Source organism: Dendrobates tinctorius, unplaced genomic scaffold, assembly GCF_039654945.1.
Source record: "Dendrobates tinctorius isolate UK_male_01 unplaced genomic scaffold, ASM3965494v1 ptg000003l, whole genome shotgun sequence".
Taxonomy (NCBI): Eukaryota; Metazoa; Chordata; class Amphibia; order Anura; family Dendrobatidae; genus Dendrobates; species Dendrobates tinctorius.
Genome location: NW_027361671.1, coordinates 102,009,184 through 102,153,362, shown reverse-complemented (window position 1 = coordinate 102,153,362; position 144,179 = coordinate 102,009,184). Strand labels below are relative to the sequence as shown.

Sequence of the window (144,179 nt, the reverse complement as noted above, 5' to 3'; positions counted from 1 at the left end):
TTTCTCATCACATATAGTATGATGACCCCAGTTCTCCTCACATATATATAGTATGATGGTCCCAGTTCTCCCCATATATATATTATGACGGCCCCAGTTCTCCCCATATATATAGTATGACGACCCCAGTTATCCCCATATATATAGTATAAGAGATCCAGCTCTCCCATATATATAGTAGGATGGCTCCAATTCTCCATATTAAAAATAATGAAGTTATTACTCACCTCATCCTGATTCCCGGCACTGCAGCCTCCATTTTTCCTTCTGGTTCGCAGAGCGATGTGAATCATAGAATCATAGAATCATAGAATCGTAGAGTTGGAAGGGACCTCCTGGGCCATCTGGTCCAACCCCCTGCTCAAAGCAGGATTCGCTTAATCATCCCAGTTAGATGTCTGTCCAGCCTCTGTTTGAAGACTTCCATTGAAGGAGAACTCACCACTTCTCGTGGCAGCCTGTTCCACTCATTGATCACTCTAACTGTCAAAAAGTTTTTTCTAATATCTAATCTGTGTCTCCTCCCATTCAGCTTCATCCCATTGCTTCTAGTCTTTCCTTGTGCAAATGAGAATAAAGTTGATCCTTCTACAATGTGACAGCCCTTTAGATATTTGTAGACAGCTATTAAGTCTCCTCTCAGTCTTCTCTTTTGCAAACTAAACATTCCCAAATCCTGCAACCTTTCCTCATAAGACAGGGTTTGCAGACCGGTCACCATTCTGGTCGCTCTTTTCTGAACTTGCTCCAGTTTGTTGATGTCTTTTTTAAAATGTGGTGCCCAAAATTGGACACAATATTCCAGATGAGGTCTGACCAAAGAGGAGTAGAGGGAAATAATTACTTCACGTGATCTAGACTGTATGCTTCTGTTAATACATCCTAGAATTGCATTTGCCTTTTTTGCTGCTGCATCACACTGTTGACTCATATTCAGTCTGTGATCTATTAGTATACCCAAGTCTTTTTCACATGTGAGGTCACTTAGCCCTATTCCTCCCATTCTATATATGCTTTTTTCATTTTTATTGCCCAGATGTAGTACTTTGCATTTCTCCCTGTTAAAAACCATTCTGTTAGTTGCTGCCCACTTCTCCAGTTTATTTAAATCTTTTTGAATCCTCTCTCTCTCTTCTCTAGTATTAGCTATCCCTCCTAGCTTTGTGTCATCAGCAAATTTAATCAGTTTACCCTCAATTCCTTCATCTAAATCGTTGATAAAGATGTTGAACAATACAGGGCCCAGGACAGAGCCCTGTGGTACCCCACTTGAGACATTCTTCCAATAATGACAATAATAATAATAATGACAATAATGTCATCACGCCGCCTGCGTGAGCACACTGAAGTCTCAGGAAGCTGCGGTCTGTAGCTTATGAGCGAGACCAGGGCTTCCACTAGGTATTTCGGGACCCCATACTGGCAAAATTTTCAGGTTCCCTTGAGACTCCACCCAGGTTCCAAACCAGCTCCACCTCCACCGTCCCACCGCCCACTCTTGGAAAAACTCACCACCACATCCTCACCGATCAGATATTAACAGTTCCCATCAAACCCCAGATCACATTCATAACCAGCAGCTTTTGTTCTGGCCAAAATAATTTTTAAGCTGATACCACCACACGGGAGACTCTTTCGGCCGAGCCCTACTCTACTCTAAACTATTAAAAATAAATATATATTTATGTATTTTTCTTTAAGGGAATGAGTCACATACATTTACATTTTTTTACCAACCATTAATATCGCATACAAGGGACAAATATCGTCACACCATGACCAGACCACATATTACAACCACATAATGACCGAATAATGCCACATACAAGGAACAAATACCGCCACACCTTGGCCAGACCACATACTACCACCACATAGTGACTAAGTACTACAATACTGATCATTAATTAAAAAAACACAATACTAAGTGCCATTGTATACAGGAGCTCTGTATATAGTGTCAGTGTACAGGAAATACAGTAATCACTGGTGACATTACCCACAGGAGCTCTGTATATAGTATACAGTGTATAGTGTCAGTGCACAGGTAACACACTGACTCACCAGTGACGTCTCTAGCTGAAGTCCTTCATCTTTGCTTTTCTTTTTCATCCCGCACAGAACGCCTTCACTTCTTCCAGCCAGGACTTGTCTCTGCATAAAATAACACAGTTACCTAGAGCACGTCTTCCAGAGCACTTTCCCCACTTTTTCCCTTTCTTCTATACTACACATCTGAATACAGAATATATTATAATAATATAAATTAATTAGCGCCTGTACTTTTTTCCCCAATTCATTACCAGGCACTTCATCCTCAACACCCCCCACTATGTACCTCCCGCTCTAACCCTAATCCCGATTCATTATATTTACATGCCCCTCCCGGCATCAATTCATTGTCATGTCTTTCTATCCCACCTTCTATTCATTATCAACTGCTCTGACCCACAATCAATACATTATTTACTCCCCCACTGTCAAAATTCATTATTTGTTCTCCCCATAGATCATTTGCTCTCCCCAGTCCCACCTTCAGTTCATCATTTGCTCTCCTCACCCCCCCACCTTCAATTAAATTGCTGTGCCCCATCACTCACACTGAATTCATCATTTGCAGCTCCCGTCCTCTCCTCCACTTCATCATTTGCAGTCCCCCCACTTTAATTTGAAGTCCCCTTACTTCATCCATTGCAGTCCCCTATTACCCCCCTCACTTCATCTGCAGTGCCCCTTCATCATTTGCAGTCCCTTATTCACCTTCCATTTCATCATGTGCAGTCCCCCTTACCCCCCAACTTCATCATGTGCAGTCCCCTTTACCCCCCACTTCATGTGCAGTCCCCCTTACCCACTAATTCATGTGCAGCCCCACCCCCCACTTCATCATGTGCAATCAACCTTATCCCCCTCTTCATCATGTACAGCCCCACTCACCCCACTCCATCATGCATAACTCCCACTCACCCCCCCTTCATCATGTACATCTCCCACTCACCCTGCCTTCATCATGTGTAGCCCCCACTCACCCCTCTTCATCATGTGTAGCCCCCACTCACCCCTCTTCATCATGTACAGCCCCCACTCACCCCCTTCATCATGTACATCCCCCACTCACCCTGCCTTCATCATGCACAGCCCCCACAACCCCCCTTCATCATGTGTAGCCCCCACTCGCCCTGCCTTCATCATGTGTAGCCCCCACTCACCCCCCTTCATCCTGTACAGCCCCCGCACCCCCTCACCCATTGAATTCATTGTATAAAGAAAAAAAATAAGTTTCCCATACTTACCTCACAGCCGCTCCCCAGCAAGCCTCTGCTTTCAGCGTCGGCCGGGACATGTCAGTGCGTGCGCTATGACGTCATCACGCACGCCTGACACTGACCTGGAAGTACAGCCGGAGGGAGCGGGACTCAGGAGGTGTGCAGCCGTCAAGGTGACGGCCGTGCACAGCACCCGGCCCCGCCGTGATAGACTGTGACGCGGGCGGCGAGGTGCTGACGGCCACATCACAGTACAGAGGGCACAGCCGCGCACAATTTGTTGTGCGGCCGGCCCTGTACAGGGGCTGGGGGAGCTGCCCGGGGGGCATTTGCCTCTCTGCCACCCGGCCCAGCCCTCCCCTGTTCAGATGGCTAGAAAAGCTAAATTTGCTTGATATATCTTTATATGCTTGAAGATGTTGGTCAAGAGAAGTGATAAACTGATCAATGATAGGCAAGAAAGTTTCTGTTCTGTATTTTTTAGAAGTTCTGAGTTGTACTTCTTCCATATGACCATAATCCAATGGATTGAGATACACGTTTCGGCGCCTGTGTCGAGTTATCGTCTGAACATACTCAGATGAACCAGACAGCTCTTCGCCTTGTTTCTCATAAATTTTGAAGGAGTCACGCTTTGATGCGACATAGTTTTTTAAGCTGGTCAGTGACGCCACAGCAGTGTTTAGATTGAGTTTTACTAGTAGCATCTGTTCTTTGCAGGATATCATTCCAGAAGGTGGTGTTAATACCAATTTCAAGCAGATTCATTTGTCTTAACAGTCCTTCTGCTTCACACCGCACACAGCTTTTTTCCTCAAAGTCATCAGAAATCTGTTTAAGTACATCTTTAATCTGCTGATAGTCATGCTTAAGGGCTTTAGTAGCATCAGCTCTGCAGGACCAACGCGTTGTTGTGACACGTTTGAGAGTCAATGCTGTTGCTGAGTCAATATTTTTCAAAGCCTCAGTCAGGAGCTGATGCCGATGCGTTGAAATTGTGAAAAAGGGGAACAGCTTTTCAAGGAAGTCAAAACAATGTACAGCACTCGACCAGCTTTCTACGGTATTTTTAGCAACCAGATTTAAAGGAGTGTGCCGTACAAGGAATCCAGGATGCAGGATTGTTCGTCTCTCTCACTTTGGCTTGCAGGCCATTGTATTTGCCACTCATTGCAGATGCATTGTCATAATTTTGACCGCAGCAATTTCCCAGGTCTAGGTCATGTCTCTTCAAAAATTCCAACAAGGCATTGAACTTGTCTTGAGCTTCATGGCCTTTGTTTGCCATGAATGTTACAAAGCGTTCCACATGGCCATCTTTCTCCATATACCTCAAAACAAGGGTTAGTTGTTCAACGTGAGCTGCATCGGGTGTGGAGTCCAAAGAGATGGAGTAGTATTTTGATCTGTTAACTTGAGAAATAATTTCTCTGAGGACTTGTTCGCCCATTACATTGATAATTTCTTCCATAATTGTAGATGACAGGTAGTTTGTATGACCCTTGCCACGATTGGCTTGAGTTTTGATATGCTGTGCAAGAAAGTCGTTGTACTGGGCGATGAGTTCAAGAATACCCAGAACATTTCCATTTCTAGGTGATCCCACCAATTCGTTATCTCCTCTGAATACTAAGCCACGCTCGGCAATAAACTGAATAACATTTACTACTCGTTTCAATACTGACCTCCAATAATGCTCCTGAGCCTCGACATGTTGTGTTAGCGCCATATCAATTCGCCCAATCGCTTTTAACCTCATATTGAAAGCAATTGTAGAGTTCAGATGTTCCGCTGACTGCTCATGACTTTTTATACGTTCTTGTGAATGTTTCACATTACAGAATCCATTAGACGAAAGCTGAGAAGACTCAGATGCTGTAATAAAGCACATCAATCTGCACGTGAAGCAGTAAATGCATCCTTTAGAAGGAGAGAAGCATAACTAATTCCTCGTTATGACTTCTCCATTATGATTTTGACGACTACCGAGCTAAAGATCTGGTTCTCCGCAGAGCGCGGGAAGCGCAGGAGATCTCCTATGAGGGCGCGCAAATTAAGCTCTTCCAGGATCTCTCAGCTAACACTCTCAGGAAGCAGAGGGTTCTGAAGCCGTTTACTGAAGCATTGGTGAAAAAAGGTCTCCGTTTCAGATGGCTGTTTCCATTTGGAATACATATAATGAATGGAGATAAAAGTATTCAAGCAAGAACATCACAAGACATAAAAGAAGCTTGCGGATCTCTGGGGATTGAGCTAGAGGCCTACCCGGACCTGGAATCCTTTCACTCGGCAACCCTGCTGCACCCGCTACCAGATGACCCGACGTGGCAAGTAGCCCTGACACCAAAATCACAAAGGCTGAAAAGGAAGCTGGCGAAGACCTCGCCTCCTAAGGACTCCAGAGACACTACTTGATCTTTAAGTTAGATCCAGGTTTTACAGTTAATATTTCTTGGTGTCTACCCCAGTTGGGGTATCGAATATGGGTTGAAGCAGATTTGATGGGGTTGGTGTGTTTTTCCAAATATGGGTAAACAATACTGCCACATCCATTCGAGAACCCGTTATAAGGCTTTAACCTAGAGTTATTTACAGCCCAAACTGGGCACTCCCCTAGAGTAGAGCATTACATACTCAGATTATAAGGTTTGTTAGAATTTCCCTTAAGCTGGCGCACTGTGAAACAATGTTAATAGATAACTATGGTTCGTTGAAACAGTGGTCAATGGTATCCTGTAATACAATAACATGGATGTTGTTAATGTTTTGTTTCCCCCCTCTTCACTTCTTTGTTTCCTCTCTCTTTTTCTTCCCTCCCCTCGATATACCTCTCCTAGTCCCCCTCCCCACTCCTATAGGCACAAGGATTGATCTTCACTGTGAAACGCAAGGATACTATTATGTACAGCAACATGATGGATTCGGATAAGGTACATACATTCATTTCTTTTAACGCATATGGGCTGAACTCTTCAAACACAAGACGCCACACTTTACAACTATTCAAAAAACAGCAGGCAGCGGTATTGCTTACTCAGGAAACGCACTTTAAACCTGATAAATTGCCCTCCTTTGAACGCTCGGTATATAATAAATCGTTCCACGCGACAACTACCCAGTCCGGTTCCAGGGGGGTCTCGATAGCAGTGGCGAGGGGAGTGTCCTTCCAGCTAAGAGAAACATTGGCGGATCCTCAGGGTCGCTATATCTTTGTTAAGGGACTATTAAATGGCGCCCTTGTAACATTATGCAGTCTCTACGCACCGAATAAAAAACTATTGAGATGGGTACTTTCAACATTGAGAAAATTAGATGGCTTTAGAGAGGGTACATTGATAGTGGGTGGGGACTTTAATGTTGCGTTAGAGCCTTTGATGGACAAGACCAAACAGAAAAGTTCGTTCTCACCTAAAGATCTATGTAGAATAAAGTCACAACTGGGATCTCTACAGTTAATTGACACATGGAGATATTTAAACCCCTCCGACCAAGACTATACTTTCTACTCTCACCCCCATAAATCTTACCACCGTTTAGACTATATTTTTGTACCCAGTAAAATGCTCGCCAATATACAACAGGTGAAAATAATCCTGAATATTTACTCCGATCACTCAGCGGTTTTGTTAAAACTCTCACTCTCCAAAACCTTTCCCCGTCACAGGGTATGGCGACTCAATGAGTCAGTACTCGGAAGTACCGAGGTACAGGCGCGTATGAACAAAGTGCTTTCCCAATATTTTGAACCAAATGCTACGCCAGAAATATCCCCACAAATACTATGGGAAGCACATAAGTCAGTTGCCAGAGGGGAGATGATTTCTATCACCTCCTTTCTAAATAAACTTCAACAAAAAGAAATCCAGAATCTTTATCATAGTATATCGCAGCTAGAGCTTACACATAAACATAAAATGGATCAACATAGCCTAGAGAAGCTACAACAAAAAAGACAACAACTTACATACATATTAAGCTCGAGAACTGCTAAGCTTTATGCAACATGGAAAAACAGAATGTACGTCCATGGAGACAAAGCTTCCAAACTGATGCTATCGCAACTGAGGAAACGGCAAACACGTACGCTGACTAACTCAATCAAAAATGATCAGGGGTCAAGCTCGCAAAATCCTGAGCACATGGAGCGGGCATTTCTTGATTATTATAAGAAATTGTATAATCTCCGTCTGGAAGATGATGCCGATTCCTCGTTTAAAAGAAGCTTGGACACTAAGTCCTTCCTAAGCACTTTAGACCTGCCTGTCCTGTCCGATCTCCAAAAACAGCAACTCGCTAGACCTTTCTCCCTGGGGGAATTTCAGTCCGCCCTGTCAAAGTGCCCGAAAGGGAAGACGCCTGGTCCAGATGGATTTTCAGCACTTTATTATAAATCCTTCTCCGGCCTCCTACTTCCACACTTGTTAAACGTATGTAATGCAGTTCTACAAGGTCACCCATTACCGAACCAAATGCTTACAGCCAGAATATCCCTAATACACAAGGAGGGGAAAGACCCTGAGCTATGTAGTAGTTATAGGCCAATCTCTCTTCTTAATGTGGACCTAAAACTCTTAGCTGGGCTGATGGCAAAAAGGTTGGCCAAGTCATTGCCAAACTTGATTTCCTTAAACCAGACCGGGTTTGTGGGCGGAAGGGTGGGGAGGGATAATGTGCACAAAGTATTACACCTTCTTCAATACACAAAAAATCGTAAACTCCCATTGGTACTTCTCGGAACAGATGCGGAGAAGGCCTTTGACAGGGTGGACTGGGTATATCTACGGGAAGTTCTGGCCAAGTTCGAAATACCAGATGCATTCATAGCAGCCGTAATGGCAATGTATGACAAACCCACGGCACATATTAGGATTAACGACTTCACAACAGATGCATTCACCATAAATAACGGAACAAGACAGGGCTGTCCCCTGTCCCCGCTACTATTTGTGCTGGCAATGGAGCCTCTCTTAAGGGCCATACAAATACATGAGGGAATAGAGGGTATTCGTATCAATAGGACTCACTATAAAACAGCGGCATTTGCAGACGATCTTTTAATCTTAATGACTAACCCTTTATTGGGACTCTCAGCATTGATGGATCTCATAGACCAATATGGCAAAATTTCCAATTTTAAAGTAAATATGTCTAAGTCTGAAGCGCTGGATATACGCATACCCCTGAGTACCTTAGCTAAACTGAAAAATACATACCCATTCTCCTGTGTCGTGGATGGGGAGGAAAAATTTAATGAAGAGCTTAATTTTACCCAAGTTCTTATATACCTTCCAAATGCTTCCTATAACCATCCCCAAATCGTATCTTCTTAAAATTAATACACTATTCCGCAGCTATGTTTGGAAAAAACAGAAGCCCCGCTTGGCATATAGGACATTAACATTAAACAGGTCGAGAGGCGGAATGGGTGCCCCAGACATAGTAGTGTACTACCAAGCGGCAATGCTAACCAGAGTGGTGGACCTGTTGTGCGCCTCTAACAATAAGCAGTGGATTGAGGTGGAGGAAGCGCTGGCACCTTACCCACTGAGATCCACCTTTTTGACGTATCCTTGTAAAAACATAAGCAAAATACTACATAATACACACACTAAAGCCACTCTGAAATTGTGGGAAGGATTTGTAAACACCCTTACCCCCCCCTTACTCAAGCTAGCTGATATAATGCCACACGCATCTTACTCCCGAGACAATGACATAATCAAAACCGGCTTCTTGGCAAATGTAGCCGTTGATGGACTCTTGGTGGATGGGACACTTCCCTCGTTCCATGAATTGAGGAAGCTGCCGGGGCTGTCAAACTTGACCTTCATACAATTTGGTTCTATAAGAGATTCCTTGGCACAGTATCTTTTAAGAGCTGACGTCATTCGCCCACTAACTGCATTTGAGACTCTATGTGCAACAAGGGATAAGCCCAAAAAAATAATATCGTCTATCTACCAGATTTTGAATACATCTGCCTGCTGTATCAAAAGAGCCTACATAGCAAACTGGGAAAAGGACTTGGGATACAAGTTTTCCCCAAACCAAATATCACACATTTATAAATTCTCTCATGGCCCATCACAGTGCGTTAGAGCGCAAGAGAACTTTTTTAAAATAGTCGCCAGATGGTATATTACACCTAAACAAAATACTCAATGGCAGACGGGATCCTTTAGTAGATGCTGGAGATGCGGGGATGCAGAGGGAACTTATTTACATATGTGGTGGTCTTGTCCAACCCTGATGCGGTTCTGGCACCTAGTGGAGGATTTTCTTGGGAAAGTAGTGGGCAAAAAGCTTAAATTGACACCGGAGATAGTGCTCTTAAATTTCCTGACACTGACTGGACATAAGAATACTGCTCTGTTAATCCAACATATTCTCTCAGCAGCGAAACTTTTGATTCCTATGAACTGGAAGACAACGGCTACTCCATCTATATCCCAGCTACAGGAAAAGATAGACCTGTTATATCAGGTAGCCAAACTAGCTGCCCTAGTAAATGGCTCACATTCAGCTTTTGAAAGAATTTGGCGCCCTTGGATTAGATTCAGTTCCATTATTAAAAGTTAATAAGGCTATAGTGCCCTCCCTCCTTGATTCTGTCAACGTAGATAGAATTCTTGTTGCCTAGTGCTCTCCACCCTCCTCTCCCCCCCTCCCCCCTATGACCCATTTGTCTCTCCCCTATCTTTCAACTACCCCCTCTCTCTGGTGACTACCTGTCCCCTTATTCCCTACACTGACTCATTATCTTTGATTGACATCATGGCATGGGTGTTGTGGCCAGGGATGCGTGGATGGCGGGAACCTGGATTTGAACCTAGATAGCTTTTATTACTAGATGTACCTTTAGGGTTGTTGCTGTCTTTGATCCTCTGTGTCTCAATAGTCATTGCCATGTACAGATGTCCCAAATTATTTGTTTATCTCACGAAAAGTGGAATTTGTAGTCCATATGATAATTTTTAAGCCACTGCGTTGGCGTATTTGTTTGTTGTCACTATGCAAATTTCAATAAATAAAACATTGAAAAGAAAAGAATCTGCTGCTGGGCTGTACAGTGGGGCAAAAAAGTATTTAGTCAGTCAGCAATAGTGCAAGTTCCACCACTTAAAAAGATGAGAGGCGTCTGTAATTTACATCATAGTTAGACCTCAACTATGGGAGACAAACTGAGAAAAAAAAATCGAGAAAATCACATTGTCTGGTTTTTTTTTCATTTTATTTGCATATTATGGTGGAAAATAAGTATTTGGTCAGAAACAAAATTTCATCTCAATACTTTGTGATATATCCTTTGTTGGCAATGACAGAGGTCAAACGTTTTCTGTAAGTCTTCACAAGGTTGCCACACACTGTTGTTGGTATGTTGGCCCATTCCTCCATGCAGATCTCCTCTAGAGCAGTGATGTTTTTGGCTTTTCGCTTGGCAACACAGACTTTCAACTCCCTCCAAAGGTTTTCTATAGGGTTGAGATCTGGAGACTGGCTAGGCCACTCCAGGACCTTGAAATGCTTCTTACGAAGCCACTCCTTCGTTGCCCTGGCGGTGTGCTTTGGATCATTGTCATGTTGAAAGACCCAGCCACGTTTCATCTTCAATGCCCTTGCTGATGGAAGGAGGTTTGCACTCAAAATCTCACGATACATGGCCCCATTCATTCTTTCATGTACCAGGATCAGTCGTCCTGGCCCCTTTGCAGAGAAACAGCTCCAAAGCATGATGTTTCCACCACCATGCTTTACAGTAGGTATGGTGTTTGATGGATGCAACTCAGTATTCTTTTTCCTCCAAACACGACAAGTTGTGTTTCTACCAAAAAGTTCCAGTTTGGTTTCATCAGACCATAGGACATTCTCCCAAAACTCCTCTGGATCATCCAAATGCTCTCTAGCAAACTTCAGACGGGCCCGGACATGTACAGGCTTAAGCAGTGGGACACGTCTGGCACTGCAGGATCTGAGTCCATGGTGGCGTAGTGTGTTACTTATGGTAGGCCTTGTTACATTGGTCCCAGCTCTCTGCAGTTCATTCACTAGGTCCCCCCGCGTGGTTCTGGGATTTTTGCTCACCGTTCTTGTGATCATTCTGACCCCACGGGGTGGGATTTTGCGTGGAGCACCAGATCGAGGGAGATTATCAGTGGTCTTGTATGTCTTCCATTTTTTAATTATTGCTCCCACAGTTGATTTCTTCACTCCAAGCTGGTTGGCTATTTCAGATTCAGTCTTCCCAGCCTGGTGCAGGGCTACAATTTTGTTTCTGGTGTCCTTTGACAGCTCTTTGGTCTTCACCATAGTGGAGTTTGGAGTCAGACTGTTTGAGGGTGTGCACAGGTGTCTTTTTATACTGATAACAAGTTTAAACAGGTGCCATTACTACAGGTAATGAGTGGAGGAAAGAGGAGACTCTTAAAGAAGAAGTTACAGGTCTGTGAGAGCCAGAAATCTTGATTGCTTGTTTCTGACCAAATACTTATTTTCCACCATAATATGCAAATACAATGAAAAAAAAACAGACAATGTGATTTTCTGGATTTTTTTTTCTCAGTTTGTCTCCCATAGTTGAGGTCTACCTATGATGTAAATTACAGACGCCTCTCATCTTTTTAAGTGGTGGAGCTTGCACTATTGCTGACTGACTAAATACTTTTTTGCCCCACTGTATATATATGAGGGGCTGTATATGTCAGAGGCTGTTTACCTATATGTATCAGAGGCTGTTGCTGTGCTGACTGTATATAGAAGAGAGGCTATATAAAGTGTATACACAGCACTATACTGTAAACAGGTCCACTCTATATATATATACAGTATACACAGACACACTGTAATGCAGGATATAGCGTGGACTATATACAGTATATATAGTATATACAGTATGGTACTATGTAGGACAGGAGCTGCAAGACAGATACACAGACAGACACACACAGACACACAGACAGACACCATACTCACCCACTGCAACACTGTGAAGACTGAACCACTTCACCTCTGGATCTTCAGTGACTGAAAAGATCCATTCCAGAGTGAAGTCCTGCCACGCTCCGGGGTGGAGAATCCTCTTCTCGCACTGACACCGTGGCTCCGCCTCCTTCCTCGAAGGTAGCTGAGCAAACTCTCATCTGATCTAATCCGAGGGAGTGATCATATAGCTGATTAGGTAGCGCCTAGAAGCTTCTGTTGGGATTGGAGAAGGCTGCCACATGCCATAAGCTAAGCATGAGGTATAGGGTACTAAAGAAGTCTGGCTAGCCAGGTCAGTGGATGCTGATGCAGGTCAGGTGCCATGACTCTGCCGCTCTTCGACAGCCACTGAGATGTCGGAGCATAGAAAGGGCCCTACACTTTCAATAGTTTCTCTTTTGTTAAATGTTTCTTATCTTTAGAAGCGGTTCACAGCAAAGAGACGTGTATTTTACATGTTTTGAGATATTTATCCCTATATTGGTGGGAAGCCCCCGCTTGGTGGGTGGCCCAGGGCCCGGGCCCCTTGTGCCTCCCCTAAATCCGGGCCTGCATGGGTTAGGGGTGTGTTACGTTTGGAGTTAGAATTGGGGGGGGGTTTCCACTGTTTCGGCACATCAGGGAGTCTTCAAATGCGACATGGTTCCCCGCCATCGATTACAGACAATTTTGCGTTCAAAAAGTCAAACGGTGCTCCCTCCCTTCTGAGCCCTGCCATGCGCCCAACCAGTGGCTTTCCCCCACATGCAGGGTAATGGTGTACTCAGGAGAAATTGCACAACATATTTTGCATTCCATTTTCTCCTGATACCCTTTTTTTGTGAAAAATAAAATGTTATTTTTTTTCCTTCCACATTGCTTTAGTTCTTGTGAAACACCTGAACTGTTAATAAACTTCTTGAATGTGGTTTTGAGCACCTTGAGGGGTGCAGTTTTTAGAATGGTGTCACTTTTGGGTAACCCCTCAAAGTCACTTCAAATGCTAAGTGATCCCTAAAAAAATGGTTTTGTAAATATTGTTGGAAAAATGTGAAATCAACTTTTAACCTTTATAACGCCCTAACAAAAAGAAAAAAAAATTAGGTTTCCAAAATAGCGCTGATGTAAACTAGACCAGTACGAAATGTCATTTATGAATTATTTTGTGTGACATAACTCTCCGAGTTAAGGTCACAAAAATTAAAAGTTTGTAAATTGCAAAATTGTCAAAATTTTTGCCAGATTTCCTTTTTTTTCATAAACTCAAGTCTTATAGAAGAAATTTTACCACTAACATGAAGTACAGTATGTCACAAAAAAATAAAATCTCAGAATCAGTGGGATACGTTGAAGCGTTTCAGAGGTAAAATTTCATAATCTGACAGTGTTCAGAATTGTAAAAATTGGCTTGGTCATTAACCCCTTTCTGACATGAGACGTATATTAACCCCTGGCACACTGCGATCAAACATGATCGCAGTGTACCGGGGAATTAGGGAAGCATCGACAGGGAGGGCGCTCCCTGCGTGGTTCCCTGAGACCCACGGAGCAGTGCGATGTGCTGCGCTGCTCTGGTGGCCTCCTTCCCTGCAGGCCCCCGGATCCAAGATGGCCACGGGGGCCTTCGAGGGCCTGCAGGGAGGCGGCTTCCTTCGTGCCTGCAGAGGAAGCCTTTGCAGCGCCTGTCAGATCGCTGATCTGACAGAGTGCTGTTCAAACTGTCAGATCAGCGACCTGATACATTACAGTGATGTCCCCCCGAGACAATAAAATAAAGTGAAAAAAAAAAAAAAAGAAGAAAAATAATTTATAAAAAAAATCCCTCAATAAATTAAAAAAAAATATTCCTTAATAAATTAATTTTTTGGAAATAAAAATAAAAAAGTTAAAGTACACATATTTAATTTCGCCTTGTCCGTAATGACCCGCCCTATAAAACTTTCCCACAGTTAATCCCTTTAGTGAACCCCTTAAAAAATAAAAAAAGCAAAAAACAATGCTTTATCATCATACTGCCTAACAAAAAGTGCAATAACGCGCGATCAAAAAACGGATATAAATAACCATGGTACCACTGAAAACGTCATCTTATCTCGTAAAAAATGAGCTGTGACACAGCGTCTTCAGCGAAAAAATAAAAAAGTTATAGCTCGCAGAATAAAGCGATGCAAAAATAATTATTTTTTATATAAAGTTGTTTTCATTGCAAAAAAGCGCCAAAACATAAAAAAATACATAAATGAGGTATCGCTGTAATCGCACTGACCTGAAGAATAAAACCAATTTATCAATTTTACCACATGCGGAACAGTGTAAGCGCCCCCCCTCAAAAGAAATTCATGAAATGCTGGTTTTTGTTCATTCTGCGTCACAAAAATCAGAATAAAAAGCGATCAAAAAATGTTACGTGCCCGAAAATGGTACCACTAAGTCATCAACTCGTCCCACAAAAAATAAGACCTCACAAGACTCGGTGGGTCAAAACATGGAAAAATTATAGCTCTCAATATGTGGTGATTCAAAAACTATTTTTACAATAAAGAGCGTCTTTTAGCGTATGATAGCTGCCAAACATAAAAACCTGCCATAAATAGTAAATCAAACCCCCCTTTATCACCCCCTTAGTTAGGGAAAAATAATAAAATTAAAAAAAAATGCATTTATTTCCATTTTCCCATTAGGGTTAGGGCTAGGCTTAGAGTTAGGGCTAGGGTTACGGCTGAGATTAGGGTTAGGGGTGTGTTGGTTTTAGGGTTAGAGTTAGAATTGGGGGGTTTCCACTCTTTAGGCACATCAGGAGCCCATCAGGTAAATAAGTTACACAATGAAATTGTGTAACTTATTCACAGAATATTTTTTTCATTTTTTTCAGCATATATTTTTTTTATATAGCCCTCACTCTTTCATTAGTGCATATATTTCACTTTATTAGCCATTGTGATTTCGCCTCTTGTCCTCTGCACACCGCTATGTCTTTTAAATAAAAATTTTAATCTATATATAATTTATTATTAAATTCTTTTTGTAAAATATTTGTCTCATCATTATTATATTTTTTGTTGCAATTTATGTCCTTTTTTGTGATACAATAAATTTGATATTTTTAGCATGATTTTTTGCGAATGTCTTTTGTAAGGGATATACTTATTGTATGTGGGCTGGTGAATTTTGTGTGCCAGGGCTGCATTTTAGTCCCAGTCCGGCCCTGAATCCCCTCTTGTATCTGAAGGCAAGGAAGAGTGTGAACTTGTGCTAATTGTGCAGTAACACTTTGTCATCTCTGCTCCGTCCTGTCTTCCAGCGCAGGGTTAAATTGCTCCGACTCCATATCTGGCTTCATAGCTTGATCATAGATGCTTGATCCTGATCCCCAACAAAATCCCACCAACCCAAGATTGTGAAAGAAACACACAAAACACTTTTATTGGATGTTTAATCGACCGAATTTTAATCCAAATCTCATAATTATTATTTCATTCAGTGTCTGAAATTTAGAATCAGCCAATTACTATGAAAAAGACACTGAAAATGGCAGAACCCCCGACTCACGAAGAATCATCCTTCAGCACTCAGGAGAGGAAAAACCACCTGTGGTGGAAACCTCTAGGGAACCATGGCTGTAGGACTGCCCTTCCCTTGGGCTTAGAAGGTCAATGCCAACATGTAACAGCAAATTGTTCCAGAATTTGTACATTGCATCATATTTGTTATGGAGAAGCCTAATGCGACCTCTCCAGGCCGTACACATAAAGGTGAAGGCGGCGAATACTGGACATGTGGGAAATCTGGCTGCAACATCTGTCACCCCATTGATCTGGCTGGCTAGGCACTATGGCTGATCTGGCTGGCTAGGTGGTATGGCTGATCTGGCTGGCTAGGCGGTATGGCTGATCTGGCTGGCTAGGCAGTGACGCCTTCCTCCCATTGTGGAGTGATGAAGCTCCAGGTTTCCAGACACATGAAGTGCGGCTCCTCCTACGGCTGAATGACTTATGGTTCTGGAATCTTCTCCTGTAACATAGATGCATGTGTTTATGACATCAGAGCAGTTGCCATAGTTACCACAGGTGTTTTATACTGTGGTTTCATTGGCTAGAAAGTCCCTCTCAGTGTTCCAAAGAATTAACCCTTGAATGCCTGGCATCGTGCCTTTCTCCTGAAGCCTGTAAAATAAATTTGTCACATATTTTAACCCCTTTACACCTTGCTTTTTTTTGCATTGTTTGCATTTTATTGCAATGCTACGATGACCAAAAAAAAATAATTCTAGAGTCTTGATTTTTTTTTCTCATTACACTGTTTACCTGTTGGACCAACTCTTTTTCCATTTTCATAGATCGAACATTTCTGAACACGTCGATATGAAATGTGTATTTTTTATTAATTTTTAATTGTTTTATTTTGAATGGGGCAAAGGGGGGTGATTTGAATGTTTATATTTTTTACATTTTTTTGAATTTTTTTTATTCTTTACATGCTTCAGTAGTCTCCTTAGATGACTTGAAACTGGGATCTTTTTGATTTCTTGTGCAATCTATCAAAACTATCACAGGATACCTCTTCCCATTATTATAAGGAGCATAGAGTGCTCAAAAATGAAGGGAACTCTTAAACAACACAATGTAACTCCAAGTCAGTCACACTTCTGTGAAATCAATCTGTCCATTTATGAAGCAACACTGATTTTAAGTCAATTTTGTCCTGCTATTGTGAAATGGAATGGACAATAAGTAAAAATGATAGGCAAATAGTAAGACAACCCCTATGATTCTGCAGATGGTGACCACAGACCATTTCTCTGTTCTGATTCTTTCTGGCTTTTGTTTTGGTCACTTTTGCAGTTTGTCATTGCTCTCACCCCTAAAGGTACGTACAGTAGCATAAGGCAGTGTCTATAACCTACAGAAGTTGCTCATGTAGTGCAGCTTATCCAGGATGGCACATCAACGAAAGACGTGGCAAGTAGGGTTGCTGTGTCTGTCAGCACAGTGTACAGCACATGGAGCAGATACCAGGAGACAGGTCAGTAGACCAGGAGACATGGAGGTGTCCGCAGAAGGGCAACAACCAAACAGCAGGACCACTACCTTTTCAATTGTGCAAGGAAGAACAGGAGGAGCAGTGCCAGAGCCCTGAAAAATGACCTCCAGCAGGCCACTAATATCCATATGTATTCTAAAACTGCCAGAAAAAGACTCCATGAGGGTGGTATGAGGGCCTGATGTCCACAATTGAGTGTTGTGCTTTCAGTCCAGCACCATGCAGAGCGAGTGACATTTGACACGTTCTCTAACATGTGACAGTCTGGAGCCGCCGTGGAGAGTGCTCTGCTGCCTGCAACATACTCCAGCAGGACCGGTTTGACAGTGGGTTAGAAATGATGTGGGGAGGCATTTGTTTGGAACGCCGCACAGCCCTCTATGTGCTAGCCAGAGGTACCCTGACTGCCATTAGGTACCGGGTTGATATCCTCGGACCCATGGTGAGACCATATGCAGGTGCACTGGACCCTGGGTTGCTTCTGATGCATGACAACGCCTCATGCTCATAATATCAGGGGTAGCCAAGACCCCGGAGAAGACGATTCAGGTCGGTTTTTACAGTCCAGAATAACAGTGATCACAAAGAAAAAAAAATGTCTGGTTTTCAATTCATGTCTTTCTCCTCTGATATGTTCTAGCACATCGGAGAAGAGATAAATGGGTCCCCCGAATACACCATGAGTTAGGGGTGTGTTAGGGTTGGAGTTAGAATTGGGGGGGTTTCCACTGTTTCGGCACATTAGGGCGTCTTCAAATGCAACATAGTTCCCCGCCATCGATTACAGACAATTTTGCATTCAAAAAGTCAAACGGTGCTCCCTCCCTTCTGAGCCCTGCCATGCGCCCAACCAGTGGCTTTCCCCCACATACAGGGTATAGGTGTATTCAGGAAAAATTGCACAACATATTTTGCACTCCAATTTCTCCGGATACCCTTTTTTTGTGAAAACAAAAATTAAATGTTATTTTTTTCCTTCCACATTGGTTTACTTCTTGTGAAGCACCTGAAGGGTTATAACTAGTGTTGAGCATTCCGATACCGCAAGTATCGGGTATCGGCCGATACTTGCTGTATCGGAATTCCGATACCGACTTCCGATATTTTTTCAATATCGGAATTCGGCATCAGAATCGGAAGTTCAGTTGATTGACGGCCTGACGTCATCATGATGCGCGGTGTGTGCGCATCATGATGCGCCGTCATTTCGGGCCTTCCGGGGGTCTCTGCCGGCCTGCCGGGGGGCTGTGCCGGCCTGCCGGGGGGCTGTGTGGACTGCCCGGGGTCTGTACCGGCCTGCCGGGGGGCTGTGCCGGCCTGCCGGTGGTCTGTGCACCCTGTGGGGGTCTGTACCGGCCTGCCGGGGGGCTGTGCCGGCCTGCCGGGGGGCTGTGCTGATGTCCGGGGGTCTGTGCAAGCATCGTCCGATGGGACTACAAGTCCCATCGGGCGATGCCTGCTACCATGACAGTGATTGACACATTAGCCAATGATGGGACAGTAGTAGTCCCATCATCCGGCTAATGTGTTAAATGTTAAAAAAAAAAAAAAAAAATACTACATACATACTACATGCATGCTACATACATACTACATGCATGCTACATACATACTACATGCATGCTACATACATACTACATATATACTACATACATACTACATACATACTGCATGCTACATACATACTACATACATACTACATGCATGCTACATACATACTACATATATACTACATACATACTACATACATGCTACATACATACTGCATGCTACATACATACTACATACATACTACATGCATGCTACATACATACTACATATATACTACATACATACTACATACATGCTACATACATACTGCATGCTACATACATACTGTGGGAAATTCCCACACAGCAATGGCATAAAGTGAGACTAGGGACTTTTTTTTTTTAAGTGGCGGAGGAATACAGTGCGGAAGGATACCTACCTTCCGTCATTGGATTCCTGCAGCCCGTAGAGAACGGCAGCATCATCTGATGCTGCAGTTCTCTACCCAAGATCGTCGTGGGACACACTCGTGGACTGCTTCGGATCGTGGGTGAGTATTTTTGTGGTTTGTTATGTTAATATTTATCCCGGAAAAGACAATGGCTTCGGGGAACAATGTGACAAGTATTGGTAAGTATGTTACTCTATGTTATATGTACTGTATGTCTATGTATGTATTGTATGAATGTATTGTATGTATGTAGTATATATGTGGTATGTATGTAGCATGTAGTATGTATGTAGCATGCATGTAGTATGTATGTAGCATGCATGTAGTATATATGTAGTATGTATGTAGCATGTAGTATGTATGTAGCATGCATGTAGTATGTATGTAGCATGCATGTAGTATGTATGTAGCATGCATGTAGCATGCATGTAGTATGTATGTAGTATGTATGTAGTATGTAGCATGTATGTAGTATGTATGTGGTATGTATGTAGCATGTAGTATGTATGTAGTATGTATGTGGTATGTATGTAGCATGTAGTATGTATGTAGCATGTATGTAGCATGCATGTAGCATGCATGTAGTATGTATGTAGCATGTATGTAGTATGTATGTAGTATATATGTAGTATGTATGTAGCATGTAGTATGTATGTAGCATGCATGTAGTATGTATGTAGTATTTTTTTTTTTTTTTTTTTTACATTTAACACATTAGCCGGATGATGGGACTACTACTGTCCCATCATTGGCTAATGTGTCAATCACTGTCATGGTAGCAGGCATCGCCCGATGGGACTTGTAGTCCCATCGGACGATGCCTGCACAGACCCCCGGAGCCTGCACAGACCACCGGCAGGCCGGCACAGCCCCCCGGCAGGCCGGCACAGCCCCCCGGAGCCTGCACAGCCCCCCGGCAGGCCGGCACAGCCCCCCGGCAGGCCGGCACAGCCCCCCGGCAGGCCGGCACAGCCCCCCGGAGCCTGCACAGACCACCGGCAGGCCGGCACAGACCACCGGAGCCTGCACAGACCCCCTGGCAGGCCGGCACAGCCCCCCGAAAGGCCCGTACAGACCCCAGAGAGGCTGTACAAGGGCAGGAAAGGGTTTTTCTTATTCCGATACCGGAAGTCCCATAGACTTGAATGGGACTTCCGGTATCGGAATCGGCGATACAGATACTTTTTTTAAAGATCGGCCGATACCATCCGATACGATACTTTGAAGTATCGGACGGTATCGCTCAACTCTAGTTATAACATAAACTTCTTGAATGTGGTTTTGAGCACCTTGAGGGGTGCAGTTTTTAGAATGGTGTCACTTTTGGATAACCCCTCAAAGTCACTTCAAATGTGAAGAGGTCCCTAAAAAAATGGTTTTGTAAACATTGTTGGAAAAATGAGAAATCAACTTTTAACTAGAGTTGAGCGACTTTTGGTTTTTTAGGGTCGCGTTTCGTTTCGTGAAACCCGACTTTTCCAAAAGTTGGGTCGAGCAAGATCGTCCGATTATAGGGAAAAGTCGGGGTTGTCCCGAAACACGAAACCCAATGTAAGTCAATGGGGAATAAAAGTCGGCAGTGAGAGGAGGACAGGAAACACACCAACAGTGCCCATTTGAATGCCAAAAGCATCAATTCTTCTTACTTAAGCTTGTCAACCTTAATTAACTTCATAATGTAAGTTACGCACTGAAAAATGGGTGTTATTTGGCTAAAGTTGTGGGGGGGGAGGGCTGGCTGCAGGTTTTCATGTGCCCTGGGCGAAAGAGCGCCCCTTTAACACATACCACAACTCATCATGCTCCGATACGGCAGATAAATAGCGGTATAGTACAATGAAAAATACCTCACTTTTTACATCTCATGACGAGGCCCATCTATTTCTCCATACAGAATCATTGGTCCCATATAATGTTTGAAACAGTATATGATGAGCTCCACATAATGCTACAGTATATGTTGGTCCCCATGGATGAAGCTCCACTGTCTTATGGGCCCAAATAATGCTCCAAACATAATGGGCCCCATTTCTAATGCTCTAGTGTATAATGGGCCCTGTAAATGCTGCTCCAGTGTCTGATGTCCACCTTTGGAATGTTCCAGTGTATGGTGGGCCCCATCTATCATTCTCCAGAGTATAGTGCTCCCCAAAAATTGCTGTCCCAACATTGAAAACAATCAAATAAGTCTCCTCGCTAGGGAATCCCTGTACTTGTCTGGACAGGTGCTGTAGCTTGCTTAACAGCTCGCCAGCCGTTCTCACGCCCAGTATGGATTGCACGTGATTGCACAAAGGTTAGAAAGGGTACCGTATCCCTGGATAACATGTATGGATAGCGTACACATTCAAAATATATGTCTATACAGCATGAGGCAGGCTCAGACGGTGTTAGGCCCAGTATGGATTGCACGTCATTGCACAAAGGTTAGAAAGGGTACCGTATCCCTGGATAACATGTATGGATAGCGTACACATTCAAAATATATGTCTATACAGCATGAGGCAGGCTCAGACGGTGTTAGGCCCAGTATGGATTGCACGTCATTGCACAAAGGTTAGAAAGGGTACCGTATCCCCGAATAACATGTATGGATAGCGTACACATTCAAAATATATGTCTATACAGCATGAGGCAGGCTCAGACGGTGTTAGGCCCAGTATGGATTGCACGTCATTGCACAAAGGTTAGAAAGGGTACCGTATCCCCGGATAACATGTATGGATAGCGTACACATTCAAAATATATGTCTATACAGCATGAGGCAGGCTCAGACGGTGTTAGGCCCAGTATGGATTGCACGTGATTGCACAAAGGTTAGAAAGGGTACCGTATCCCCGGATAACATGTATGGATAGCGTACACATTCAAAATATATGTCTATACAGCATGAGGCAGGCTCAGACAGTGTTAGGCCCAGTATGGATTGCACGTCATTGCACAAAGGTTAGAAAGGGTACCGTATCCCTGGATAACATGTATGGATAGCGTACACATTCAAAATATATGTCTATACAGCATGAGGCAGGCTCAGACGGTGTTAGGCCCAGTATGGATTGCACGTCATTGCACAAAGGTTAGAAAGGGTACCGTATCCCTGGATAACATGTATGGATAGCGTACACATTCAAAATATATGTCTATACAGCATGAGGCAGGCTCAGACGGTGTTAGGCCCAGTATGGATTGCACGTGATTGCACAAAGGTTAGAAAGGGTACCGTATCCCTGGATACATGTATGGATAGCATACACATTCAAAATATATGTCTATACAGCATGAGGCAGGCTCAGACGGTGTTAGGCCCAGTATGGATTGCACGTCATTGCACAAAGGTTAGAAAGGGTACCGTATCCCTGGATAACATGTATGGATAGCGTACACATTCAAAATATATGTCTATACAGCATGAGGCAGGCTCAGACGGTGTTAGGCCCAGTATGGATTGCACGTCATTGCACAAAGGTTAGAAAGGGTACCGTATCCCTGGATAACATGTATGGATAGCGTACACATTCAAAATATATGTCTCAGGAGGCAGGCTCAGACGGTGTCAGGCACAGTATGGATTTGACGGCCCAGATTACACAGCGGAGGAGCAGGGAGAGGTAAAGATTGCAAATGCTGGGGCCCTGCCCAAGCAAGGGGGGCCCACTCTTGGGCGTCGGTACTGGCACTGGGCCCCTCATAGTACAGCGGTGTGTCTGACGGCGGGTGTGCACCACCACCGTCAGAGACACTTGATTGCACTATGAGGGACCCTGTGCCAGTGCCCGCGCCCAAGAGTCGGCCTACCCACCTGTCCAGGGCAACGGCACTCGCACGGTGTCGTGCGCTAGGTGGTTACCCCGGCCATGGGGGGGGAGGCAGCACAGTTAGGGAGTTTTAGAAAGTGGCATATGTTGATGTTGGACATTCAGCTGATGCAAAAGGAGAAATAGGTGAAGTACCAGGAAGAGGTGGACCAAAGCAAGCCATTTTTCTGTCACCCTATGTGTCATCAGGGGAAGGTGGGACAAAATCCTTGGAAACCCATGCGTGGTTCATTTTAATGAAGGTTAGATCATCCACATTTTGGGTTGACAGACGGGTCCTTTTTTCTGTCAGGATTGATCCAGCTGCACTGAAGACTCTTTCCGATAGCACACTTGCAGCTGGGCAAGCGAGCTCCTGTAAGGCATATTGGGCCAATTCAGGCCAGGTGTCCAGTTTAGCGGCCCAAAAGTCAAAGGGGAATGACCTGTGTGGGAGAACATCGATATGGGAGGAAAAGTAGTTTGTAACCATAGTTGACAACTGCTGTCTCCTGTCACTTTCCATCGATGCAGTATTACCAGTTGTGTGAGCGGTATTTGAAAAATCAGTCCACAACATTGTCATGAAACCCGTGTCTCCAACGCCACTTCTGCTGTGTGCACCACGAACACCCCTGCCAAGCTGCCCCCGGCCCGTACGGCTCGTGTGAGAACCATCACCGCTGCTGTGTGCTGGGAATGCCTCAAGCAACCGATTTACCAGAGTTGCTTGTTTATTAGCCAATATTAGGTCAAGGTTCTCCTGTGGCATGATGTTTTGTAATTTGCCTTTATAGCGTGGATCCAGGATGCTGGCCAACCAGTAGTCGTCATCGTTCATCATTTTGGCAATGCGGGGGTCCCTTTTTAGGATCCGCAAGGCATAATCTGATATGTGGGCCAATGTTCCCGGTGTCAATGATGCACTGCGAGTGCTGGGTGGAGGAGCACTTTCTGGCAAATCCACATCCCTCCAGTCACGCACAAACCCTGTACCAGACCTTGCCACGCCAACATTTTCACTTGCCCCACGAGATGCATCCTCCTCCCCTAAGTAATCATCCCCATCATCTTCCTCCTCCTCCTCCTCTTCTTCCTCCACCTCGTCCAGGAGAGGTCCCTGAGCAGACAATGGCTGAATGTCATCAAGGATTCCCTCCTCCTCTTCCTCCTCATCAACATTGGCTGCAGACGCCTGCTCCTTAAGGTGCGTCAAAGTTTGCATGAGCAGACGCATAAGTGGGATGCTCATGCTTAGGATGGCGTCGTCTGCGCTTACCAGCCGTGTGCATTCCTCAAAACACTGAAGGACTTTACAAAGGTCTTTCAGCTTCGACCACTGCACGCCTGTCAACTCCATGTCTGCTCTCAAAGTGCCTGGCCGTGTATCCTCCCACAAATGCATTATGGCCTGCCTCTGCTCGCACAGCCGCTCCACCATGTGCAGGGTGGAGTTCCACCTTGTTGCAATGTCGATAATGAGGCGGTGGTTGGGAAGGTGGAGCAATGGCTGCAGCTTCTGCATACGAACGGAGTGTACAGGCGACCGGCGGATGTGCGCGCACAGTCTTCGCACCTTCTGGAGCAGGGCTGTTAACTCCGGATAATTTTTGAGGGAGCACTGCACCACCAGGTTCAAGGTGTGAGCCAAGCAAGGTATGTGGCTGAGTTTTGAAAGGGCTATGGCTGCCACAAAATTACGGCCGTTATCACTAACTACCTTGCCTGCCTCAAGATGTACACTGCCCAGCCATGACTCAGTTTGTCGCTTCAAGTACTCGGCCAGCACCTCGGCGGTGTGTCTGTCGCCCAAACACATCATCTGCAACACAGCCTGCTGACGCTTTCCACTAGCTGCTCGATAGGGGGACACATCGTGTGCAACAGTGGCAGCTGCAGATGGAGTGCTCGTACGACTGCGCTCTGTGGACGAGCTTTCGCTTCTGGAGGAGGAGGAGGGTCGAACGCCTACAGCCAACTGTTTCCTATACCGTGGGCTAGGAAGCACTGTCCCACCACCGCTGTCCCCTGTGGACCCTGCATCCACCACATTAACCCAGTGCGCAGTGATGGACACGTAACGGCCCTGGCCATGCCGACTGGACCATGCATCAGTTGTGAGGTGCACCTTTCCGCTCACTGACTGCTTGAGTGCATGGACAATGCGGTCTTTCACATGATGGTGGAGGGCTGGGATGGCTTTGCGAGAGAAGAAGTGGCGACTGGGTAGGTCATAGCGTGGTACTGCATAGGCCATGAGTTCGCGGAAAGCTGTGCTTTCCACCAACCGAAAGGGCATCATCTCAAACGAGATTAGTTTGGCAATGTGGGCGTTCAAACCCAGTGTACGCGGATGAGAGACTGAGTACTTTCTTGACCTACTCATAGTGTCTGGGAGGGTGAGCTGGACTTGAGAGCTGCATATGGTGGAAGTAGCGGTGGACAGGGCGGACTGAGAGAGGGTTGATGATGGTGATGGAGTTGGTGTTCTTTCTGATGGCCTAGAATCAGTCTTTCGTTGATATAACAGTGGGATTCCCTGACTGCTGTGGCCTTGCAACAACACCTCAACATTTGCTGCTGTGCTAACCGGTGGGCTTACAGTGGGGGAAACAATGTAGCATTGCTGACTACCTTCGTTGTGATCAGTTGCACATGTGGCACTTGAGGTTTGGTGTTGTGTCCACGCTTGCAAGTGCATGCTGGTTAAATGTCTAAGCATGCAACTGGTATTCAAATTTTTCAGATTTTTCCCTCGGCTAAAGGTCTTTGCGCACTTCTTACAGATAACCTTGGCCTGATCATGAGGATTTTGTTCAAAAAAGTGCCACACTGCACTCTTCCTACTTTGGCAGACATTTTGCGGCCTAGCACGCTGTGATCTTTTGACCCTCTGGACAAGCTGTCCAGCAACTCTTTTGATGTTTGGAACCTGTCTTTGGAGTGCTCCGGGCCTGCCAGATAACAGCTGTTGCGATGTCGATGTCTGCTGTGGATGCTCCTCATCTGAGCTATTGGAAGCAGCACCCTCTTCCCCCAATGGATGCCAATCTGGGTCAACAACTGGGTCATCCATCACCTCCTCTTCTATGTCATGTGCACCTTTCTCTGTGTCACCGTGTATGGTGGTATAGTGTGCGGGAAGGGGCACCTGAGTCTCATCAGGGTCAAAATCTGGCTCTGTACACTGCGAGGACAATGTAGTGCTCTGAGTGAATGTACCAGCAGAATCATCCATCAGCGGCTGTGCATCAGTGCACTCCATGTCAGATTAATCTTGGCCTGGGTAATTCACCATTTGACTTGATAATCCAGGCATGGTATGTGAAAACAGCTCCATGGAGTAATCAGTAGTATGGCCTGCGTCATCCTTCAATCTTGGTTGGGGTGAAGGACACAAGGAAAGGTGTGGTTCATGAACATGAGCCACCAATGACGACTCAGTGCTTTTACTTTTTACAACTGAAGAAGAGGAGGCGATAGAGCTGGAGGCTGAGTCAGCAATGTAAGACAAAACTTTTTCCTGATGCTCTGCCTTTAAAAGCGGTTTGCCAACTCCTAGAAAACTAAGCGTTCGAGGCCTTATGTAGCCAGACGATGACGCAGGGTCAGCACCTCCTGCATTCGGTCCTATTTTGCTCTTGCCACTACCATCAGATCCACCACCAACACCATCATTACCAGCTGCCAACCCCCGCCCAATTCCACGGCCTCTTCCACCAGCCTTCCTCATTTTTGGTAGAAATGTAGACAAAATCCAACAAACTATATAGTAATGTAAAACAAGGTACAAGGTGTCTATAGGACAGGGGAGATTTAGAATTTCTGCACATACTTGTGGACAGTGGACACTTTTGGATTGTGTGAGGCCCACTGATATCTGAGCGCTATGTGACACGCTCGATGGCACAGCTGCCTGTGACCAAAGTGACGAGAGGATAATGGAGATTTTGAATCTCTGCGTACACTTTTGGACACTGGACACTTGTGGGTTGTGTGAGGCCCACTGATATCTGAGCGCTATGTGACACGCTCGATGGCACAGCTGCCTGTGACCAAAGTGACGAGAGGATAATGGAGATTTTGAATCTCTGCGTACACTTTTGGACACTGGACACTTGTGGATTGTGTGAGGCCCACTGATATCTGAGCGCTATGTGACACGCTCGATGGCACAGCTGCCTGTGACCAAAGTGACGAGAGGATAATGGAGATTTTGAATCTCTGCGTACACTTTTGGACACTGGACACTTGTGGATTGTGTGAGGCCCACTGATATCTGAGCGCTATGTGACACGCTCGATGGCACAGCTGCCTGTGACCAAAGTGACGAGAGGATAATGGAGATTTTGAATCTCTGCGTACACTTTTGGACACTGGACACTTGTGGATTGTGTGAGGCCCACTGATATCTGAGCGCTATGTGACACGCTCGATGGCACAGCTGCCTGTGACCAAAGTGACGAGAGGATAATGGAGATTTTGAATCTCTGCGTACACTTTTGGACACTGGACACTTGTGGATTGTGTGAGGCCCACTGATATCTGAGCGCTATGTGACACGCTCGATGGCACAGCTGCCTGTGACCAAAGTGGCGAGAGGATAATGGAGATTTTGAATCTCTGCGTACACTTTTGGACACTGGACACTTGTGGATTGTGTTAGGCCCACTGATATCTGAGCGCTATGTGACACGCTCGATGGCACAGCTGCCTGTGACCAAAGTGACGAGAGGATAATGGAGATTTTGAATCTCTGCGTACACTTTTGGACACTGGACACTTGTGGGTTGTGTGAGGCCCACTGATATCTGAGCGCTATGTGACACGCTCGATGGCACAGCTGCCTGTGACCAAAGTGACGAGAGGATAATGGAGATTTTGAATCTCTGCGTACACTTTTGGACACTGGACACTTGTGGATTGTGTGAGGCCCACTGATATCTGAGTGCTATGTGACACGCTCGATGGCACAGCTGCCTGTGACCAAGGTGACGAGAGGATAATGGAGATTTTGAATCTCTGCGTACACTTTTGGACACTGGACACTTGTGGATTGTGTGAGGCCCACTGATATCTGAGCGCTATGTGACACGCTCGATGGCACAGCTGCCTGTGACCAAAGTGACGAGAGGATAATGGAGATTTTGAATCTCTGCGTACACTTTTGGACACTGGACACTTGTGGATTGTGTTAGGCCCACTGATATCTGAGCGCTATGTGACACGCTCGATGGCACAGCTGCCTGTGACCAAAGTGACGAGAGGATAATGGAGATTTTGAATCTCTGCGTACACTTTTGGACACTGGACACTTGTGGGTTGTGTGAGGCCCACTGATATCTGAGCGCTATGTGACACGCTCGATGGCACAGCTGCCTGTGACCAAAGTGACGAGAGGATAATGGAGATTTTGAATCTCTGCGTACACTTTTGGACACTGGACACTTGTGGATTGTGTGAGGCCCACTGATATCTGAGCGCTATGTGACACGCTCGATGGCACAGCTGCCTGTGACCAAAGTGACGAGAGGATAATGGAGATTTTGAATCTCTGCGTACACTTTTGGACACTGGACACTTGTGGATTGTGTGAGGCCCACTGATATCTGAGCGCTATGTGACACGCTCGATGGCACAGCTGCCTGTGACCAAAGTGACGAGAGGATAATGGAGATTTTGAATCTCTGCGTACACTTTTGGACACTGGACACTTGTGGGTTGTGTGAGGCCCACTGATATCTGAGCGCTATGTGACACGCTCGATGGCACAGCTGCCTGTGACCAAAGTGACGAGAGGATAATGGAGATTTTGAATCTCTGCGTACACTTTTGGACACTGGACACTTGTGGATTGTGTGAGGCCCACTGATATCTGAGCGCTATGTGACACGCTCGATGGCACAGCTGCCTGTGACCAAAGTGACGAGAGGATAATGGAGATTTTGAATCTCTGCGTACACTTTTGGACACTGGACACTTGTGGATTGTGTGAGGCCCACTGATATCTGAGCGCTATGTGACACGCTCGATGGCACAGCTGCCTGTGACCAAAGTGACGAGAGGATAATGGAGATTTTGAATCTCTGCGTACACTTTTGGACACTGGACACTTGTGGATTGTGTGAGGCCCACTGATATCTGAGCGCTATGTGACACGCTCGATGGCACAGCTGCCTGTGACCAAAGTGACGAGAGGATAATGGAGATTTTGAATCTCTGCGTACACTTTTGGACACTGGACACTTGTGGATTGTGTGAGGCCCACTGATATCTGAGCGCTATGTGACACGCTCGATGGCACAGCTGCCTGTGACCAAAGTGACGAGAGGATAATGGAGATTTTGAATCTCTGCGTACACTTTTGGACACTGGACACTTGTGGATTGTGTTAGGCCCACTGATATCTGAGCGCTATGTGACACGCTCGATGGCACAGCTGCATGTGACCAAAGTGACGAGAGGATAATGGAGATTTTGAATCTCTGCGTACACTTTTGGACACTGGACACTTGTGGGTTGTGTGAGGCCCACTGATATCTGAGCGCTATGTGACACGCTCGATGGCACAGCTGCCTGTGACCAAAGTGACGAGAGGATAATGGAGATTTTGAATCTCTGCGTACACTTTTGGACACTGGACACTTGTGGATTGTGTGAGGCCCACTGATATCTGAGTGCTATGTGACACGCTCGATGGCACAGCTGCCTGTGACCAAAGTGACGAGAGGATAATGGAGATTTTGAATCTCTGCGTACACTTTTGGACACTGGACACTTGTGGATTGTGTGAGGCCCACTGATATCTGAGCGCTATGTGACACGCTCGATGGCACAGCTGCCTGTGACCAAAGTGACGAGAGGATAATGGAGATTTTGAATCTCTGCGTACACTTTTGGACACTGGACACTTGTGGATTGTGTGAGGCCCACTGATATCTGAGCGCTATGTGACACGCTCGATGGCACAGCTGCCTGTGACCAAAGTGACGAGAGGATAATGGAGATTTTGAATCTCTGCGTACACTTTTGGACACTGGACACTTGTGGATTGTGTTAGGCCCACTGATATCTGAGCGCTATGTGACACGCTCGATGGCACAGCTGCCTGTGACCAAAGTGACGAGAGGATAATGGAGATTTTGAATCTCTGCGTACACTTTTGGACACTGGACACTTGTGGGTTGTGTGAGGCCCACTGATATCTGAGCGCTATGTGACACGCTCGATGGCACAGCTGCCTGTGACCAAAGTGACGAGAGGATAATGGAGATTTTGAATCTCTGCGTACACTTTTGGACACTGGACACTTGTGGATTGTGTGAGGCCCACTGATATCTGAGCGCTATGTGACACGCTCGATGGCACAGCTGCCTGTGACCAAAGTGACGAGAGGATAATGGAGATTTTGAATCTCTGCGTACACTTTTGGACACTGGACACTTGTGGATTGTGTGAGGCCCACTGATATCTGAGCGCTATGTGACACGCTCGATGGCACAGCTGCCTGTGACCAAAGTGACGAGAGGATAATGGAGATTTTGAATCTCTGCGTACACTTTTGGACACTGGACACTTGTGGATTGTGTGAGGCCCACTGATATCTGAGCGCTATGTGACACGCTCGATGGCACAGCTGCCTGTGACCAAAGTGACGAGAGGATAATGGAGATTTTGAATCTCTGCGTACACTTTTGGACACTGGACACTTGTGGATTGTGTGAGGCCCACTGATATCTGAGCGCTATGTGACACGCTCTTTGGTCACAGCTGCCTGTGACCAAAGTGACGAGAGGATAATGGAGATTTTGAATCTCTGCGTACACTTTTGGACACTGGACACTTGTGGATTGTGTTAGGCCCACTGATATCTGAGCGCTATGTGACACGCTCGATGGCACAGCTGCCTGTGACCAAAGTGACGAGAGGATAATGGAGATTTTGAATCTCTGCGTACACTTTTGGACACTGGACACTTGTGGATTGTGTGAGGCCCACTGATATCTGAGCGCTATGTGACACGCTCGATGGCACAGCTGCCTGTGACCAAAGTGACGAGAGGATAATGGAGATTTTGAATCTCTGCGTACACTTTTGGACACTGGACACTTGTGGATTGTGTGAGGCCCACTGATATCTGAGCGCTATGTGACACGCTCGATGGCACAGCTGTGACAAAAGTGACTAGAGGATAAGGGAGATTGGATTGCCTTTAAAAAAGCAGTATGCGGAGCAGTGGGTAAACAGCAATGCCAGCGTGTCAGGAAGCCTTAAAAGGCAGCCCAACAACCAACACCACTGATACACCACAATATAGCCTCCCCTTGCACTGCACACACAGTGACTTGTGTGTTGTGCAGGCCAAATCGCTAGCAGCAGAAGCAGTTTTTTTGTCTTCTTCCCTGCCTAACGCTCTCCCTACAGAATCAGCAGCAACCTCTCCCTATACTAAGATCGGCAGAAGTAAGATGGCGGTCGGCGTGCACGCCCTTTTATACCCCCTGTGACGCCCACCAAAGCAAGCCAATCACTTGCATGCCCTTCTGAAAGATGGTGGTGACCCGTGCCTAGGTCATCACGTTGCCCACAGTGTCTGTGGATCCTGATTGGCTGAAAAAGAGCGCAAAACAAACTTTTGAAACGCGACTTTGGCGCGTAAGTCGCCGACCTCGTGGCCGACCTCATCCTAGGGTCGGGTTTCGTTTCATGAAACCCGACTTTGCCAAAAGTCGGCGACTTTTGAATTTTTTCGACCCGTTTCGCTCAACTCTACTTTTAACCCTTATAACGCCCTATCAAAAAAAAATTAGGTTTCCAAAATAGTGCTGATGTAAAGTAGACAAATAAGAAATGCTATTTATGAATTATTTTGTGTGACATAACTCTCCGATTTAAGGTCGTAAAAATTAAAAGTTGGTAAATTGCAAAATTGTCAACATTTTTGCTAGATTTGCTCTTTTTTTTTTATAAACACAAATCTTATAGAAGGAATTTTACCAGTAACATGAAGTACAGTATGTCACAAAAAATAGAATCTCAGAATCAGTGGGATACGTTGAAGCGTTTCAGAGGTATTATCTCATAATCTGACAGTGTTCAGAAATGTAAAATTTGGCTTGGTCATTAACCCCTTTCTGACATGAGACATACTATCCCGTCCACGGTACCTGGGCCCCTATGACCGGGGACGGGATAGTACGCCTAAGCGATCAGCGGCGCTCCCGGGGGGCGCTGCTGATCGCAGCTGGGTGTCAGCTGATTATCACAGCTGACACCCAGCACTATGTGTCAGGGGCAGTCACGGACCGCCCCGGCACATTAACCCCTGGCACACTGTGATCAAACATGATTGCAGTGTACCGGGGAATTAGGGAAGTATCGGCAGGGAGGGGGCTCCCTGCGTGCTTCCCTGAGACGCCCGGAGCAGTGCGATGTGCTGCGCTGCTCTAGGGGCCTCCTTCCCTGCAGGCCCCCTGATCCAAGATGGCCACGGGGGCCTTTGAGGGCCTGCAGGGAGGCGGCTTCCTCCGTGCCTGCAGAGAGCAGGCATGGAGGAAGCCTGTGCAGCGCCTGTCAGATCGCTGATCTGACAGTGCTGTCCAAACTGTCAGTTCAGTAATCTGACACATTACAGTGATGTCCCCCCATGAGACAATAACATAAAAGTTTAAAAAAAAGTGTAAAAATAATTTTAAAAAATCCCACAATAAATTGAAAAAAAAAATTACCTAATAAATTCATTTTTTGGAAATAAAAAAAAATAAAACTACACATATCTAGTATTGCCGCATCCGTAACGACCCGCCCTATAAAATTATCCCACTAGTTAACCCCTTTAGTGAACCCCTTAAAAAGTAAAAATAAAAAACAAATCAAAAAAACAATGCTTTATCATCATACCGCCTAACAAAAAGTGCAATAAAGCAAGATCAAAAAGATGGATAAAAATAATCATGGTACCACTGAAAACGTCATCTTGTCTCACAAAAAATGAGCCACATCACAGCATCATCAGCGAAAAAATAAAAAAGTTATAGCTCGCAGAACAAAGCGATGCAAAAATAATTATTTTTTATATATATATAAGTTGTGTTCATTGCATAAAAGCGCCAAAACATAAAAAAATACATACATGAGTTATCGCTGTAATCACACTGACCCGAAGAATAAAACCGCTTTATCAATTTTACCACACGCGGATCGGTGTAAATGCCCCCCCTCAAAAGAAATTCATGAAATGCTGGTTTTTGTTCATTCTGCGCCCCAAAAATCGGAATAATCTTTTAGCGTATGACAGCTGCCAAAAATAAAAACCGCCATAAATAGTAAATCAAACCCCCCTTTATCACCCCCTTAGTTAGGGAAAAATAATAAAATAAAAAAAAAAATGTATTTCCATTTTCCCATTAGGGTTAGGGCTAGGATTAGGGCTGAGATTAGGGTTAGGGGTGTGCTGGGGTTAGGGTTGGAGTTAGAATTGGGGGGTTTCAACTCTTTAGGCACATCAGGTGCTCTCCAAACGCAACATGGCGTCTGATCTCAATTCCAGCCAATTCTACGTTGAAAAAGTCAAACGGTGCTCCTTCCTTTCCAAGCTCTGGCATGCGCCCAAACAGTGATTTACTCCCACAAAAGGGGTATCAGCCTACTCAGGATAAATTGCACAACAACTTTTGGGGTCCAATTTCTTCTGTTATCCTTGGGAAAATAAAAATTGGGGGGCAAAAATATCATTTTTGTGGATTTTTTTTTTATTTTTATGGCTCTACGTTATAAACTTCTGTGAAGTACTTGGGGGTTCAAAGTGCTCACCACACATCTAGATAAGTTCCTTGAGGGGTCTAGTTTCCAAAATGGGGTAACTTGTGGGGGATTTCAACAGTTTAGGCACATCAGAGGCTCTCCAAACGCAACATGACACCCGCAGACCATTTCATCAAAGTCTGCATTCCAAAACGTCACTACTTCCCTTCCAAGCCCCGACGTGTGCCCATACAGTAATTTTCTCCCACATATGGGATATCAGCGTACTCAGGACAAATTGGACAACAACTTTTGAGGTCCAGTTTCTCCAGTTACCCTTGGGAGAATAAAAATATTGGGGACTAAAAGATCATGTTTGTGGAAAAAAAAAAATAAATAATTTTTTTATTTTCACGCTCGGGTGTTATAAACTTCTGTTAAGCCCTTGGGGGTTCAAAGTTCTCACCACACATCTAGATAAGTTCCTTGGGGGGTCTAGTTTCCAAAATGGTGTCATTTTTGGGGTTTTCCACTGTTTTGGCACATCAGGGGCTTTCAAAATGCGACATGGCGTCCGATCTCAATTCCAGCCAAAAAAGTCAAATGGCGCTGCTTCCTTTACGAGCTCAGCCATGCGCCCAAATAGTCAAATACCCCCACATATGGGGTATCAGCGTACTCAGGACAAATTGCACAATAACTTTTGCAGTCCAATTTCTCCTGTTACTCTTGGTAAAATAAAAAAAATTGGACCTGAATTAATTTTTTTGTGAAAAAAAGTTAAAATGTTCATTTTTTTAAACATTCAAAAAATTCCTGTGAAGCACCTGAAGGGTTAATAAACTTCTTGAATGTGGTTTTGAGCACCTTGAGGTGTGAAGTTTTTAGAATGGTTTCACTTTTGGTTTCACTTTTGGGTATTTTCTATCATATAGACTCCTCAAAGTGACTTAAAATGTGATGTGGTCCCTAAAAATAAAATGGTGTTGTAAAAATGAGAAATCTCTGGTCAACTTTTAACCCTTATAACTTCTTAACAAAAAAAATTTGGTTCCCAAATTGTGCTGATGTAAAGTAAACATGTGAGAAATGTTATTTATTAAGTTTTTTGTGTGCCATATCTCTGTGATTTAAGAGTATAAAAATTCAAAGTTAGAAAATTGCGAAATTTTCAAAATTTTCACCAAATTTCCATTTTTTTCACAAGTAAGTGCAAGTTATATCAATGAAATTTTGCCACTAACATGAAGTACAATATGTCACGAGAAACACGGGTATTACATACCCGGTAATGTGTTTTTTCATGAGACATGACGGCACCATGAGAGAGGGGATCCGCCCAACAAGGACAGGAAACCTTCAAGATAAAAGGGGCGGCTCCTCTCTCCGCATCAATTGTTTTACAGAACACGAGAGGAACTCCGCAGGTTAGTGTACATATAAATAATACATCTTTTACACTACTAAATTTCCAACACCTAAGGGAGTGTATAATGCTAATAATGCACCCAACTAATAATGTGATCAATAGGGAGGGAATATAAGGGTTTCGTCATGTCTCATGAAAAAACACATTACCAGGTATGTAATACCCATGTTTTTCCATCATACATGACGGCACCACGAGAGAGTTACAGAGATTTGTATTCTCTTAGGGAGGGATCACTGCTTGTAACACTCTTCTCCCGAATGTGAGATCCGAGGTAGCAGATTGATCTAACCTATAATGTTTGAAAAAGGTAGACGGAGAGGACCAAGTGGCCGCCTTACAGATTTGGTCGATGGAGGCGTCTGCTCTCTCCCCCCAGGATGTCGCCATGGCCCTCGTGGAGTGGGCTTTTAAGCCCTCTGGAACAGCCCTGCCTGCACTACTATACGCTAGCATAATGGCCTCTCTCACCCATCTAGCTATAGTCTGTTTAGAGGCTTTAAGGTCCTTTCTTGCCCCCTGGTATGAGACAAATAAGGCCCTCTGTTTTCTCAAAGGTCTTGTTACCTCTAAATATTGCAGGATACATCTTCTAACGTCTAGGCAATGAAGCCTCTCCTCCTTCTGGTTGTTAGGGTTAGGACAAAAGGATGGTAAGACTATCTCCTGAGCCCTATGGAATTTCGATACCACCTTGGGAAGGTATGCTGGATCTAACTTTAACACAACTCTATCATCCATGACCTGAGTGTAGGGAGGGTCTGCTGATAGTGCGTGTAATTCCCCAAGCAGGCCGATGTAAGCGGGCCGATGTAAGTGCCACACTAATAAGGCTGTTTTTAGTGTTAGAACTTTATCTGATGTTGTGTTTAGTGGTTCAAAATGAATTTCTGTCAGAGATGATAGGACTAAATTTAAATCCCAAGGAGGAGGAGTAGGGGACGGGACAGAGTCAGCTCTAGTACAGGCCCGGATAAACTTGGCCACCCACCTATTGTTTTCCAGGTCACAGTTGAATAAGGCTGCCATGGCTGAGAGGAGTACTTTGAGGGTACTGACAGCTAACCCCAATTCTAAACCTTTCTGCAGAAATTCCAGTATTGCCACTATCGGGACTTCCCCTTCCAATATTGGGCCTGAGGTAGATAAGAATTTTTTCCATATTCTACCATAAATTTTTGTAGTCACTAGTTTTCTGCTACTGAGTAAGGTGGATATTAACCCCGCTGAGAATCCCTTTTTCTCTAGTAGTGACCTTTCAAATTACAGGCTGTCAAATGCAGCCCGGACTTCTGAGGGTGATTGAAGGGACCCTGTGTTAGGAGGTCGTGGTCCTCCGGGAGCACCCTTGGGTCCGTCACTGACATCACTCTCAGCCAGTAGAACCATGGTCTTTTTGGCCAAAAGGGAGCTATCATAATCACTCTAGCTCTGTCCTCCCTGATCTTCCTCAAAACTGCTGGAATGAGGCATATTGAAGGGAAGGCATACAGGAGACCTGATGTCCAGTCTATCCTGAAGGCGTCTACTGCCAACGGTCTGTCTGCTGGACTTAGGGAGCAGAAATTCTGAACCTTCCTGTTGGCTTTTGAGGCGAAGAGATCTATACTGGGTTTCCCCCACATGTGCAATATCCCTTGAAAAATGGACTCTTTTAGGCACCATTTTCCTTGCCTCAAGTGGTTCCTGCTCAGAAAGTCTGCCTTCAGGTTGTCCACGCCTCAGATATGTAGGGTCGAGGAACTGGTGTTCTGCCAGAGTCATGATCCTTTTTGCTATTTGGATTAAGGACTGAGAACGGGTGCACCCCTGGTGGTTTATATATGCGACCGCCGTTCGGTTGTCTGATAGGACTCTCACATGGTGTCCTCTTAGGTGTGTCAACAATCCTTTCAGTGCCCTTTTGATTGCCAGCAGTTCCCAATCGTTTGAGGATAGATTTCTTTCCTCCTGTGCCCAGGGATCCTGGAGCCATAGTGTGTCTAGGTGGGCTCCCCACCCCCAAGGACTGGCGTTCGTTGTGACTACCTTGGAGGCTGTGTACGTCCAGGGTCCTCCTCTCCGTGAGGACTCTATCTGTAACCACCACCTGAGTGACTGGAGTACAGGGTCCGGGAGGGTGAGCTTCTGCTCCAACTGCCCCTGAAGCCTCAGGTCGTTTTGTAGCACACACCACTGAAATTCTCTTGTGTGGGACTGGGCCCATTTGACTGCTGAATAGAAGAAAAAAAAAGTGTAGTCAGCTTACGGGGCTGTAGTTAAATCCCCCAGCCTGCCAACGCCCAGCACGGATTGTGGTGAGCATCCACATCAAATAGGATCATGAGTAAGACTGTTTAGTTGAAACGCGTAGATCGTTCCTACTGGTGTGCTCGGTGTTTGCTATGCACATTTTTTTTAAAGCACTTATATATTTTCAAGTTGTCCAATAGAATTTTGTAAGTTGTAGCCACTTTTGTCCTGAGCTGGATCACAGTCCAAAATTCTATTGGACAACTTGAAAATATATAAGTGCTTTAAAAAAATATGTGCATAGCAAACACCGAGCACACCAGTAGGAATGATCTGCGCATTTCAACTAAACAGTCTTACTCATGATCATGAGTAAGACTGTTTAGTTGAAACGCGTAGATCGTTCCTACTGGTGTGCTTGGTGATTGCTATGCACATATTTTTTTAAAGCACTTATATATTTTCAAGTTGTCCAATAAAATTTTGTAAGTTGTAGCCACCTTTGTCCTGAGCTGGATCACAGTTTTTTTTTTCCCTTCTCCCATTTCACTGCTGGTATGCAGGAGGTTAGGGACCCCAACACTGACATGGCCCTTCTCAGAGTCATTTCTGTTTTTTTTAATGTTGTCACGATTAGATTTTTGATCAGTTCTTCATTCTCCTCTGGGAGGCGACACTCCTGCACCGCAGAGTCCATTGTTAACCCTAAGAAATTCTGGATCATTGCTGGGTCCAGTTTGGATTTTTTGAGGCTCAGCTGCCATCTCAGCGTCTGTAGTGTCTCCATCACTATTTTGACTTGTTCTTGACAATGAGAGAAATTTCTTCCCACTATCAAGAAGTCGTCCAGATATGGTATCACCAGAGTGTCTTTTTCACTGAGGTGCGCTGTGACCTCTGCAATTAATTTTGTGAAAACTCGGGGGGCTATTGCTACCCCAAAGGGCAGCGCCCTGTACTGAAAGTGACACCACTGAGACCTCATCTGGACCACCACCCTGAGATATTTGCGATCATGTTGCCGGATCGGGACATGATAATAAGCATCCTTGAAGTCCAGGACTGCCATGTAGCACTGAGAAAAGAGGAGCTTCACCGCCGATCTTATAGTTTCCATCTTGAATGATGGGACTATCAGATATCTGTTGAGGCCTTTCAGGTATATAATCATCCTCCAGGAATTGTCTATTTTTTTAATGAGAAATAGGGGGGAGTAAAAACTTCCTTCCTTTCCTCTTCCGGAACTTCTTCCAGGACATGTTTGTCTAGGAGTGATATTACTTCCCCCTCCAGACTTTCTTTTTTTTCTTGAGAGGACTGTACTGGAGTCTGCATGTATCTTCGTGGTGGCCAGTGGTGGAATCTTAATTCCAGACCTGACCCCACAATTTGTCGGATCCAGGTGCTGGATGAGATCCTCTCCCAGGCTGGGAGGAAGTGAGAGAGCCTTCCCCCCACCTGAGAAGGACCGTCACTGGGAGGGTTTTTTGGCATCTTTGGAGGGCTTGCCGAAGTAGAAGCCTCTCCCACCTCTGGATCGCTTGTCAGAGTTGTTTCTGTCTCGATCCCTGTACTGCTGTCTTCTGAATTTTTGGCCCTTGTGAAAGGAGCGCTGAAAGGCCAGAAATGGCTGTTTTGGGAAATTTTTCTTTTTGTCAACGGCTTTCTCCAATACGTCATCCAATGCCGGTACAAACAGGAAATTTCCCTCACACGGCAGAGAGCAGAGTTTCATCTTTGCCTGTGTGTCCCCCGGCTAGCATTTGAGCCATACTGCACGGCGTCCCACATTAGTCAAAGCTGCTGATTTTGCTACTAGCCTGGCTGAATCTGCTGAAGCCTCAGCTAGAAAGACTGCCGCTGCTCTGATGGCCGGTATTGCTTCTAAGATAGACTCCCTGGGGACTCCTTGCTCTAGCTGATCCTCCAGGTTATCAACCCATATTTTTAGGGATCTAGCAACACACGTGGCCTCAATGGCCAGCCAAGGCCTCCCAGGCTGTTTTGAGACAATTATCTGTCTTTCTGTCCAGAGGTTCTTTTAGGGAACCCAAATCCTCAATGGGTAGGGAGGATTTCCTGGCGACTTTTGAGATTGCTACGTCAATCTTTGGCGCTCTATCCCAGGATGAGGATGCCTCTTCATCAAAGGGATACCTTCTTTTCAGGGAATTGATTATCTGGGACTTCTTTTCTGGTTTTTCCCATTCCCTTTTTATGAGCTCTTCCAGCTGTTCATTAATAGGGAAGGCTCTACGTTTCTTCTTTTGCAACCCGTTAAACATGAGTTCCTGAGCCGTCTTTTTTGCTCGCTCATCTACCAGCCCCATAGTAGATCGGATTGCTTTTATAAGCTTATCTGTAGCTTCCACTGGGAATGTGTCTTCCTCATCAGAACTGCTATCTGAACAGTGGGATTTAGCTGAATCCTCCTCTGATACTGTGGAGTCTTCCTGAGAGACTACTGAGGGGCTGGATCTATCTCTAGCTTTACTATCCATTTCCACCGATTGTAAAGCCCTTACTGATTTACAGACCTCTGACTGAATCAGGGATCTCAGGTTATCTGAAAAAGAGGGTGTCTCTTCTGCTACTGTTTTATTAATACAGTCCTGGCACAATCTTTTACTCCAAGATCCTCCTAAGGGACAATTGCATAAGGGACATTCCTTATTCTTGGATTTTGACCTACTCTTCTTAGGAACCTCATATACTCCACCCCGCCAATGTATGTAAAAAGAGGGGAGAGAGGAGACGAGAGAGAGAGAGAAAGAGAACAGACATTAGCGTGCTGGACTTTCTCGAAACTCACCACTCGGACGCTTCACAGAACGGGTACCAGATCTGGAGGCTGACTGGTCTTCTCACTGTCTCCCAAAGAGAATAGGGACCCATCCTTTTTGGAACAATGATGATCCGCCCGTGCGCTGCCCGAGCGGCTCCCACTGCTACTGCGGCGCGTGCGGCTCTTCTCTTCTGAGCGCAACTGCCTTTCCTGCACCTCCTGGTGTGGCTACAAGTGCTCTGGCGAAGGGCTCTCCATTTTGCAATCTGCTTAGCTGCTGCTGTTGCTGCTTCCTGATGAGAGCAGTCACATACAACCCAGTAATGGTCAGGTGACGCCTGCCAGCACTTCCAATTGCTTTTAAATAGCAGCATTTTCCCCTTTTTTTTTGGTTGATCCTGCACCTGCCGATCGCTTGCGCTTCCTGGATATACCCAATCGCATGCGCACTACAGCTGGCCTATGTGCACACCCAGCAACCACATCTGGTGCGTGCTCTCCTCCTGTGCCTGCGCCCTCTTCGGCTGTTTGTGTATCACACACATACCTGGCTTGTGAATGCACACGCGCACCCGGTGACCACTTCCGGTGCGCACTGTATTACCTCCCGTGTGCACACCTCTGCCTGTGTGCGCACCCAAGGACTACCACCCGGAGCACGCCCGACTTCTAATGCACGTTCTGCTGTTATCCTGGCCTGCGCTGGCCGGGTGTATCTATCTGGTGCGCGCACCCTTTACTTCCGATGCTCGCGCATCACTTCCGATGTGCGCTCGGCGCATCGGCCTGTTCCTGGCGTTCCAGCTCCATGACACCGCGCACCGCTGCCCCCTCCATACCTTCCTCCTGGATCTGGACTTCACCTGGAGGGAGCAATTACACCACTGGCCACCACTGAGTCCTGCAGGTATTTTCCATCTCAGATCTTTTTCTTTTTTTGGTGGCCCGGCGTTCTGGACTCAACAGGGAGGGAACACACACGTGGCCTCCAAGAAGTATTAATTCTGCCTAGGCACTGATGTGCTTCACGGGCTGCACGGCCACAATGTGTCACAGGGAGGGGCACAAAATGTGGCCTCCGTGGACTTCTATGGGGGACGTCGGTCATCAGGGAGGGTACACCGAATGTGGTCTCCGAGGCTCAAACTTCACCCGGGCATTTGCCTCACGGGCTGTGGCCATGCACTTGCTCTGGGGGGCATAGGAATATATGGCCCCCGAGGCGACTACCGTTACCTGGTGACGGGTGTAGCTGATCGGTGCCTGCCAGTAATCACCCGACCCAGGCATCCTCTTTCTTCTAGAATCTTCAAGAGGTTTTCATCTTGAGGGTTCCCCATCGAGGACAGAAAACCAACTGATGCGGAGGAGCCGCCTCTTTTATCTTGAAGTTTCCTGTCCTTGTTGGGCGGATCCCCTCTCTCGTGGTGCCGTCATGTATGATGGAAAAAACAATGTCAGAATCACCGGGATCCATAGAAGCGTTCCAGAGTTATTACCTCATAAAGGGATAGTGGTCTGAATTGTAAAAATAGGCCCGTTCATGAACATGCAAACCACCCTTGCGGGTAAAGGGGTTAAGGTCAAAATTGGCTCAGTCACTAAGGCGTTAAAGCAGATGGTTTAAATGAGTGTATAGACAATACTGTGTAATAAGGGACTTTTCTGGCTTTTTTGTATTTTTTATTTTTATTATCCCTTTTCTATTTTTATTTTGAGGGCAATGATCAGACATCTATTTTAGTACTGACATTTAAAAACAATATATGTAATATGCATGTACACCACAGGTGATAATCAGCTGATCTGTTTGTAGATGCCATTTAGGATGCTATATAACTACCATGATGTATGTTTTATATGCATATACCTGAAGGAGCTTGATCAGCTCTGAAATGCGTAGAATTAATTAGAAAAATCTCTTATCTGATCCATCTTTATTGGACTTCCTTCGTCATTCACAACCGGTGGAAGTGCTATCCAAAAGCCCCATATTTCCTTCTTTATTGTTTCCATTGTCTGGATCCCTGGAGTTGGATCCAATGGGTGGAGCTGCAGCCACTGGAGATTTGTGCTTGGACCTGACCTGGAGCAGCACAACACATCAGGCGAGCACTTCACAGAACTTGAGTTTTGTTGGTCTGTCTGGACTGCACAAGGAGCGCTTTCTCTCTTATTTATTTCATTATTTTAAAAGGGGAAAACATTCGGACTGAGAAGGGGTTGTTCGAGTAGTGGACAACCCCTTTAAAGTGGTTATTCAAATGTTTAAGCAGGTGATGAATATAGAACACCAGAATATAATTAATCACAATCGTCACAAATATATTGACTAAAAAATGCCATATACCAAAGAAAAGGAGAACGAGTCACCATATATTAAAGATATGCCAATTTTATTGATACAAAATGTATCCAATAAATATCGATTGCATAAACATTAAAAAAAAAATTCACTTTTTTCCTCTTTTTTCACTTATTTATCCAGTTTTATTACTGGCATGTCACATATTATATGAATGTATGATTGCTATGTGCATCTTTTTATATGTATTATTTGTCACATTGGTCCCTTTGTGACACTGTATTCATTATTATACTTTGCTTCAATACATGCATATTTTATTTATTCATTCAGTCATGTCACTTTCAAATTGTCACTCATTTCAAAATTTTCAACATATTGCTTATGTTATCATCATGTTATTCAATTATGTCATATTTCCCGTCAGCGTGTGTGGTAAGTCTTCTCCCTGGTGCTCGGCTGCTGCCGGAGATTGCGGTCAGGCGCCGGCCGCTTCTCCTGGCGGTGTGATTCAGGACCTGAGACGATCTTGCGTGCATGCATGAAGGTTAAACATGCAATTGGCCAGTTCATGTCATCTGATCGGAATGGCCGTATCTTTATACTTGCATCTAAGTAATTCAGGCCACGCCCCCTTGAGGAAGCGATCATTACGCACGCAAAACGCGTATCGGGGATCGTGGCCGCATCTAGGACTACAAGTTACTTCTCTTAGGCTGGAGTCACACTAACCTGCGCAAAATACGCTCCGTATTTTACATGCGTAATACGGATGAATCACCACTAAATAGTGGTCCGTAGGTCATCCGTAAGCAAGGTGAGGTCGCGTATTTTGCGCATGTGTGTATCCGTATGCAATCCGTATGGCGAGATTTTCTCGCAACCTTGCAAAATGGACATTTAACGGTTTTGAGGCCTGCAAACAATTTAAATCATTAGCCTGCACCCTATTTAGACACTCAGAAACAGGTGGCTGCCTCCATTCTGTACATTTGTCACCTTGCTTTCACGAGGTGTGTTGGTGTTCTTTGTGCAGCATGGCAGAGGGTCTGACATTCAATACAACTGAGCAGGTTCTCTTCACCTGGCTTTTGTCACGGCGCTTTGGCCAACCATATCCTGTGATAGTGGATCCGCGGAGGAGACGCAGGTGGTAACATCCACTTTTGAGGCAACGACTCACAAGAGGTCATTTTCACCGCCTCTATTCGTCTCTGCGGGAGCATCCGGAGAAATTTTACCAGTACTGTCGAATGAGCATTTCCACATTTGATCGCCTCTTGGAGACAGTGCGCCCTGGGATCACCTACCAGGACACTAGGATGCGCAAAGCCATATCTGCAGAGGAGCGACTTCTACTCACATTACGGTATGTACTACACAACCACATTCTCTATGTTCATAATGTGTGTGTTAATTTATGTTTTTAGGCCTTCTTGGACAAAGTTTAATACCCTCATCTTACTCAAAATATGTTTCACCTGACACAGCAGAATGTTACATCTAATATGTCCTGCATATCACTTAGTCATTGTGCCACCAAATATGTGTGTGTTGTTCTCTCTCATTTCCTAACAAGTTTGGTCGGCATGTAACTGATTTTTTTTTTACTTTAGCCATTCTAACCTGGACTATTTCTGTTGTTCTACATCTTCCTGTCCACTGGCCTGTCTTATGCCGCCCTCCACCATGAGTTTCTCATTGGAAAGTCAACCATTTCAGGCATAGTGAGGTCTACATGTGCACAAATCTGGACAAGACTCCATCAGGTGGTCCTACCCAAGCCCAGGATGGAAGACTGGTTAAGGATTTCAAGGGACTATGAGGACTGCCAGTTTCCAAATTGTATTGGGGCCCTGGATGGCAAACATATCAGGGTGCGTAAGCCGCCGAACTCAGGCTCCCAATTCTTCAATTATAAACAATACTTTTCTGTTGTATTGTTGGCTCTGGTAGACCATCAATACAAGTTTATAATTGTTGACATTGGGGCCTATGGAAGGACGGGAGACTCTAGAGTCTTCAATACTTCCATAATGGGTCGGCGGCTACGCACCAACCAGTTGGATCTACCACCACCACGCCAGCTACCAGGCTCCCCCGAACAATCAGTCCCTTATGTCCTTGTGGCAGATGAGGCCTTTCAGTTATCACGCAATGTCATGAGGCCATATCCCCGGCGCAACCTTGACCACAGGCGCAGAATTTTTAACTTGCGCCTATCACGTGGTAGGCGACTGGTGGAGTGTTCCTTTGGGATTCTTTGTGCCAAATGGCGGGAACTCCAGTCTGCCATTCAGTTGAGTGAGCAAAATGTGAATGAAGTTGTCAAAGCCTGTGTTGTTCTGCATAACTTCACCAGGATACATGATTGTTCCTCCTCTGATGGTGTTGTGCGTAGGCCGGACAATGTGCGCAGGGTGAGACACCTATCATCCCTCAACGTAGACCGCTCTCTGGCCTCAAAGTGCGTGATATATTCACGAATTACTTTATCTCACCTGATGGGGCAACTTCTTGGCAAGAGAATGCTGTGTCTGTTATAATTTGTTTCTTTAAAAGTGTGTCTAGGCTATGTGCACACAATGCGATTTTTAAGCGTTTTTGCCGCGATTTTCGGCGCGAAAACGCTTAAAAATCGTGTACAGAACGCACCCCATGCATTCCTATGGCATTCCGCACATGCTGTGCTAATGCTGCGCTTTTTCCACGGCGGAATCGCATCGCGGAAAAAAAATCGCAGCATGCTCATTCTTTTGTGCGGAATCGCAAAGAATTGCCGCGATTCCGCACCCATAGGAATGCATGAGAATCGCTTACTTCCCGCATGTGGCCAGCGTCGGACTGGCCCACCGGGGAACCGGAGGATTCTCCGGTGGGCCCTGGCATCTGGTGGGCCCTGGCACCTGCTGGCATACAGGGCCAGCAGTTGCCTAGGGCCCCCGCTGCTCCAGGGGCCCCCAGCCAGTGGTGTGTCGCACACCATGCAGCTGCTATGGGGGCCCCTGCCAGCGGAGCAGCAGCGGGTGTCAGGAGGCAGGAGCCCCTGTCCCCGCTGCTAAAGAGAAATGAATATTCACTGCGAAGCAGTGAATCTCATTTCAGGTCTCCACCCCCAGAGGCCCCGCCCCCAGCCCAGTAAGCTGCGCTGCAGACTACAGCTGTAAATCAGGGCCGGCGCCGCCCTCAGTCCTCTCTGCTCCTGGCTCACAGCCAGTGCGCGATGGCAGAGGGGGCAGCTCCTGACACTGAAGCCGGCTGCCGGAATCAGCGTGGGAGCGAGGAGGAGAGGTGAGTATTGTGTTTGTTTGGTTTTTTTTTATATCTCTCTCGCTCTCTCTATCTGTCTCTATCTATCTATCTATCTATCTATCTATCTATCTCTATATATCTCTCTCTCTATCTCTCTTATATCTATCTATCTTTCTATCTCTATCTATTATCTATATCTATCTATCTCTATCTATCTCTATCTATTATCTATATCTATCTATTTCTATATCTATCTCTATCTATCGCTCTATCTTTCTATCTATCTTTCTATCTCTATCTATCTCTATATCTTTCTATATATATCTCTATATCTATCTATTATGTCTATCTATCTCTATATCTATCTATCTTACTCTATCTATCATCTCTATATTTATTATCTATCTAGCTACCATCTATATCTATCTATCTTTATCTATATATATATCTCTATCTCTATACCTATCTATCTATTTATCTATCCGTTATCTATCTCTATATCTTTTCTCTGTATCTATCTATCTCTATATCGCTCGCTATCTATCGCTCTATCTCTATATCTATCTTTATATCTATATATCTATCTCTATCTATCTCTATATCTATCTCTATTTCTCTCTATATCTATCTCTATATCTCTATAGTTATCTATATATCTCTATCTATCTCTATATCTATCTCTCTGTATATCTATCTATCGCTCTATCTCTATATCTATCTTTCTATCTCTATATCTATATATCTATCTATCTTTATCTATTTATCTCTATATCTTTTCTCTGTATCTATCTCTATCTATCTATATATATATATATCTATTTCTCTCTATATCTCTCTCTATAGCTATCTATTTATCTCTATCTCTATATCTATCTCTCTGTATATCTATCTCTATATCTATCTCTATATCTATCTATCTTTCTCTATCTATCTATCTCTATCTATTATCTCTATCGCTCTATCTCTATATCTATCTTTCTATCTCTACATCTATCTATCTATTATGTCTATCTATCTACCTATCTCTATATCTTTCTCTATCTCTATATCTGTTATCTCTATATTTATTATCTATCTTTATCTATCTATCTCTATCTATTATCTATATCTATATCTCTATCTATTTATCGATCTCTGTATCTATCTCTCTCTCCATCTATCTCTCTATCTACCGCTCTCTCTATCTCTATCTATCTTTATATCTATATCTATCTATCTCTATATCTATTATCTCTATATCTATCTACCTATCTATCTCTATCTCTATATATATATATCTGTTTCTCTCTATATCTATCTCTATATCTCTCTCTCTATAGCTATCTATATATTATCTCTATATCTATCTATCTCTATATCTATCTATCTATCTCTATATCTGTTATCTCTATATCCATATCTATCTCTATATCCATATCTATCTCTATATCTATCTTTCTATCTAACACTATATCTCTATATCTATCTCTATATTTCATTATCTATCAATCTCTATCTCTATCTCTCTCTCTTTATCTATCTATTGATCTATCCATCTATCTCTATATCTATCTATTATATCTATCTATTATCTATATCTATCTATCCATCTATCTATCTATCTATCTCTATCTATCTCTATATATCTATCTATTATCTCTATTATCTATATCTATCTATCTCTATCTATCTCTATATCTGTCTATATTTATCTTTCTAACTCTATATCTATCTATCTCTATACATATCTCTATATCTAGCTATTATCTCTATATCTATCTCTATATCTATCTTTATATATCTATCTGTCTCTATATCTATCTCTATATCTATCTATCTATATATCTATTATCTCTATATCTATCTATCTCTATATATCTCTATATCTATTTTTATTTATAGCCATCTATCTATATATATTTATCTCTATATCTATCTATATATGTCTATAATATTATTATTATTATTATATCTGTATATCTCTATCTATTATCTATCTCTATCTATTATCTATCTCTATATATCTATCTCTATATCTTTCTATCTATAGCTATCTATCTCTATATCTATCTATCTATCCATTATCTATTTTCTATCTATCTCTATATCTATCTACCTATCGATCTATCTATCTATATTTCTTTCTATATCTATCTTTATATCTATCTCTATCTATCTCTATGAATCTTTCTATCTATATCTATCCATTATCTACTTTCTATCCATTATCTACTATCTATCTCTATATCTATCTATTTCTACATCTATCTTTCTATCTATATCTATCTAACTCTATATCTATATATCTATATAGCATTATACCCTATGAGGGGGTGCATTATTCCCTATGAGGGGGGCAGTATTATACCCTATGAGGGGGCAGCATTATACCCTATGAGGAGGCAGCATTATACCCTATGAGGAGGCAGTATTATACCCTATGAGGGGGTGCATTATACCCTATGAGGGGGTGCATTATTCCCTATGAGGGGGGCAGTATTATACCCTATGAGGAGGCAGCATTATACCCTATGAGGAGGCAGCATTATTCCCTATGAGGGGGTGCATTATACCCTATGAGGGGGTGCATTATTCCCTATGAGGGGGGCAGTATTATACCCTATGAGGGGGGCAGTATTATACCCTATGAGGGGGCAGCATTATACCCTATGAGGGGGTGCATTATTCCCTGTGAGGGGGGCAGTATTATACCCTATGAGAAGGCAGCATTATACACTATGAGGGGGTGCATTATTCCCTATGAGGGGGGCAGTATAATACCCTATGAGGGGGGCAGTATTATACCCTATGAGGGGGGCAGTATTATACCCTATGAGGGGGCAGCATTATACCCTATGAGGGGGCAGCATTATACCCTATGAGGGGGTGCATTATTCCCTATGAGGGGGGCAGTATTATACCCTATGAGGGGGGCAGTATTATACCCTATGAGGGGGTGCATTATACCCTATGAGGGGGTGCATTATACCCTATGAGGGGGTGCATTATTCCCTATGAGGGGGGCAGTATTATACCCTATGAGGGGGGCAGTATTATATTCTATGAGATGGCTGCATTATATTCTATGAGATGGCTGCATTATACTATGTGAGGGGGCTGCTTTATATTCTATGAGGGGGCTACCCCAACTCCTGCTACATAATTAAGACATGTACAACCTTATATTATACCCGGATATTAGCGTGTTTTACCGCATAATTGGTGGTCTGGTATTTAACTCTATGCAGCTACATAGTGGGCCCCAAGAATGATTTTCTCTGGTGGGCCCAAGGTGTTCCAGTCCGACGCTGCATGTGGCTATGCCCACCATGCGGGAAGTTAAGCGTCTCATGTGCGGTTGGTACCCACGGTGTGGAGGAGAGGAGACTGTCCTCCAGGCCCTGGGTACCATCCCCCTGTTAAAAAAAGAATAAAAAATAAAAAATCGGTGTATATTTACCCTCCGGTGTCCCGCGCTGCATTCCCGGCCTAAGTGTTCCCAGTAATGCCTTGCGGCAAGGCCCTGTAATGACGTGGTCTCGCGAGATCACTATAGTAACGCGAGACTACGTCATCACAGGTCTCGCAAGGCATTACTGGGAACGCTGAGGTCCGGGAATGCTGCACGGGACGCCGGAAGGTAAATATACCCCGATTTTTTATTTTTTTTAGCATTATAACATCCTATCTTTTACTATTGATGCCGCATAGGCAGCCTCAATAGTAAAAACCTGGTCACACTTGTCAAACACTATGTTTGACGAGTGTGACCAACCTGTCAATCACTTTCCAAGCGATGCTTCAAATCGCTTGGAAAGTGCTTGAATATCGCACGCGAAAATCGCGGCAAAATCGCGATCATAATCGCGGAAAAAAACACGCGATTTCTGGGAAAGAGTGCGGTTTTTAGTGAGCGTTTTAAAACGCTACGTGTGCCCACAGCCTAAATATATATTACTCAAGCCTTTATGATTCTATGACTGTTTCATTGCATTGGTTGGTGTCTGTTAGTATGTTGTGAGGGATTGTGAAAAATCACACAGACGTTAACTAGAGTAGACAAATTTTTAGTTTTGCCTTTTTTTTTTTGTTTTGCTTAAAGGCAAACATAATTTTGCCATAACACAAATTTGGCAATGGCCAAAATTACCCTTTGTGCCTTCTTTAACTTGGTGTAACATTAACATTACAGAAAAAAACTGCAACAACCATTATGCAATAACAACATTGCGGCATGCCTACATTAACCTTGATTAGGCAACAAAGGGTGAGCTCCATCACCTAAATAAAGTCAATAAGATAACACTCACATTTCCTCATAATGTTATCCAATCATAGAAAGATTCCACCATGACAGGCAAGGCTACCTCACATCTTTCACACAGATATTACCTGTCTGTAGATCAGACAATATTTAAGCATGCTATACTGGAAAGGATGAAAATACAAAACTCACTTGTTAAGACATAGAGAGAGCGTGATATTCTGAATGCTGGTCGCCTCAAATTGTTTTACTAGAGATTGCTAACAACAAAGTTGACTACTTAACTAAAGGCAAGCACGCCTTTCCTATGCGTTAGCAAGTGACTAGTGTATTTTCATCCTTTCATGTAACAGTATAGCGCATTTAAATATTCTCTTTTATACACACATTTAATATCTGTGTGAAAGGCGTGAGGTAGCGTTGCCTGTCATGATGGATTGTTTCATATGTTTGGAAAACATGGTTTAAAAATGTGAGTGTTAAATTATGTTCTAAATGTTGGTGAAGGAGAACACCTGTTTTTTTGTCTAGATTAGAAGCACCAGTTACATGTCACTGGACATCGCCAAACATTAGAATCATAAATCCTCATATGTAGGGGAAGGTGGAGGAACAGCCTGTGGGTGCTGCTGGACATTGTGGGCAACATCGCCCTGTGTGGGGCCATACTGTTGCCCATGATGCTGTAGCTGTCCAGCCTCCTGGGCCTGTTGGTGATACTGGCCAGAGTAATGATGGTGAGGGGCTTCTTGTTGGCTCTGGTAGGCCCGTGGCTCATACCCACCAAGATAGCCAGATCGTCCCCAACCAGGTTGGGACCAGCCTCCAACACTGGAGTGGCCATATTGGTGGGGTTGGCTTGAGGAAGACATTTGGGGCTGCGGAATAGAAGGATGGGTAGGGGGAGGAAGGGCTTGAGGTGTTGGCTCACGTATTAGGGGCTGTTCAGACCCTGCTTGAGCAAGCATCTGTGTGGATGGTCTCATGCGCATTAAATTTCTTGGTGAGAGCTGCCACCTCTCCAGAAATTCAAACACCTCATATGGGGTATTGGGGGGGGGGTGCTTGCATCAAGCAGGATCTGAATACATCCCCTAATACGGAGCCTGACCTCACGGGTAAGGGCACGGAGATAAAGGGTGAGGCTACGTGCATAGGCCTCCTCACCATCATCTGTAATGACTCTGGACAAGTAATTCAGCACCCGTGTCCACATTGGTCCTGCTCTCTTGAATGGTGACCTGGCGCCTTCTTCTTATTCGCCGTGATGCTAGAGCAGTCTGTGGGGAGGGCCTGATCTGGGCAGTTGGGCTGCTGCTCAAGTTGCCTGGCTCTTCCAGGATGGGTGAGGTTGCAGCAGCAGACCGTCCTGGTGGTGTGTTGTGTAGGGCAGCCATTGTGTGTTCTGGTGATGCCTCCTCTTCAGCCATCCTTCTTGTAGGGGGAGAAGATGGGCCAGCCACCTCATCCCCTACAGGATCTATAATGGGCTCTGCCTCTGAGGCCGTTCCTCGATCCGTAAGGTTGGATTGAGTTCTGTTATGAAATAGAACAGAGGCAAAAATACATCAATATTTTTGTCCCTGTAAAGTATTTGTGTAATGTTTTTGTGTCATGTGGTGTGAGGTATGTACTTAGGGTCTCAGAGCCAGAATTGGGGCGAGGAAGTTCAGCCGGTCATAGTATATATATTTCCGCTTTACATGGCCAGCATCCCCACTCCTGGACCGCTGCTGGCGTTCTCGGTGGTACTGGTCCCGGATGCTTCTCCGTTTCATCACATCTTCCACTGCAATGTGACAGGAAAGATTGTCAAAATCACATATTTGAGAGGTCACATTTTCAAACAGTAGTATAGGCATGGGGCCTTCTGGGGTGTGCGTTCTACCCATGGTGGCATATGTAATTGGGCCGATACCCAGGGTCTCATTAGCTCCTCTGAAACTAATTTTATTGGCTAGGAGGATGAGGAGCTTGTGGCCTAACCCCTAATTATGGCTTTGTGAAGCCACGTGTCACATCCTAATGTAACGGCCTCATGAGGCTAAGAAAAGTACATGCACAGGAAGGGGGGGTGCTGATTGTAGATTCATTTTATAGCGCGCGCTAAGGTTAATTATATTTTTATGGTTGCACTTACGAATTTTATGCTGCTCATCACGTGGTCTGTCACCAAAGTCATGGTACATCTGGCGACAGATGCGCCTCCATGACGCCTCCTTTCTTGTGCGGTTCGCATAGTTTGCGTCGCGTGGGTCCCATATTTCTGGACGCTCCTGCACCAGCACAATGAGGAGCTCTACATTAATGTATGTGGACGCCATGCTGCTGCTGTACTCCGTGGTGGCTGACTTCCTGGATGTCTGGAGCGGTTTTTGCGCTCATTTGCATGTCTAGGCTTCCTGATGATGGATTGGCCCAATTCCTGTTCACCAGCCAAAAGACCTGCGTATTGCTCGCAGGTCACACGTGTGTTCCGTGTGTAATCCGTATTTTTTGCGCACCCATAGACTTGCATTGGCGTACTACGGGCGTAGTACGCTGACAACCGCATGCTGCGAGTGGCACGGAGCGTAGGATACGGAGGAGAAATATACGGCTGGTGCGAGTGACCCCATAGAGAATCATTTGTCCGTGTCTAATGCGTGCTTTTAGCGCCTCTCACTCTCCCGTATTCCTCGCCAGTGTGACTCCGGCCTTATGGGTAATTAACGCTTTATCTTTTTCTATTTATTGTTACCGCATAACGTTCAATGACAGCTATATCCGTGCCAAATAAAAGTCTGTTACAGATACATGGTTTAGTTTGGGTGGATTCATTCAAACAAACCCTCAAAAGTCACATGGGTGGGTGGTTTGATCCATCCCAGTGCTTTTTCATGTGGCTATTATAACATGATTGATAGTGGTTGCTGTTTCTTCGATATGCTAGTCTGGTCCTAATTTGCGGCTGCTTATTTTCCGTCAGTCTTGTGGATCATATTTTCCATACGTGTTAAGAAATGTTTTTGCAATCGATATTTGATAAATTTTGTATCAGAAAAATTGGCATATCTTTAATATATGGCAACTCAGGTGCTCCTTTTCTTTGGTATATGTTTAAGCAAGTGGTGTAACAAGTAAAGTAAAATTCAACATGACCGGTCAGTGTTCTAGGGTTTTCATTGAGGACACTTATTGTATGTGGACTGGTGAAGTTTGTGTGCCAAGGCTGCTTTTTAGTCCCTGCCGGTATTGATGCACCTTAAGTTAATTTCATTCCAACTTGGCCTAAACTGGTTTTGGGCATAAAAGGTGACTGCAAAGTAGGAAAAATGCAACTTTTCACTGCTTTGCATAACTAACTTGTGTTTTTAAAGTTTTAAATGAATTTGGACAAAAGATCTTGCATTATTATCACACAGGATGTGATGTCCCACATCAAATTGAATTCACGGCAAGCAAAGGATGCCCTGGAGTACAACATCCAGGCAGGGCAAACAGATTCTGGGCAAGAAACAATTTTTACAGATTGAATAAGAATTACTCTGTGATTCAATTATGGCAGACATTCCCTTGTAATCTTTTCCCAAATTCTGACAAAATCAGATAACATATAGCATGTGAGCCTGTGCTGCAATCTCATAAGTAGTGTTGAGCATTCCGATACCGCAAGTATCGGGTATCGGCCGATACTTGCTGTATCGGAATTCCGATACCGACTTCCGATATTTTTTCAATATCGGAATTCGGCATCGGACTCGGAAGTTCAGTTGATTGACGGCCTGACGTCATCATGATGCGCGGTGTGTGCGCATCATGATGCGCCGTCATTTCGGGCCTTCCGGGGGTCTCTGCCGGCCTGCCGGGGGGCTGTGCCGGCCTGCCGGGGGGCTGTGTGGACTGCCCGGGGTCTGTACCGGCCTGCCGGGGGTCTGTGCCGGCCTGCCGGTGGTCTGTACCGGCCTGCCGGGGGGCTGTGCTGATGTCCGGGGGTCTGTGCAAGCATCGTCCGATGGGACTACAAGTCCCATCGGGCGATGCCTGCTACCATGACAGTGATTGACACATTAGCCAATGATGGGACAGTAGTAGTCCCATCATCCGGCTAATGTGTTGTTAAAAAAAAACAAAAAAAAAACGACATATACTACAGACATATACTACAGACATATACTACAGACATATACTACAGACATATACTACAGACATATACTACAGACATATACTACAGACATATACTACAGACATATACTACAGACATATACTACAGACATATACTACAGACATATACTACAGACATATACTACAGACATATACTACAGACATATACTACAGACATATACTACAGACATATACTACAGACATATAACATAGAGTAACATACTTACCAATACTTGTCACATTGTTCCCCGAAGCCATTGTCGTCTACGGAATAAATATTAACATAACCACAAAAATACTCACCCACGATCCGAAGCAGTCCACGAGTGTGTCCCACGACGATCTTGGGTAGAGAACTGCAGCATCAGATGATGCTGCCGTTCTCTACGGGCTGCAGGAATCCAATGACGGAAGGTAGGTATCCTTCCGCACTGTATTCCTCCGCCACTTAAAAAAAAAAAGTCCCTAGTCTCACTTTATGCCATTGCTGTGTGGGAAATTCCCACACAGCAATGGCATAAAGTGAGACTAGGGACTTTTTTTTTTTAAGTGGCGGAGGAATACAGTGCGGAAGGATACCTACCTTCCGTCATTGGATTCCTGCAGCCCGTAGAGAACGGCAGCATCATCTGATGCTGCAGTTCTCTACCCAAGATCGTCGTGGGACACACTCGTGGACTGCTTCGGATCGTGGGTGAGTATTTTTGTGGTTTGTTATGTTAATATTTATTCCGTAGACGACAATGGCTTCGGGGAACAATGTGACAAGTATTGGTAAGTATGTTACTCTATGTTATATGTACTGTATGTCTATGTATGTATTGTATGAATGTATTGTATGTATGTAGTATATATGTGGTATGTATGTAGCATGTAGTATGTATGTAGTATGTATGTAGCATGCATGTAGCATGTAGTATGTATGTAGCATGCATGTAGTATATATGTAGTATGTATGTAGCATGAATGTAGTATATATGTAGTATGTATGTAGCATGTAGTATGTATGTAGCATGTAGTATGTATGTAGTATGTATGTAGTATGTATGTGGTATGTATGTAGCATGTAGTATGTATGTAGCATGCATGTAGTATATATGTAGTATGTATGTAGCATGCAGTATATATGTAGTATGTATGTAGTATATATGTGGTATGTATGTAGCATGTAGTATGTATGTAGCATGCATGTAGTATATATGTAGTATGTATGTGGTATGTATGTAGCATGTAGTATGTATGTAGCATGCATGTAGTATATATGTAGTATGTATGTAGTATGTATGTGGTATGTATGTAGCATGCAGTATGTATGTAGCATGCATGTAGTATATATGTAGTATGTATGTAGCATGTATGTAGTATGTAGTATGAATGTAGCATGTATGTAGTATGCACGTTGTATGTATGTAGCATGTAATTTTTTTTTTTTTTTTTTTTTACATTTAACACATTAGCCGGATGATGGGACTACTACTGTCCCATCATTGGCTAATGTGTCAATCACTGTCATGGTAGCAGGCATCGCCCGATGGGACTTGTAGTCCCATCGGACGATGCCTGCACAGCCCCCCGGCAGGCCGGCACAGCCCCCCGGCAGGCCGGCACAGCCCCCCGGCAGGCCGGCACAGCCCCCCGGCAGGCCGGCACAGCCCCCCGGAGCCGGCACAGACCACCGGAGCCTGCACAGACCCCCTGGCAGGCCGGCACAGCCCCCCGAAAGGCCCGTACAGACCCCAGAGAGGCTGTACAAGGGCAGGAAAGGGTTTTTCTTATTCCGATACCGGAAGTCCCATAGACTTGAATGGGACTTCCGGTATCGGAATCGGCGATACTGATACTTTTTTTAAAGATCGGCCGATACCATCCGATACGATACTTTGAAGTATCGGACGGTATCGCTCAACTCTACTCATAAGAGATCAAAGTGCAACACATTGCAGGTTATAAGTCACTGTGCAGACAGAGCCTTAAAAAGGCTTGTCCGCTCTCAGAAGAAAATGTCGGCAGTCTATGCGGGTGGGCAGTTATGTAAACTGCATACATGTGGTCACATATCTGTAGGAACATGCAAACTAGTCTAATCTGGCTTCTCTCAATAGAATTCAGAGAAGCTAGAGGAGGCTAATCAGCAAGTGACCGCAACCATGCGAATTGAACACTATCAAATCAGCGGTCTGCAGCTATATAGTGACTTCTCTTCTGACATTGTCCAACCCTTTAAACCATTCAGTGGTGACAGAATTCCTTTAAGCAGTTAATTACAGGCGCACAGTAATGTGCACACATAGTGAAAGGAGCTGTGGATTTTTCCGCGCGGATTTGGAAAAATCCACAGGTCAAAAGACCTGCGGTTCACCTGCGGATTAGCCTGCGTTTTAACATCTCTACAATGGAGGTGTGAAACCGTTGCGGATTCCGCACAAAGAATTGACATGCTGCGGATTTGAACCCATGGGAAAATCCGCAGCATGTGCACAGCGTTTTTCAGATTACCATTGAAAACAATGGTACTGTACAACGCACCTAAATCTGCTGCAGACCCGCAGAGCCTGAAAAGCTGCGGATCCGCAGCAAAATCCGCAACGTGTGCACATGGCCTAAGTCGTGGTGTGGCGTAACATTTCAGTGCACCTTCCCACCTGCTTGTTTCCATCTGTCTCCATCCCACCCCTTCTTTTATTGACAGGTCTGCCTTCATTCAGTCATTCATACACCTCCAACACAGCAGATACCAGCAGTGGTCTGCTGTGTAAAATAGCCGACCCGCACTCTATAAGGCTAGTTTCACACTAGCGTTCGGCAGAGCTGCGGCAGGCTGCATAGTTCCTCCGTGAAGCTTCGTCTACAGCCGCACCTCCTCCATTCAGCTCCGCCTACATGTGACCTGCATACCTATCTTTAACATTGGGTACGCAGGCCATGCGGATGCATCCGCATGCGTCGTTTTGACGATGCGGCGACCGCAACAAAATGCAACATGTTGCGTTCGACGCTGGTCGCCGCAACGTCAAAACATCCACATACATCCGGATGTTTTAACGTTGTCCTAGTAGTGGACAACCCTTTTAAAGCTTGCAACTGAGTGCTTCTTGCCTTGCAAATGAGCCACTTCTCAAACTGTAACCATTAACCAAGGCAGCGATGAGTCTTTAGAATGGAGAGAATTTTTAAAAGAAACCTATCAGTAGAATCAACATGCCAAAGCCATCTACACGGACATGCGGGTTACAGAAAGTTGAATAGAATGATACCTTGAAATCTGTGATCTAATGTATTTTAAAGCAAACATGGATTTCTGTGGAATATTAAATGAGCTATTAAGATCTATGGGCTGGACACTGGGCATGAGAATCTTCCTCCAGAGCGTATTTTAAATGAAAGTGGGCAATACCAGTGTGAGACAAGAAGAACAGTCTGTCAGTTATTACAAGTCTCACACTGATAACGCCCGCTTTCATTTAATATAAGCTCTGGAGGCAGATTCTCAGGGAGATATATGTCCGGCCTGTAGTCCTTAACAGCTCATTTACATATTAAAAAAGGTAAAATTTCTCTGAAATAAGACATCGGATCGCAGATATCAAGGCATCATTTAATTCAACGTTCTATGACCTACATGCCCATATCGACGGCTTAGGAGTGACAGATTCCCTTTAATAAGATGTAAATTGCAAGTTTACACAACCCCTACAACTGCTGCACAGATTTGCTGAGAACGCAAGTCTATTAACAATAAGTAGTCTATTTGCAATTAATTTCTAAATCATGCAAGTATTAAGTAAAGGCTTATTAGCAGCCACATCTCAGACATGAGCTGCACATGCACCATATGCTATTCAGGACTCCAGCCCTAGAGCTACGCTGTGCATAGGTGGGCATCTGTATGAAGCCGGACTGTTGTGCCAGATCTTGGGAAGGGAGTCCACGTCTCAAGTGTTCATGCCTGAACTGCTTCTGATACCATTCAGCACCATCATGATATTTAACCTACCACACAGACTGAATAAAGTATGTGACTGGTATGATGCCAATTCTTGGTGGCAGTACAGAAAGTATAAGAACAAGTGTAAGCAATTCACAAGCTTACATTGTCATTAATGGTTTCCAACTATTTTTTTTTTCCCTCCAAAAATAATTTGCTGTTTTGCAGTGAGTTTTCATGGGTGCGGTTCTCTGCTACACAATCACGGCGCCTTGTAAATATTTTGCAAAGATTAGTTATCAGATAAGATCATTAACACCGGATCGAGCCTCTACTCTGCGCTCTGTGGTGGTAGCAGCACCACATTCTGTTGAGGGCATTACTCGGAGTCAGTATACTGTGCAAAAAAGTTATGGAAAAGCATATGGACTATTATTTATATAGCACCATTGAGTCCATGGTGCTGTACAGGAGAAGGGGTTACATGAAAAGTATACATTACATGTATAAGGCATTTATGGCGATTGGTTCCATGGGTGAGAGAACACTTTTGTATCTATGAAAACAGATATGTTATTAGATTTTTAATAGCATTTCATGATATATCCATTAAATGGATGTCATAATATCTTATGGGTGACGGATGACCAACAGTGGCGTCTATCACCCACAGGCTAGTGTAACCCCAGTATAAAGGATATATGATAAAAATATTTCAAAAAGCTCATAAAAATCAGTTAAAACGAATACCAGTGTAATCTATGGGTGGCAGATGCCACAGGTAGGCATCAATCACAGCCTCCATTAAATACTCATATTGTGAATTTTTCCCCTGCATATTGAACCAAGCCAAAAAAAATGAGATGTGAACAGGCGAAAGAAAAGATAAACCTTCTAGCAGCTTTCATTTGGTAAGTTACCATACTTACCATTTCCTTAATGACCTCTGTTTTATTTGAGACAAGAGATGAGATGTGAGGTTATTTGCTGGATGATATGTGAAGCTCCAACATTCTATGAGCTTTTAGAGATTGTATCCTTGATTTTCAGATTAGAGAAAGGTTGACACTGAACTCTCAAACGCTAGTAACCAAATGTGTGTCATGAACGCTATGACGGGTAAGGTAATTAGCTTAAGCAGAAAAACTATTAAAAAAATAATTTACACACTGTGGACAATGTATGGTACAATGACAAACTATATGCTACTGACATAAGTAGTAAATGCTTGCATACTCCAGTAATAGCAAGCTGCTTCATTACAAGCTAGCAAAGATTCCCCAATGCCAACATGTGCTTAGATGAAGAGGGCAAGCGCACCATTTGGGGATGCGGATACCGGCAATTTCCTGCAGAATATTTCCACAGATAATCTGCAAGCTTGCAAAACATTGAAAAAAATAAATACACACATACACACGGATACTCCCCTTCCCCAGTTTTGTTTCTACAACTTCCGACCCCCAGCAATGTCTTGTCTTATGTGACTGCAGGCCATGTTGTATGAAAATGGCCAGGAGACAAGGAATGGAGACATGGAAGGGAGCCATGAAAGAGTCAGGAGAGGAGAGTATAGGGTTTTTTCATTGTAATCCGCAGTAAAATCCACAACATTGGGGTTTGCTTTGTAACTTGCCTTATCCATTGAGCTCAGTGGATTTGCAACATAAATTGATATGCTGTGAATTTAATATCCATAAAAAACACGTCAATTTACTGCATGGATATTTTTCAATTTGTCGAAATCTCATCCACTTTGCTGCCATTATAAGAGGTGGATGATCTGTTGTGAATCTGTACATTAGATCAGCAGCTAGAGGTGAATGTTGCCTTAAAACAAATTTGACAAAAATGGTCCAAAAAAAAAAAAAAAAAAGAAAAGAAATTAGCCTGACAGATCAGTCAGTCATACAGAAATACTGATAACTGTTGGCTTAAACCTAGGGATTCCCCAAATCTAGCTTAGGAAAAAAGCATTATCAGATAAAAGAAAAAACTGGACAATTACATTTCCGGTAAATGTCATCTGTACTTTATTGTGACAATATTTGTGCTCAGAATGAAGAGAATCACGAGTCATTTATAAACGTAGATACACAAGGGCTTAAAGTCCTACTTAGGTATACTGAATACAGGAAGCCTAGAAACCCCACTTGCAGGAAAGTGCATAGTATCCTTAAGCCCCCCAAACACATTAGCATAATGTCGGCCCAACCCACCGATATCATACAGTCATGTACAGGAGTGCAGAAGAACTGTCAGAGAGAATATCCGCTATAAGATATGTGGTAAGGACTCTCAAAACACAGGATCGCAGGCCGAATGAGCGCTCCTGTGTATGGGAAAGCCAGCAGACAGCCATCTAATGTGTATGTATGGTGGGCTTAACTCTGGGATCCAGTTTTTTCAAACAAGACAGACAGAACAGACAAACTGAAGAACGTTTTTTTCCCCCATTTGTGTGAGAAAAATGAAAAGACTGAAAGGTTTTATGAAATAAATGCTTCACAGGCTTAGAAAAAAACAAAAACAAAAACAGCTTAGTCAACTTTAAATTTCTAGATGATGCAAATCACGTGCCATCAATATTTTACGAGTTCTTCTGAGGAATTTTAATGGTCACCTGTGAAAAGATAAAGAGAAGTTGAATGTTGTATGAATGAGTTTAATGTATAGTTGGGATTCCAGCAGTTATAATGCAAACTTCATTTCAAAATGGTATAAAAAAAAAAGGTAGTACTACTGCCACAGCAGCCACACACGGTACTTGCAGGACTTACATTTTTCACTTCTGTGTAGGCCTCCAAGCCATACTCCCCAAGCTCTCTTCCTATGCCCGAAGCTTTATAACCGCCAAATGGTGCTTGAGCGCCAACAACACTATAGCAGTTGACCCTGAAAAACACAATAAAAGAACCCCCACAAAACAGTTTAATACACATGGACAGCAGAAAATCTAATCAGAGATGACACCGCATCCAAGGAAAGTCATGTGAGGTCAGTATAGTGGCTACTTTTTTACACAATCAGCAGAAATCAACAAAAAATGTTCACAACACGTGGATTGCCTACAGTTTGCCAGTTTTTCTGCAGCAAATCCATATGTATGGACTTACCCCAATTCTTAAACAAAAATATTTTTCATTTACTTCACACTGAATTCAAAAGCAGCCCTCAAATGGCAAAGTCACAAAGGTCTAACGTTGGTCTCTCAGGAGATTTTGGTCTTATTACCTCTGCAATTATTTTTTACCTCTACACTTAGTGTGCAGCAAAGTAAAAAGGTCATTCTAATACGTACACGTACCCGTGAAATAAGTATTGAACACGTCACCAATTTTCTAAATACCGGTAAATATATTTCTAAACGGTGCCATTGACATGAAATTCTCACCAGATGTCTGCAACAACCCATCCAATCCATACAGGCAGAAAAAAAATAAAACCCATACATTTCCATAAATTAAATGGTTTGTGCCACCATAAAGAATACATCTAGCTAAGCATAAAACATGGAAATCGTTTTGTAATTTACAGTTATTAAAAGTTATGCTACGTTCAAAAAAATAAGCTCTCATCTTCTGAAATATGCCCCCTGGCGTTATTCCACCATGGCTGATCAACTGGCCCAGCATGCTATCCTGGTATGCATGTCCCCATCCCTATCCTGGTATGCAGGGCCCCCATCCTGTCCTTGTATGCATGGTCCCATCCCTAATCCTAGTATGCAGGGCCCTCATCACTTCCTAGTATGCATGACCCCCCCATCTCGTCCTAGTATGCATGGCCGCCTATCTCTATTCTGGAATGATTGGCCCCCATCCCGGTCCTGGTATGCATGGACCCATCATTATAATTGAACCCCACCCACAGCCTGGTATGCATGGCCCCATCAGAAAACAAAACAAAAAAAAAAATTACACTTACCTACCCAGCGCTCCCTCGCAGCATCTTGCTCCGATGCCAGCAACTGCTTTGTGCTTGTAAGCAGGGCATGGCAGGGACATCATGCGCTGCTCACAAACAGAGCACAGCTGCCAGAATTCTCGCTGGCACAGTGCGCGCAGAGCAGTGAGTATTTACTGCTCTTCAGTAGCACGCATTGTCAGCCACCGGCTTCCTGCTGCTGTCGGCGGTCACATGTGACGTTACTTAAGAGAAATGAATATTCATTAATAGGACATAGCGTGCTACTGAAGAGCAATGAATACTCACTGCTCTCTGCGCGCAGTCCTTGCGAGTATTCTGGCAGCTGTGCTCTTCTTGTGAGCAGCGCAAGACGTCCCTGCCATGTGCTGCTTACAAGCATAATGCAGCTGCTGGCACCTAAGCAGGACGCTGAGAAGGAGCGCCGAGTAGGTAAGTGTAATTTTTTTTCTTTTTTAATGCTCTCTGATGGGACCATGTCTACCAGGCTAGGGGTGGGGGCCAATTATGAGGATGGAGCTATGCATACCAGGACTGGGATTGGGGGGGAATTCATACCAAGATACGATTATTAAAGAGAAACTACTGTGTCAAACTACTGTTTTCTCCTTTTACATCATAATGACAACCCAAAACATCCAAATGACCCTGATCAAAAAAGTTTACATACCCCATTTCTTAATACCATGTATTGCCCCCTCCAACATCAATGACAGCTTGAAGTCTTTTGCGTATGAGGTTCTTTATTTTCTCGGATGGTAAAGCTGCCCACTCTTCTTGGCAAAATGCCTCCAGTTCCGGTAAATTCCTGGGCTGTCTAGCATGAACTGTGCACTTGGGATCTCCCCAGAGTGGCTCACTGATGCTCAGGAGACAGACGGCCACTCCAGAACCTTCACTTTGTTCTGCTGTAGCCAATGACATATCGACTCGGCCTTGTGTTTTGGAGTGTTGTCATGTTAGAACGTCCAAGTATGTCCCATGCACAGCTTCCAGACTAATGAGTGCAAATTTGCCTCCAGTATTTGCTGATAATTTTCTGCATTCATCTTTCCTTCAACTTTGACCAAGTTTCCTGTGCCTTTGTAGCTCACACATCCTCCAAAACATCAGCAATTCATCTCCGTGCTTTACAGTAGGAATGGTGTTCCTTTCATCATAGGCCTTGTTGACCTCTCTCCATATGTAACGTTTATGGTTGTGGCCAAAAAGTTAAATTTTGATCACTCCAAATTACCTTGTTCTATAACAGGGTTCCCCAACTCCAGTCCTCAAGGCCCACCAACAGGTCATGTTTTCAGGATTTCCTTGGTATTGCTCAGGTGATAATTGCTTCACCTGTCCAATACAAAGGAATCCTGGGCCTTGAGGACTGGAGTTGGGGAACCCTATTCTAGAAGATTGTAGGCGAGATACTTGCCTATTGTAGGCGAGATACTTTGTGGCATTTGGGCAGTAATGGCTTTCTTCTGGTAATTCGAACATGAAGCCCATTTTTCTTCAAGTGCCTCCTTATTGTGTATCTTGAAACAGCCACACCGCTAGTTTTAAGAGTCCTGAATTTCAGCTGATGTTATTTGTGGGTTTTTCTTTGCATCCCAAACAATTTTCCTGGCAGTTGCGGACGACATTTTTGTTGGTCTACCTGACCGTGGTTTTGTTTTTACAGAGCCCCTGATTTTCCATTTGCTAATCACAGTTTGAACACTGCTAACTGGCATTATCAATTCCTTGGATATCTTTTTGTGTCCCTTTCCTGTTTTATACAGTTCAACTACAGAGGAGGCAATACACGGTATTAAGAAATGGAGTATGTGAACTTTTAATCAGGGTCATTAGGATTTAAAAAGAGAAAACACAGTAGTGTGACAATAAATGGCTTCACTCAACCACAAACCATGAGTGGAGAAAAAAATTTTGGTGTAATCATGCATATTCTCTGAAAAAAGGCCAAGAAAGCAAAAATACTGCCGGGTATGTAAACTTTTGAGCACAAGTGTATGTGTAATAATGAGAAATGGCTATGAAAAATTACTTAACAAGCTTATTGAAATGTAATACTTTGTAGAAAAGCCTTTTTTTTTGGTGAAGACAGCTTCAAGATACTTCCTTTATTAAGAAAGTAGTCATATACATTGATCAGGTGCAATTTTGGCTCATTCTTCCAAAGACTCTCCAAATCCTTAAGGTCCTGTGTGCTCCTATGTACTCGCTTTAGTTCCTTCCATACATTTTCTATTGGATTCAGGTCAGGTGATTGATCCCAAACACACAGCCAAGGAAACTCTCAATTGGTTGGGTCATTATAGCAACTTTTATTTTCTCTCTCTCTGAAACCATTGTCTTGCTTAAGAATGAAACGGTACATTTGTCCATTCATTCTTCCTTCAATTACATGAAGTTTGCCAGTGCCGTATGCTGAAAAAAAGCCCCCACACCATGATGTTCCCACCTCTAAACTTCACTGTTTGCATGGTGTTTTTGAGGAGATATGCAGTGCCTCCAAACACTGTAGGTATTATGGCAGATGGAGTTCAATTTCCGTCTCATCTGACCAGACTATGTTCTTCCAGTATTTCAAAGGATTGTTTAAATGTTGTTTAGCAAACTTTAATCCCTTAACGACCGCCAATATGCCTTTTAATGGTGGCAGTTAAGGGTACCGGGCGTAGCAGAGACCCCAGAGAACACGATTCGGGTCGGTTTTTGCTGACCCCAGTGTTGCGATCGTACTGATCTGCCCTGTTGAAGGCAGAGATAAGTTCTGCAGTGCGCAGGCGCTGGGACTCTCTGACCTTTTCCGCCACCTGTACACTGCAGTACTTGGCTCTGCCCTCAACAGGGTAGATTAGTACGCCTGTGCAGGAGCCACAACACAAAGCAACATCGTAAGAAGATGGGAGGCACCGGACCCGGACCTGCGACGCCCCTTGGACCGGACCGCCCCAGGGTATCATAAAACTTGATTTTCTTCTCGTTCAGGTTAGATCAGGGGCATATCTACAGCATTTAAAAATGCTGTAGATAAGACCTGAAAGGCAGTGGCCGCAGCTCATAACTGAAAAAGGAGGTGACAGTTTCCCGTTAAGTACCAAATTGGCACTGTCACTAAGGGGTTAAATACACATGAACATGCTTTTTGTTTAGCAATAGAGTCTTGTGTGGTGAGCATGAATACAGGCCATGGAGGTTGAGTGCATTGCTTAGCTTAGGTTTTCTTTGAAACAATGGTACCTGCTAATTACAGGTCTTTCTGTAGCTCTCCACAGGTGGTCCATGGCTCTTTGACATCTCTTTGGACAAGTCTTTACACTTAAGTCTGAAATCTTGTGGCGAGCACCTGGTCGTGGCTGGTTTATAGTGAAATTATGCTATTTCCACTATCTTATTTTTTTAAGACAAAGTGGTGCCCCAAATGCTAACATATTGCACCATCACACAAAAACGTTTCGATTGTATTTATATGCGCTGAGTTGAGGCCGTTAAACGATCGTAAATAGACAATATTGAAGTCATCTGTCTCTCGTTTCCTGGCCTCTTTACTATGGCTGAGGAAGAATGATGGGTAAAGAATCACTAGTAGGGCAATCTCTCCCCATACAGTATCATGTTATCAACAGCTTATCTGCAGTTTACACCGGCGATGTGCTGCTAAGAACAATGATTTTTGTTCCGGCATAAACAATCCAGTCACTCAAATAGATGGATTGAAAATCAGAAACTGTGATGGTGTGATAGGCTACGTGGGTAACATTTTGTGTATTTTGTGTAAAAAAAAAAAAAGTTTATTATAATATATATATATATATATATATATATATATATATATATATATATATATATATATATTTTTTTTTTTTTTATTTATTTATTATATTCACATATATACACACACACTGTTGAAACCAGAAGTATACCTTCCAAAAGGCTGATAATTGAATTAGCTCTCTTACTGTCTGCAGCCTGACTGTACATAGTGTGTGTTTATGTTTGTCTATTGATGTGTGCTGATATGCTAATTGTGCATTGTATTATGAAACTAGTTTGTTGACTTCTAAAGAGGGAACAGAATGTGAGGGTGTACTGAAGGACACTGGGCAATTCTAAAAATAGCTTACCTTTCTAGGGTATAAAAAAGACCCTGAGACAGAGAGACCACATCTCATCTCATCACACAGCACGTCAGAGAGAAAGGGAAGCATATGGACTTTTTATCCTCTGGCTGCTGGTTATTGGACTCATCTCCCTGGCAGTCATTTTATCCTGTTACTGAACTTCATTCGTGTTCTGGACTATTGTATCCTCAGTGTGGTGGATTGCTTATGGAGCTTCTAATCTTGCCTATAATAAAGGTCTTGGGATTGTTCACACTTCCCTCGCTCTGTTGATTGTGTGTGATACCAGAAGGACCCGTGGCAGAAACCGTAAGCTAAAGGGCATTAATTGAGGAAGGGTGGGTGGATTGGTTCCTCAGTATATGGAGAAATAAGAAAAACCATTTTATAGGTTTGTGTTTTGCAAATTAAACTTACCAAACTGTTCCTGCCCGCAGTGCTTGAGAAACATAATTAGCTTTATCCATATCTTTTGTGAACACAGCTGCAGCCAAACCATACATTGAGTTGTTTGCCCGTTCAATAACATCCTCAATGGACTTAAATTTTAAAATTTGCATTACTGGTCCAAAAATCTGAGGGAAAAAAATTACATAGACAAATTTTACCGGCATGTGGAGAATATATATGTACATTTCTTTTTGTGCTGAAAACGCCACCCTTGGCTAATGCACGAGTCATTGTCCCAGAAGACGGCGGGGAAGGAGCCGGCGGCTGCGGCTAAAGCCTGTGCCCGCTGCTAAAGAGAAATTAACATTCACTGCACTGGCAATGAATATTCATTTATTTTATTGCGCACACAGTTACAGCCACAGCCGCCAGCTTCGAGCAGCTGCCGGGCTATCACGGGTGCCTGCTTATTAAAGTAATGAATATTCACATCTCTCCCATAGGCGTGAGGAGCGACATGTGATCCCTCGGCCGCAGGAACTGCTGGCACCGGAACAAGATACTGCGAGGGCACGCAGGAAAGGCAAGTATGCATTTCTCATAAGGAGCCATGCAGACAAGGATGGGCATGAGGAGCCACACAGACATGGATGGGGATGAGGGGACAGTGCATACCTGGCTTATACTCAAGCCAATAAGTTTTCCCAGTTTTTTTTTTTTTTAACACGGGGGGAAAAAGAAAAAAAAAAAAAAAGTTTATTATAATATATATTTTTTTTTTTATTTATTTATTATATTCACATATATACACACACACTGTTGAAACCAGAAGTATACATGCACTATATAAAATGAAACAAACGCATGTTTTTCTCAATATCTGACATGAAATCAGAATAAAACGTTCCTGTTTTAGGTCAATTACCATTAATTATTAATATTTGGCAAATGGCAGAATAATGGGAGAGAGAATGTTTTAAGGCATTTTTATTACTTACTACTGACACAATCTTACCAGCTTCCACCATCATCTTCACAAGGTCTTTTGCTTTTGTCCTTGGGTTGATATGCAGATGTCGAACCAAAGCACTTTCATCTCTGGGACACAGAACCAGTCTCTTTCCTGAGCAGTATGACGGCTGGACATTCCCATGTTGTTTGTACTTGTGTATAATTGTTTGTACAGATGAATTAGGCACCTTCAGGTATCTTGAAATTGTACCCAAGGATCAGACAGAGTTGTGCAAGTCCACAATTCTCTTCCTGATATCTTGGCTGATTTCTTTAGACTTTCCCATAATGCTACACAAAGAATCAGTTTGTTTCAGGTGTGCATTAAAATACATCTAAAAGGTATGCCTCTAAGTAACTCAGATGTTGCCAAAAAATCAGAAGCTTCCAAACAAATGGCATCATCATATGGGCAGCCCAGAATTGTTTAAATACAAAAAGGGTGGGGGAACAAGAGGCGCAATAGTGCCCTATCACTAGTGACACTACGATGTGAGTGGTGTAATGCAGTTCCACTCACCTATTCCAGTTGTGTGACCCACAACTGGCTTGAAGACATAACACAGTATCAGCTGCTGCAGGACCTCCACCGACCACTCCAAAGTGGAAAAACTGCCAGAAAATATGGGAAGCAAGATGTGCCACAGTCCGCGCTGCTGAATCCACAAAATCACCTGGGATGCAAGATGTAGTAACAAAGTACTTCTTTATTCCTTCCTACGTGTTTCGGCGCCCTTCCTGGCACCTTCCTCAGGGATATCCCTGAGGAAGGTGCCAGGAAGGGCGCCGAAACGCGTAGGAAGGAATAAAGAAGTACTTTGTTACTACATCTTGCATCCCAGGTGATTTTGTGGATTCAGCAGCGCGGACTGTGGCACATCTTGCTTCCCATATTCTCTGGCAGAATTGTTTAAAGGCATAGTAATCTTAGTGTATATAAACTTTTGACTTTGTTTTAAGGCATTTTTATTACTTACTGCATTCTCTCCTCTCACGACGATTATTCTGGCATTTGGCAAATAATTATGGTAATAAAAAGACAGGAACAGATGATAAATTTTAAGAGTAGGTTAATTTTAACATTGAGAGATAGAATATCAAATAATAAAATCTAGAAAATCACATTGTATAAATTATATAAATTTATTTGCATTTTGAAGTGAGAAATAAGTATTTGATCCCTCTGGCAAACAAGACTTAATACTTGGCAGCAAAACCCTTGTTGGCAAGCACAGCAGTCAAAATTTTTTTTGTAGTTGATGAGGTTTGCGCACATGTCAGGAGGAATTTTGGTCCACTCCTCCTTGCAGATCATCTCCAAATCATTAAGATTTTGAGGCTGTCGCTTGGCAACTTGCAGCTTCAGCTCCCTCCTTAAGTTTTCTATGAGATTAAGGTCTAGAGACTGGCTAGGCCACTCCATGACCTTAATGTGCTTTTTGAGCCACTCCTTTGTTGCCTTGGCTGTATGTTTTGTGTTATTGTCTTGCTGGAAGTCCCAGTCACAACCCATTTTTAATGTCTTGACAGAGGGAAGGAGGTTGTCACTCAGGATATTATGGTACATGGCACCATCCATTCTCCCACTGATGCGATGAAGTAGTCCTGTGCCCTTAGCAGTGAAACATGCCCAAAATATAATGTTTCCACCTTGATGCTTAACAGTAGGGACTGTGTTCTTTGGGCCATAGGCAGCATTTCTCTTCCTCCAAACACGGCCAGTTCAGTTAATGCCAAAGACCTCAATTTTTGTCTCATCTGACCACAGCACCTTCTCCCAATCATTCACAGAATCAGCCAATGTTCATTGGCAAACTTCAGACAGGCCTGCACATGTGCCTTCTTGAGCAGGGCGACCTTGCGGGCACTGCAGGATTTTAAACCTTTATGGCGTAATGTGTTAGCAATGGTTTTCTTGGTGACTGTGGTCCCAGCTGCCTTGAGACCATTAACAAGTTCCCCCAGTGTAATTTTAGGCTCATCTCTCATCTTCCTCATGATCAAGGCTACCCTATGAGGTGAGATTGTGAATGATGCCCCAGATTGATGTCCTAACAGTCATTTTGTATTTCTTCCATTTTCTTACTATTGCACCAACAGTTGTCACCTTCTCAACCAGCGTGTTACTTATGGTTTTGTAGCCCATTCCAGCTTTGTGCAGGTCTATGATCTTGTCCCTGACATCCTTATAAAGCTCTTTGGCCTTGCCCATGTTGTAGAGGTTAGACTGATTAATTTAGTCTGTGGACAGGAGTCTTTTAAAAAGGTGACTATGTAAGACAGCTGTCTTTAATGCAGGTAACGACTTGATTAGGAGCATGTAACTGGTCTATAGGAGCCAGAACTCTTAATGGTTGGTAGGGGGATCAAATACTTATTTCTCACTGCAAAATGCAAATAAATTTATATAATTTATACAATGTAATGTTCTGGATTTTGTTTTTGATATTCTCTCAGTGTTAAAAATGAACCTACCCTTAAAATTATAGACTTGTCAGGGGGCAAACATACAAAATCAGCAAGAGATCAAATACTTATTTCCGTGTGTGTGGGGGTGTCTCTGTATACATACACAGTACAGACCAAAAGTTTGGACACACATTCTCAAAGAGTTTTTATTTTCATGACTATGAAAATTGTAGATTCACTCTGAAGGCATCAAAACTATGAATTATCACATGTGGAGTTATATAATTAACAAAAAAGTGTGAAACAACTGAAAATACTGTATGTCTTATATTCTAAGTTCTTCAAAGTAGCCACCTTTTGCTTTGATTACTGCTTTGCACACTCTTGGCATTCTCTTGATGAGCTTCAAGAGGTAGTCACCGGAAATGGTTTTCACTTCACAGGTGTGCCCTGTCAGGTTTAATAAGTGGGATTTCTTGCCTTATAAATGGGGTTGGGACCATCAGTTGTGTTGTGCAGAAGTCTGGTGGATACACAGCTGATAGTCCTACTGAATAGACTTTTAGCTGCTTTTTTCTTGCCATAATACAAATTCTAAGTAAAGAAAAACAATTGGTCATCATTACTTTAAGAGATGGTCAGTCAGTCCGAAAAAAAATGGGAAAACTTTGAAAGTGTCCCCAAGTGCAGTGGCAAAAACCATCAAGCGCTACAAAGAAACTCGCTCACATGAGGACCGCCCCAGGACAGGAAGACCAAGAGTCACCTTAGCTGCGGAGGATAAGTTCATCCGAGTCACCAGCCTCAGAAATCGCAGGTTAACAGCAGCTCAGATTAGAGACCAGGTTAATAACACACAGAGTTCTAGCAGCAGACACATCTCTACAACAACTGTTAAGAGGAGACTTTGTGCAGCAGGCCTTCATGGTAAAATAGCTGCTAGGAAACCACTGCTAAGGACAGGCAACAAGCAGAAGAACACAAGGGGCTAAAGAACACAAGGAATGGACATAAGACCAGTGGAAATCTATGCTTTGGTCTGATGAGTCCAAATTTGAGATCTTTGGTTCCAACCACCGTGTCTTTGTGCGACGCAGAAAAGGTGAACGGATGGACTCTACACGCCTGGTTCCCACCGTGAAGCATGGAGGAGGAGGTGTGATGGTGCTTTGCTGGTGACACTGTGGGGATATATTCGAAATTGAAGGCATACTGAACCAGCATGGCTACCACAGCATCTTGTGGCGGCATGCTATTCCATCCGGTTTGCGTTTAGTTGGACCATCATTTATTTTTCAACAGGACAATGACCCCAAACACACCTCCAAGCTGTGTAAGGGCTATTTGACCAAGAAGGAGAGTGATAGGGTGCTACGCCAGATGACCTGGCCTCCACAGTCACCAGACCTGAACCCAATCGAGATGGTTTGAGGTGAGCTGGACCGCAGAGTGAAGGCAAAAGGGCTAACAAATGCTAAGCATCTCTGGGAACTCCTTCAAGACCATTTCCGGAGACTACCTCTTGAAGCTCATCAAGAGAATGCCAAGAGTGTGCAAAGCAAAGCAAAAGGTGGCTACCTTGAAGAACCTAGAATATAAGACATATTTTAAGTTGTTTCACACTTTTTGTTAATTATGTAATGTGTTAGGCTAGTTTCACATTAGCGTTTACAGCCGCGTCGGGCTGCGCACGGCCGCCACTAAGCCCCGCCCCCTGCTGCGCCTCCGCCGGTAGCTCCGCCTACGGACGCATGACGCTGCATGCGTCCCCTATCTTTAGCACTGGGGACGCAGGCCGTGCGCAGGTATGCGTTTGGCGGCGCATGCGTCCTTTTGACGCTGAGCGCATCAAATTGCAACCTGTTGTGGCCGTAAACGCTAATGTGAAACTAGCCTTAATTCATAGTTTTGATGCCTTCAGAGTGAATCTACAATTTTCATAGTCATGAAAAAAAAAGAAAACTCTTTGAAAGAGGTGTGTCCAAACTTTTGGTCTTTATATATATATATATATTACATAAACATACATATACACACACACAAATAATCTGACAAATGGACACCTAGAATTACCATCCAGATAAAGAGACCAGTTTTACTGATCTAAACAAATAATCAGAAGAACTTTACCTCCTCTCTAGCAATGGCCATATTATCAGACACCTCTCCAAAAACTGTGGGTTGAATAAAGTACCCACGGTCTGCAGCAGGGTTCCCACCACACAGCAACTTGGCACCTTCTTGTTTTCCAGATTTGATGTAGCCCAAGATCTTTTTGAACTGCTCCTCATCCACCTGAAATGTAAATTTATTATTTCCACTGTAAACTAAGAAAAAATTTTTTTTAGCAGAATAAAAAAATGTGATATTTGTGATATAGTAAGGGTATGAAAGAGACCTAGGAACTTCTAAGGAGACAAATATAGCCCTCCTGTCTGTAATCCAAAGGCAGTGGGCCACTAGTGTTTATTGATTATGTGACTGAATGCAGACGCCGGCGGATGAATTCTGAACTGTATGGGCTATACTTTCTGATCAGATTCAACGAAATGCAGCAAGGTTGATTGGACGGCACATCACAGTACAGACGGAGAATGACCCAAAATCACATCACAGTACAGACGGAGAATGACCCAAAATATACTGCAAAAGCAATACGGGAGTTTAAGGCAAAGAAGTGGAATATTCTGAATGGCCGAGTCAATCATCAGATCTCTACACCATAGAGCGTGCATTTCACTTTCTTAAAGGGAATCTGTCACCAGGTCTGACCGCTAGTAAATACGGCCACCACCTTTCAGGCCTGATACACAGCATTCTATAATGCTGTATACATGCCCCCAACCTGACATGCAAGACAAGAAAAAGACCTTTTATTATACTCACTTGTGGGGTGATCGGGTGCGAGGGCTTTCGCTGGTCTTGGTCAAGCACCTCCCTTCTTGCGATGCCGTCCTCCTTACAGTGTACAGGCACCAGGAAAGGTCAAAGAGCCCTGGTGCCTGCGCACTGCAGTACTTTATCTTCCCTAGTCAGGGCAGAGAAGTACGCCTGTGCAGGAGCGTGATGTGTGGATGACTTAGGGACGAGTCATCCACACGAAGCAAGAAGGAGGACGGCATCACAAGAAGGGAGATGCCAGGCCAAGACTAAAGCCCTCCCACCAGACCGTCCCAGAGGTGAATATAATAAAAAGGTATCTTTCTTGTCTTGCAGGTTGGGTTGGGGGCTTATATACAGCACTATAGAATGCTCTATATCAGGCGTGAAAGGTGGTGGCCGTGTAAGGGGGTGAGATAGAATGTCTTTCATGATTCCCTTCCCTCTGATTGTCTTCCGGTTCTTTATGTTTACAGATGTGTTTTCATGATAATTGTCTGCGGTACTGCTACATGTACATACAGTTAGGGAAAGTTAGTGCATCCTTTCTTGGGACATTAGAGGATGGCACTCTTAGTACATAGTCTCCCCATAGACTGGGTAGATGTAATTATGTTGTGGGCCACAAGAGGGGGTATACTAGTGGGGCCTGATAGGATGTTCATAGAGGGTTAATTGTAGGAGGGGCTGCCGAGAGTTAAGGTTAGTGCTGAAGAGTGGTTCAGTCAGACGGGGCCAGGGCACCCAAGTGTCCATATAGGCTAAAGGCCCGGAGAGCTCGGCAGCCACGTAACGTTAAGTCGTTATAGCCCACGTTACCCACGGCCACTGTGGGTCTTAGCAGTGGGCCAGTACAGGAAAAGGAAGATGTGGCGTCTGATCGCCTGGGCCAATGCATTTAGGGCAGAAGTTGGCTGGACTAAGGAAATGAAGGTAGTTGGAGCTTCGACGAGATTGGTACAGACGGGCCGGATGCTTCTCCAGGGGCCAGCAAACGTAGTGACTGATGAATTCGTGTCTGGGGCGAAACAGGCTGAAGGAAGTGTCATTATAGCAAGGTCAGGCCAGGAAGGAACTGGGAAGCAGTCTAGGATGGTCCGGTCTGGGCGTGTGCTGCACAGAAGTGGCAACAAGCAAGGGAAAGATGAGGAAGCAAGGAAATGTAAGTGGATGTAACGTGCGAAATCCTAAGTAAAGAAGTGTTAAAGTTGACTCAGACTGTGTCTTCATTGATGGGGGTCGCCTAGAAGAGGGACCGTTATGACCTGGGAAGTGCACGGGTGAAGCTGAATGTGGTGATGCAGGTATGCCGAGAAGAAGAGAGTGTTATTTCATGTAGGGGAAGGACTGGGCGCAGCTGCCACCGGAATACAGGTCATGACTATAGTCCTGGCCCTCCCTTACACTCGTATCTCATATCGGTCAAATCTGGTGACAGATTCGCTTTAAGCAAAACGTAAAAGCAGGAAGACCCACACACAAGATACAAATAATGTCAGCTGCAGTAAAGGCCTGGCGAAGCATCACAAAAGAGGAAACCCATCTGTTTGGTGACAACAATGGATTCCAGTCATTGCCTGCAAAGGATTCTCTACAAAAGTATTAAAAATGAATAGTTTACTTATTATTTGTGGTAAAATGAATTTGTCTACTTAACCTTTAGCCCCTGAAATGAGGAGGCTTTGTAGAAAAATGGAAATGTAGGCCTTGTAGAAAAATTTAGGAAACACTGGGTGTTTCTTACGCTGTCATCTATGTGACAGTGTGAGAAATACAAGCTCTGATCAGCACCAAGTTCGATACCTACGGTCAAAGCGCTGCTACTCATCATCCTACACCTGGTCTCACTGACAGCAGCGAGAGCAGGTGTACGATGATGGGAGTATTCACCAGCCAGCGCCTGTGCAATAAATAAAAAAAAAAAAAAGAAAGTGTGGGGTCCCCTCTACTTTTGACAACCAGCACAGGCAAAACCAACAGCTGCATGCTGCAGCCCCCAGCTTTATCTTGATTGGTTATCAAAAATAGAGGGGGTCCCCATTTTGTTTTTTCAAAATTAAATACATAATTAAAAAAATGGAATAGAGCCCCCCTATTTTTCATGACCAGCCAAGCTAAAGCAGCAGGTGGGTTGCTGGTATTCTCAGACTAGTAAGCGGCCAAGGATATTGCCCCACCCCAGCCTAAAAATAGCAGCCCACTGTCACATATAGTGTAGGAAAGACTAAGTGCAACACAAAGGGATAAGGGGAAGGGAACCCAACACTATGGAAGGAGGGACTGGAGACTCCTAGACAGATTTAGCGTCACCCTGTCTGCCCTAAGCGTCCCTATAAAGGTTCCGCATTTATCACCGAGCAGGATACCAAACCCTGCCTGACCCTGGCGATATGCCCTGCATAGTCAATCCCCACTATCACTAAAGACAGATAGGATACACAAACAAAGGGAACGCTCAACTTGAGTAGACTCCGAGAGAAACACAGACGTCCTCTAAACACCAAAGAGGAAGCTAGTTGACTGCTATAGGTCGAAGCCTCAACAGGGAAATGGATATATCACTGGCAACTCCCAGCAGCAAGCTGGGACTTATAAACACCCCAGTCCAGGTATGTCAACTAGAGCTGGGTCCTAAAGTCAGAAGGATTAGGAAGGACTCTGCAAAGCCAACGGCTGAGACTTTCTGCAGCTAGATGCATTTCAACTGTCTGCAGCCTCTGACACATCCGTGACACCCACAGCCGCCCCAGAAAAGGCGCATCTATTAGATGCGACAATTCTGGCACTTGCCCAGCTCTTTGCACTCTAATGGATGCACTATTTATGGGGCTGATTTTTTAGTCTTGGAGGGGAGCCAATATCAATGGGCCTTTCCTAGTCTATTCAACCCTAAACGACCGCCAATACGCCTTTTAATGGTGGCAGTTAAGGGTGCTTAATCCTTAGCGCCACTTTTAAATGGCGCTGAGAAATAAGTGTATACCACACCCCAACGTCAGAAAATCTCTGGGGTCTTGGCTACCAGAGGTAGCGGAGTCCCCGGGGAACATGATTTGGGTAGTTTTTTTTTTCCGCCCCCAGTCATGTGATCGCCATTATTCACCAAATAACGTCGATCACAAAAAAAAAGTCTGCTTTTCCATTCATTTCTCTCTCCTCTGATATGATCTAGCATACCAGAGGAGAGAGAAATGGGGTCCCCCGAGCCCTCCAGTACCTCCGCCATCCCAAGACCCTTCTGCTCCGTCCTTGAGCCCTCAGCGTCATCTTCCTTAAAGAAAATGGCAGGCGTATGCGCAGTGCGCCCCAGGGCTGTGAAGTCGATGCTCATTTTTGTGGAGTCGGAGTCGGTATAAAATGGACCGACTCCTAAAATCTAATATATAAAGCTCAAGTGTGTGTTTGTATGTATGTGTGTATGTCCGGGATAGGCATCCGCACCGTCGCAGCTACAGCCACTAAATTTGGCACAGTCACACGTCTGGACCCCGAGAGCGTCCTAGGCTATGTTGTGAGGCGAAATTTTAACCCCGCGTGTTCCAATTCACCAAACAATTTTGCCCCATCTACATAATGGGGAAAAAGTGTGTGTATCAAGCCTCGCCCCTCATTATGATGTCATAATGTTTGCCATGGCGACGCTGATGTCATCATAGGTTGCAAGCCCCGCCGCTCATTATGATGTTATAATGGTTGACTATGGGATGGAGGATGTGTGATGGGTATATGGGCACTGGACTATGGGATGGAGGATATGTATGATGGGTATATGGGCACGGGACTATGGGATGGAGGATGTGTGATGGGTATATGGGCACTGGACTATGGGATGAGGATATGATGTATGACGGGTATATGGGCACGGGACTATGGGATGGAGGATATGTATGATGGGTATATGTGCATGGGACTATGAGATGAAGGATGTGTGATGTGTATATGGGCACTCGACTATGGGATGGCGAATATGTATGATTTGTATATGGGCATGGGACTATGGGATGGAGCTTGTGTGATGGGTATTTGGGTATAGGATGGAGGATGTGTGATGGGTATATGGGCACTCGACTATGGGATGGAGGATATGTATGACTGGTATATGGGCACGGGCCTATGAGATCGTGGATATGTATGATGGGTATATGGGCACGAGACTATGGGATAGAGGATAATTATAATTTGCTATAACTAACCACAGCTAGTTACTATGCCCGGGCAGTGCCAGGCTCTTCAGCTAGTATATAATAAATTGGGTACAGTAGTTCAATGCAGAATGTGCTGAATATTTTTTCATAGGAATTTGGGAAAGTTATGAAATGTCCTATAAATGGCTGTTCTATTCCTGATCTAAGGCTACATTCACACACAGCGTTTTTGCTGCTTTTTTTGAGGATACTTTTTCAGCTGCAAAAGCAGATCTGCTTTTTAAAAAACCGCACCACCTGAAATGTTTTTGAGCTCATAGATAAAAGTTTTCAATAGCAAAAGCAGATTAGAAAAACGCCACACAAACTGACATGCTCATTCAGCCCAAAAACGGATCCTCAAAAAAAACAAATGTGTCTGAATGTCATATCTTCAAACCCATTGACTTTGCTGGGATGCCCAGAGTCACTGCATTTTACTGCAAAAAACGGATCCGCAAAAACGCAATGTGTAAATCATGGCCGCAGCCAGCGAGGGGCGGGGGGGGCACCTGCCCCCCCCCTAGAAGCAGGGGTACGCACCTATCAAAACTCACTTGTATGCTGCAGTGCTCCCGTCCTGCACCGGCTCCAGACTGCAGGGGGCAATCTCCCCTCCTCTGTCCTGTCTTCTGCCATCTTCACCAGAGAGAGGAGGGGGAGGGGTGCCTGCCCTGCACAGGATCCGATTCCGGGGCCCCGAGCTGGAGAAAGTTGTGCACACGCTGCAGCTGGCAATAAGAGATAGTCTGCAATAGGGACATGCTGGAAATCTGATTGGAAAAGTGAGGAAATTGGTTATTGCTGCCAGAACCCCTAAAATTGATTGCATCTTGAAGAGACGTACTGGGAAAGGTGCAATTGTCGATCAAGCCACTCGGTGGGGCAGCACTTATGTAACGATTGAGCGATTGCTTGAACTAAAACCGTTTCTTATAAATATGGCGAACCCTCGGGTAACCCTAAATGAAGGTCAATGGACACAGGTGGCTGAATTGAAGGAAATGCTTAATCACCCATTTACTGTGTCTAAAAAATTACAAGCCGAGGATTTAACTCCTGGCATTTTCATAAGGGAGTGGAAGAACTTGCTATTTTGCCTGTCCCAAAGAGGAGGTTTAATCGCAGATGGCATTTCTGCTTCAATGAAACGGAGAGACACACAGCTATTGGAAAATAAAAATTTTCTGGCAGCTGTTTACGTGGACCCAAGTCATCGTATACTGCTTGATGATCAACAGCTTACTAAAGGAAAAGAAGCTCTGACTGAGATAGCAGTTAGGATGAGTGGCCTACAGGAGGACTGCCAGGCGCAAGAGGACTTGGGTCCTGACAGTGCTACTGCTGCCATATCTTCATCCTCATCAGATGAGGCATTTGACTTTGACAAGTATTTGGATGACATGGAGCAGGCAAAGCGTTGCCGCAAGGAAAAAGATTTCACTCTGTCTCCTATAGCAAGCAGATTGACCATATTTCAGAAAAACGTTTCACTTGCTCTCAAAGAAATAGAAAAATTCAACCGTTCATCAAAACTGACTGTGCATGAGGCAATTCCTTTACACCCGAAAATTGTTAGAGATGTATATATATATATATATATATATATATATATATATATATATATATATATATATATATATATATATATATATATATATACACACATATATGTGATACACTATATAATATCTATTACATATTTTACAATTTATTGCAGTTGTGTTCTAAAGTTGTATTCCAATAAATATATTATGTTCTAAATATCTTGATTATTGTATCATAAAAATGATTAAATGTCTGATGTTCACATTGTACTACAATAAATATTTCACTTAAATATAAGCAATATATGTGGGAGTCGGGGGTCGCAGGTTTGGCTTACCGACTCCACAGTCCTGGTGCGCCTGCCGAGATCTGTCAGCCGGTACCCGGCAACAATAGATTTTTCCTATTGGTTCATTTTGATCACTGTGATATACCCTAATACAGTGATCAGAATAAAAAGAAAAGAAAATAGTAAATCAACCCCCCCTTTGTCACCTCCTTAATGTTTTTAATTTTTTCTATTTTTTGGGGTTAGAGCTTAGGGTTGGGGCTAGGGTGGTGTGTTTGGGATTAGAGCAGTGTCAGAGTTGGAGTTGGTCGTAGTGGTGCTAGTCATGACGGTGTAGCTGCTGCAGGTAGAGGATGTGGTAGTTCTGTACCTGCTATGTCGCAAAATACAAACATCTTTCTTTGGTACAGGCAGGCACAATGACATTCAGCAACTTTTCGACTGCCCGAGTAATGGTGGTAGACTGAAAGGCAAGAAGATACTTAAAATATGGTAGATTAGATGGATGAATGTGACTCTAGTTCCAAGGCATTGTCTTCCACTCATTGCCCTGCGCATTGTGCAGATTTGGCATCCGAGGATCATGGTCATGAGCATTCTTCCACTTGACCCCCTTGCAAAACAGCCAAGCTATCTGAGCCACAAGCTGTGCAGCAGTCTCTTCTACTGTTTAAGAATTCCTCTGATTTGTGGGTCAGGGACAGGTGGATGGGCCACAGAACCACAGTGTAAGAGACTGAGTGCACTGATGCCCAACAACTTGTTATGATGGAGAAGTAGTACGTGGCAGGGCCAGTGAACAGGGTCAGCGGACCACTGCAGGACATCTCAGACGATTAGGAAACACAGGTACTATCACGTACACACTTCTCAGTACAAGACGTGGGGTGTGCCTGCAAGGGTTAATTTATCGTCACTCACTCAATCCAAACAACCTGTTTTATGCTATACAGTGAGCATAAATCACACAGCGACACAGTCCACACATCCTCCATTTACCAAAAACACACGGTGATGAGTCCCCAAAATGTTACTGTCAGACAATGAAAAGGTCACACACACTCAAAGGCTATGGCTTCTTTAGAGCACACAAGGATCAAACTCACTAAAAATGTAAAGCTTTAATATAAAAATACACAGTGCTTATAATAAAAGATATAAAAAGATAAAAATAAAATGACAAATATGCAAAACATAAAAAAGGGAGAAATAAAGTTTCATTCTAGTTCTCTTGTTTCCGTCAGGGAATGAGAAATTACTTAAGGATCACATCAGCATACCTAGTCTTCAGGAAACAACTTATTTTGTGTCACCAAGGTTTTCAAAGACCTGACCATAGGCTTATACTTACAGCATGACCCGGATTGGCCCATTTAAAAGTTGCTGTTTGTGAATGGATGGGCTAATTTGTGGCCTTTTAAATATCCTGTGTCTCCCCCGCCCCCCACTCCTCTCTCCATACAGTCAATACAAAATATTCTGCCCAAGTACAAATCATTTCCCATGCTTGACACCTCTCTATATTCTCCCAGGGGCCCACACCCCCCTGTGGTTCTGAGTTCCTGCAATAAACGTAGGCAGATCTTATTTCCTTTGTCTTAGGCCTGTTTCACACTTCCGTTTTTGACCATCAGTCAAAAGCCGCAGTTTTTTAAAAAAAACGGAACCGGCATTTTTTTTGGCGGATCCGTTTTTTTCCCCATTGAGATGCATTACCGGCGGATCTTTTTGGCGTCCGCCGACATGCTCGGACGGCCCATGCAACGTTTTTTTTTGCTGCAGGATCCGCATTTTACAGTGCGCACGCCCGGAGGAAGGAGGTCAGCCGGAAATTTAACCCTGAAATCATTTCTGCCGGACGGTAAAAAATCTCTCTCTCTCTCTCTCCTTTAAAATTCATTCATCGGATCCGTCAAAAAAAACGGTCCGGTGGCATCCGTTCACATCAGTTTAGCAACGGATCCGCTTTCCAAAACTGAAGTGTGAAACAGGCCTTAGAAACAATCTTTAACATACAGCCTTACTGGTTTTACTGAAAAAAAAGAAACGAAAAAAATTGGATAACAGCGCTAATTATTCTTTTATATTGTATACCAACAGAAAGGAGGGTGGTTGAGGATTGAAAAGCATAGAAGCTACCATCACGGATGAAACAAGGAGTATCCAGGAATACATCAGAAAAATGGCACCAAAAGATGAGATGCTGAGAGAATGCCTAAGGCAACAACAGATCTGGAAGGAAGAACAGGAACATGAAGTGTCATGGCAAGACAAGTCGCTGCATGGGATGTACCATCGACAGATAATGGAGGTGGCTGACATGGAGAAATCCTTCCAATGGCGGGAGAAAGCTGGACTCGGAGACAGCATAGAGGCACTAATCATAGCAGCACAAGAGCAAGTACTAAGTACCAGATCCATAGAAGCAGGAATCTACCACACAAGACAAGGCCCAAGGTGCAGACTATGCAAAGAAACCTCAGAAACCGTCCAACACATAGTGTCAGGATGAAAAATGCAAGCAGGAACAGCGTATGCTGAACGCCACAACCAAGTAACGGGAATTGTATACAGGAACATTATCTGTACAGCATCTGGGCTAAGTCCCCGTAAGTTCAGGTGGGAGACCCCAGAGAAAGTGGTGAATGAAAGGGCTAAAATCCTGTGGGACTTCAAGACCCAGACCGATAAGCAGGTGTTGGCTAACCAACCAGACATTGTCATAGAAGACAGCAATGATAATAGATGTGGCAGTGACAAGTGACAGCAACATCAGAAAGAAGGAATATGAGAAGCTGGAGAAATACCAGGGCCTCAAAGGAGAACTGGAGAAGATGTGGAAGGTGAAGGCAACAGTAATTCCAGTGAGTTAGGAGCACTTGAAGCAGTGACCCCCAAGTTAGGAAAATGGCTACAACAGAACCCAGGAGCAACATCTGAACTCACTATCCAGAAAATTGAAATGCTGGGAATAACTAAGGTCCTGCGCAGAACCCTAAAACTCCAAGGCCTCTGGTACAGGACCCGAGAATGAGAAAGGACAAAAATGTTAGCTTACTGACCGAGCACTCCACCCTTCACCATGTGGTGATTGTAATTACAGCAGGTTCCTACCGACCCATAAATGCAAGTTTTACTGAGAGAGGTGTCCACATTCACCCAGGAATTCAGACCTCCGCCTAAGGCTAGTTTCACACTAGCGTATCGGAGGAGCTGCGGACTTTATGTATTGAGTAAATAATAAATTAACAAGGGAATATGCACAAAATGCCATGATAATACACAGCCCAGAAACCATATCAGAAAATATGACAGGAAAACACCATAAAACTCATGTAATCAAGAACCTATTGTTTGATAGATAGCAAAAATTATAATAAAATGCTTGATGTAATAGTAATAGCTTTCTCAACAGTGGATTTTTGTGCATTTAATAAAAGGCAGTGCTTTTTTCAATAGGGTGGCTAGCATTTTATATGCAGCAGACAATTATTGGCACCTCCTTGCATGTAGCACTTTTTTCATTGTGAATTTTACACATAATCTGTCTATTACATCAAGCATTTTATTATAATTTTTGCCATCTATCAAACAATAGGTTTTTGATTACATGAGATTTATGGTGTTTTCCTGTCATATTTTTTTATATGGTTTCTGGTCTGTGTATTATCATGGCATTTTGTGCATAGTCCCTTGTTTATTTTATGTATTGAGTAAATAATAAATTTTGAAGAAATTTTATTATCATGCTTTTTGTCTCTTTTTCTGCCATTTACTAATGGTAGTTATGGTTTATGTACCCTATCTTTAGCATTAGGTACGCAGGTCATGCCGATGTTTGCAGATGCCTCGGCATCCGTCGTTTTGATGGAGCGGCGACCTGCGCCGAACGCAACTTGTTGCATTTTGGTGTGGTCACCGCACCGTCAAAACGACAGATGCGGAGGCATCCACATACATCGGCAGGACCTGCGTACCTAATGCTAAAGATAGGGTACGCAGGCCACATGCCGACGGAGGTGGAGCTGACTGGAGGAGGTGCGGCTGTGGGTGGAGCTTCACGGAGCAAGTCCGCATCCCTCCTCAGCTCCTCAATATGCTTGTGTGAAACTAGCTTAAGAGATGTATTCACACTGGTTAGGGACCCATCAGTCTTTGAGATCACATTGACCATAGTTGATGGGCAGACATTATTTGGCCAAATTTTGTGCAAAGCGACCCATTCATTTTTTCTAAATATTCAAAAGCCATATTGCTATTCATATTTCACATTAACATGCTTTAGCACGATAGAGTGCAACCTTTCTTTGAAAAGTCCATTTTAAAAGGGGGGCACTTTTAGGAATTTGTCTAAACCCTTTAAATTTATAATGGTCCTAAAGGAACCGTCAGGCTTCCCAATCAAGGGAACCTCCACCAGGACCGCCTTGTGCAACAGTTCCAGGACTTCCACTTCCAGGGCCTGTTGTTCCACCAAGGAGGAGTTATCATCAAGGAGTCCTGTGGAACTGACAGAAAACTCCAGCCTCAGTCCTGATCCTATTATGCTAACGGATCCGGTCACTACTCGATATCTTTGTCCAGGCAGGGTAGTAGGCTACCAGTCTCCCCCCACCAGGGCAAGCAGTCATTGGGATGGTTTCTTGTGACACTGGGAGAAGTTTCCAAACATGAAATCCCTACCTTTCCTTCTTCTGTCATCCTATTTGATCCTGTACCAGCAGGGCTTTCCACGTATCCATGAGGATATATCTCCTCCTGCTGAAGGGACATCTGTAGGAGGGAACCGACAGACTAAGGAACTTTTTTCCTGTCGTCCCCTGCTTTCTCCAAGAGCTCATCTAAGACTGGCCCAAACAGGTGTTGTTCTTCACAGGGGATGGCACATAGTTTAGACCTGGCCTGGATGCCTCCCGGCCAGCACTTCAGCCATAATGCTCTCCGGGCTGCACCCCCAGATTTCCAGGTGAGCAGGTTCCTCCACGTGGTCTGCAGACTCCCTGGTGCATGCCTCCCGCCGGCCATGCCTGTGGCTCCCGTGCCTGCACTTTGGGCCTCTCCCATTCTGGCGATGGCCGCTGAATTATAAGAGCCACCTGTGCCATGTCCCTAGGGACCTCCCGGACACGCCCCCCGGAGACACCAAGTCCACGGGCACTCCCCCACAATGTCACACGGGCGGGCCCAGATGCATCAAGGCACACAGCCACAGCACCGAGACACTCCAGCGGAGCTCCAGGATATACTTACTTGCACCGTCTTCTGCGCTGCAGACCACTTGCCTGCTCCGCACACTATTGTGCAATACCCCTGGACCCACTGTGGCACTTCCAGGGACCCTGCACCAATCAAGGCAGGGGACCCCCGCTGCCTGAACCAACCGCCTGTGCCAGGGAATGACTTCTTCGAGAGGTATGTCTGAAAGAGGCTCACCAGTTAAGGACAGGAAATCAACTGATGCGTGGGAGAGGTGCCGCCCTTTTATGTTTGTGGGTTTCTGGTCCCTGAAGGGCAGATCCCCTCTCTCATGGTGCTGTTATGGGGAAATCGAATAAACACCATATTCCTCACCTGTCCGTTCATTTTAATTTTCTCATTAATGCACACTCTGCAACCCATCTTGACTAAAAAAAAAAAAAAAAAGTAGAATTTTTTGCAAATTTGTTAACGAAAACCTGAAATATCACATGGTCATAAGTATTCAGACCCTATGCTTAGACACTCATATTTAAGTCACATGCTGTCCATTTCCTTGTGGTCCTCGTTGAGATGGTTCTACTCCTTCATTGGAATCCAGCTGTGTTTAATTAAACTGATAGGACTTGATTTGGAAAGACACACACCTGTCTGTATAAGACCTCACAGCTCACAGTGCATGTCAGACCAAATGAGATTCATGAGGTCAAAAGGAACTGGCCAAGGAGCTCAGACACAGAATTATGGCAAGGCACAGATCTGGCCAAAGTTACAAATGAACTTCTGCAGTACTCAAGGTTCCTAAGAGCACAGTGGCCTCCATAATCCTTAAATAGAAGAAGTTTGGGACCACCAGAAGTCTTCCTAGACCTGGCCATCCAGCCAAACGGAGCAATCGTGGGAGAAGAGCCTTGGTGAGAAAGGTAAAGAAGAAGCCCAAGATCACTGTGGCTGAGCTCCACAGATGCAGTAGGGAAATGAGAGAAAGTTCCACAAAGTCAACTATCACTGCAGCCCTCCACCAGTCGGGCCTTTATGGCAGAGTGGCCCGACGGAAGCCTCCCCTCAGTGCAAGACATATGAAAGCCAGCATAAAGTTTGCTCAAAAACACATGAAGGACTCCCAGACTGAGAAATAAGATTCTCTGGTCTAATGAGACGACGATAGAACTTTTTGGTGATAATTCTAAGCAGTATGTGTGGGGAAAACCAGGCACTGCTCATCACCTGCCCAATACAATACCAACAGTGAAACATGGTGGTGGCAGCATCATGCTATGGGGGTGTTTTTCTGCTGCAGGGACATGACGACTGGTTGCAATTGAAGGAAACATGAATGCGGCCAAGTACAGAGATATCCTGGATGAAAACCTCTTCCAGAGTGTTCTGGGCCTCAGACTTGGCCAAAGGTTCACCTTTTAACAAGACAATGACCCTAACCACAAGCTAAAATAGCAAAGGAGTGGCTTCAGAACAACTCTGTAAACCCAAATGAGCATCTCTGGAGAGACCTGAAAATGGCTCTCCACCAAAGTTCATCATCCATCCTGACGGAACTGGAGAAAATCTACAAGGAAGAATGGCAGAGGATCCCCAAACCCAGGTGTGAAAAATTTGTTGCATCATTCCCAAGACGACTCATGGCTGTACTAGCTCAAAAGGGTCTACTCAATACCGAGCTAAGGAGGATCACAAGGAAATGGACAGCATGTGACTTAAATATGAGCGTCTGAGCAAAGGTGTACATTAATGAGAAAAAAAAATTAAACCTTTTTGAATTTAACAAATGGTTGCAATGAGACAAAGAGTGAAAAATGTAAAAGGGGTCTGAATACTTTCCGGAACTACTGTAACCTATGCTGGAGAAAACCTCTCTTTTTCACATTACTCTTGAAGTGTCCAGACTAGAATGGCTCCAGACGGAGGCTTTCGCCAAGCATGGTGCAGTAGATAATGGCGAGCTGACTCCCTCTCCCCTTATTTTGTATGTCTCTGGAGTTGAAACCTGAAACCCTCACTATCCCTATCCCAGGGGTGCACTTGAATGTAGAAGTGCCTGGGCTTCCAACCTTATTATGCTCTTGAATGCACATTGAACTATTTCCACCTCCACCCAGGGGAAAATGGGACTGACGTGAAATGGATAGCACGAACCGAACAGACAGAGGAAACAGACTAGGATGAAAGGAAAACTGCAGTCATAAAAATCGCTCATAAAACAAAATGGAATACAAAAGGGACTGTAGGAATGACCAACCCCACGGGAAAGGATAAGGAAATACACACACTACCAAAACCACGCAGATAACTCCTAAAGAACACCAACACACTGTCAATTCACGAATACTCCTTCAGCATCAAACTGGGTAGTTGTAAGCCATCACCAGCAGGGAACAGAGGTAACAGTGAGATTTAAATACAAAGCCCTGCAGAGTGATCGCACAGGCCAAACAGCAAATGGAAAACACCTGCTTGGGGCATGTCTGTCTGAAAAAAAAAATAAAAAAAACAACACAGACATGTTAGCAGTACCACGGGTTATAGTGGGTACATGCCCTGTCAATCACAGATAAAACACATGTGAAATTAATGTGGTCTCAGGCACATGCACAAATTGCTTATGGTATTAGATCAGGTACAAAAAAATCTTGGTACTAAGAAGCCATAAAGGGCAAGCGTCATGTTCACACATGGCAATTTTATTGCAGATTTTCTACAATAACAATTTGTAACATGCAGTGAAATGCAAATTAATAAGGTTTAAAAATTCTTACCAAAAGGGAATCTGTCACCAGGTTTTTGCTACCTAATATGAGAGCAGGATGGTGTAGGAAAAGAGACCCTGATTACAACGATGTGTAACTTTGTATTACAAATACTGCACCCAGTAAATAATCAGTTTTTAGATGTAGGAGAGCTCAGAAAGGCAACCTCTCCCCTGTAACCTTGGCAGGGGAGGGAGTCATGGGCGAGGTGAGCATAATCCATACCCCACCACACTGCAGGAAAATGGCGGTCTTAGCTGGCTTTGTGCTGCGATACGCCTCTGCAGACCCCATGCTGCCGCTTGTCTTGGCAGGCCAGGACCAGTTGAGGTAGAGATGAATGAGCGAGACCAATGACCAAACATAAACCTTTCTTTGAGAAGTATATACATCAGTTAACAGGCACATCACTTTATGAATAGTTCTTCTGCATTAGGCAGAGGCAGCAATTGTTCAGTTACACATGATGGTACATCTCTATATATAAAAATCAATGTGTGTGTATCACCAACCAATCACTAAGCATAGTTCATTTCACCAGAGCTGTTCAAAAGAAGCTAAGCTGTGATTAATTGCTATGACCAACAGTTTTCCTTGCAACCAATCACTAAGCATCTCTCATTTCACCAGAGCTGGTTAAAAGTAGCTGAGCTGTGATTGGTTGCTATGCGCAAGTTTTCCCACTTGACAACACCTCAGCAGACACTGACATGGTGGGAGAAATCTAGCATCCCCAGGAACATAAGCTCCCAACCATTGTCTGTCCTACAGAAAGGAGCAAAGAGCACATGACAGAAATTAATCCCCCCCCCCCTCCCGTGTAGTATCATTAAGTGACACACATGAATGTAGGAAAGTGCACATATTAAATGTCATGTGGATTTAATATTTTCTCACAGACACTTATGCATTATTGATGTGTTACTGTGCTCTGATGCTGTGAGTTTTTTTTTAAAGTGCTACTTTCCCCATAATTCACCTGAATATACCCATATACCACGTAATGCTTTTCCCATAACAACCCTTTAAATATGATACTATACTGCATACAGATGCTGTAAATCCATGAGCAACTCAGCCAGACAAATTACAAGTTGACGGTGCATGAAAATGTGTGTGAAGGTTTCTCTACTGTACTAATGTATAAGGTTTGTGCCTGTCCATTGGTGAAAAACATGACTGATATTTATGGTGGCAGATAAGTGAGAATATCAGCCTGATCAGTAGAAAACCTGGGATCTTAGTGAACCATGTTTCTGTGCAATGTCACTATTCTACTTTTACTGGCTTTGATGGGATGATGTGGGATATTAGGGGTAGTAGTCCGTTGGCTCTGGCTGACGGGATGATGTGGGATATTATAGTGAATGTGGCTATGTGGAGTGGACAGGGCTCTACACTCAACATGATTAATATATTATATATATATTCATATATATATTCATTATAATTTGTTATAACTAACCATAGCTAGTTACAATGCCCGGGTAGCGCCAGGCTCTTCAGCTAGTTACTTATAATACACAAGTCCAGCCTACAATTATGGGAACTTCCATATTCCCCTAGGAGGACTGAGCAGGCTGAGAGGTGTGTCGCTGAGGCCCTTCATAGCTAGTCTCAACTCCCAGTTGATTAGAACCTCACTGGCAGAGGTACGTTGGTACGACTCCTCACTCTCAAAGTCCATTCGATGAGGACCACCCACTACCCTGCTGTGCCAATGCATCTCCAGCTCTTCGTAGAACTTGTTCCTAGTATGATGACACTTTACCTTCTTTTCTACTATACTGTAGATAATTGATTACTGAAGACCTGCTTGACTGAGGTAAGGAATCTTTCCTTAAGCTCAGGCCCGCTACTCACCCGAGCGAAGTTCCGCCCTTTTAATTAGGCCTCCTGGCCTGAGATGAGGTACCCATCCTCCTTGTAGGATCTTTGCCATGTTACTTTGCCTGAAGTCAGAAATCTTGCTGCCATTTATTCCTTGCTTTCCTGTTATGAATGGGTCACCGAGGAGGAGAGCAGGTCCAGGCTAAGCCACAGAAAACCAGAGAGGTTGGTACCTAAGCGGATTGCAGTCCCCTAATCCTATCCACACAACTAGCAGTAGCCGTGGAGCGTACCTACGATGATCCTAGACGCCTCGGCACAGCTGAAGAGCTAACTAAGCCTAAAGCAAGAAAGGGGAAATCTAAACTGCCCCAGAGCAGACCCCAAAGAAATAGATAGCCCCCAAACATATATTGTTGGTGAGGCAAGATGAAAACACAAAACACAGGCAGGAAAATAGACTGAGCAAAAGTTGGGGCCCACACTGACTAGACAGGACAGGAAAGACACTGTCTGCAATCACGCAAAAAACCCTGCAAAAATACCAACACGTCTGATGCAAAAAACACTGAAGTCACACGACTTCACACCCCACTATATCAGCACTCTGGTATATTCTGAAAGCAGAGCAAAAAGACGAATCTAATAGGGGATAAAACAAACTGGCACAAGCAGTAACATATGGGTGGTGATTCAGCATAGCCCCAGCCGGTGCTGGCTGACCTGCACCAAGAAGAGAGACAAAACCAGATCAAATGCAAACAGAATAGCAAATGAACCACTTAGCTGAACATGCAGGGACAGAGCTGGAGAAATCAGACCTCAGGAGGAACAGGAAGCAAATCACCAGCAGGGATAGAGGGAGTCGGCTGTTTTAAATCCCAATCTGAAACCCCAGATCTCCAATTGTCATCATCATTATCAGGTGGCAAGCCTCTGTCAATCAGATCAGCTCCATTACCTCCAGTAACCACCAGAGGGAGCCCACAAAGAGAACTTGCAACCTCTCTGTCGATCTGACCAGCTCCACTACCTTCAGTAATAACTAGAGGGAGGCCAGAAATCGAATTCACAACACTTTCCTTCAGAACATACTATCTGACATATTGTCATCTACATCCAGGCACACAACACAGTTTCTATGCCGGTCTGCAAGAAGCTGGACCAAAAGGTCTGTACTTCTCGCTTACTTATCCCTATCTGAACTATCAACAAGAAACTGCCTCACTGTGTACCCACTTAGCAGACGGGATTGTAGGGGCTAACTATTGCTGGTCGGAAAATAGATAAAGCGAAAGTCAAAATATCACGAGGCATTATTTAGCCATGAGATCTTAAAGAGGGTGGCAGAGTGCGGGCAGGGTCTCCACTACTTTACACCCACACCCCAGCTTTCTGTATACAATGTATATTGACAGTAAGCTGCTAATCAGTACTGGAAGTAGCAATGGATCAGGATGCATGCCAGCTGTAGTCTTAGGCCGGGGTCACACTGGCGAGGAATACGGCCGAGTGAGAGGCGCTAAAAGCACGCATTAGACACGGACAAATGATTCTCTATGGGGTCACTTGCACCAGGCGTATCCTACGCTCCGTGCTAATCGCAGCATGCTGCGATTGTCAGCGTACTACGCCCGTAGTACGCCAATGCAAGTCTATGGACGCGCAAAAAAATACGGATTACACACGGACCAGACGTGTGACCTGCGAGCAATACGCAGGTCTTTTGGCTGGTGACAGGAAATGGGCCAATCCATCATCAGGAAGCCTAGACATGCAAATGAGCTCAAAAAGCGCTCCAGACATCCAGGAAGTACGCCTGCACGGAGTACAGCAGCAGCATGGCGTCCACGTACATAAATGTTGAGATGCTCATTGTCCTGGTGCAGGAGCGTCCCGAAATCTGGGACCAACGCGATGCAAATTATGCAAACCGGGCAAGAAAGGAGGCGTCATGGAGGCGCATCTGTCGCCAGATGTACCATGACTTTTGTGACCGACCACGTGAGGAGCAGCATAAAATTCGTAAGTACAACGCAAAACATCAGTAACCTTAGCGCGCAAGAAAAAAGGAATATAGAATCAGCACCCCCCTTCCTGTGCATGTACTTTTAGCCTCATGAGGCCATTACATTTGGATGTGACACGCGTCTTCACACAGCCATAATTTGGGGTTATTATTATTTATTGTTATAGCGCCATTTATTCCATGGCGCTTTACATGTAAGGAGGGGTATACATAAAAACAAGTACAATAATCTTAAACAATACAAGTCATAACTGGTACAGGAGGAGAGAGGACCCTGCCCGCAAGGGCTCACAATCTACAAGGGATGGGTGATAATACAGTAGGCGAGGGTAGAGCTGGTCGTGCAGCGGTTTGGTCGATCGGTGGTTACTGCAGGTTGTAGGCTTGTCGGAAGAGGTGGGTCTTCAGGCTCTTTTTGAAGGGGTTAGGCCACAAGCTCCTCATCCTCCTAGACAAAACAATTAAGTGTAGCTAAAGAGACCCTGTGTATCTGCCCAATTACATATGCCACCATGGGTATAAAGCTCACCCCAGAAGGCCCCATGCCTAGACTACTGGTAGAAAATGTGACCTCTCAAATATGTGAATTTGACAATATTTCCTGTCACATTGCAGTGGAAGATGTGATGAAACGCTGGCGAAGCATCTGGGACCAGTACTGCCGGGAACGCCAGCAGCGGTCCAGGAGTGGGGATGCTGGATGTTAAAAGGAAGTACATCTACTAGGACCGCCTGTCCTTCCTCGCCCCAATTCTGGATCTGAGACCGTAAGTAGATACCTCACACCACATTACACAAATACTTTACAGGGACAAAAATATTGATGTATTTTTGCCTCTGTTCTATTTCATAACAGAACTCAATCCAACCTTACGGATCGAGGAACGGCCTCAGAGGAAGAGCCCATAATAGATCCTGTAGGGGATGAGGTGGCTGGCCCATCTTCTCCCCCTACAAGAAGGATGGCAGAAAATGAGGCATCACAGGACAACCCAATGGCTGCCCAACACACAACACCACCAGGACGGTCTGCTGCTGCCCCATCACCCATCCTGGAAGAGCTGAGCAACTTGAGCAGCAGCCCAACTGGCCAGATCAGGGCCTCCCCACAGGCTGCTCTTACATCAGGGCGAACACGAAGAAGGCGCCAGCTCACTATTCAAGAGAGCAGGACCAATGTGGACACAGGGGTGCTCAATTATTTATCTAGAGTAACTACAGATGATGGGGAGGAGGCCTACGCACGTAGCCTCACCCTTTATCTCCGTGCCCTTACCCGTGAGGTCAGGCTCCGTATTAGGGGATGTATTCAGATCCTGCTTGATGCAAGCACCCCCCCCCCCCCCCCCCCAATACCCCATATGAGGTATTCGAATATCTGGAGAGGTGGCAGCTCTCCCCCCGAAATCTAATGCGCATGAGACCATCCACACAGATGCTTGCTCAAGCAGGGCCCGAACAGCCCCTAATACGTGGGCCAACACCTCAACCCCTTCCTCCCACTTCCCAACCTTCTATTCCGCAGCCCCAAATGTCAGCCTCTAGCCAACCCCACTAATATGGCCACTTGTACCCACCCAGTGTTGGAGGCTGGTCCCAACCTGGTTGGGGACGATCTGGCTATCTTGGTGGGTATGAGCCACGTGCCTACCACAGCCAACAAGATGCCCCTCACCATCATCATTACTCTGGCCAGTATCCCCAACAGTCCCAGGAGGCAGGACAATTCCAGCATCATGGGCAACAGTATGGCCCCACACAGGGCGATGTTGGCCACAGTGTCCAGCAGCACCCACAGGCTGCTCTTCCCCAACCTATGAGGATTTATAAGTCTGATGGCCGGAGATGTCCAGTGCGGTTTAACTGGTGCTCCAAATAGAAAGGAAAAAAAACAGGTGTTCTCCATCACCAAACTTTTTTACCTAATTTAACATTCTAATTTTTTTCACAATGTTTTCCAATCATATGAAAGAATCCATCATGACAGGCAAGGCTACCTCACGCCTTTCAGACAGATATTACATGTGTGTACAAAACAGAATATTTCAACGCGCTATACTGTAAAATGAAAAGATGAAAATACACTACTCACTTGCTAATGCCTAGGAAAGGCGTGCTGGCCTAAAGGTACTGTCACACTTAGCGATGTACTAGCGATCCCGACCAGCGATATGACGCGGTCAGGATCGCTGGTACATCGCTAAGTGGTCGCTAGTGAGCTGCCACATAGGCAGATCTCACTAGCGACGGGGATCGCTACTTACCTGTCACACCAGGCGATCCTGCGTCCTCCCGCCCGGCTCCACGAGTCGCTCGTCCTCACAGCAGGAAGCGCCACAGGAAGCAGACGACGAGAAACAGTCCTGAACGTTCTCGCGCGATCAGCGATAACCAGCGGGGGAGCAGGTCGTAGGTAAGTATCAGACACCGAGATATCGCTAGCAATATCGCTATAACGTCACTAGTTACAGCGATATTGCTAGCGATATCTCTTAGTGTGACATGCCCTTTAGTGAAGTAGTCACCTTTTTTGCTAGCAATCTCTAGTAAAACAAATCAAGGCGACCAGCCTTCAGAATATCACGCTCTCTCTATGTCTTAACAAGTGAGTTTTGTTTTTTCATCCTTTCCAGTATAGCATGGTTAAATATTCTCTGTTCTACAGACAGGTAATATCTGGCTGAAAGCCGTGAGGTAGCCTTGGCTTTCATGGTGGAATCTTTCTATGATTGGAAGAAATATGAGTGTTATCTTTTAGCATTTATTTTGGTGATGGAGCTCACCTATTTTTTTCAATTCTAGTTTAATATTCTCATGCAGCAATGTTGTTATTGCCTAATCTTTTTTTGGGTTATGTTATGTAATGTTACTTTTCAAAAAAGTTAAAGAAGGCACAAAGGGTCATTTTGCCCATTGCCAAAATGTTCTTATGGCAATATTATGTTTGCCTTTAAGCAAACAAAAAAAAAAAAAAGGCAAAACTAAAAATTTGTCTACTATAGTTAATGTCTCTGTGTGATTTTTCACAAACCCTCACAACATACTAACATACACTAACCAATGCAATGAAACAGTCATAGAATCATAAGGGGTTGAGTAATATATATTTAGACACACTTAAAGAAACAAATTATAACAGACACAGTATGCTCTTGCCAAGAAGTTGCCCCCTCAGGTGAGATAAATTAGTGAAAATATCACGCACTTTGAGGCCAGAGAGCGGTCTACGTTGAGGGTTCATAGGTGGTCTCACCCTGCGCACATTGTCCGGCCTGCGCACAACACCATCAGAGGAGGAACAATCATGTATCCTGGTAATGTTAGGCAGAACAACACAGGCTTTCACAACTTCATTCACATTTTGTTCACTCAACTGAATGGCAGACTGTAGTATCCGCCATTTGGCACAAAGAATCCCAAAGGAACACTCCACCAGTCGCCTAGCACGTGATAGGCGCAAGTTACAAATTCAAGGTTGCGCCGGGGATATGGCCTCATGACATTGCGCGATAACTGAAAGGCCTCATCTGCCACAAGGACATAAGGGATTGATTCTTTAGGGGAGCCTGGTAGCTGGCGTGGTGGTGGTAGATCCAACTGGTTGGTGCGTAGCCGCCGAGCCATTATGGAAGTATTGAAGCCTCTAGAGTCTCCCGTCCTTCCATAGGCCCCAATGTCAACAATTATAAACTTGTATTGAGGGTCTACCAGAGACAACAATACAACAGAAATGTATTGTTTATAATTGAATTGGGAGCCAGAGTTCGGCGGATTACGCACCCGGATATGTTTGCCATCCAGGGCCCCAATACAATTTTGAAACTGGCAGTCCTCCTCAAAGTCCCTTGATATCCTCAACCAGTTTTCCATCCTGGGCTCGGGCATGACCACTTGATGGAGTCTTGTCCAGATTTCTGTACATGTAGACCTCACTATGCCTGAAATGGTTGATCTTCCAATGAGAAACTCATGGTGGAGGGCGGCATAAGACAGGCCAGTGGACTGGAAGCTGTAGAACAACATAAATTGATAAGTTTAGAATGCCTAAAGTCAAAAAACATCAGTTACATGCCGACCAAACTTGGGAGGAATTGAGATAGAATAACACACACATATTTGGTTCCACAATGACTAAGTGATATGCAGTACATATTAGAGCTAACATTCTGGTGTGTAAGTTGAAACATATTTGGAGTAAGATGAGGGCATAAAACTTTGTCCAAGAAGGCAAAAAAAACATACTTTAGCCCACACATTATGAACATAGAGAATGTGGTTGTGTAGTACATACCGTATTGTGAGTAGAAGTCGCTCCTCTGCAGATATGGCTTTGCGCATCCATGTGTCCTGAAAGGTTATCCCATGGCGCACTGTCTCCAAGAGTCGATCAAATGTGGAAATGCTCATGCGACAGTACTGGTAAAATTTATCAGGATGCTCTCGCAGAGAAGAATAGGGGCGGTGAAAATGACCTCTTGTGAGTCGTTGACTCAAAAGTGGATGGACCCACATGCGTCTCCTCCTCCGCGGATCCACCATCACTGGGTCTGGTTGCCCAAAGCGCCGTGACAAAAGCCAGTTAAAGAGAACCTGCTCAGTTGTATTGAATGTCAGACCCTCTGCCATGTTGCACAAAGAACACCAACACACCTCGTGAAAGCAAGCTCACAAATGGACAGTATGGAGGCGGCCACCTGTTTCTGATTGTATAAATAGGGTGCAGGCTAATGATTTAAATTGTTTGCAGGCCTCAAAACCGTTAAATGTCCATTTTGCAAGGCTGCAAGAAAATCTCGCCATACGGATTGCATACGGATTACATACGGATGCAGACATGCGCAAAATACGCGACCGCACCTGGCTTACGGATGACCTACGGAGCACTATTTAGGGGTCATTCATCCGTATTACGCATGTAAACTACGGAGCGTATTTTGCGCTGGTTAGTGTGACTCCAGCCTTATAGTGTTAATCTGTTGATAAATAACTCATTGTATTGAGACAAGAGCACACACCCAATAAATGACACATCACTGAAATCAGTGTTTCAGTCCCCAACTCATGCTGCCCTCAGATTAAAGAGCAAAAACCTGCTGACAGATTGGCATTAACAGTCTGCAACAGAAATATCAGAAGAATGCACAGGTTTATCTCAGATTAGACCCTTGGGACAGAAAAGGGTGACATTTGAAGGGAACAGGTCATCAGAAAATGACCCAATTTTAAAATCAAGTAATTTTTAAAAAAATATTTTTCCCATATCACAATGTTTATTAAGAAAAAAGAAATTAGAAGTCTTTCATTTTGACAATGGATCTTTTTAGACTCATACTTCCTGTTTCAAGAAATCCACATGTACATTAGCCAAAAAAACAAGATTCTGCCCTAATTTTTTGTATTAAAGCATCTTAAGAGCGTGTGCAAAACGTCTTTTATGAAGAGGGTGAGCAGGTGATCTCATCTATAAGGTTTCCACCAATCACATAGAAGTGTTGCCCATCATTGTAATCCTGCCTTTGATAAGGACGCTGCTGTAAACGGTTTCTGAAAGGTGAAGTACGAGTCTAAAACAGGTGATTGGCCAAGTGAAAATTGCAAGACTACAAGTTTTGTTTTTAATAATAGACAAAGGAAAAAAAAGCCAAAAAGGTTTTAAAAAGTTAATGTAACACAAAAATCAAACTTGTGAATAGGTAATTTTCTGACGCCACTCCCTTTAAGGCCAAACTCACATTACAAATACGGATTGGCTGGCTCGTTTTTTAGAGAAAACGTGTGTAAACATGGCCTAAAGGCCCTAGGACTTGTAACGGTGTGTGGGGGGGTGGGGTGGATGAGGGAGATTGATACCGCCACTAAATATTGTAGTCACATTTTTGGGGAGTGTCTACATTGGATAACTGCGCAAATAAACTAAATAAATAAGTCTATAATAGCACAATTTGTTCATTACTTTTATTTACAGACTTACCTGGGGTCCTTGCTCAGTTTTGAAGTCAAACGGATTTCCGACAATTCTGCTATTTGCGCGGTGGACACTTCTCTCCACAAATTCGTTGTAGATATCCTCTTGTACGTATGTGCGAGAGGCAGCAGCACAGGCTTGTCCTTGGTTAAAGAAAAGGCCAAAATGGGACTGTTCTACAGCCCAGTCCACTGTGGAGAACAGATAAAAAACAAAACTTTTTCAGATGCAAAGCAAAGAAGGAAGGAGGATCCAGCAAAGTTAGTAGCAGTTAAAAAAATAACTTTTAATCCATTTAAAATAAAACATGGAAACAGGCATAAATTATCAGGTATAATGCACATAGATGACAGATCAACGCGTTTCGAAAAAAAAAAAAAAAAAAAAAAAGTCTTTGTCAAGATCTAATCCCAAAATGCAATGAACATGATCTTATAGTGTGGTATAAAAAGTCATTGGACAAACAATAGACAAATTACATATGCCAATACCAATTAAGCAAATTAGAAAGCATACTTTTAAAAACCAAAAAACTGGGGGGGGAAAAAAAAAAAAAAAAAAAAAAAAAAAAAAAAAAAAACACACACTACAAATTAATGGTAATATTTAAATCACATCTTGTCTGCTATTTAGACCTAGTGGTGTTCTCAACAAAGACTTTTTTTAGTCGAAACGTGTTGATCTGTCATTTATGTGCCTTATACCTGACAATTTATGCCTGTTTCCATGTTACTTTGCCTGAAATCTTGCAACACACTACGCCGCCAGGGACTCAGATCCTGCAGTGTCGGAAGTGTCCCCCTTCTTAAGCCAGTACATGTCCGGGCCCATCTGAAGTTTGCTAGAGAGCATTTGGATTATCCAGAAGAGTATTGGAAGAATGTGATATGGTCTGATGAAACCAAAAGTAGAACTGTTTGATAGAAACAAAACTCGTTGTGTTTGGAGGAGACAGAATACCGAGCTGCATCCAAAGAACACCATGCCTACTGTGAAGCAAAGGGTGGCAATATCATGCTTTGGGGCGGTTTCCCTGTAAAAGGGATTAGTACAACTGATCTGTGTACATGAAAGAATGAATAGGGCTATGATTTGTGAGATATTGAGTGCAAACCTCCTTCCATCAGCAAGGGCATTGAAATTTGGATGGGTCTTTCAGCATGATAACGATCCCAAGCATACTGCCAGGGCAATGAAGGAGTGGCTTTGTAAGAAGCATAAGAAGTTCCTGTAGTGGCCTAGCCAGTCTCCAGATCTCAAACCCATAGAAAACCTTTGGAGGGATTTGAAAGTCCATGTTGCCCTGCCCAGCAACAGGCCCAAAACATCACTGCTCTAGAGAACATCTGCATGAAGGAATGGGCCAACAGTGTGTGCCAATCATGTGAAGACTTACAGAAAACGTTTGACCTCTGTCATTGCCAACAAAGGATATATAACAAAATATTGAGATGAACTTTTGTTAATGACTGAATACTTATTTTCCACCGTAATTTGCGAAATAAATCTTGCCGATAGAGCGAGTGCGATAGAGACATAGACAGAGATATAGATACAAATACAGATCATACACACATTCAATTTTTTTTTTAACACTTCATCAAAGTAAGCATAACCTTGTCATGTCTATTCACCAGTACACTATGTTCCAAATTATTATGGAAATGATATTTTTCTCTGATTTTCCTAAGTGGCCGATGCAAATGACAGTCAGTCTAATAAAAGTAATCACCCGTTAGAGTATACATCGAATTTTATTGAAGAAACCTCCCAATGATAACAGTATAATCTCCAAAATGAATAAAAACTCAAATTGCACTGTTCCAAATTATTAGGCACAGTAGAATTTCTAAACATTTGATATGTTTTAAAGAACTGAAAATGCTCGTTTGTGGAATTTGCAGCATTAGGTCACATTCACTGAACAAAAAAGCTATTTAACTATAAAACATCCTAACAGGCCAAGTTACATGTTAACATAGGAACCCTTCTTTGATATAACCTTCACAATTCTTGCATCCATTGAACTTGAGAGTTTTTGGAAAGTTACTGCTTGGATTTCTTTGCATGAAGTCAGAATAGCCTCCCAGAGTTGCTGTTTTGATGTGAACTGCCTCCCACCCTCATAGATCTTTTGCTTGATGATACTACAAAGGTTCTCTATAGGGTTGAGGTCAGGGGAAGATGTGGCCACACCATGAATTTATCTCCTTTTATGCCCATAGAGCAGCCATTGACTCAGAGGTATTCTTTGCAGCATGAGATGGTGCATTGTCATGCATGAAGATGATTTTGCTCCTGAAGGCATGTTTCTGCTTTTTATAGCATGGAAGAAATTTGTCAGTCAGAAATGCTATATACTTTGCAGAGGTCATTTTCACACCTTCAGGAACCTTAATGGGCCCTACCAGCTGTTTCCCCATGATTCTGGCCTAAAACATGACTCCTCCACCTCCTTGCTGACGTCGCAGCCTTGTTGTGATATGGTGGCCATCCACCAACCATCCACTACTCCATCCAGGGTTGCTCGACCCTCATCAGTAAACAAGACTGTTTGAAAATTAGTCTTCAAGTATGTCTGGGCCCACTGCAACCGTTTCTGCTTGTGAACACTATTTAGGGGTGGCCGAATAGTAGGTTTATGCACCACAGCAAACCTTTGAAGGATCCTACTCCTTGAGGTTTGAGAGACTCCAAAGGCACCAGCAGCTTCAAATATCTGTTTGCTGGTTTGTAATGGCTTTTTAGCAGCTGGCTCTCTTAATCCGATGAACTTGCCTGGCAGAAACCTTCTTCATTCTGCCTTTATCAGCACGAAGACATCTGTGCTCAGAATCAGCCACAAATCTCTTAACAGTACGGTGATAACGCTTAAGTTTTTGGGAAATATCTAAATGTTTTCATCCCTTGACCGAGGCATTGCACCATTTGATGCTTTTCGGCAGCAGAGAGATCCTTTTTCTTTCCCATGTTACTTGAAAACTGTTGCCTGCTTAATAGTGTGGAACATCCAGTTTTCCTTTTATTGGGCTCACATGGCAAACTAATTATCACAGGTATCTTGAGATTGATTTCAATGATCCAAAGAACCCTGAGACACAATACCATTAATGGGTTTCATTAAAAAAAAAAACAAAAAAATGCTATGACACTTAAAAACAATTTGCATAATAATTTTGAACATAGTGTAATTTCTTTTAGATACAGTCGATCAGCAGTGATTGCTATCATTTAGTCTTCACATACATTTTGTCCAGCTACCTCTCCCCCCTTAACATATATAATGTTTATACTGTATGATAGTATGAAAGATTTATACACATTACACATGTACAGGAATTTCACTTTTTTCAATGTGCCTAAAATAGTATGTGTTATGGACAATGACAGCAGGATCCAAAGGCAACTAAAGGGTAAACAGTTTCTGGACAGGCATTTTTTTAGGGGGGTTGCGGTGAGAAGTGCAGATTTTTTTTTGCTTCGGTGGGAGTAGATGCTGTTCGCCTGTTTTTGGGGGCCTCCGGCCTGGATGGCCCTCTATGTGAGCTGGTCGACTTTATCTTGACCCACAATTTCTTTGTATTTAAGGATCAGTTTTATCTACAGAAGCGGGGCACAGCAATGGGGGCGGCCTGTGCGCCTTCGTATGCCAACCTCTTCCTGGGCTCCTGGGAGAGGGGTTTATTTGGTGACGGGGGCCCGCAGGACGCTTCCCATGTGCTGTGCTGGTACCGCTTCATAGATGACATTTTATTTCTGTGGGATGGTACTGTCGGCCAGCTCGATGGTTTCATGAGGTCTTTGAATGATAACAATTGCAACATTCGTCTGACATACAGGTATGACGACAGGAGTGTGGATTTCTTGGACGTCCGCCTGGAGGTCGACACGCACCGCCTTATCCAGACGGACGTATTCAGGAAACCCACCTCCGTAAATTCCTTGTTGCATGCCTCATCGGCCCATGACCCAGCCACGGTGAGGGCCATCCCAGTCGGACAGTTTCTCCTCATGCGGCGCATCTGCTCCACCGATGATCGATTCGAAAGACAAGCCCACGACCTGAGTGATCATCTTCTAAAGAGGGGGTACAGCCGCAGGTGTGTGAAGATGGGCTATAATAGGGCAAGATATACCCTGCGCAGTGGCCTTCTACAATCTAACAAAAAGGGTGGTGTACAGAATAGAGATGGACCTATACGGTTCATCTCTACATATAATCATGAATGGTGCAATATGCGCGCCATCTTACAAAAGCACTGGTCTGTTTTGGGAGACAGATTCATCCCTGAGGACCACCCTGGGGCATTCCCCATCCATGACGCCACGCCGCTCAAAGAATTTGAGCAATCTCTTGGTACGGAGCCACTATATGCCTACTCCTAAAAATTTCTTTGGGTCCAATGGTCCGATCAGTGGATCTTTTTATTGTGGACACTGCCTGGCTTGCGCCAATGTCCTGCGCTGCTCCACCTTCAGCTCCTCGGATGGTATGAGGGAATTTAAGATCCAACAACGGATATCACGTGGCACGTCAAATGTTATATATTATAAAACCATCCCCCGACATTTCCGGGCACATCACAATTGCAATGCGGGATTGTTACAAATTAGGGGGATTGATGCGTTGCATATGGGTATAAGGGGTGGCGACTACAAAAAAAATCCTTGGGCAGATGTAGGTTAAATGGATTGTCCAGTTGGACACCATGAGCCCTAGAGGCCTTAATGAGTTTCTAAGCTTCACCCCATTCCTATAGCCCCCTATGCAAAATGACATCAAAAATCCTCCTCCTGGTTTATTATAACATTTTCCTTGTTTCCCTTCATGTTTGGAATCGACATGAAGGGATATACAGTACTATTGATATTCCCTTGTTCTTTCCTTTTTATTGTATCCGCATGACCTCACATTTCCCATGCTGCTCAGCAGCGGATGTTTTTAATTTTCTTTTGTTTTTATGTTTTATTTACTGTTTTATTCTTTTCCTATTTCTTCAGTTATTACCCAGTGAGTCCTTATCTGGCTTTGAACTAGTCTTGTACTGTGGATCTGATATACCAACTGCTACAATCAAGCATCTCCGTGAAACCCACCATATATCTGGCCAATTGTTAATATATCTATGCTTTATTTATATGTGGGGATACAGGCTGCTGTATTAGGGCACATTTGAATTAGGATGTTTTATGGAGTTAATCATCTGTTTATCCGATGTATTATTTTAATATATACTCATCGTACTGTTATATGTTTACTGAGGCGATCTGTATTACATCTATTGCTTTAATGCATATTCATTGTATCATGCTTATTTAGGCGGCCTATATCCCTATTCATGCATGGTCTTACATGTCGACTTAGGGTTAATTATATGTGGCTTTGGCCTCTGCATAGTTCCCTGACTCTGGGTTATGTGTAGATGCTCTTATGATCCACCATTTCTTCATGGCCGCGCGCATTGCCATGCTGTCTGCGGCTCCGCGCTGTGGCCGGCGTCTGTATGCACAGTGTGCTTCGCCCTTACTCGGCGCGTGCACACTGTGCTTGACGCCAGACTACAGTGCAGGACCTGCAGACGCCATGGCGCATGCGCCGCAAGCGCCAATACGATTGGTGGACACCGGTCATGTGACTGGGTTCAAGGGCTATTTCAAGGCCCTACTGGGATATTCACAACTATCTCCTCCTTGATAAAGCGGCGGGGGACGTCGCGAAACGTGCAGCGGGGGTTCCAATGCTGGGCTCTCCTTCCCCTCCCTGGTAAGTTGCCGTTCTTGATTTCTCTGCATCCTTGGGGGCATTTTCTTTATGGTACACTTGTACTGTGTCCTTATAGCAGGTAGTAATTGTATCTTACTTGGCCATTGGCTTATAGGGATTTGGCCCGCGGATGCGAATATGGTACTTTAATATGAGACAGGATGTGTGTTATATTTTTATTTGTGCCACTTGCCGGTTTTTCGATCCAGGGGAGGTTAAGGGGTGTTTATCATGGGATCTGTTGCCCACACTTATTCATGAGCACTTCTTTTGTATGTGTTTTTGTACTATTGGTATTTAATAAAAAGATTTTGATTTTTTTTATATTAAAATGACTGCGTGCTCCTTTGCTTCTCCTGGTATCTATTCTAGTTTCTGAGCTTGTGCATATGGTGGTGGAGCAGGGTTGTCCCCTGTCTTCATATCGCCATACATTTTTGGGATTTTTGTTGCCAAGTAGTCAACAATGTAACGGGCTGGGTGGTGGAACCACTGTGCAAAGAGCAAGGAAGACCTGGAGTGGCATGACTAGGAGCCACACCCAATCCAACCATGGACACATAAGCAGCTAACACCATCACAGTCTGTGGAGAGACATGGGAGGTGATCCAGGTACTACTCCAGGACTGACCTTGGGGTAGATGGTGGCTGACCCCTAGGAATGGATAGCTGGGATGGCCCGGGGAAATTTTCAACAGATGCAGACAAGATGACAAGAACTGCAGGTGCAGACAGGACATTTTGATGAAGAAGTGAGCACTGGCAGGTGCAGCAGGCTCGGCTGCCATTGAAGTGAGCACTGGCGGGGGCAGCTGGCTGAGATGCTAGTACAGGGACCTGAGAACTGACAGGAGTGTTAAGAACAAACTCACAACGTTGAAAAGGTACCTCCATGTTTGAGGAGGAGGTTTAAATAGTAAGTGACCTCCAGCTATTGGCTGGGGACACTTTAGAGGAACGTGCGCACCCCCTTTAAAGAAAGAGGAAGTGTGTAAAGCGCACGCTAAGCACAGTGCCAGGAGACTTTCTAGGAGTATATACACCACAAGCAGCAGACACGGAAGGAGCAGGATGGGAGCCTTGGCGGTGAGCACGCTTATGTCTCTGCAGGGAGAGAGACAGCAGTAAGATGTGGGCACTGCAAACAAATGTAAATATTTTGGTATAATAAAAACCCAATTAATGATTTGAATAACAACGTATAGTCTCTCACTGAGATAATTAAAAAAAAGTTTGAGAAATGGTCCCAGCTTCCTCTTTCTGCAGCAGGAAGAATTAATCTTCTTAAATGTATTATTTTCCCAAAGTGTCTCTATATACATCGGAGCACTCCTCAATTAAGATCCCCAAGGTATTCTATAAGAGAATGCATGGTATGATGGTCCTTCATATGAGGTTCATCAAAATTAGTTCTAAAACCTTACAGAGACCCAAGAGCCAGGGCAGACATGCAGTATCTGACTTATTTTTATATTATCTAGCTGGTAAATGGTGTTAATTAAAAAGTTGGTTGTGGGATAATAATAATAATAATAATAATAATAATAATAATAATAATAAATAATAAATCTTTATTTATATAGCGCCAACATATTCCGCAGCGCTTTACAGTTTAAACAGTTTCAAAACACAAGTCATAAGTAACAACGTTAACAATACAATAATTAAAGCAAAATAAGACGAAATAAGACGACCCTGCTCGTGAGAGCTTACAATCTACAATGCATCTCCCCCACCTCAAGGTACAGGTGTGTATTTACAATGATGCATTTACATAGATGGTCCAGCCATCTTGAGGGAGTGAAGGATAGATTGAGATAGTGAATGGGCTACACACACACTTACACATAAAATGACTGATTAGTGAACGTGATAGGCCGCTCTGAACAAATGCGTTTTGAGGGAGCGCCTAAAGCTGTGTAAATTGTGGATGGTCCTAATTTCTTGGGGTAGAGCATTCCAGAGGATTGGCGCAGCACAGCAGAAATCTTGGAGTCGGGAGTGGGAGGTGCAGATTAGCGCAGAGGTTAGTTGAAAGTGGTTTGCAGAGCGCAGCGGTCGGTTAGGCCGACAGACAGAAATGAGGGAGGAGATATAGGGGGGTGCCGCCCTGTGGAGAGTTTTGTGGGTGAGAACAAGTACTTTGAATTGGATCCTATAATGAATGGGCAGCCAGTGTAACGATTGGCGAAGAGCGGACGCATCCGAGTACCGATTAGCCAGATGGATAACCCTGGCCGCTGCATTAAGTTTGGACTGGAGAGCGGAAAGTCGAGTAACGGGGAGGCCAATTAATAGAGTATTGCAGTAGTCCAGGCGGGAGTGGATCAATGCGACAGTGAAGGTTTTTGTTGTTTCCATGGTGAGAAAAGGGCGGATTCTACAGTCATGGCCAAAAGTTTTGAGAATGACACAAATATTATATTTTCACATGATCTGCTGCCCTCTGGTTTTTATGTGTTTGTCAGATGTTTTTATCACATACAGAAATATAATTGCAATCATATTATGAGTAACAAAAGGTTATATTGACAGTTAGAATGAGTTAATGCAGCAAGTCAATATTTGCAGTGTTGACCCTTCTTCAGGACCTCAGCAATTCTCCCTGGCATGCTCTCAATCAACTTCTGGATCAAATCCTGACTGATAGCAGTCCATTCTTGCAAAATCAATGCTTTTATTTTGTCTGAATTTGAAGGTTTTTGTTTGTCCACCCGTCTCTTGATGATTGACCACAAGTTCTCAATGGGATTAAGATCTGGGGAGTTTCCAGGCCATGGTCCCAAAATCTCTATGTTTTGTTCCCTGAGCCATTTAGTTATCACCTTTGCTTTATGGCAAGGTGCTCCATCATGTTGAAAAAGGCATTGTTGATCGCCAAACTGCTCTTGGACGGTTGGGAGAAGTTGCTCTTGGAGGACATTCTGGTACCATTCTTTATTCATGGCTGTGTTTTTAGGCAAGACTGAGAGAGAGCCCATTCCCTTGGCTGAGAAGCAACCCCACACATGAATGGTTTCAGGATGCTTGACAGTTGGCATGAGACAAGACTGGTGGTAGCGCTCACCTGGTCTTCTCCGAATAAGCCGTTTTCCAGATGTCCCAAACAATCGAAAAGGGGATTCATCAGAGAAAATGACTTTACCCCAGTCCTCAGCAGTCCACTCCCTGTACCACTTGCAGAATATCAGTCTGTCCATGATGTTTTTTCTGGAGAGAAGTGGCTTCTTTGCTGCCCTCCTTGAGACCAGGCCTTGCTCCAAGAGTCTCCGCCTCACAGTGCGTGCAGATGCACTCACACCTGCCTGCTGCCATTCCTGAGCAAGCTCTGCACTGCTGGTAGCCCGATCCCGCAGCTGAAACACTTAAGAGACGGTCCTGGCGCTTGCTGGTCTTTCTTGGGCGCCCTGGAGCCTTTTTGGCAACAAGGGAACCTCTCTCCTTGAAGTTCTTGATGATGCGATAGATTGTTGACTGAGGTGCAATCTTTCTAGCTGTGATACTCTTCCCTGTTAGGCCATTTTTGTGCAGTGTAATGATGACTGCATGTGTTTCTTTAGAGATAACCATGGTTAACAGAAGAGAAACAATTATGCCAAGCACCAGCCTCCTTTTAAAGTGTCCAGTGTTGTCATTCTTACTTAATCATGACAGTTTGCTCCATTAACACAGGTGTGGGTGTTGATGAGGACAGGGCTGGAGATCAATCACTGAAACGATGTTAGCTGGTCCTTTTAAGGCAGGGCTGCAATGATGTTGAAATGTGTTTTGGGGGATAAAGTTCATTTTCTAGGCAAATATTGACTTTGCAAGTAATTGCTGTTAAGCTGATCACTCTTTATAACATTCTGGAGTATATGCAAATTGCCATTAGAAAAAAATGAAGCAGTAGACTTTGTAAAATTAATATTTGTGTCATTCTCTAAACTTTTGGCCATGACTGTAGAGATGTTATTTAGGTATAAGCGGCAAGAGCAGGCAAGAGATTGTATATGGGATGTGAAGGAGAGATTGGTGTCAAACATAACACCCAGACAGCGCGCCTGCTGCCGGGGAGTTATTATGGTGCCACCCAGAGAGGGAAATGTCAGATTTAGGGAGGTTAGTAGACGGCGGGAGCAGAAGAAGTTCAGTTTTTGAGAGGTTAAGTTTCAGATAGAGAGTGGACATGATGTTGGAGACTGCGGACAGACAGTCACTGGCATTCTGTAGTACAGCAGGGGTAAGGTCGGGGGATGACGTGTATAGTTAGTTGTGTGTCATCAGCATAAAGATGGTACTGAAAGCCAAATCTGCTGATGGTCTGTCCAATTGGGGCCGTGTAGAGAAAGAAGAGAAGGGGACCAAGGACTGAGCCCTGAGGTACCCCAACAGCGAGAGGAAGAAGAGATTACGTGGAGCCAGAGAACAAAACACTGAAGGAGCGGTCAGAGAGATAGGAAGAGAACCAGGAGAGAGCAGTGTCCTTAATGCCTAGTGACTGGAGCCTAGAGACGATAGGGATCCTAGAGGGATGATAAACCATCTAATGCGAAGGCACATATTTTGCAAATTTTGAATGGGATTTCAATATGGGCAATATTGGAGGGATCCTATAAACCACCACAGGGACTGCCATTTGTGCATAATCTTGCAATACATATCTGGAAGGAAAATTTTGAAATTCACTGACCAAATGGGCAAGACTCAGTTATGGATTATAACCCTGACCTCAGCAATACGGAACAACAACACTAGACAATGTATTTGAAAATAAGGTACTGTTATCATTTGATGAAATACATACAAAATATTGTGTTCCTCAGATTTTTATGGATATATGCAAATGAGACATGCTATTACGCACCAGTTCCCACATCCTAAAATGTGGATATCGAGATACCCACTAATAGGTGTACTAATCACTCAAGGCCCTACGGGTGTAATTACCATATTATATACCTTTCTGCTTAAAATCACAAATTGCATCTACTCAGCTTCCTATGGAAGACAAATGGCGATAATTGGTTCCCTCATTAACATTTGCGTTTCCGTGCGGTCGCCTCACATGTCAAATCGCCGCATACAGACGCATCCGCATACAAACACATGTCCCTGCGTACACAATGTTAAAGATAGGTACGCAGGGAAATGCTGGACGCATGCGGAAGTAGGCTGAGCATGAGTGGAGCTTCACAGAGGAAGAAAGGAGGAAGTAAGCTGCCATCCGCAGCCCTCCTCGACACAAGTCTGAAACCAGCCTAATTGCTTGTTTTTTGTTGGTTTGTTTAAAATATATAATTAAACATTGAAATACTGTAATATGCTACAGCCAAAATATACTGTTCAGAATATTATGTAATATTTCTAATAGTATCCTGTATTGATATCAGTTGACCTTGATAGCAATCTGATTCATATCCTGTTAATGTATACTCTTATTTTGACACAAAGCTAGGAGGGACAGCTAATACTAGAGAAGAGAGATACAGGATTCAAAAAGATATCAATAAACTGGAGCAGTGGGCAGCAACAATGTTTTTTAACAGGGAAAAATGCAAAGTACTACATCTGGGCAATAAAAATGAAATAAGCATATACAGGATCGGAGGAATAGGGCTAAGCAACAGCACATGTGAAAAAGACTTGGGTATACTAATAAATCACAGACTGAACATGAGCCAACAGTGTGATTCAGCAGCAAAAAAGGCAAATACAATTCTGGGATGTATAAACAGAGGCATACAGTTTAAATCATGTGAAGTCATTATTGCCCTCTACTCCTCTTTGGTCAGACCTCATCTGGAATACTGTGTTCAGTTTTGGGCACCACATTTAAAAAAGAAAAAAAACATCAACAAACTGGAGCGTTCAGAGAAGAGCGACCAAAAAACCATCAACAAACTGGAGCGTTCAGAGAAGAGCGACCAGAATGGTGACCGGTCTGCAAACCATGTCCCTATGAGGAACGGTTACAGGATTTGGGAATATTAGCTTGCAAAAGAGAAGACTGAGAGGAGACTTAATAGCTGTCTACAAATATCTCCAGGGCTGTCACATTGTAGAAGGATCATCTTTATTCTCATTTGCACAAGGAAATACTAGAAGCAATGGGATGAAACTGAATGGGAGGAGACACATTAGATATTAGAAAAAACTTCTTGACAGTTAGGGTGATCAATGAGTGGAACAAGCTGCCACGAGAGGTGGCGAGTTCTCCTTCAATGGAAGTCTTCAAACACAAGCTGGACAGACATCTGTCTGGGATGATTTATTGAATCCTGCTTTGAGCAGGGGGTTGGACCAAATGGCCCAGGAGGTCCCTTCCAACTCTACCATTTTAGGAATCTATTTTGAGGTATTTTTCTTAATAAAAAAAGGTTTAAAAAAAAAAAAAAGTGGTGCAGGCAATGATATTGTCTACGCATACCATCAGACTGTGTGCAAAAAGGTTTACGTGAACTACCCACGGACATGAATTGGTCCTTGTGTGATCAGTTTTGCATACTGACTTAATACGTTTGCCTAAACCAGTCCTTAATTGTAGAACCACCGCACATCTCTAATTCCATACACAACCTACACTGATGCATTTAGTCAACAAGCCGAGATCTTGATAATATTGGACATTGCCATAAAGAATGATAGAATGTTACAGTTGTTTTCCAAAATGAAAAAGTTTTAACTGTATAAAATCAAAGAATTATTCTCAACACTAATTTTTTCACCCATCTACTGGATAGGCAACAGCTTCCTCAGTTAGCAAGTGATCGCTGGCAGTCCTATAGACGTTGTATGAAGCGGAGGCATGCAAGCGTGACCACCGGTCCTTTCCTACAAAGAGATTCAGAGCCCTGTTCCAGGATTTGGTGGGGGTCTCAGCGACTGAACTATGAGCAAGTGAGAATTTGCAATGCTGGAAATTGTGCAACACAAATTAAAAACAAAATGTAACACCCAAAATGCATTAAAGTGTTTGGTTTCTTATTTTTCTGACTGCACTGTACTGAGAGAGTGTGGGAGAGAGGGTCCCCGCCGAGTGTCCGGGTCAGAACCAAGGGGGCCGTCACCTGGGTTCCGGGGGAAACTGTCTCCGGGGTACAGAGTTCAGGGACGGACCGTGGAGACTGACAGGTGGGCTGGGGGAGTAGCCAATATAAAAGGGCGGGGAACGCGAGTCACAGTGAGTCAGCAGAACGAGACAGATGGAGCAGGAGACCGTGGGAGCGACTGAGAGCCAGAGCGACTTACCGGAGCCAGGAAGGAGGCCAGAGACAGGAGAGATACTCCCCCTGGACATCAGTGGGACGGTGCCGAGACAACCATCCGAGCACCGCTGCCCCGCGTCGACCAGCGGCCGCCTTCCTCCAGTCCGTGGCTGCGGCCTGCCCGCGGTCACTCGCGGCCGTTGCCGCCTCACTTCAGCCCGAGGCTGCTGTCTGTCTCACACCGCCCGCAGCCGCCCCGCTTCTACCCGTGGCCGCGGCTAGTTCTGTGCAGTCGGCAGCCACCACTGTCCAGCTCCAGTCCGCAGCAAGGGCCGGGCTGTTGCTCGCCGCGAGTCCTCCGTTGCAGTCGCTGGCTGCGCAGGTGGCCTGCCAGCCGCCACCCCGCATCGCCGCTGCTTTCCCCTATCCGGGGGCTGCGGCCCATCTGTCCAAGGACTCCTCCAGGGCCTGTTGTGCCCCTGCTTCACCGGAGCGTTGGAACGCTCCAAGACTACGAAAGATCTTCAGCGGCTGGGCCCAGCGGCTGCCTTGCAGAAGAACCATCGTCCGGGACGCCGAGGGACGTCGTGCCAGTTATGTGACACTATATAGTTAAGGACCCGTAGTCGGCCATACCGTGGCACTATACCTCTGACTTCCGGCCAGTCAAAATATGCGGTCACAAGAAGGCACCGCGGAACTGGAGTGGCAGCAAAAAAAGGTGAAGATGCCAGAGGGAGAGTATAAGACCAGGGGCAGGGACCTTATAATAAAAAGCACCACTCACGAAAATTTTTTTTAAAAAAATGCACGCTGAAGCGATGCGTTAATAGAATGAAAAAAAAAAAAAAAAGAAGAACGTACATCGGCTCAGAAGTCTTGGCATAGAGAAGTCTTGAGCACATTTCAAAACAGGTCACTTCAGTTAAAGTGTGGAGAAAGTTTATGACACAATAATCAAATGAGTACGCTCGACAATCTTCTTCTGTTTCGCATAAATTATTTTAGTTGAATAATTCAGGGAGCCATCAACAAAATTAACAAAATCAGGAGTTAGATACTTACTATCAGCATCCGACAGTATGATGTTAGGGCTCTTTCCACCAAGCTCGAGTGTTACCTTCTTCAGGTTCGATTTTCCAGCTGCCTGCTGGATTAGACGACCCACCTACCGGAGACAAATATAGGCAGTTCATTTACCATATTTGCTAAGAGACCAGTTGAGAAAGAACTGCTGGCATAAGGGGACAGATTTACTGAAAATATCAATGATATACAAGACAGTTTTAAAATGCGCTAAATGTGTCACAGTTGAGAATGCGAGATGACAAGTTTGCACCTTTAGATTTTCTAATCTATGTTTATCCACCCATTACTTGACTTACTTTGTGCCGAAAAGTTCCACTAAAACATTGACGTATTCTTGGTGCATGGTGTTGCATAATAGGTCAGGATCCTTACTGGTGAATCTTCTGAAACAGACATTAAAGGGAACAACCCCAGCTTCTTTTCACAAGTGCGCATGCTCTGCAGCAACGAGCAGGAAGACCGTGGCGGGCATAGCATGCTCGCTCACAAGCTATCATGTGGCCACTGACTCACAGCGGCTCCGAAGCATGCGCACATGTGAAAAGAAGCTGGGGACGTACACAGTGCGCATGTCTGGGGAGCTGATGGGTGGGATTTCAGAAGTTGGTGCCGTGATGTCAGGCCAGTCACAGCAATCAATCACAATGCAGTGAAATTTCGAACAGGTTCGTTAATCATTAAAAACCCTATGACCGAAACTAAAGGTCTGTGATGCAATCTACTAATGGGAGCTCATATTGTATGTGTGGAGGCTCATGTTGTATGTAGGGAGCTATGGGGGGGCTTATACTGTATATAGGGGGATGTCAGCATACTTAATTCTGTTCAATATTAAGCTATACAATTATTTTTTTTTCTATAAATATTGAACCACATTCATTTCAACCTATTGGTTTGGCCTCCTGAACAGTCACGGTCTGTGATGTAGCCCCTTGGGAAAATTAATCTCCCACCCCTGCTCCAGTTTGTATAGCGCTATTTTATGAATAGTGCTGTACATAAGAAAAAAAATTGTGTCGCTATCTGTCGTTTTCCGTGTACGGATGACCCACCACATGATCTACAAAGGGAATCAGGCCACGTGATATATGCGGTACTGGGGGGGGGGGATCCCCTCGCCTCAAACTGCCTGGGGCCCTGGCTACGCCGCCTCCGATTGGTGAGCACTGCTGTGTACATATGGACTTGAGTTATATGCCCGAAATTGCCTTAACATCTGTCCACTATAGAAAGCCATTGCAAAATTAAAAAAAAAAAAAACAAACTTGTATCACAACGATTTCTGTACAGGAAAAAAGCAGGTCTGCATTGCTTTCCTATACAATTAAATAAATGGCCAACACATGCATACTTCTGGAAGCCAACGTGGGCAATATTTGTAAAATCAAGCATTGGACACAATTTGATCAGTGAACTATGGCTTCCTCTACATGTAGTCAAGAAGGCTAAAACATCAAAGATTGACAACATACGGATTGTAGTCATATATAAGCAATAGGGGCATGACATGAGCAATGCTGAACTTCAACAGGATTTACTTGTTAGTCATCATTAACCATATAATAAACAATCCCAGTGGCGGTTTAGATGTATCTATTGTTCTGGTGATACTAGGTGTCAATCTTAATGCTTCTGTATTGCACACCTGTGCTTGGCAGCTGGCCTCGGGCCTTTGTTAGGAATACCTTTCCTAAGTGTAAGGACAGAATTCACAGGAAGATAACGACCTCAGATGATGACCACTGTCTGTACCTTTGTACATGACCCTTGCATCTCTAACCCTAGAGCGCCATCTTCAGAGCTCTAGCAATATCAGTAGCAATGATTATGTTCCTGGAGATCTAAAGACAGCAACTTGATTGGTTGGTATTATGTATAGGTGTAACAGGAATGGGCAATGTACGGCTTATAAAAAGCAGCTAGTGAAGCACTTCTCCATCTTCCACTACCTTTTCTCTTTCTCATTACCATTGTCTTAAGGGCTCATACTCATCTGTGAGGAAAACAGACGAGTGCAAATCTGATATTTTTTCTATCGGATTGCACTCGGACCAATATTAATCTAGGAGTTACAGCTCATCTGCAATTTTTTTTTTTTTTTTTTTTAAAACACAACCATGTCCTTTGAAAAGCTGGTAATTCAAATTATGTTCTGAGAAAATGGCGTGGGATCCCTTCCCCTGACATTTTATTAACCAGCAGAGAGAAAGCTGACAGCAAGAGGCTGATCGGCGGCACGGTGGCTCAGTTGTTAGCACTGCAGCCTTGCAGCGCTGGGGTCCTGGGTTTAAATCCCACCAAGGACAACATCTGCAAGGAGTTTGAATGTTCTCCCCGTATTTGTGTGGGTTTCCTCCAGGTACTCCGGTTTCCTCCCACATTCCAAAGACATACGGATAGGGAATTTACATTGTGAGCCCCATTGGGGACAGTGCCGAATGTACGTAAAGCGCTGTGGAATTAAAGGCGCTATATAAATGAGTAAAATAAATAAATAATAAAAAAGTCCAGGCTTTGGCATATGGGGCTGTGTGAGGGCTTATTTTTTGTGCCCTGAGCTGATGTTCTTACAGATATCATTTTGGGGTAGGTACACTGCAGGTAGCACTGCTATGTATAGTGAACATCACGATCTCCTATAAAAGCCAGCCAAACACTGACAATTCTCCTGTAAAAGCCATGAGAATCATGGCGACAAGTACGTCATGACATGACCCTTGGTTGTCATGGTAACACATCAGTAACCCACGATCACATTACAGTCTCGTGGAATAACACACTCCCTACCACGTGTTAACTGCCACTGTCTGCTCCACCCGCGATTGTTAAAGGCACAGATGGATGATTAAATCAGCCATCATTTGCCGGGAAAGATGCAAGCTTGGCATGTGAGACTACATCAACATCAGGGATGCAACTTTGGAAGTACATATATGTCAAATGTCGTGAGGCGGTTAATCAGTGTAATTTTTAGACTCTGCATATTCAATTGGACCATCTTAAAATTGCACAAAATGTATGAAGTTTCAAAACTGGAGCATTTGAGATTAGTTGGCTGTATTTGCGTCAGATATTTATGCCAAAATTTCAGCAGAAGGTGTTGCATCACAGACCGCTTCCGCTTTCTCATGGAGCCATATATTATTTGTCAAGCAAGTCAGATAAATTGTCTGAATCGCATAATAAATAATGTGCAAGTCACAGTTTGCGCATAAACAAAGTTATGACAGGACTGTGGCATAAATCTTCCCCATTGTGGAAGCAAACCTGGCCCATTGTGTTTGTCAACTCCAATAGATTACGGATAGAAATCTGTAAACTCTAAAATACTACGAAGCACAGCGCTTGTACTGGACATTCTGCTTAGTAGTCCTAAAAGAATCCTTGGTGTTCATGCTTTCAGTCCTATATAGGAATCTGGCCTTTGCTGCAGGGCCCTGGGTTGAATCTACAGAGTAGCTGCTGGCTGGTGTAGCGAGTTGAGGGAAGAAGTGTAAACAAACCCAAGACTGGGACAAAAATAAAATTGTAACTAATAGAATAGTCAAGGAATAACCAGGTTCAAGTCCAGGAAGTCAAGCATTGAAGGTAGGCAGGCAATCAACTGGTCATATCCATAAGTGCATCCAAGGGTTAACAAACCGAGTAGGTGAGGAACAAATGCAGAGTCAGAAGGCATGTCAATTGTATGATAAGCCCACCATTGTAGCATTACAAAATTATAGCTGGCAAAGGTAGGGAATCACATTGGGATTTGCAATTGTACATTCCACCATCTGCTCGCAAACTGGCTTTTGGACACGCTGGATAGACTGAAAACACTTATTAGCTGGGAAGAGCACAAATCAAGAATCCGGAAATGAGGAACTAGTCTATTTTATGCAAGGAATGAGAGCAACATACAACATATCTAACCAATACTTTTTGGGTTAGATATTTTCACATTCCTGCAAAAACCTTGTCAAAGATCGAACATTCCATAACCATTAAAACTGGACTCTCAAAATAACTGTACACAAACAGTTTTGCCTTCCTCCACGTATGATGCTGTGTGGATTCCAGCATACGGCTAAACCCTTCATCCACTTCCCAGTAAAAAGACTGAATGGATTCTTAAGTCTATATTTATTGAGATGATGATGTGAACTTGGTAACAGTGAATAAAAATGGTGGATGATATTATGTGGTAAAAACAGAATCCGCTGGTCAGGAGGAGAGATTGAAGTGAAGAGAGAGCCAGGACACTAGTGTATCACTAAGAAAAGCCCAGGAAAGATGTCTACATATCTCTTTCTGCCCAGGAAAACTAAGGGGGCGGTTCTATGCAGAACACACTATTCCTTAAAGGAGAAATTCTCTCTTGTACACAGAAACAAGTTAAATGAGTAACTAATGACCTCTAAAGGTTGTTAATTGGTATTACACTATGAAATTAACTTGCTGCACATGAATGGGCAGAACAGTAGTACTATGGCAAAAAATGATGCAGGGGAAGGGAAGGTCTGGCCTGCTGAATTTGACAACTGATCATTTTCTCCTCCCCTGAGAAAAGCCACTGCCAGAGGAATCTGGTAGTGGCTCTCATACAGAACAAAGAAGCGCTCAACCAACCATTCCTGTAGAAGGAGGTTTCATGCCTAATGATTGACTATAACGAACTATGTACTGTACATCGTTATGGCAAAATAAGGCCCCCCAAACAGGAAACCAGTAACTACAACCACATGTTAGGTGTAAGTAACCAAAAGAACATGGAAAAGAAGGTGCAATCACCTGACCACATCTGAAATAGGATTTCAAGGGGGCACATTAGGTAAATTAAGGCAATTTAAGTGAAGTTCATAACAACAACAAAAAAAACACAAATGGTAATTTTACCTCTGTGGAGCCAGTAAAAGCAACTTTATCCACATCCATGTGAGAAGACAGGGCAGCACCAGCTGTGGGACCCATGCCAGGTAGGATATTAACCACGCCCGGTGGGAATCCAGCCTGAGAAAAGATAAAACATGCAATTCAGATAAATGAGCCTTAAATTGTAAATTAAATGGAAAAACAACAGTTGTAGATTAGATGAGTTTGTGAAGAAATCTAGTGCAGAACCTGCGTTTTAGACCAGGTTCAGATGATTCACAATAACTGGACTCACCGCAGGTCTCCAGACCCCAGATCCCCAGATTACAGCCGCAGACACATAGGAGCATAAGATTTATACTCCACAAATTTCAAGTCTGCGCTGCTGTCAATTTTTGTTGATTTTTTTTCTGCAGCATGCCGATGAGGTTTTTTTTTTTTTCTTTTAATACAAAAGACTTACCCACTGGGCTATTACTGTAATACACTGCAGACCGCATCTACATTTATGAACGTACTTCACACAATTTTGCACTTGGCCAAAAGCACTTCCCCTTTGCCACAAAGTATCTTACCATGTTCTTACATATACAGTAACTAAGACAGTCCAGGACTTTAAAATGGTGCTCTTGTAGTGTATTTCTTAAGAAATCAAACTTCGATCTAGGGGAAAATGCAGTAAGGACCAGCAACTGCCAGCATCCATAGCCATTTCTGCGCCAAACCTCAGAGTATACAAACAAGCTGCTTCTATAGTCGGCCATACACGATAGATGGCTGTCAGCCGAGCAATACTTCGGTTATTGCCAACCATCCCACGAAGGAACACTCCTATGCTCTCTGAGATAGCCGCCTGGTTACAGATCAGCCGGCATCTTCTCTCCAAAACAATGTGATTGTCACTCTGAAGTAGGACGTGTGACATCTTTGGATCAACAATCGGCCGGCACCCCCAAACATAGACAGTCAGCCGAACCCATTGCCTGGACTACTAAACATTCTGGAAATTTAGGCTGTGTTTAGCTTTTCTGTAGGCCGTTATTTCGTCTCATATCTCAAGATGTTGTCAGGATATTTTTTTTTTTTTCCATTACTGTTTTATTCTATGTCAGCAACCCAAACACCAAACCGCTCCCTCCCTGGGTCCAGCACTGCCTCTTTGCCGCTGCTCCAGTCTTTGTCGTCAGGCTGCAGCGGTGATATCACTACAGTGTTAGTGACTGAAGCAGCCGATGTAGACAGCAGGAGCTGCTGAGCCCAGTGATTGGCTGCAGTAGTCACATACACTGACGTATTGATGTCACTGCTGCCATCTATCAAAGAATAGCGCTGCAGCAGGGAGACCATGCTGGACCTGGGGAGGGAGAGTTTTGAGTTTTATTTATTTTTAAATGAAGTTGCAGAGATAAGAAAAAAAAAAAAATCAAAAAGACAATACACTGTATACTCCCAGACAATTACTTGAAGAAAACTAATTTCACTGTTTCTTGAATGACAGATAAAAGTGGGTTTTTTATTCTGTAGGATTGATGATCTATGCAATTGTTTTCTTTTACGTTTTATGTAACATGATCTGTATAAAGGACCGATGCTGTATATCTAATTTTACTATTGATTATCTTGATAAAATATATGAAATAAAGCAAGTCCACAGAACATTTCCATTATTACAGCTCTATGGGTTTACAGAAGCAATATTCAGTCAATGTTTCAAAGCAAGCACCATCCACATGGTTCATCTTGAAGTGCTCATTGTCTAAGCAAGCAGGAAATTTGCTTATAAACTACACCAAGAAGAGAAAATCCCTGTATAGTTAGATATGTGGGAAAAGTAAAATAACAAATGCTAAGAATCACTTACCTCCTTCACCAGACTGGCAACATGTAGAGCAGTGAGCGGTGTCTGTTCCGCAACCTTCATGACTATTACATTCCCAGTAGCCAGTGCTGGGCCAAACTTCCAGGCCAACATCAGGAGAGGGAAATTCCACTGTAAGAAGGCAGAGGAGAGCGTCCACATCTGCTACTACAACATCTATGTTTGTTTCCCAATTTAATTATGAAGCGAATTGTAAATCATGGTCACAACGACAAGACATGGACTGAGCAAAGCCTACCGGTATGATCTGTCCGCAAACTCCAACTGGTTCGTGTCTGGTGTATGTGAAATAGTCTCCATCAATTGGAATTGTTTTTCCGTGCCATTTGTCAGCCCATCCAGCGTGGTATCTGAATTTTAACATAAAAAAGCCTAAAGCCCATATTTTAGACTACACGAGAGCACAAACATGGTTTGGTATAGTTCACCATTTGTTGACAAATATGTATGTGACAGCTCTCACCCTGCGGTATCGGCTCCAGACGATTTTGTGACCTATTGAGGCCGATTAACCCCTTAAGTACCGCCGTCAATCGAGACGGCTGTTTTTAAGAAAATCACACCGGCCCAAAGAATAAGTCCGTCTTGTCATTTTTACCACACGGTGAACCGCTGAAAAATAAAAACTATTCTTGTACTTCTGTCTATTTGTTCATTCTGCCGCCTAAAAATCGGCATAAGGCTCGGCTCACGTCTATTCTGCGCTCTCCACTTACAGCTTACGTCGGGGTTTCCGTATAAATTCCCCAAAACTGTGATTTATACAAAACCCAGGACGGAACCACTCGCTAATGAGGCAAATGGAGCCACTTTGGACTGGTCTGTGTTCCAGCAGTGTCCCATCATTTTAGGTGTCTTTTCCGCGAACAGGTGTGGGCGACCACAGATCTGGGCACGCCTAAAAAGATGGAGGCTACTGGAACAGACGCCAATCGGAGTACGAAGGGTCTCCATCTGCCTCATGGTGGGTGGTTCTGTAGGGGGATCCGTCTGAATCGCATTTTTATGGGATTTACACGGAAACCCCGAGGTAAGTGTACATTGTAGAAAACAAATTTGATCCAGCCTTATACTGGAACTGATCGAAATTATGTACCCTAACATGTTACTAATAAAAACCCCAATTCATCCCGCATGAAACCATCCCCCACTCAGGTCCGTCATCTGTTGCTGGAACTATAGGGGGTTCCCACGTTGCTTCTAGAACAAAGACTCTGGAAAAGCGACATGGCTCCCGCCCCACTCAAAATCCTGTGAATGCTGCACTCCCAAATTCAAATGTACCCTCCCGAGCCCCATTGTGCCTAAACCACAGTAAGCGGCCACATGATTGGCATTATTGTAATGGAGAAAAGGCATTTAATTTACAGGTGCGTATTGCCAGAAGCCCAAGCTGGGGGGGGGGGGGGGGGCACCTTTGGAGCTCCGCAAAGGTCACCTGTAAATTATTCTAGCAAAATCTGTGCTCCAAAAGCCAAATAGCGCTCTTTCCTTCTCAGCTCTGACATGCGGCCAAACAGTAATTTCTGACAACATTTGGGGCAGCACCGCGTTCAGGCGAAATTGTGCAAAAAACTGTAGGGTCTAGCTTCACTTATTAACCCTTGTGTACCTGAAAAATTTGCAGCAAATACAAAGATTACATTTTTTTACCACTAAAATGTCATAGTTCCACGTCTCAATGTTATAGAATTCTATGAGGCACCTATGGGTTCAAAATACTCACTACTCCCCTAGATGAATTCCTTGAGAAGTCTAGTTTCCAAAATGGGGTCACTTGTGGGAGGGGGGGGTTCTGCTGTTTTCACGTCAGGGGCTCTTCAAATGCGACATGGCATTCACAATCTATCCCAGTTAAATAGCGCCCATTCCTTTCCTAACCCTGCCTTGCACCCAGGCAGAAGTTTTTGACCACAGATTCTGATTTGGCTTTGATCATAAGTCATATTGCAAGACTTAAAGGGTTGACTGTGACTTGTAGGAACGCCATTTCCAAAGGGTGGTGCTATAGAGTTCAAGTCCTCCAGAGGAGCATTGCACTGTGAATAAGCCTCATTACCCTGCCATGCCAGAGCATACTCTGGTATGTCACTCTCCACAAGGAGAAACGTTGCCCCTTATAACCTTATAAAGTGACAGATTGGCTCAGTCACTAAGGGGTTAAATTGTACTAATCCTAAACTGCCATTCTCGGGTGACGACACCAACACATAGTTTAAACTTGGGAAAAACACACATACTCATGGCTTTCTATGGGTAAAAAAAAAAAAAAAAAAACAGTAGTGACATGCTGCAGTTATTAAGAGACCCTGCAGTTTTCCACTTCAGTCAGGAAGAAAAAAATAAAACAATGTGTGCACATGACATTTCTGATACTGTAAAAACGCAGCTTAAAATTTTCCTAAAAAAAAAAAAAAACCCAACATGTGAACATAGCCGTATCTGAATGAGATTTTACAGAGACAAAATAAATATTGTTGGAAAGAAAAAGTCCTGTTCTATCACCCACCAATTCCAGAACCAATTTCCCAACACTCTCCCGCTGATTTTTGTTTTTTGATCACATTGGCCACAATCTCGCTCAGTAGTATTGGCTCCATATAAGCAAGCATCGACTAAAAGTTTCCAAAAAAAGCTGATACCTCAAACATTTTAATACAAGATCCAGATCCGCCATATAGGCTAAGGTGTATGGCTTTCCATTGTCCAGGGTCTCCAAATTCTACAAAAAAAAAAAAAAGGACAACACACAAATACAGTATCCACATAAATTTTAAAAGAAACAAACTAACATTTTCGCTTGCATTATTGGAATAGTGTGAGGTGCATTGTTCCCTTGGAAGAGAATTATAGAAGCCTGCATTTTTACCGGATACAGCAGAGCCCCATGTGAATAGCAGTGGGTACCTCAAATTCATTCAGAAGGGGTTCTAAAAGCTCTGTTCATGGTCTTAAGAATCGTTAGGGGTCATGATGATCAAACCCCCAGCAATCAATACGTTGTCCAGGGATAGGAGATAAATACACTTGGCAAAAGACCTTCAATATATAAGGCTAGTTTTTTCTCTCTCTCACCACAGATAAGAAAGTACAGGGAAATATAACAAACTGTAAAATATGTTGTCAGAGAATTCGGCCTCATTCTTTACTAACGAGCCCTTTGAACTTATCCACTTAGTCTTGGACTATCAGCATCGTACATGAGGAAACATTAAGATTCTGCTGAATTTTGAGTGATTAAGATATGCCAGGAGCTGGATTCACAGCCACACTGCTCAGTACTATTGCATATAGTCTTTGATACCACTGGTACTACATCTGACTATGTGCTAAACAAAGAAAGCAGGAATCCCTGCGTTTTTGTGTATGGTAGCATGAACACCCAATTGTTCATAGAGAGCTGATCATTCAAGAGGGAGCCTGCAGAGGAGAAAACTGGAGAAAAATGACAGATACAAGTGATAATGGCCTCAAATGGCTTTATTCATCATGTACACACACAGCTATCCATTCTGAAAGGAGCACTGCTTGAATAAACTTGCACAAGGCCAAGGTGGGGGAGATACTGGTTGTGAAAAGCTTGTTTGGCTGTCAGCTTATGCTTCTGGCCAGCTTAAGGGTATGTGCACACGTTGCAGATTTGTGTGCAGAATTTTCTGCATAAAAAATGCATCTCCTGGCAGAAAACGCAGCTGCAGATTTCACACGCTTCATCGCGTTTTTTGTGCGTATTCTATGCTTTTTTAGTGCGGTTTTTCACCTGCGGATTTCTAGAATGGAGCAGGTGGGAAAACTGCAGCAAAAGCGCACAAAAGAAGTGACATGCTGCTATTTTTATTCCGCACCAAATCCGGGTGGAAAAAAAAAGTAGCATGTGCACAGCGGATTTTGTTTCACATGGGCTTTAATGCTACTGTACATCACATGCAGTTATGATGCCTATACGCAGGGCCAAATCTGCTGCGTATATGCAGCAGAATCCGCACCGTGTGCACAGAGCCTAAGCACCAAAGCTCAAATTAAGCTGGGACTAAATTGCTAGAATTTATAAACAGCTCTCACTTGAATGGAACACCTAAACCTTTATCATTAGATACTTACAGCAAGTACAGCTCTGTCCCTCTCAATAAGATCAGCCAGTCTATTCATCAAGACTCCCCTTTGGGAGGCATCCATTCTCCTCCATGGTGACCCCAGTTTAAATGCCTCTCGTGCAGCTTTCACCGCCTTGTCAACATCTGCCTAGATAGACAATAACACCAAAACCGTTCAGTAATGCATTTGAACATAGTACTTATGGCATCATTTACTTTACATAAAACTGGAATAATATGATCTTACACATTTGCCAAGATGTATTGATAGAATTAAGAACTGTCTTTGTTGCCAGAGCAGAAGTTACCAATATAATGCACCAACTGCTCTATATAAATCTATCCATCTCACACACGCACGCAGCGGGTGAAATAAGTATTGAACATGTCACTACATTTCTAAGACTTATTACATTTTGGGAAGGAGGATATAAAAAAAATTTTTTTTCCCTACAATGGTGGTGTCTAATGAACTACTTATGGTACCTTACCCGGGGTAAGTGGCTGCGGTAAACGGGGTCCCAGGAGGCTGGTGGCAAGAGTGGGGCAATGCTGCAGGCCCCGGGCTTGGAGGAGGGTATGTTCAGAGATGAGAGGCTGCAGTGGGATCCGGGCATCCAGAAAATGTCGAGAGTCCCAGACCTGCCCATAGTTTTTACTGTGGTGGATTTGGGGAAAACGGCCAACGGAGGCAGCGCATGCGCAGATTGAGATCTTGGCTTGCCGACATTTTCTGGAAGCCCGGGGCCCACTGTAGCCTCGCTACACGCCCCTTCTCCCAGCCCAGTGTCCACAACATCGCCCCACTTCTACCACCGCCACCAGCTTCTTGATGCAGCGACCCTGCCTCCGAGGACCCTGCACCACTGCAGCCACCCTCACAGTAAGCTACATTTGAATTATACAAGACCCCCCACTCCATTTTCCTCCCAAACTTGGGGGAAAAAGTGCATCTTATATGCCGAAAAACATGGTTAATATATTTCTAAAGGTGCGATTGACATGAGATTTTCACCAGATGTGGGTAACAACCCATCCAATCCATACAAAGAATATATGGACATCTATGGCTTGATTTAAGTTATGTGGATTAATGAGAAATGACTCAGGGAAAAAGTATGACACCATTAATTTTACTACATAATGTACAAGGAAAGCGGAAAATAAAAATCCAAGTATAATGAAAAAAAAAAAAAAAAAAAAATGCAATTCTGACAGTTTACTTGGAAATGATTTTATGGTGTACATTTTAATAGTAAAAATGACCTCGAAATATGATTCTGCTCATCTGTATGAGTACAGCAATACACACACACATATATATATATATATATATATATATATATATATATATATATATTTTTTTTTTTTTTTTTTTTTTTTTTTTGAGGGTTGTACCGCCAATTTCCAAGACATTAATTTTTCAATCAATGGAGCCATGACTTCTTATGTTTTGTGGGGCAAGAATACATTTGAATTCATACCTTTTTGACATAGATGTGACATTTTGATTGCTTGTTACATTTTTTTGTGATATTGCAGTGAGCAGAAATACCTACGGTAATTGTCGCTTTAATTATTTCCATTTACAGATGGAGTTACTGTAATTATTTTTATATTTTGATAGGTCGGACTTTTCTGAATGCGGAGATATCACGTGTATTTTATTAGCCTTATTTTTAAAGGGGGAAAAGGGTGGTTTGAATTTTTTTTGCCTCTGTACTGGTGTTCCCCTATGGGACTTGAACCTGCGATCTCATCGCTTTTACTATATACAGCAATGCCACAGTATTGTTGCATTTACTAAAAATCATGGTCTCCTTTGAAGCAAAGGCACAAACTGGGTTTTAAAGGAGCTCCGTAATGACAGGCACAAAGGTTTTTCCATAGACCCCCAACTATCATGGCAACCCATTGCCGCTCTGCGATCACGTCACGGGCGTCCCCCGAAGGTCCCACCGAATCACATGCCCCTTGCCTGTGCTTTGCTAACACCGCTGTCAAGAGTTTGACAACAGCATTTAAACAGGTCAACCAGGGTAAATGTCCAAATCAAAAGGGGTAGTGCAGTGAAAGCTACCAAACTTTTGTCACATGGAAATGGAACATTTCCAAAAATGGATTTCAAAGTTGTAGAATCAAGAATAAGACCCAACAACAAAAAAACTAAAACGCCTATGTAAAACAATCCACCCTCAAACTGAACCAGCAGCCTTTTTTATTTACGGTGTCACATATCCTTTTTAAGTAAAAAAGCTTCAACAGTTCTGTTTTGGAAGGAAGTTGGCAGGATAGTAGTTTTATATACTGTAGTAGAATTTGATAATTGTTTAACCCCTTCGTGACCGGGACAATTTTTTAAATTCTGACCAATGTCTCTTTATGTGGTCATAACTCTGGAATGCTTAAACAAATCCCAGTGATTTTGATACTGTTTTTTCGTGGCACATTATAATTTATGATAATAGTAAATTTAGATTGATATGTTTTGTGTTTATTTATAAAAATATCAGAAACTTGACAAAAATGTAAAAAAAATTGCAGTTTTCAATCTTTGAATGATTATCCCTTTAATCCAGATAGTCATACCACAGAAAAACATGAATAAATAACATTTCCCACATGTCGGCTTTACATCAGCACCATTTTTTAAACTGTAATTTATTTTGCTAGCCTTTTAGGAGGTTTAAAAATGTAGCAGTAATTTTTCAAGGAAATTTACAAAATTTATTTTTTTGGAGGGACCTATCCAGGTTTGAAGTGACTTTAGGGGGTGCTATATATTGGAAAACCCCAAACGTGATACCATTTTAAAAACAGCACCCCCTGACATATTGAAAACTGCTGTAAGGTAGTTTATTAACCCTTCAGGTGATTTTTAGGAATTAATGCAAAGTGGTATAGCAGGAATGAAAAATTGTTTGTTTACCACCTAAATGTCGCTAACTTCTGAACTGACCGCTATAGCCTGGAGACGCTAAAGCCCCCGTTACACACTGCAATATCGCTGTAAAGTCACCGATTTTGTGACGTTGCAGCGATATTGCTAGCGATATCGCTGCATGTGATACTTACCTCCGACCGGCTCCCCCGCTGCTCATCGTTGGTCGCGCGAGAAGCTCCTGGACCATTTCTCGTAGGGCGCTTCCTGTGGCTTCGACGAGCGAGGCATGGAGGCGGGCGGGAGGACGTCAGGATCACCGCGTCTGACAGGTAAGTAGTGACCACCGACCTCTGCGATGTCGCTGGTGAGATCTGCCTGTGTGGCAGCTCACTAGCGACCACTTAGCGATGCACCAGCGATCCATATCGTTGTCGGGATCGCTGGTGTATCGCTACGTGTAACTGTACCCTAAGGCCGCTATTTGGCCATGAACAGCTGTGGCAAACATCAGGACCACACAATCATGATCTCGGTGTGTCAATTAGATTAAAGTGCAAGCCCCCACAATCTTTTAACCATTTATTTGATGTAGTCACTTTTGACAGCAGCAACTAAGGGGTTAAACAGATATGGACGGTGCCAACACCGATCATTTGTGATACAGCAAGTTGTCAGATATAGTGGACAGCCGAAAGCTGCTGGATTGTCACTTTTATGGGGATGATATTCTCTTATAGCTCAGGTCAGTATACATACACGTATTGGCGATCTTGAAGGGGTTAAAAGAAGTGGTACTCTACGTGGACAACTTCTTGTCATACCCCTCACTTGGCCCCCATAAAATAATAAAGCTTATAGTTTCCTCCCAAGCAGGTGCCGATACCACAGTGCTGGCACTCGCTGTACCGGGGCTCCCGAGCTGTTTGGGCATCGGTGTCTCGTGTCACATCAGCTCAGTCCCCACCTCCTGTCACATTGAGTAGGAAGAGGAAATCCGAGATCAGCTGCAGCCTGAACTTCCTCTTCATGTTTGATTTGTTAGAAGGTGGCGACGGTGACGCCCTGGGACCGACACGGGAGCCGAGTACAGACTTAATTATTTTATGGGGGCCAAACATTTTGATCAAGATGATATTTCCTGGCATCACTTTCTCCGCCTTCAGACAAATCAAACAAGAGTAAAATAGGCTACTAGTATTTTTTTCTTCAAAATCATAAACTCAACAAGAGCTCAATGTGGGAACGTAGCCATAGAGAGAGGCATTAATTCTCCAAAGATCGCAGCCAGCCACTGCTGTACAACACTCTGCGTATATCTATGCCTTGGAGCTACATACAGCTAATGAAGTGCTGGATGACAGAAGTTGAACAAAGGAAGCATAAAATAAATACAGCTCAAAGGTCTGCTGATTATCACGCCAAGCAGGGCTATGGAGTCGGTGCATGGAGCACATTTACAGAAAACATTGATTAAAAAGTTGTATGTGGTCCAGTACTTGTGTAATAAAAGCAGAAAAAAATACTCAGTTATAATAATCTAAAGTCTACGTATCACCTCTAAGACAGACATCGTAATGTAATAACTCAAAATAGATACACTATAAGGAATATACAAACCCTAAGATTAAATGTTACTTTGCTAATGTTCAGACAATTATCTGCAAGTGATCATGGGTTACTAGAAAAAGCGAAAACCACTTTTAAAATGTAAATATTTTTTAGGAAAGTTATCTTGAACCATATCAGCATATCTAATCTCGCTGAACCAAGGAAACAAATTATAGAGGACCTCCTCACATTTTTCTACAAAGTGTTTTATTGACAACAACACAACAAGGTGTATTAGGCCAGAGACATGTTCAACCATCCTTGTTCTCAATGTCTCGGTGGTATAACCTATACAAGAATTAGCAACTCTTTTCTAAAAGAAGACCTGTCACTTGCCATAAGTATTTTTTTTTGGGGGGGCAGGTCTCCCGAGTTTATTTTTCTTCTTTTATGTTAGTACACTTCTCCATTCCTGAGGTACATAATGGCTCCCACTTCCGTGCATGTAACTCTAGTATTGTTAGGTTAGCAACTGTAAGTGGGCCTGCAGATGACAGACAGAACAGATGCTGGTCATGTCCACTAGGCTAAAAAAAATTACAAGATTTATTAACAGAGCAGAAAGGGACATTTTAGGAATGGAGAGGAACAACAAACACTAGATTCAAGAGAACAGCAGCATTTACACTGTCGGGGGGGACAAACGACAAGTCCTCTTTAAAGGGAATCTGTCAACCCATTTTTCGCATATAAGCTGCGGCCACCACCATTAGGGGCTTATCTACAGCATTCTGTAGATAAGCCCCCGATGTAACCTGAAAGATAAGAAAAACAAGTTAGATTATACTCACCTGGGGTCCGGTCCGGTCCGATGGGTGTCGCATGTCCAGGTCCGGCGCCTCCCATCTTCTTGAGACGCGGTCCTCCTGCTTGCTTCATCGCTCCCCGGCATTGCACTCCTGCGCAGGCGTGCTGGTTTGCCCTATTGAGGGCAGAGCTAAGTAATGCAGTGCGCAGGCGCAGGGCCTCTCTGACCTTTCCTGGTGCCTGTGCACTGCAGTACTTTCCTCTGCCCTCAACAGGACAGAGAAGTGCGCCTGCGCAGGAGCCACGACAGGAAGCAAGGAAGATGACGTCATCGCATGAAGATGGGAGGCGCCGGACCTGCGACGCCCATCGGACCGGACCGTCCCCCTTGGAGAGTATAATAAAACTTGTTTTTCTTATCTTTCAGGTTAGATCGGGGGCTTATCTACAGCATTATAGAATGCTGTAGATAAGCCCCGAAAGGCAGTGGCCGCAGCTTATAGCTGAAAAAGCAGGTGACAGATTCCCTTTAACATCTTACTCTTATTATCAATTTTGTCACAAGATGTCTTGTATTTTTTTTGCCAAGTGTATAATCTTACCTTAAAGTTTTGTGAGTTAAAAAAAAAAAAAGAAATCAGCAGCACTGGAAATCTCATTAAGGTGCACTCCAGGTGAAACCAGACCCAAACAGTCGCTCGGCAGCACAAATGTAGATTCATGTAGCAGTTAGATAACCCGTTTATTAACTCCTATGTGTCATCTTCAATGAGCCTTTATGAAACATAAGAGCAGTGCATCGGTGACAGGAGTACGGATATATCCAGAGCCCACCAGGAGTGATATCACATCAATAGATTTACACAGTGCATTGTAACAAGACCAGATGTGGATACATTTTCCCTAGGTTCTTGTCATAGACTATGTGAATAAAGTCAGGCAGCTTGGTGGCATGGCACCGTATATTTCCAATGCTCAGGTATGGTAGAAAAGCGCAGATCGCGCCATCACCTTGTGGATTCTGTGCTCCTGGGATAACTGCTGTGAGTAAACCAATTGTTTGGTTAGAAGGTGTGCGCTAGCCCAGCAGTGGCAAGTCAGGATTCTGCCTGTTTAGCTAGTGGACAGTCGGCCTAAGATTTATTTTGTATAACAGCAAGACAAACTGGTTACAGCCAATTGTATCAAACCGGCATGGTGTGACCGGCGCCTTGGAGTGCCCGAAGTACCCATCTAACCAAGGAAACGGTAATCCCATGAGCCAGTTCCAAACGAGTAATTGCATCAGTATTATAAAGGTGAATGGAGCGTTTGTCTCATATGCACTACCACTCCATTTACATGGGACTCCATTCCTGGGATCAAAAGAGGGTCCAGGTGTTAGACCACCTCAGCAATCACATATTTATCATTATGTGCGCCTTTACTGTAGACAAAAGTTACATTTCTCGATCAGCAAGAGGTAACTTTTTCTAAATAGTTGTGATTATAATAGATGTCATGTATATGATAGGATTCACAAAGTGTGGCATTTCTCATATAGGACACGCCACATCAAAATGACTGATCATTAGAGCAGGTGCAAATTAATTGACTTAGGTCCTGATCCAGTGGCCAGGGCAAATGAAAAAAAAAAGAAAATAAAAAAAAAAAAAAAAAAAAAAAAAAAGGAAAGCAATTTACAAAATTGAGAGGTTTTAAATTTTTGTTTCCATTTTCTCATCAGTAGCACATCTATCCATTCTGCGACTCGACAATTTTTCCTTCTTCGCATTGCAACTTCAATGTTGAGGAATGTAATTGCACACAAGCAAAGGGTTTAAATATTGTCACAAGAGAGATATTGCAGACATTCATGATAATGTGCCAAAGTGACTGTCTGTAACTCAAAATATTATATCACATGAGACTGAATTACCCACCCAAATTATTCTTTGCTGCATCGCCAATGTTGTCAAGCAGCTTTTCCTCCAGTCAAGCCAAAAATAAATTATGGTTGGTCACTTAAGGACTGGAGTTGGGGAACCCTGCTTTAAGGCCCACCAACAGATGATGTTTTCAGGATTTCCTTAGTATTGCTCAGGTGATAATTGCTTCACCTGTGTAATACAAAGGAAAACATGATCTGTTGGTGGGCCTTGAGGACTGGAGTTGGGGAACCCTGACTTAAAGGGATTGTCCACTACTAGCTCAACCTCTTCTTAAACTAAATGCTTAATAAAGCCTATACTCACCTCCCGAAATGTCAGCACTCGCTCTCCCTGGAGTTGTGGCCCGATGTTGTGACGCTGAAGCCCAATCAGCGCTGGCGTCACCGTCTCTGCCCTCAAACAAACTGAACATGAAGAGGAAGCCGGGGATCAGCTGCAGCCTGGACTACTACTTCATGATCAGTTTGTCCAAAGGCAGAGACAGTGACGCCAGCGCTGACTGGTCGCCGGCGTCACATCACAACAATGCATCACAGCCTGAGGGAGAACAAGTGCCGACACCGCGGGAACGACATGGGCGGCGAGTTATAGCCTTCTTATTTTATCAGGGCCGAATATTTAGTTTAAGAAGGGGCTGTCCAAGTAGTGAACAACCCCTTTAAAGAAATTGTACAGAATAAGACATGAATGCTGGTTACTTCTTCAAACATTGTCACACCTACGCTTAGGTTGTGTGTCTTACTTCATTGGAGATGAGCTGCAATATCAGAGGGACAAATGTGGCCTCTTTTTGGAAGACAGCAGCTATGTTTTCTTAAAAGGAGTCTGTCACCCCCTGTTACAGTTTGGTATACAGTATATTATTAATGTCCAACTTGACTATTAAATAATCAATATACAACTAATACCTCACCTGTTACTACGATTCCTTTACACTACACTCTACTAACGGCGACTAACAGATAAAACCAGAGTATCAATAAAAAAAGGTATTACACAAAAGTCTACAGTAATAATGCTACTAAACCTAAATATATACAATCATAACAATAGCACATGATATATAATTACATCCACAATAACCTAATCATACTTCCCACCCGCACACAATAATTACAGCCACCTCGCCTATCACTAACTACTATTAGTAGTGATAATTAGCCACTTAATGGATCCAGGGCTGCAGATCCTGCTTGAGGGATATGGCGCCGGAGTGCGTATAGGGGTTGCTGCAGTCAGAGGGGACACTGAGGGGGATGCTGCAGTACAATAGCAGGAGAGATAGCAGGAGGCAGACAATAGAGGCTGAAGCTGTCTGAATGGCGAGAGGAGGATAAGGGGGCAGAAGGGGACTGTGAGGAGCAGCAGAGGCGCTGCTGTATGAAGTAGCAGTACGCTGGAGACAGGGGAGCAGGGCTGCGGTGAGGAAGGGAGCGGGACACATGGAGAGAGGATGTGGACACTTGGGGCTGGAGTGGGGAGGGGGACAGCAATAAGCAGGACTGGAGGTAGGAAGAGAGGAAGAGGGGCTGTGCCAGCAGTGAGCAGGAAGAGAGCCCAGGAGCGCCACAGTCTGATATTTAAATCTGGCGGGCCACGCACCCCGTCTGCCTTCTGCAGAGGTGCGAGCGCCATCGTGGTGCACAATCCCAGCACTAATATATATCTGCACGCATGTCTAGCATGCAAATACATATATAAAACGTACAACCTGGGACACTTTCCTTTACACCATCAATATGGCAATTAAAGTGCCTATACATATACACAGGGTACCAGCGCCTATTTAAATACTAGGCATGTGTAGTTTAATTTACTATTTATTGAAAAATCTACTTTTAATATGCAAATAAGGGCTCTTCCTTGGTGCACAGTCACTCCCTCCTATTTGCATAATAAAGCTGATACCTTATACCGAACGTCCCCTGTGTGCACACTAGGGTGACCGCAAAAAATCGATGTCGGAATTTTGTCCGTCTGGACCCCACAAAACGATTCCCCTTTCCAGATATTGAGAGAGCCAAAATTTGAGCTCGATCAAACGACGTTAACCCGTGCCGCTCGTTGCTCAAAGTTTGAAAAAATCCAAATTGAGGTATTTTAAGATTTAGGTATTTTGCATAGTCTGTTAGACTATAAAGAATGTGACAACAACATTGCAGAAATAGCCCTGACCAAATTTTCAAACCATTTGTGGTATTTGAATGCAGAGTTGGTGGGATTATCGTTTTTTGATCCCACCATTACAGACAATGAAAAGTTGTTAATGGCTAATAAATTGCTCAGTAGCACAGATGAACCATCAGAGCACGCTAGGGTTGTAAATCCAAAAGTTAGGAAACAAAAATTAAAAGAGGTAGGAAGTAACCGACTTTAACGACCTTCTGACAAAAGATGAAGAACAAAAGCAATATGTCCTGCAAGTTGTAAGCAAATGCCGAGCATTATATTCTGACGTTTCAAAAACTACTTTAACAAAAGCTCTAGAATAGATTAGATACCGTATTTTTCGCTTTATAAGACGCACCTGATTATAAGACGCACCCCCAAATGTGGTGAAGGAATAGAGAATTTTTTAATAAATGGGGTCCGTCTTATAATGCCAGTGTCCGTCTAACAAATCATATAGGGTATATGTCCCTCATAGCCCCCCCATCCTAAAATTAGCCCCCTTAATCTGGATATGGCCACCTTATATTGAATATAGCTCCCTTGTGCAGACACACTGGCCCCCTGTGGCTGACACACTGGCCCCCTGTGGCTGACACACTGGCCCCCTGTGGCTGACACACTGGCCCCCTGTGGCTGACACACTGGCCCCCTGTGGCTGACACACTGGCCCCCTGTGGCTGACACACTGGCCCCCTGTGGCTGACACACTGGCCCCCTGTGGCTGACACACTGGCCCCCTGTGGCTGACACACTGGCCCCCTGTGGCTGACACACTGGCCCCCTGTGGCTGACACACTGGCCCCCTGTGGCTGACACACTGGCCCCCTGTGGCTGACACACTGGCCCCCTGTGGCTGACACACTGGCCCCCTGTGGCTGACACACTGGCCCCCTGTGGCTGACACACTGGCCCCCTGTGGCTGACACACTGGCCCCCTGTGGCTGACACACTGGCCCCCTGTGGCTGACACACTGGCCCCCTGTGGCTGACACACTGGCCCCCTGTGGCTGACACACTGGCCCCCTGTGGCTGACACACTGGCCCCCTGTGTTAGATATCGCCTCCATGCTGCTGCTTTTAGTAAAATAAACTCTTTCCTTACCTTCTCAGCGCTGTCCCTCCTCGTGTCTCCCTCAGTGTGGTTGAGCTCCTCCTCCACTTCCTGGTTCTCAGTGCCGGTCATGTGATCAGCACAGCAGAGTGATATCATCTCTGCGTGCCTGATGACAGCGGCAGCTGAGACACTGGGAGATCAGCGCTGGAGGAGGTAAGGAAAGAGTTTTTTATTTTACTATGGGCAGCAGCATGGGGGTGATATCTAACACAGGGGATCATGTGCGATCAAAGGAGGGCGCAGGCAGCTATAATATGCGCCGCTCCCCCAGCCAGTCACCGTGGTGCGGTTTCAGCACCATGGTGATGGACAGCGGCAGTGCATATTATATGAGCGGGAGCAGGAGATCAAAGGCTCCCTCCGGCAGCTTTTACCAGCTCACAGCACCGCTCCAAAGCTGCCCCCACCTCCCCTGGACCCTGCAGTATATATATATACACACCCCCCCTCCCCCGTATATTCGGATTATAAGACGCACCCCCTACTTTCCCCCAAAATTTGGGGGAACAAAAGTGCGTCTTATAAAGCGAAAAATACGGTAACTATGTAAAATTATCAACTCATGTAGGTTAGCGTGCTCTGGTGGTTCATCTGTGCTACTGAGCAATTTATTAGCCATTAACAACTTTTCATTGTCTGTAATGGTGGGATCAAAAAACGATAATCCCACCAACTCTGCATTCAAATACCACAAATGGTTTGAAAATTTGGTCAGGGCTATTTCTGCAATGTTGTTGTCACATTCTTTATAGTCTAACAGACTATGCAAAATACCTAAATCTTAAAATACCTCAATTTGGATTTTTTCAAACTTTGAGCAACGAGCGGCACGGGTTAACGTCGTTTGATCGAGCTCAAATTTTGGCTATCTCAATATCTGGAAAGGGGAATCGTTTTGTGGGGTCCAGACGAACAAGATTCTGACATTTTTTCCCCCCCCATATGAGATCCGGTCACCCTAGTGCACACTGACACCGCACTTACAATGCAGCTGCGCTCTGATTCTCACTCCTGCTGGTCTGTGGCTGCTACTCGCCACCCTTCGTGATTGTGGTCGGGCACATTTAGGGAGAAACCGGATTAGTCCAATGACAGAGACACGACTAGTCCAATGACCTCCTCAAACGGCTTTTCCCTGCCCCAGTTTATTGACAGATCTCCACCACGCGAGTACATAGGTAGAAGTCTGTCAATCAACAAGAGCAGGGAAGGGAGAAGTTTGCCAACTTTACAAACTATATTTTTTTTGGAAGACTGCAGTGTTTCAGAGTAAAACATACCTGGCTGCAATCTCACAGCCAGGCCCTGATCCATTCAGACAGCATGGATCTCATGACAAGTTCACTTTAAACATGGACCCTTTAATAATGCGCCATACTACTTACTTTATCTGCTTCTGCAACGTGACAGATGACCTCTCCAGTGGAAGGGTTGATTGTAGGGAATGTCTTCTTGCTGGCGGCATTTTGAAACTCATTGTTTATGAAGAGCTGGGAGGGGAGAAAACAAAAAACAATTTCACTATTCTTCAGGTCTCCAATCAGATATTTCATGTTAAACTGCAAGTGTGTTTAACATGACACATTCCTACATATAATCATAACAGACGGGGCCAGCTCTAGACTTAAACGTTAAACAAAATATGGTCACATCAACTAAAAAAAAAAAAAAAAATATCCGACACGCAAAAAAACAGGACAAATGCATTTTGCGGGATTCACGTGTGGAGCACAATCTTTGATAACGGTCAAACATATCAAAAATTAGATTGGTGCTCTCCATGTGGTAGGGTAGCAGCTGGTAAAATTTGTTTGCATGGTAGAGAGTTAGAGAAAATAAAAAACAATATTCAGCAGATATCATCAGCCATATATTACATCCTAGAGTTACCTCTAGATCCAATTGTTTTACTTTCAGAGACATAATAGAAATAAACCCCAAAAATGTAAGCGAACTTCCAGCAACCATTGCTACAATATATCTGACCCCACGTTTATTTCCATTTCTTCTCAGAACAGAAAGTCTTTACAAACAATTCCCTTCAATTATGAATTTCGAAAAAAAAAAAAAAAAAGGATCTTAAGTTTAGCCTTGAAAGGCTCTATAACTGCTAGAAATTTAGCAGCGATGTACGATTTCAAACAAATATTATCAGGCAAACAGGACAAAGCTTTTTAACTATTAAAAGTAGATTGTGTGTGTGTGTGTATATATATATATATATATATATATATATATATATATATATATATATATATATATATATATATACACACACACAGTGGGGCAAAAAAGTATTTAGTCAGTCAGCAATAGTGCAAGTTCCACCACTTAAAAAGATGAGAGGCGTCTGTAATTTACATCATAGGTAGACCTCAACTATGGGAGACGAACAAAGAAAAAAAAAAAAAAAAAAATCCAGAAAATCACATTGTCTGTTTTTTTTTTTCATTTTATTTGCATATTATGGTGGAAAATAAGTATTTGGTCAGAAACAAAATTTCATCACAATACTTTGTGATATATCCTTTGTTGGCAATGACAGAGGTCAAACGTTTTCTGTAAGTCTTCACAAGGTTGCCACACACTGTTGTTGGTATGTTGGCCCATTCCTCCATGCAGATCTCCTCTAGAGCAGTGATGTTTTTTGGCTTTTCGCTTGGCAACACGGACTTTCAACTCCCTCCAAAGGTTTTCTATAGGGTTGAGATCTGGAGACTGGCTAGGCCACTCCAGGACCTTGAAATGCTTCTTACGAAGCCACTCCTTCGTTGTCCTGGCGGTGTGCTTTGGATCATTGTCATGTTGAAAGACCCAGCCACGTTTCATCTTCAATGCCCTTGCTGATGGAAGGAGGTTTGCACTCAAAATCTCACGATACATGGCCCCATTCATTCTTTCATGTACCCGGATCAGTCGTTCTGGCCCCTTTGCAGAGAAACAGCCCCAAAGCATGATGTTTCCACCACCATGCTTTACAGTAGGTATGGTGTTTGATGGATGCAACTCAGTATTCTTTTTCCTCCAAACACGACAAGTTGTGTTTCTACCAAACAGTTCCAGTTTGGTTTCATCAGACCATCGGACATTCTCCCAAAACTCCTCTGGATCATCCAAATGCTCTCTAGCAAACTTCAGACGGGCCCGGACATGTACAGGCTTAAGCAGTGGGACACGTCTGGCACTGCAGGATCTGAGTCCATGGTGGCGTAGTGTGTTACTTATGGTAGGCCTTGTTACATTGGTCCCAGCTCTCTGCAGTTCATTCACTAGGTCCCCCCGCGTGGTTCTGGGATTTTTGCTCACCGTTCTTGTGATCATTCTGACCCCACGGGGTGGGATTTTGCGTGGAGCACCAGATCGAGGGAGATTATCAGTGGTCTTGTATGTCTTCCATTTTCTAATTATTGCTCCCACAGTTGATTTCTTCACTCCAAGCTGGTTGGCTATTGCAGATTCAGTCTTCCCAGCCTGGTGCAGGGCTACAATTTTGTTTCTGGTGTCCTTTGACAGCTCTTTGGTCTTCACCATAGTGGAGTTTGGAGTCAGACTGTTTGAGGGTGTGCACAGGTGTCTTTTTATACTGATAAGTTTAAACAGGTGCCATTACTACAGGTAATGAGTGGAGGAAAGAGGAGACTCTTAAAGAAGAAGTTACAGGTCTGTGAGAGCCAGAAATCTTGATTGCTTGTTTCTGACCAAATACTTATTTTCCACCATAATATGCAAATAAAATGAAAAAAAAAACAGACAATGTGATTTTCTGGATTTTTTTTTTCTCAGTTTGTCTCCCATAGTTGAGGTCTACCTATGATGTAAATTACAGACGCCTCTCATCTTTTTAAGTGGTGGAACTTGCACTATTGCTGACTGACTAAATACTTTTTTGCCCCACTGTATATACACATACATCTCCATATTGAGACCCTTCACATTTTATTTTTCTGTCAACTAAACTTAATGAAACTTTTTCCCCTTAGAGCTGAGTGGTCGATATTATGGATACTTCTTTTTAATTACTTTTATTCATTTTTTTTTTTTTTTTTTAGAAAGACAGGTTCTGCCATTTTTAAGATCCATTCGAGAATTTGAACTTGAGATAGTTTGATCTCTGCTACAACAAACTGCGTATTTTCTGTATTGCTAGTATATTTTTGTGTCCACGTTAGGCTATCAGTTCTAATGCTGGTCTGACTGTAATCCCAAAATAGGAGATAAAAAAAAAAAAATAAAAAATAACCCAAAAATATATACTACCCACCCAAAAACTAATGAGACTTGGATGAACTGTCTATGGTATTCAGGGGGAAAAAAAAAAAAATAATTCAGATCATGCAAGATGAACAATACAGCTTTGTTAGGCACTAGAGCACACGTCAAACTCTGGCCCGGTGAGTATATTTGGCCCGGCATCATACTTCAACTGTATCGGCACCCTGGATGCTGATACAGTTGAAAGCAATAACGAAAGCAGGAGCAGTCAGCTGACTCTCCCACCGCCATCATTCTCCCTCTACCATCTCACTAATTCACGCCCGCTGTGCTGAGAAATGAAGAGTTCCAGAGTGCTCACTGTAGAGACTGGAGCAGCGGGGGACTGGGAAGAGGGGAATAATATTTTTTTTTCATGTGGGGCCCATTACAGTGCGTGGAGGACTAAGCGGAGCGCATTACACTGTAAGGAAGGCAATGAGGGGCCCTTTATACCGTATGGAGGACATTGCGGGGATCACAGTTGGGGTATCATACTGGGATGGGGTCACCATACTTTGCCGGGTAGGGGGAATGCAGTAGGGTTATCATACGATTCCTGTTGAGGAGACTGTGGAGGAATTCACTGTTGGGTACTTTTGTTGGCATCATACTTTATCTGGATTCTTCAGGGGTTTTTTCTATTTTCTCATTACTTATTTAAAATGAGGCCATTGAGCCATATGCCTTTACTGCTCTTACATAACATTATTCCAGTATGTCCCATTTGTGATCTGTATATTTTATGCTAAAGATCTATTAAAATGTACTTTGTGAGACATCCCCTTTAAGTTGGATTTCATATGAAAAGGTTCATCATTACATTTGATAAGGAAAAACTTCCTCAATTGTAAACATTTTGTTAATAAATATCAAGAACTGGCGAGCGACTTAGTCCAAGTTTTTAATTTCCGTCCTCTTAGTATTTGAGTTTGACATCTCTGTACTAGAGTAAGGCCGGAGTCACAGTACCATATAACACAGCCGAGTGCTAAGCGATAAAACATCACATAGTATAACACTAGGCCGAGTACTATGGGGCAGCTCACATCTGCCAATATTTTCTCATGCTGAATAGGTATGAGAGAACAATGGCAACATGCTACGAGTGGCAGCGAAACTCTGCTTACTCGCACCCATGCAAGTCTATGGGTGCGAGCTTCCTCGCACAGCACTCTATCACCCGAGTGCGGTGCGATATACGGCGACAGAGAAGGAGATGGAGAAATTACTTCCTCCGTCTCCTCTGCAGCTGTGCTCCAGTCCTGTCAAGCGAGAGGATCGGACCACAGTAGCGTGATACTCGGCTCACGGTTGCAGAAAAGCAGGAGCCAAAAGGTCATTAGCATATCGCATCAGATGCCATACGCTGGTGTGACTCGAACCCTTTAAATCTTTTTCCACTCCGAAGAAGCCATTTGCATATTTAATTTCACAGAAGAGCACTGTATGGCCTACAAGTCTCCTTGTGTGGGCTTGGCATGCTCCACAATGAGAAACATTCCCTTTTTGATCCATCAGACGGCTCTCTCCCAGAGAAATCAAACCTCTTGCTTTGCACTCATGAGGGGCAAAACACGTGTCTGCAAATGGAGCGTCTGGTTTAGTTTCTTAACCCAAGTCATGTAACAAGGCTCAAATTCACAAGAGTTCCATGTCTATTCATGATACAAAGAAGTCTGATTACATTGTGCCATATCGTCCATTCCCTTGTACATTTCTAGTTGTGTCACTTTAATACGCAAACACAACAAAGTGTTTATGTCCCGTTTGACTTCAATGGGCCTTTTTTAATATTTCTGTAATCAAATAGCCATCTTGTCAGAACAAATATATTCCTTTGGGTAGAGTCCCGTATAACGTTCAGCATGCATCCAACACGCAGACGATATATGAGAAATATGCAAGCAATTCAGGAAAGTCGTAGATGTTCTCAATAGAACTGCATTGCAAATTGCCAAACAGTTGTGACATCAAGAATGAGAAAACAATTTACAATGAAGTTCTAATAATCTAGTTGACACTTTCAAGAAGCGGCTGCAATAATCTCATGCTGGAATGGATTTCCCCTACTCCTTAAAAAGGAAGCCATCATTATCAAATGACTGATTTAAAACAGGTTATTGTGATGGATATATATATTATTTTTGCAATTTTATTTTCCATAACACACACAAAAAACAATGTAATATTTCTATTTTCGCACTGGACACTGAGGCCTTTTTAGACACACTTACTGTCTTTTCAGGAGTTTAGGGCAGTTACCTTATCAGCAGAGACAGCATTACGATGACAGGTAACACCTCTATGATGACACAGGATCTACCAAACACAGTGACACTTGTACACGAGCATTAGATGCTTCAACACAAAAGATGGTCAAAATCTGTTTATTGTGACTGAACTAGAGTCAAAAGAAAAAAAAAAAAAAAAGCACCTGAGGCCAGTGTGAAAACTGTAAGTCTAATATTTATTTTTCTAATACAGATTGCAATATGGAAAATAAAACATTGTTAAAAATGCCTGGAGCTTCGGTTGAAATCACATGATGGTCATAATTTCAACCACTTAGTAGCACTAAAAGTTTGATATTTACGATTTAATGTATTAAAGGACTTTTCCAGGCTGCTCTAGAAAAGTTATTCCAGTCAATAAGTGAATGCAGATTGTCTAATCACCATAGAGTATCTCGCCACTGAGCATTGCACACTAACTTCACCACCTCCCCTCTATCTGACCACCATCTACCCACTTTCTCATCCCTGTCCTCCTCACCTGTCACCCATGTCCAGCAACATGGGCAACCCTGCAGAAACCTCACACACCTAGACACCCACATGCTCTCTGACTCTATTCTACCACTGTCCTCCATATCTTCACTCCACGACATTGCCACTGTTTTCTACAATGCCACTTTCGCATCAGCCATCGACTCTGTCTCCCCTGTCATGCATAACAGTGTGCGACGAATCAATAGACAACCCTGGCACAATAACACCACTAAAAAGCTTCGGCAAGCATCCAGAATTGCAAAACGGAGCTGGAAGAAAACACATTTGCAAGACGACTTCATTGCACTCAAACAAGCAACACTCGCATTCAAATGCCCTCACCTCTGCTAAACAGGCCTACTTTACATCCCTTGTATCTTCCTTATCCCACAACCCCAAACAGTTGTTCAATACTTTTATCTCCCTCCTCTGCCCACCACTGCCCCCTCCGACTTCCCTAATCTCTGCCGAGGACTTTGTCGCACACTTCAAAAATAAGATCGACCAAACAAGGCAAGTCTTTATTGCTCAACTACCACAACCCCTTTGGATACCAGACTAATGCCCAAACCCCATAACCTCCCTATATAACTCATCTTCTCTCCAAATCACACCTCACCACTTGTGCACTTGACCCCATCCCATCTCCTGCCCAACATCACCTCCACTCTTATCCCATCCCTAACCCGCCTCTTCAACCTATCACTAACTTCTGGTACCTTCCTTTCTGCTTTCAAACATGCCACATCACGCCTATCCTTAAAAAGCCAACCCTCGACCCAACCGCTATGTCCAGCTATCACCCAATATCACTGCTCTCATTCACTTCCAAACTCCTGGAGCAGCATGTCCACGCTGAACTTCCTCCCACCTCTCATCTAACTTTCTCTTTGACAATCTACAATCCGATTTCCATCCCCATCATTCCACTGAGACAGTCCTGACCAAAATTACTAACTACCTACTTACAGCCAAAGCTACTGGACAATACTCTATACTCCTCCTTCTAGACCTGTCCTCTGCTTTCAACACAGTTGACCACTTCCTCCTACTACAGTTCCTCTCTTCTTTTGGCATCAAAGACCTCGCCCTATCCTGGATCTCCTCATACCTTTCCAATCTCACATTCAGCATCTCCCACTCCCACACTACCTGCTCATCCCACCTTCTCTCTGTTGGAGTCCCACAAAGCTCTGTTCTAGGACTCCTACTCTTCTCAATCTATACACTTGGCCTGGGGTAACTCAAAGTCCCATGGATTCCAGTACCACCTTTATGCCGATGATACTGAGATCTACCTCTCTGGCCCAGAAGTAATCTCTCTGCTGTCCAGAGTCCCGGAGTGTCTTTCTGCCATATCCTCCTTCTCCTCTCGCTTCCTCAAACTCAATGTGGACAAATCTGAACTGATCATCTTTCCCCCATCTCACAGATCTTCCTTACCCGACCTATCTATAACATTTGACAACATCACGCTTTCCCCCGTACCAGAGGTCCGCTGCCTCGATGTAACCCTTGACTCTGCAGTGTCCTTCAAACCACACATCCAAGCTCTCTCCACTTCCTGTCGCCTCCAGCTCAAAAATATTTTCAGAACCCGTCTCTTCCTCAATCTGCTAAAATGCTTGTGCATGCCCTCATCATCTCCCGCCTCGACTTCTGCAAAATCCTTTTCTGTGGCCTCCTTGCTAACACCGTTCCACCTCTCCAGTCCATCCTTAAAGGGTACCTGTCACCCCTCACAGACGTTTTTAAGTAAAAGAGCCACCTTGTGCAGCACTAATGCTGCATTCTGTCAAGGTGGCTCTGTTACTTAGGTTCCCTTCCACCACCGAAATAATCGGTTATAAAATTGTTGAAAAATACCTGAAATTTGTCAGGGGGGCAGGTCTTTCCCCCTCTGACAGACGCCTCGCATCCGTCACTCATTTCAAATTTGGCGCCGCCTTAGTTTTCTTTTCAAATGTGGCGCCGGCGCTGTCCTATATCATCTTGGGCATGCGCAGTCAGCGCTGCCCGACGTGCCCAGATCACACCCAGCCTGCCTGACTATCACGCGGCCACAGATCCCGCCCCGCAGTCGCTTATGATTTATTCACACTGCGGGGCTGGGAATCTCGGGCATGAGAGCCGCAGATAACTACTGCTTCTCCCCTCTGCATATCTCTTTACTGGCTCCCATTCCCTCAACGTATCCAGTTCAAATTACTAAGGCCGGGGTCACACTAACCGACGCAAAATACGGTCCGCAGTTTACAGGCGTAATACGGATGAATGACCCCTAAATAGTGCTCTGTATGTCATCCGTAAGCAAGGTGTGGTTGTGTATTTTGCGCATGTCTGCATCCGAATGCAATCCGTATGCTGAGATTTTCTCGCCGGCTTGCAAAATGGACATATAATGGAGCCCTATGACAGGTTTTATAACACAAACGATATATAATATATATATATATATATATATATATATATATACACACACACACACACATACATATACATACATACACACACACACACACGCACATATACACACACACGTCATTGAGAGATAGATATATATTTCACAGAGTTCTTCATAGCAGAATAGCCGCTAATTCAATTGCTGGCTTTTGTGAAATTATTCCCCAGGCAGACATGAAATGACACATGGTAAACCATTTCATGTTTTGTTTTGTATGTCTTTCATTAGTAATTAGATGAGAGTTGATGTGTAAAATTTGGGAGGTGTAGGTGTTAATTTAAGGGGTTAATTTGTTGTAAAAAAATGTGTGGGCTCCCGCGGTAATTTGTCAATGCGGGAGCCCACACATTTTTTTAACAACGAATTAACCCCTTAAATTAACACCTACGTCTCCCAAATTTTACACATCAGCCCTCATCTAATTACTAATGAAAGACATACAAAACAAAACATGAAATGAAATGGTTTACTGTATGTAAACCATGTGTCATTTCATGTTGACTTGGGGAATGATTTCACAAAAGCCGGCAATTTAATTAGCGGCTATTCAGCTATGAAGAACTCTGTGGAAAAAAAAAAAAATATATATATATATATATATATACACACACACATACACACATATGTATATATTCTATGTGTCTATATCTATTCTTTCGTTCGTGTTATTAAACCTGTCAATGTGAGTTTACTGTACAGCGCACTGAATTGCCGGCTTTTCTAAAGGACACCGGATGCGTATTTCTCGCAAGTCACATGTGTGGTCCATGTGTAATGCGTATTTTTTGCGCACCCATAGACTTGCATTGGCATACTACGGGCGTAGTACGCTGACAATCGCAGCATGCTGCGATTGGCACGGAGCGTAGAATACAGACGAGAAATATACGGCTGATGGGAGCTGCCCCATAGAGAATCATTGGTCCGTGTGTAATGCGTGCTTTTAGCGCCTCTCACTCGTCCGTATTCCTCGCCAGTGTGACCCCGGCCTCATACTGACCTACAAGGCCATCTATAACCTGTCTCCCCCATATGTCTCTGAACTAATCTCCCGATACCTTTCCTCACGTAATCTCCGGTCCTCCCAAGACCTCCTTCTCTCCTCCACACTTATTCGCTCCTCACCCAACCGCCTCCAAGACTTCTCCCGAATATCCCCCATCCTCTGGAATTCTTTACCCCAACACGTCCGACTATCAACCACAATCGGATCCTTCAGACGGAACCTGAAAACCCATCTCTTCAGGAAAGCTTACAGCCTGCAATGATCCCCGCTGCCTCCTCACCACTACCGGAGCTACCGCCTCACCATCACCGTAACTGCCGCAACCCCCCAACCTACTGTCTCCTTCCCCACCATTGTTTAGCATGTACGCCCGCAAGGGCAGGGTCCTCTCCCCTCTGTGTCAGTCTGTGATTGTTTGTTTACTGTAAGTGATATCTGTAATTTGTATGTAACCCCTTCTCATGTACAGCACCATGGAATCAATGGTGCTATATAAATAATACCCTGACGCGCGTGCAGTCACGTGACTGAGTATATGGATTGTCACGTGCCACCTAGATTCTCATCCGCTGTACAGACCCAGCAGGCACAAGCTCACACACAAGAATCAGGACCGAACAAGTCACATAAAAATGCATAGCAGCCATCACAATGCGCTGAGCCAGTCTGAATCACTTTATAGAAAAAGTTTTAAAAAATAAACAGATGTTTCACCAGCCATCTGTGACCACAGTGTGAATGGGCACTTGGCTATGGCTGCCACCTATCACACACTCTTTGATATTTCTCTTTGGTTGATCTTTCAACAAAATACTTTTGCCATAATTTTCTCCAAGACAATTTATTTTTCACAGCTGAAAAAGTCCTTACTTTAATCAGATCAATCCTGTGCCATAGGAGGTAAGTATTATCGGCTACAATGCTGTCTGGGGCCAGGTGCACGGAAGCCAGGGGGCTACAGCCTCAGCACGCAATCTACAGGACTGATCCGCGATCGTCTCCATCCTGATACATTGTGGGCGGAGATCTGCGCCAGACTGCAGCCGATCACATCGCACACTATGAAGACATCTACCGACAGCGATTTTACACCGATCCCAACTAGAAGTGACTTCTGCGCTGAGCCCTGACCTTTATGGGTCGTTAGCACAGCACAATCATGGGGTGATTACCTGGTTATAGTGGACGTCGGGCTTAGGGTTGGGGGCAGGAATGGCTGCAGCAGAAAACCTGCCGATCTGGACGCCCAGGGGCACCTGTGATGCCCTGGAGCAGACCTTCCCCAGCACAGCTCGGAACATGGTGCCGCCGATCGATGCCTCGTACACACAGACAGACACAGAGCAGCTGCAGTCCGGTCACGAGCGCCACAGACCAGGGAGGAAACTTCTGCAAACTCGGAGTCGCGCAGACCACGCCCTCCTGTCAATAGACGCCATCGACCAATCACCGCGAAGATAAGAGCTAAGAGCGGCCAATAGAAAGGAGGCACCAGCCCCGCCTCTCCTGAAGGCAATTCACACGCGATAACGGTGTCCTGCAGGAGCCTGATAATAAGCGGCTGAGGACTGAGCCTGAGAGGCCGGGGAAGTGGGCGAGCAGGGAGGGGGGTGCAGCTATGTGGAGTCTGCGAGTGGTTCTGTGAGGAAAAAGCCAAAAGAGCGCAAAATCCTCGTCATTTATGGAACCTTCACAAGAGAAAATATGCTCCATGCACGAAAACTGGTGAA

General features: G+C 43.9%; 1 protein-coding gene across 1 annotated transcript; it reads right to left on the bottom strand.

Moving 5' to 3' along the window:
- Positions 1-60,105: 60,105 nt before the first annotated feature.
- LOC141079180 (aldehyde dehydrogenase, mitochondrial-like) lies at positions 60,106-143,873 on the bottom strand. Its single transcript, XM_073565290.1, has 13 exons — positions 143,622-143,873; positions 133,343-133,447; positions 121,509-121,649; positions 120,050-120,129; positions 117,646-117,757; positions 117,390-117,518; positions 115,553-115,666; positions 110,651-110,753; positions 96,641-96,825; positions 72,079-72,243; positions 66,556-66,713; positions 60,877-60,991; positions 60,106-60,719 (listed from the first exon to the last, which is right to left on the bottom strand). The coding sequence occupies exons 1-13, from the start codon at positions 143,748-143,750 to the stop codon at positions 60,687-60,689; spliced, it is 1,569 nt and encodes a 522-aa protein (XP_073421391.1). The 5' UTR covers positions 143,751-143,873; the 3' UTR covers positions 60,106-60,686.
- Between the last annotated feature and the right edge of the window lie 306 nt (positions 143,874-144,179).

Excerpts from the sequence above, each read along its gene's own strand:
- LOC141079180 (XM_073565290.1), bottom strand. The coding sequence starts at position 143,750 with ATGTTCCGAGCTGTGCTGGGGAAGGTCTGCTCCAGGGCATCACAGGTG. Across the intron at positions 117,758-120,049 it reads CTTGTATTAAAATGTTTGAG|ATACCACGCTGGATGGGCTG; the intron begins GTATCAGCTTTT and ends GTTAAAATTCAG. Across the intron at positions 117,519-117,645 it reads TTTGCGGACAGATCATACCG|TGGAATTTCCCTCTCCTGAT; the intron begins GTAGGCTTTGCT and ends GCCTTCTTACAG.